Genomic DNA, 109,650 nt, shown 5'->3' on the forward strand with positions numbered 1-109,650 from the left:
GCCGAATACAAAAAACACTTGATATGGAAAAAATACAAAACTGAGTCTAAGTTGAGACTGGCTGGAGTCACGACTAAAAAACCAGAATGAAAAAGCTCAGCCAAAATACATAAATCCACACAAAGAACCGCAGCAGCCGAGGATAAGCAAAAGTCCAGAGCAGGAGATACACAGACATAGGACTTGAGGAAGGTATAATCTGGAAGAGGCATGAGGACTGATGATGATGATGAATATATTTATTAGATAGAATGTTAGGGTACAAGTACAGTCACACAGTAGAATGTATTACAGTACAAGTACAGTCACACAGTAGTATGTATTACAGTACAAGTACAGTCAGACATCCTGTCTAAGAGGAGCATTTCTAAAAAGCCCTTGCGGTCTTGTTTCCGTCGAAAGTCCTTAATACATAAATCATCGACATTTAACAATACAAATAAAACTAATATTAAATTACTCACTTGATGCAAAATAACAATACATTAAAAATAAATTACTCCACAGATATAAAATAACAATAAATTCAAAATAAATTACACCACAGATATAAAATAACAATAAATTCAAAATAAATTACACCACAGATGCAAAATTACAATAAATTAAAAATTAAAAAGACACATAGTATGTACAATGTAGGTGGACAAAAAAAGGGGGTGGGGAATTGATCCGGAGAGAGTCGTGATGACTATCTCCGTTTCTGCCCCCCTGAGCAGATAATATGAGATTTGATTGAGCGATGAGCTGCAGGTGGTTGGGATGAGCTGATTGCAGGCAAGGCAGACGATAACCATAACTAATCCCACCAGTGACATGCAGTCAGGGGTATATGAAAAAAAATGAAAAGGAAAAAATGTATTAGTTATATTTACCTATAGTGATTTGTGCTAAAGCATTATTTTCCATTTGACCTCAACAGTTTTAGATGATCTTTTATTTAAAAGGGCTAAAATGTTATCACTGAAATACTGTGAAGAGACATGCAGTGAGCATCACCATGGATTGATTAATCACTTGGCTATCTATGCCGACATGCTATGCAGTGAGACCGTATTGTTGTTTCTCTGTATGTCACTATTTCCTATAGCTACATGAACTGAAGTGTTATCGTTCAGCTGATTTGTACAATGATTTTTTTGGGTCATGAACTGTATAATGTTCTGGCGTTTCTGCGTTGGCTTCCTGGTAGAGCACAAATTGAATATAAAATCCTTCTACTCACTTTTAAAGCCCTCAACAATCAGGCCCCTCCTTACCTTACAGAGCTTCTTCTGTCGTATGTCCTCTTAGACCTTCAGCTCTGTTGCAGCAAGCCAGTCCAGTGTGTCATTGTCCAAATAAATTAAGCCCTGATCACCATTTGCCGGCGGTATATGGGGCTGCTGGTCAGCACGCGGTCCACAGTCTGTAATGGATCCATCCCCACATTCACAGTGGGCACTGTCTGCAAGACCCCACTTCTGCATTTTTGCACCAAAGCGTCCAACTCCTGTCGGCCGCCGGTTGAGGGTATTCCACTCCTTGCGGGGCAGGTCCTGGCCAGGGACATCTGTTGGATCCTCGATGTAGCGGTGGAGCCTGGATGGTTCTGCCGCCTTCCACTGGTCCCTCCATCTGGCCTTCACCCAGGATTCCTTCGATATGTCAGCTGGTGTCGTACGAAGCAGTTCCTGGGCCTGTGTGGCAAAAGGGCGACGGGACTTGAGGCGGGTGTGATATGGTGTCTCCATAACAACCTTGTGGAGAAGGTGGGATTCGCTCAGATGTGCCTTCCGAGCGAGAGCTAGCTTAGCGACAGAAGAACAGTGATTTATTTTCTTTAAATAATTTCATCTTCTTTCTACTTTTACGATGAAACTGTGTTCATAGTTAGGCTCTTGTTCTTGTTTTTCAGATGTTGAGGCAGAAGTAGGATCCAAAGAGGTTGTGCTACCCCTGGTTACCTCTTGCCACCACCTGACAATATATATTATAGTTTTAGTTTAGTTTAATTACTTATTTGGTGTCATGCACCCTTTAAAGTGCCCAGCCCACATGGGCTGATAAAACACACAAACAAACCAAAAACTGTACATGCTGCTTGTTACCCTCGCCGAAGCGGAGGCGAGGCTATTGCAATTGGGTGCGTTTGTCTGTCTGTTTGTCTGTTTGTCTGTCCGAGCGCATAAGTCAAAAACTAGTAACCCAATCGACTTGAAAGTTTTACACAAGCAAGGTTCTGTCCGTGGCTCGGTCCTCCCCGAGAATGGCGTTGATCCGGATCTGGATCCAGATTCTAGAATTATTTTTACATCTGGAATTGTGCCTGTGCTGTAAACTGCCACTTTAAGAGGGAGGGACACGAATGGCATGATGGGAAAAAGAGTCCAGAAGGAGTCTTGTAGTACGTTCCGGAGCAGCAAGCTAGAGCAGGTTTGGCCCCTCTGATCCGGAAGCCCTGTTTACTGTCTCACAAGATCCAATAGTCTTTTGGAGGCGGGGTCTGCAATCTCTGATTGTCGTTTTCTAGTTATAGTTGCTCTGCTGATTCTAATTGAGATTTTTCACTTCAATTGAAATCCTATCACAGTAATGTGTAACTTCCACTTGGGGCAGGTTTATTGTTAATATTTCGCATGACTCAACTGACTAAGGATATGACTTACAGAAATCATCAGTGTCATCCCATCCTGCTGGAATCACTTATATTAAAGTGTAACATACCAAAGTTATTATAGCGCAGTGATGGTAAATGACTCAACCATCACTTGTTTTTAAATTAGAATGATTTATTGTGTTTCTATGGCAGGATATACTAATAGAGGATGCACAGAGTGAGTGTTAAGTATTATTTTGAGCCCACTAAAAAAGCTTGTAATGAATTTTATGTCACATGTGTTTCATTGCATTATTAGAAATGGAAAAACAACTTTATTTATCTCGCAACTGAATTTTGTTGCTCACACATACAGTGCAGCCTCCGATTGTGCACGTTATCCATCCATCTTTCACCGCTTAACCGGGGCTGGGTCGGGGAGGTAACAGTCTTAGCAGCTATTTCCAGACACCTCCTCCATCTTTACCGGGGGGGGGGTCCTGAGGCGTTTCCAGGCCAGCCAGGAGACATAGTCTCTCCAGCATGACGACCAGAAAGGGTTATTTGGTTATTTTATATTTTAGTAATAGTGTTATTATTTATTTCCTGACTTTTTTTCTGTGAAGAAAGGGTTATTTGGTGGCTGTCTGGAAAACAATAAATGTTTAGGCCCCCCTGCCATCGTCACACTTTTCCTGTACAAACTGACCCCGGCCCCCCATCAGAGAAGGAAAACGTTATGTGGCCCTCACAGGAAAGAGTTTGGGGACCCCTGCATCAGAAGATACATGGACGTAGTGCGGGAGGACATGACCCTGGTGTTGGGGAGGACGATGTTAAGGACAGGCTGAAGTGGAGAAAGATGATTTGCTGTGGTGACCCCTCACGGGACAAGCCAAAAGTATAGTAGTTACCCTCGCCGAAGCGGAGGCGAGGGTATTGCAATTGGGTGCGTTTGTTTGTCTGTCCGAGCGCATAACTCAAAAACTAGTAACCCAATCGACTTGAAATTTTTACACAAGCAAGGTTCTGTCAGTGGCTCGGTCCTCCCCGAGAATGGCGTCGATCCGGATCTGGATCCAGATTCTAGAATTATTTTTACATCTGGAATTGTGCCTGTGCTGTAAACTGCCACTTTAAGAGGGAGGGACACGAATGGCATGATGGGAAAAAGAGTCCAGAAGGAGTCTTGTAGTACGTTCCGGAGCAGCAAGCTAGAGCAGGTTTGGCCCCTCTGATCCGGAAGCCCTGTTTACTGTCTCACAAGATCCAATAGTCTTTTGGAGGCGGGGTCTGCAATCTCTGATTGTCGTTTTCTAGTTATTTATTATTTCACTTTACTAAATTTCCTTTGAGACTTATCAATTATATATGTGGGATTGATCCAATCAAAGTTCTGGATCCATGCATGCTTTCCAGGTGTTTTGGATTCATATGCATTCAGTGAGAGGAAGACGTCATCGGTTATGACGTCATCGGTTATGAGACAGCGTTCCTCGGAGTTGTAATTGAATTGCATGTAAATCTGTAGAGCTGCATAATGTGCGTAAATGGCAGCGGAGTTGGTTCTGGAACGTTTGTGTCACGCAGGCAAGACAAACGTCAGGAACACGTTACAACCAATAAAAGACGAGCGAGGGCGGGCCAGCGTTCAATCAATCCTCTGATCAAACACTGAGCGTGCCCCCCCCCCCCCCCGCGGCGATCATTGCCGTGAGGAAGAGGTCTCGTGTAAAGTTCCTCCACGTTGGAGTCCGAAAACAAGCGGAGGAGAAGTTATGAGGACCACGGGGGAGAGATTTGTAGTCGTCCCAGTTGACGGAGGAGTCGGGGGGGCTGCCACGGAGGGGGGCCCGGCGGACGCGGCTGTCACCGACCCGGCACGAGACACCGGCGGAAGCGCGCGCGCCGGATCGGCGGAGCGAACGGAGGGAGCCGACCTCGAGCCACGGGAGCCCGACGCTGCGGTGCCCATCTTGGAGTACAACAGGGAGCCCAATAGATACGGTAAAAGGAGAGTCCGTTAGTCCCAGGTCACTGTGACGACTTTAGTGATGTCTCTCACTAAAACCGAAAAATGAGAGCGCCATGAAATAAAATCTATTTAAATATGTCTTCAGACTGGAGAGTCTGAGCTCAGAGGGGGAGAGCAGCGACTTCAGGGTTCGGGTTCGGGTTCGGGTTCGGGTTAGGGCATACCCGCCTGGAAGCAAAACGTGACTCTGGATCATTAGATCATGCTTTTATTTCTTCTGGAAAATGTTAACCACATTTTTGATGTTCTACGCTACCGCTGTGAGGCGACCCGTAGAGTTATAGTTGCTGTGTTTTCATGCTGAATAGTCTCTGAACATAATGTCTTTGGGTTTTCTTTACAAGTCTCCCAATTTAAATGTAATTAAATTTTGTTAATTTTTTTTTTTATTATTCAATAGCAACAGCTTTATGGACTGTCTATAGAAGCCTACTTAATAATGTGCATACCGAGAGTCTGTTGTGTGTAGTGGTTTGTTGTCAGCCTGGTTAATCTGTGCTGGGATAAACTGTTAGAATTTGGTTCTTTTGAATGTAGTATTCTTGTAATGTGCATGAAAGTGAGAGTTTTTTTGGATACATTCTGATCCCTGGTAATGGCTGACTATTATGACAAACTCACTTTTCCCATATTTCTATGTTATTAATTTGGTGGGTTTCGGTCATTATCAACACAAAAACAGCGACATAAACCATCCAGTCAATCGTGTGTAGTTTGTGTAGTTCTGTAATTAAGTACAGAAATCCCTCTTACTGTGATGTCACAGTAACAAGATGTGTGTGTGCTTTCCCTGTGTGTCATCTGCGTAGCAGTGGGAATGTATGCTAAGGGAAGCATATACAGTGTGAATAAAATAGGTCCAAGCACTGAACCCTGTGGAACTCCATATATAACTTCTGTGTACGTAGATTTATCATGAACACGTACAAACTGAAATCTATCAGATAAATATGATCTAAACCAGTTCAATGCAGATCCTCTAACACCAACAGATTGTTCCAGCCTCTGTAACAGAATCTGATGATCTATTGTGTCAAAGGCTGCACTGAGATCTAATAAAATAAGCACGGAGACAAGTCCATTATCAGACGCTATTAAAAGGTCATTGGTGACTTTAACTAATGCTGTCTCTGTGCTATGATGAGCTCTGAAACCTGACTGAAAAACCTCAAATAACTGATTGTCTTGTAATAATTCACACAGCTGACTGGAAACTGCTTTCTCTAGAAGCTTTGACAGGAATGGAAGGTTTGAAATTGGCCTATTGTTAGCTTCTAGGTTCCTGTCCTGAATAGCAAACTTGCCCATCACATCATTGAAGTCTGCTCCAAACATTACTCTCTCACTGCTAGGCATGCTCCGAACCATCCACCCATCTTCAAACTGTTCCAACATACAGGTACCGAGCCGTGGGGCAATAAGTATTGCAACCCCTCCCCGGCGCCTCTCACCAGCGGCAACTCCAGAGTGGAAGAGAGTCCAACCCCTCTCAAGAAGGGTGGTTCCGGAGTCCTTGCTGTGTGTCGAGGTGAGGACAACTATATCCAGTCGCAACTTCTCAACCTCGCACACCAGCTCAGGCTCCTTTCCTGCCAGAGAGGTGACGCTGCCACCCAGCTCACAAAACACCCTCCTATGGGTGGTGAGCCCTCAGGAAGGGGGTCCCTTCCCTGCTTTGATTATTTGCTGGGTTGCCTATTCTGATTGATACATACTGTTGCTGATATGTTGGGATGCCTGTTTGTTTTGTTGGCACGACTAAATGAAATTTCTGGATTCAGTACATATCTATAATTAATGAGTCTAGGTAATGGATGGCCTGGCATTTTCCACACAGAGGCGTCTCCAGTTGGTTGGGCCTGGCACACAAGGGTCTTCTTGTTCTTACTGCGATGATGAGAACTTTGGTGATGCAGATAAACACTGTTAATATAGTGGCATGCTCATGGACAGTGAGTCACACAGGTTTCCTTTGTTAGCTTGTACTATAGATGCCATGGAAGACATTGAAAACATGCGATTATATAATGCATAAACATATCTCTTGGAATAAAGCTGAGCTGGTTTTTGTTGCTTTTGCTTGAGATAACAGAATCGTGGAGGGTTAAGTAACAGATGTTGTAAAAGAGGAAGTGGAACTTATGCATAAGAACTTCCTGGTGTCTGGACTAGCTATTTGTTTCGCTTGTGTTCCTGGCTTATATATGTGTTTTGTACTTCCTTGTTTAGTTTTTAATAAGCATAGAGACTGGTTTGTGAACCATACAGGGAATGCATGAAAATGTATTGCTTGTATGAAGTTATTTCATGTGTCCTAAGAAGGAATTCTATGATTTCAAACCATATATGAGCTATGTAAACACAGTATCAATGTCCTGAAAATGCAAATAATTACTGGAATGATGATGAATATATTTATTAGATAGAATGTTAGAGCAGTACAAGTACAGTCAAACAGTAGCATGTATCAGTACAAGTATTGCCAAACACCCTGTCTAAGAGGAGCATTTCAAAAACATCCTTGCAGTCTTGTCGCCGTTGAAAGGCCTTAATACATAATTCATCGACATACCAATAAAAATAAATTACTTATTTGATGCAAAATAACAATAAATTAAAAAGACACATATGTACAACGTAGGTGGACGAAAAAAGGGGGGTATTGATCCGGAGAGAGTCGTGATGACTATCTCCGTTTCTGTCCCCCTGAAAGGTGTATTTTTAGGGCTGTTTTGAAGGAGGCCAAAGAGGTGCATGTTTTGAGGGCGGGAGTCAAACAGTTCCACCCTTAGGGGGCAGTATTGTAAAAAGATGATTTACCTGTTAGTCCTATAGGAGGGTGTAATCAGGTTGTTGTTTGAGCTCCCTCTAGTGTTGTGACTGTGGGTGTCACTAAATCTGTGGAGGTGTTTATTCAGGTATGCAGGGATTGAGGGGACTGAGGGCAGAGCTCCTTTCAGTGGTATTAATTTGATAATTTCTTCTTGCGGCCCATCAAAGTTCACATGCCTACATAACAGCGCTGTCTGTTCGATATTGATCACATGACTCATCACAGGCAATTGAGTAAGCTGGAGCTGAATTAATGTCATTGATTTGCTGATTGGTGATGTTGCCTGCTATTTTAATAGCCTCTGTCTTTGCAGACAGAGGCATGTCTTTAATTTTATAATAATAATAATAATACATTTTATTTATATAGCGCTTTTCTGAAAACTCTCTGTTTTGTTTTTGTCATCTGAAAATAGGTGCTCTGATATTTTACATGAATCCTTCATGTAATCACCATCCGTGAACGGTTTTCCCACGCTTGATTATCTCCTGGGCTGCAACAAAACTAGCAGCAGTAGTGGAGTTCGGAGATGCAATCCATTTCTTAAATATCACATTTCTCCAGGAGTACTGCAATCGCACTTTTTCTCTCACTCCCAACTGGGTGGTCTTCTGCAAATTTAGCTTGCCTTCCCTGGAAATGTCTTTCCAAATGACTCTTTCTGTTATTTGACTACTTCTCATTACCAAGCAAACATGCAGGCAATCCATTCGCATCAGCGATGAAAGCAAATGATTGGGTTGATTCTTCCTTGAATCCTCTGTTCTCATCAGCTATCCTTCTCTCTTTCCCTTTGGGATCCGTGGCCCATGGCACATCGCTGGTTTGCAGCCGGCATGGCGCCGTGCTGAAACGTGTGTCGCAGGCTGTGACGCAAAGTTTCGTTGACAGAAATGTTGAAATTGAATATTTATTATACACATTTTAACAGCATTGGAAAACGTTAAGAATGTTTGTGTCTTGTTTGTCCTCCTACAGAAACCATATTAAAACAAAAAATATATTTCCCCCCATCTTTTTGCATTTTTATAAATTTTTTAAAAAGCTCCGAGGGTCCTCTAGGGGGCGCCAAAGAGCCGCATGCGGACCCCTGGTCGAACCAGCGTGTGGTCAAGTGGGGGAAGCTTCAGAGTGGGTGTCCTTCCTCCAGTCCGCGCCAGAGGGTGCAAAGGACTTAGTGTTTCTGAGGCCTGCTGAGCTGGCCAGCTGATGTCTTCAATTTTGCTTCGCTAGTTATTATTTAATCACTCAATCAGGACTTATTTACAACTGAATGTCAATAATGCACAAAAATTAAACTAAATTGATCACACATACAGTATGATAAGCTCAATTTAACAACTTCTTCTACTTTCTTCTTGTCCTCTGAGGGGTCGCCACAGAAAATCAACCTTCTCCACTTCACCCTGTCCTTTGCATCCTCCTTCCCAACACCAGCCTCTCTGATGTTGTCCCTCATAGCTTCCATGTATTTTCTCCTAAAATACACATTTTTTGTGTATTTTGTGTATTTTTTTGTTTAACAATAATAAAATTAATTAAAGATCACATATTATACTCTTTTTCCACAAGTTAACGCAGTTCCCAGAAATATCTGTAAATGTTTTTGTCAAAATAGCAAACAGATGCTGCAGGACAGCGTCCCTCTTTCCTGTCTCAAACAGCAGAAAAGCCTCTGAAAATGAAACTGAAACTAAGTTCGTTGCCTGCGTGCGCGCAGCTGTGTGCAGGCAATGAATGTCCATGCATGTGCACGTTCGCCCTCTGTGACATCACGGGGAGAGATTTCTGCCAGACGCGTTTCCGTCGCTGACATGGGGAGAGTGAGTTTTTCATAATATGTCTCCTTTAATGTGTTGATATTATTGATGTTATTTACATCAATTATTATTATTATTATTATTAACTATTCATGTATGAGATTTAAAACTATAAACAGGAAAAATGAGACATTATAAAATAAATCCATGGGAATCCATTCTGGTTGCATCTCCACACTCAGATTTGTCCTTGAGCTGAACTCAGATTCTGTTACCATCCAGTCTCATCTTTCCTCAGAATCAATGGCTACATCAACAGAAGCTAAAATCTGAGGCTCTGGGCGAAGCGCTCAGCTCAGTGTAAAGTTCTGCTGTTATTTTTGTAGATGCCGAGAATCCAGTGTGTGTGTGAGTGAGGGATTTGATTCTATTCTACTGTGTATTGAAACCACAGGTAATTTTCATGAAACTTTATGGAACGAAACATGGATCCAGGAAGAACTCAAAAGCTTTTGATCAGATCCTAATTCTGGCTCGGCCACCTGAGGCATCTCTCACACAGCTGGATCCTGCTCAGTGGCCTCCTAGTTTACCATGATTTCATTACAATTCACCTTCCATAATAATTATGTTTCTAGACATGCGATAAAACCATTAACCAGTCAAGTACTGACATCTGACTACAGCATCATCTCTTTCCCGTTTTTGTAATGCTTCAGTTCCTACAACGGGAGTATAAGGTATAAATCCAACCATACAAACGCATCACGACAGTAATTTAATGCCTTAGCATAAGGCTTTTATAATTCTTACAAATGTACTATTCTTTCGGTTTTTCTGAAGAGCCTTATTTCTGAGTATTATGCTACTTATTCCAAACAGTCTGCACATTGTACAATAATATTGTCACGCATTTATTTCATTGTGGAGTTGAGCTTCAGAGTAGTTGAATGGCAACTAAATCACTTTTAGTATTCTGAAGATCACATTTATATAGGTCAAAAGCCATGATAACACTCCTCGGTGAGTTAGATCCACTTACAGGAAGCACGGACAAATCGAATTACAGGATCCAGTGAGTCAGCCGCACAAATAGAACAAATAATTTATATAATTTACGTGTATTGATTGTTCGCATCAGACAGGTGTTTTACTTTGAAAAACAACCTGATTTTTCTTCGACGTGACATTCACCCATGAATCTTGACACGTCAAGACACTTGTCTTGGTCACATGAAACTTTACTCAAATATATAATCCTGTAAACCTTTGAAAATGAATAAAAAAAACAAACGTTTTGGGACGAGTCACACTTAAAACACAGGTTTATCAACAGGTGACTCATGCCTCAAGTCCGCTCTGCATAATATATGTCGACATGCTAGGAAACTAGGCAATGAAGCCTTAACAACTGCTTCGGCATATAGAGATCAAGAACCCTGGATTGAAAAACAAGCCCTTGGAACAAGTGTGTCTCATCTACAGCTGCTTTTCCACTTTGCGGGTCAGGTAGGTTGCTGGAGCCTGTCGCAGCTTACTATGGGCGAGAGGTGGGGTACAGCTCAGACACATAGAGCTGTACCCCATAGAGCTGCGGACAATGTTGAGTAATTAATTAAAAAAATTCCAATTGTCTGTTCTCCAGTGTTCTTTGTCTCTGTGTTGAAGGCTTCATTGCCTCATTTGCTAGCTTGTCTCCACGTATGATGCAGAGTGGGTCTTGGTGTGGAGTCACCTGGTGATAAACGCTGGTTCATCAACAGGCTTCCTGGTATTGTCTGTTCAAAGAAGCTTTCTTTTCTTGGAGGTTGTCGGCTCCTCTTCTGGCGCTTCAGTTGGCCTTTTCCCCTTCGTAGAGAAACTCTCCCAAGATGTCTGTTTTTTAACTCATGTTCACTAGTTAACAGGTTTATTTTTTCGAGTAATATAGCTCAAGACAAAGAAGTTTCACAGGCGGTTGTTATGTTGGAGAAAACTCCAGGTCGTTTTTCAAAATAAAACACCTGTCAGAATCCAATGATCAATACAATAGAAATTATTCTTTCCATGCGGCCCGGTAACAACTGTATCATGAACTGGCACTGGACCACGCCCGGTGGTTGGGGACCCTTGTGTTATGTTGAACACCTCCGATTTGAGAGAAGGAACTCATTAGTGAGATCAGCTGCTGGAGAGATGGTTGGAAAGGAAACCTGGAGTGTCTCGGCCCTCCACTGGACAGGTTTGACACATGTGAAAGACTATCAGTCTCCCTTTCATCTGGAAACACAAGACTGTGGATGAAATGTTTTACTCCAGTTTGCAAAAAGGAGATGTGTTCTCATGTACTTCCTGCCCATCCGTCCTTCTGCTCAGCCTCCATCTTCCTGCCCATCCTTCCCTCTGCTCAGCCTCCGTCGCCTCCTATTTCCAGCAGTCCCCACCCTTCCATTAGCTGTATCGATCCAGTGTGTCGGCTTGTTGGGGAACTAAAGTGGGGAAACTCCCCTGACGTTAAAAGGCCACACAAAGGATTCAGCATTATCCAATGAACATTATTTCATGAGAATACTTGTACGGTACTGTCCACTGAGTGTGGACATGTCTGTTCACAAATTTGTCCACTTACACGATGTAAAGGGTTGTTTGTTTAGATGACCAATGCATGTCTTTACATCAGCCCTGCCCACCCATACTCACAAGATCAAATAACACTGCATGGGTGTGTTGGTGTGTGTGACCATGACTCCCTGCAGTGACTCCAGGGTTCCTTCTCTCTTTTGGCCAAGGCTAGCTGCTCTGTGTGCGTGTGTGTGAGAGGAACACACTCATAAGTACAGATGCATGTCATGTTTTCGTAAGTGTATTTTCTGTGTGTGCTGCCCCCATTGGGTGCGGCAGTCATGCTGTTCCTTATTTGGATAGTGGGTGAAAAGGGGCGGGGGGGGATGGGGTCACATGTATGCGCAACGCTAGCAACAGAAACTCGCAAGTAACAGACGTCTGTTCCGGGAGCAGAAATCCAACAAACAGTGAAGAGGCAAACTGGTAAAGAGTAGAGCAACAGCTGTTCCATGGAGGAGGGGTGAGAGAGAGGGAGAGAAAAGGGCTGAACAGAAAGGGGAGAGATAAGAGTGTGACTAACAGACGATCAGCGTAGCTGTAAAAATGCCCACCAGCTTCACTGTGGTCCCGGTGAAGGACGGCAAGAGCAAGACGACAGAAGGCGATGAAGATGGTGATGTGGCTGACGACAATGTGATGAAAGGGGAAAAGGACGGAGCCACAGGTGAGAGCAGATATTTTACCGTTCAGTGTGATTTAGTCAGACGAACAACAGGGAGAGACCAAAGCCAGACGTCTCAGTTTGAAACTTCTGGATTGTGTCGGTAGAAACATAATCCTGGCTGTTGATGCTCCTCCTCAGCTGAGAGCTTCCCCTTGCTGCTGGGTGATTGTTGCTTGAAGGCTGTTTTACAGCTTGTTGTGGGTGTATAATGTCTAGGGCAGTGAAGTATAGATCAGACATGTTCATTTTCCTGCAGCTGAGATGAGTGTTACTTTCCTTGCTGGCGTCTTGTTGGTTATTTACTTCTATAATGTTTGTTTGCTGCTATTTTAATGTTTAAATGAGTTGCCAGGATCCCTACCGTAACATGAGACCAACACGGTCGACTCTCTCCCAACATTGCTTTATGTTGATAAGCGTTGTTACGCAACATCTGACATGACCCCCCACCTCACAATGAACTCTGTGTGTGTGTGTGTGTGTGTGCGTCAACCACAGATCCACGGAACTTCAGGCAGGCATACATTTTCTCCTTGCTGTGAAGTTGAGTAAATCTAAATAAGATCTACTGTAGCTCCTGTCTCCTGCGCTAACAGCTGTACTTGCTGTACTCAGTGAAAATCAGACCTGGACTGTAATGTGGACCTGCAGCCCCGTAGGGGCAGCGTTGCTGCTTTTGGGTGGGTGATCGCTGGGGCTGGGTAAAAAAACAATTAAAATCGATTCTGGATCGAATTCATCGTGGATGAGATCGATTTTTGTTTTTTCTCATTACGTTTGCTCCCGTGCACGGTGACTCACCCTCACCTCAACGTCATTAAGTCAGGCGCGCAATCCCGCGCGATCCCGTACCAAATGCTGACTGGGTTAAACTCCGGCCTGCAAGCCCTCTGATGATGAATATATTTATTAGATAGAATGTTAGAGTACAAGTACAGTCACACAGTAGCATGTATTACAGTACAAATAACGTCAAACATCCTGTCTAAGAGGAGCATTTCAAAAAAGCCCTTGCGGGCTTGTTTCCGTTGAAAGTCCTTCGTAGTCCCCTCTCATCTGAAATCGGACGTTTGGAACCATTTTGGGTTTATACGAAACAAAGAGCTTGATAAATCCAAAGTGATCAGCAAAATGTACCAAATGGAGATCAGTTATTGCAGAAACACTGCAAACCTCAGTAACCACTTGGTCGGGCATCGCTCTATGCTAATATTAGCTTCCGACAACATGCTAGCGCTAGATTCCGACAACATGCTAACGTTAGCCTCCGACAATAAGGCGTCTGGGGCAAAACAAAAGACAATGGAGGATGCACTCGCATTACGACATGATTTGCCGCAGGGTATAAAGACAACGGAGGTAACTGCAACTTTTATTTGTAAAGATTTACAAATAAAATACAAGCAACTTGCAAGTCGTGGAACGAAGAAGAAAGTAAATGGTAAATGGACTGCACAAAGCGCTTTTTCCACCTTGGAGGTGCTCAAAGTGCTTTACATTAGGCCTCACATTCACCCATTCACACACACATTCACATTCCAGTGGGCGACTGCTGCCATGCCCACTGGGAGCAATTTGGGGTTGAGTGTCTTGCCCAAGGACACTTCGACATGCAGACATTCAGAGCTGGGATTCGAATTACTGATTTACTGATCACTGGACGACCCGCTCTACCAACTGAGCCATAGCCGCCCCTCTTTCGCCGATTGTAAACGATCATGGAGCTGAGGAGTCGTTTGCTCCCGAAGCGAACCGGCAGGTCTACGGAAACGGAACGATGATCAACCCGAACCGAGCGGAGGTAGTACCAGGTACCAGCGGTGTTGGGCAAGTTACTCAAGATCAGTCATATATTACTGATTACTAGTTACTTGCTGAAAAAAGTAATGACTTTACTTTACTTATTACTCCCTAGCAAAGTAACTGGTTACTTATTACTTTAAGTTACTTTTTTTCTTCCAACGTGCGCTGGTGCATTTCGATGCAAGCAATATGCACATTAATGAAATAAGAATAACAAGAAAAATATTTATTTTAATTGTCATAAGTTGGCCAGAAGGTTCATAATGACATTCTGAATGTTGCCAATACTACAAACAGATGCTGAAATTTAAATGCGTCTCCAATATTCATGTAAATATTAATCGGAACACTCATTTTGATTCTGATGAAAGACGAGACTTTAACCTTTCATTCGTTCGTTTTTTGTTTATATAGTCGTCGTACACACTATTCTGTTGATCTCGAAAATAGGGCAAAAAGAGCGAAAACTGCTGCCAATCTGGCAGATGGCTGCTCTGAACATGGCTGGCATTGAATGAGTTAACAACAACTGATTTTACTCAGTTTATCTGAACTTGCTATCAGTTTTCTGGACGTGGACATCAATGCAGTGTCAGAGATTTATCTTTCCTAACAGCAGGAACCTGAGATCAGCTTGTCTGGAGACAGAAAGCCAAGGCAGCAGTTGAGTTTCAGCATTTCAGGGTTATGGCACGTCTCACAACGTATAACGAACTCCTAACTTCTGTGTTTTTCCAGCGTGTATTCATGGGCATATTTTTTTTTTTTTTACTCTGCTTCATGCAGCACTTTCGCTTCAATTCCAGCTGTGTGGGATTTACAGACAGGAAGAGAAGACTGCATTCAATTACGATGGTTATACAGGAAATAATGTTCCCACTGTTGCTGCTGTGAAGGGACAATGGTACTGTCCACATAGATCCTCAGGTCATCTGTAATGTCTGTGTCCCTGATGCAGGGCAAATGACTAAATCTAAGTTGCTTCATTTGGTATGTCAAATTATTGGGGGGGGTTTACAGGGTGAGGCCATTATAGCACAAGGTCTGTCAAATTGCAGTCCTTGTTATTGATTATCTGACTGGCATGCTTCCTGTTGGCTGAGTGGGCTGAGCAAATATCATCCCCTGTGCTATATCCAGCTCTTCTGATTGACTCTTCAGATTGTTGCTTCCTCTCAAGCTTTCGGGTTGCCTTCTTTATTAGCATTCCTTACTTCCTGCTGAGAATGATGATGATGTCCTATTGATTAGCTATCGTTGCGCGCTTCTATTTAATATGGTGCAGCGTGGCGTCACTGAGAGCATTCAGCAGAACATTTATCGCTCTTGGCTTTCTTTCTTTTTTTAAACCCACTACTTTTTACCTCAGACACTTCATACATTAAATCTTAGTGTTTTGCATCGGAGGACAATCAGCTGCGTTAGCCTCAGCAGTAAATCACGAGCTTCATTCTCTGAACAGATAATTCTGTATTTCTAGGATGCATCGGAGCGGATGGAGCAGACATTCATCCGATGTCTGATTCATTTTAATTTAAGGTGCTTGCCATGTTTTTTTTACCTGTGACTGACACATGTTCATGTTCTGTCTGACATCAGCTCCTCTTAGGCCAAGTTCATTGCTGGAAGATTGCTCAGAATTCACTGCAGACTTAACTCTTTGTCCGACAGAGTTTTTACAATAGAATATTCATATTCTATCTTCCTCCCTGCTTCATCTCCCTCCTGAAGCACGCCAACCGTTCCCCCTCACACATAAACAGCAGGAGCCGATGGGTGACGTCTCCTAGCTAGCGTGGCTACCAGGTAACGGGCGTTACGAGTGATTGTAAACATGTCACAGCCAAGATCCTAACCTGAAAAAAGTCAACTCAATGGTGTGGGAGTGTTATGGGTTCCTGAAAGTGGAAGCAAGGAAGCTTGATGACACACCAGTTTGCAAAAAAAGCCGAGCAAAAGTATCTGCAAAAGGGGTTAATATCACAAACCTGTCCTCCCACCTTCGCCTTCATAACCCTGAAGATTTAGCAAAATGAAATGATGAAATTATTTTGTTTCAGTCGTAGTTATAGCAGATTCTCCTCCATGTAGATCCTGTTAATAATTTCATGATGTTACCTTTTAACTAGTTTGGTGTAATTGCACTTTATTCAATTCAATTCAATTCATTTATTGATATAGCGCCAGATCACAACAGGAAGTCATCTCAAGGCACTTTACAGGATTAGCAGGGAAAGACAGAACCCAACTTGACCCACAATAGCAAACACTTTGGCAGGCAGAAACCTTGGACAGAACCTAGGCTCATAGTGGACGGCCATCTGTCTGACCAGACAGACAGACAGATAGACCAGATGAATAAAACTATAAATGCTAATCAGGGAGCTGATTCCACAATAAAGGAGCTTGATAACTGAAAGCTCTGCCCCCCTGTCTGCTCATGGAAATTTTGGGAACCAAGAGCAGGCCAGCATTTTGGGACCGCAGGGTTCTAGTGGGGCAATATGGCATAATCAGCTCTGTAAGGTAAGGAGGGGTCTGGCTGTTGAGGGCTTTAAAAGTGAGCAGAAGGATTTTATATTCAATTCGCACTCTAACAGGAAGCCAATGCAGAGACGCCAGAACAGGGGAAATTTGTTCTCCCAGTCTGGTTCCTGTCAAAACACGAGCTGGATTAGCTGGATTAGTTTTTGGGGCAGCCGGACAGTAAGGAATTGCAGTAGTCCAGTCTGGAAGTTACAGAAGCATGGACAACTTTTTCTGCATTATTTCGGGTTAATAGGTGCCTGACTTTTGAAATATTGTGAAGGTGAAAGAACACAGAGAACTGCTTTCTCTAAAATCTTAGACAGGAATGGAAGGTTTGAATTTGGCCTATAGTTATCTAATACATCAGGATCCATTGTTGGTTTTTTGAGAAGTGGTTCAATGACTGCTGTTTTAAAAGACTAGGGTACCTGTAAGTAAGAATGGATTAATCGTATTTAGCAAAGCAATTCTAATTGAGGGGAAGACTTCTTTAAGTAGCTTAGTTGGGACCGGGTCTCAGAGACAAGTGCACGGTTTAGATGAGGCAACAGCTGTATTTAGTTGCTGCAAGTTAATGGGATTTGTTCTCTTCTATTAGAGATGAGTAATATGCTGGTCTTGCCTTGCGGAGTGTCGTCCTGTCAATTTTGAGGCTGTTTTTCCAGATTTAACAAGACGCCTCCAATTTAGTTGAGCGCCATATTCTCTCCAGTCTTTGGAATGTTTGCTTTAACAATCTAATTTCAGTATTGAACCATGGAACTTAACTTTTTGGTTTTAATCTCATCCTAATCTCATTGTGTAGCCACTATGCAATGACAATAAAGGCTTTCTATTCTATTCTATTCTATTCTATTTAGTTTTTTAATTCTTAAGGGGGCAATGGAGTCAAGGAAGGGGGACTAAATTTGTCAAAAAATAGAATCGAGTAGCAATTTATTGTCATTACACAATGCAACGAACATGCAACGAAAATTAAACAGGTGCAAAAATTAAGTAAAGTCAAGGACAATGCGAAAGACACAGATGATTAAAAAAAGAAGAGATCATAAACCGGTGCTAAACACAGTCTTAAAATTTAAGATGATGAACTTGAGAAAAAGAAAACTAATTCAGCACAACCCTGTCTCTTTGGGTTTGAGATAGGCTATTTTCTGTTTCCTCTTTATTCTGAATGAATTCTCCATAAGAGTCCTGTTTCCTGTTCACTATTCTCCCCCCTGCTTCCCTGCTGTCAATATTGTGTCTCTGATAAGCAGACTGAGTGTACATCTAGACCAGAGGTGCCCATTACGTCGATCGCGAAGCTAAAGTGGGTCGATCGCGTGACATATTCTTTGATTGACATGCAGGGCAGCCAGTCAGATGACGACTTAATTTTTCTGCCCTTTAGGTCACCGCACATGCGCAAAAAGGTGCTAAGTGCATTAGTGCAGCGAAACTAGCAAGCTAGTCAGCGAGTTGTCTCCACTCTCTGGAATTGGAAATGTGAATGAACTCGCAAAGAAATCTGATTGCACAAAAAAAAATCAGAATTTAACATTAAGCTCTGCTCTCTGCCTCGTTTGCTATCCTGCTGCCAAATATTATGCAGAGCGGACTTGGTGCATGAGTCACCTGTTTATAAACTCATATTTTAAGTTTGACTCCTGGTATTTTCTGTTAAAAGAAGCTTTATTTTTCTTCAAGTTCATGGACTCCTCTTCTTGCTCTTGTGCACATTTGCCCCTTCTGATGTCAGAAGGGGAGCGATTTCTTCCAGACGTGTTTCAGGAGGTGATTACAGACCTACCCAAACTACGACGGATTGACTGGATGGTTTATTTTGCTGTTTTGGGTTAAGGACCCAAAATCACCAGAATAGTGTAGAAACGTGGGAAAAGTGAGTTTTTCATAATATGTTCCCTTGAAATTATGGATTAGGGTTGAACTTTTTTTTAGGTGAACCTGTACTTCCCAACCAGTATTAATTGCAGTTACAACTAGATTAATTTATTAATTTGTTATTATTGTTAATGATTTGACCTATTGCTATCCTTCCCAGGCTTCCCAGCTGTACATATGTTTTTGGGTGATGAACTCCCAGTCTACAGTATATGATCCTTACAAAGTTTTTTCTAAGACTAGACATGGCGTTTGCCTAGTTCCTGGATTTTACCATCTTTATCCTTTGTTTAAAAGCCTACCACCTTCTCTGATGTACTTAAGAACCCATATTTTGGGAATACAAGTAACCTTCTTGAGCCCTGTCTATCTCTGTGCTTTTGGTCTGGACCATTCAAGTCATTAAACGAGGGTCTGGTTTGAATCAGGATGAAGTCCTAGAATATACCGCAGCAGCTCAACTAGAGTTAAGCGTTATCATGAGTAGCTTTGTTGCATATGTGCATGGTGTGTCCTTAAACTTTGGAGACAGTGACACCATCTGGTGAAAGGCTGACCTACATTTTTCTGTGTGTGTGTGTGTGCCTCTACAGTGTAGAGTCTACTCTACACTATGTGTTATTTTCAGGCTTCATCTTCAGTCACATGTTTGTGTTTTTTTAGTGGCCATAGCGTGGAGATGGCTTTGTTTGACGGAGAAGGGTTTTCTTGCTGCTGGAGTTAGCATTATTGACATAATGTCTTAGTTCTCAGATAGATAACTCAAACTCAACAATAGCAAACTACGTGCAAAAATCGTTTATACAACAATATAAATGGAAATATTTTTTTTCTCATAGTTATGTTCCTGACGGCAAAATAAATCATGTAGAGCTAACATGCTATTATAGTCTGGGTTCCCTTTAAAGGCTTAGGATATAATAAAAGTGAAACACATTCATACTTGCAAAGTAATGACATCAGTGGAGCTTGATACCACTCAATCCTTCCTGCTGAGTGATTTGATCGACCCTTTTTAATCCCTGCTTTGGCACATCTGTCAGTCTGATGATGTTGACAGCAGTTGTCCAGTCTTTAAATGTTGACTGAAAGCTTTATGGACACATTAAAGTGGCTTTAAGCAGTCAGCAGGTTTTTAATTTAATAAATATCAGGTTATTAATCATAGTTGTTGTTGTTGTTTTTTTAAGAAATCTAATATAAAATTTCATATTTCCAAACACTACCCAGTGTCAGTGAAGATGGTCACATGTAGACAGTCATACTTACATGTCTTGGCTGTACCTGGTGAAAGACTGACAAGAGGCTCGTGACATGAGGATTGCAGCAGAAACTGAGCTTCTGTGTTCAAAAGTTCAGGATTAGTCTAATCTGGTTAAGTGATTAGGGTCCACTTCACCATCTCTTAGACAGGCAGATTAATGTGCCCCCAAAGATGAGGTAGATAGCAGAGGACTATGTTCATCATGCTTGGATAACGGCTGGGGCAGAGGTCAAACTGCCATTGTTTCGCCAATAATAATCAAGTCAGAAATAAATATTCACATCGAATTAAATAATGTTGATACTGATAATCATATGCATTGTCTTATTCTGCATTGTTTTTACTACCAAAGTCATGAGTGTATTTATCAATTTAATTCAAACTAATGTCTAATTTTTAAGTTTCAATGAACATTTAAAGGAGACATATTATGAAAAACTCACTTTTCCCATGTTTCTACACTATTTTGGTGGTTTTGGGTCACTATCAACCCCAAGACAGCAAAAATAAACCATCTAGTCAATCCTGCATAGTTTGCGTAGTTCTGTAATCACCTACTGAAACGCGTCTGGCAGAAATCTCACCCCCTGTTATGTCACAGAGGGCGAACGTGCACAAGATGTGCGCGCACATGCGTGCATTCACGCAATGAACTTAGTTTCAGTTTCGTTTTCAGAGGTTTTTCTGACAGCTGTTTGAGACAGAAAATAGTGATGCTGTCCTGCAGCATCTGTTTACTATTTTGATAAAAACCTTTACAGATATTTCTTACAAGTGTCTGGGAACTGCGATACCTTGTGGAAAAAGAGTATAATATGGGATCTTTAAATAGATTTTTCTGACTGTCAAATCCTTAATGGGGTTAGTTTATAATTTTAATAAATATAATTTTAATAAATAAAGGTTGAATCAGAGGCAGCTGGACTTAATCTTAAAGACTGAAGACATGTAATTCTCATCCAAGAGGTTTCTGCATTTCTGCATTGAAGTGTCTGAAAGTGTCTGGATCAGCTGAAGATGTTTAAGAGAGCTTTTGGGGCAACCGGACAGTAAGGAATTGCACTAATCCAGTCTGGAAGTTACAGAAGCATGGACAACGTTTTCTGCATCTTTTCGGGTTAATAGGTGCCTGATTTTTGAAATATTGCGACGTTGAAATGACGCAGTCCTTGAAATATACTTTATCTGGGACTGAAAGGAAGGACAGGTCCTGATCAAAGACTACCCCCAGATTCTTTGCAGTGATGCTGGTGGACACTGAAATGCCATCTAGTTCAACTACAACACTAGAACAAACATTTCTGAGATGTTTTGGCCCAAGAACCAGTACCTCGATTTTATTTAGATTTAATAACAGGAAGTTCTTGGTCATCCAGGAGTTAATGAACTTAAGGCACGTCTGAAGTCTAACCGACTGATTGGGCTTGTCTGGCTGAACTGACATGTATAATTGTGTGTCATCTGCATAGCAGTGGAAAGTTATGCTGTGTTTCTTAATAATGTTACCTAGGCGAAGCATATACAGCGTGAACAAAATAGGTCCAAGCACCGAACCCTGTGGAACTCCATATCTAACTTATGTGTACATAGAAGACAAAAATCACAGTCATAAAGGGGTCATAATATGAACTATCATGAAAAATGATATATAATTTTAACATTGAAAACCCATTTATAGATTCAAGTCTGTTAAAAATACACTTCAACTCTGATTCACTTTTACTTTTCATGGTTGGTGTATAAAGATACCAAGAACAATTTAGAACCTTTTGATGATGATCCAGATCACCATGTGGACGGTGTAAATCCAATTATGAGGGGAATGAGCTTCTTCACGGAGGTCTGCGCTCTCTGAGTGCTTTTCTAGTTTAAAGTAATACACAGGGTAATAAAAAGTGAGAGAGCAAATCGAGTGTACAAGAGTTTCTGCGGTCTGACCCACGATGTCTACCGAGAAGAAATTGTCTCTTTCTACTCCTCATTTACAGTATCACAAATATACTTACAATAATGTAACATGGGCCGACTTGCACTCGGACATACACCACAAAACCCTTGGAACCAATTGTGGTCATAACTCAGTACGATACATCTTTATAGGCTCAGTGCAGCATCTCAGATTTAGCATTTTTCACCCATTTGTCTATTTTATTAAAAATGTTCCCACACTTTCTTTGCTACTCCCCTTAGAGAAAGTGTGTTCAAACATGCACATGCATGGGCATCACCCATGCATCACAAAGCACACACTCTCTCTCCCTCTCTCTCACACACACAGTCACAGAAGTAGTTGATCCCCACATTATCCACACAACGGAGGCAGCATTCCTATCGTTGGCACCTTACTAGCAAGAGCTCTATACATCTTGGACCCCCATTACTGGCCTACCCCAGGTACCCACCAGGTGCCCCTCCCTTCCACCCGCTCCTTTAGCCTGGCTCCTCAGAATGGAGGAGAGGGAAGGCTCTCAACGGAAGGGTAAGTTTTTTTGTTTGTTTATTTTTTACTCGAGGAATCCTTCTGCCACTCTCTAGTTGCGCCACAGTATTTGAGCCAGTAAAATGGGACTGTTGGATATTCATTTGACTGCAGTGTTGTGTTTGTCTTTGATTTTATCATATGGGATCCATAATGCTGGTTTTATATCACAGAATAGAATGATAAATAGAATTTGACTCATTTTGTGAATGAAATCCAGGTAAATCATTCCATTAAAGACTGTGTAGTTTAAATATTGGAAATATTAACGGCAAATAACCAGAAATGACATCATGTCATTCGTATTAACTGTCCTACTTAATTGTTAAAAAAAAGTCATCTTGCTATAAAATTCACAGATGATTCTGTGGATAATATAAATTTATGTACCTTCCTTCTCTTAAAGATGAATAATGTCTGTTCAAACTAAAGGAGCTGATTCTCGACTTCTAATTTGTAACATCCTGATGTCTCCTGTATGTTCTTGGTGCATGGATAACTCTGGCACCCTTAGGCAGCTTAGAGCCTCATCACAGTGTTCAGCTTAGTAGATATAAATAGGATGCATGGTCATTTATTGCAGTGACGAAAGAGGTTGAGACTAACCATTAGCAGATCCTCTTTCTACCTGCTCATGAAAATGCACCAATCAGGAAGCAGAGTGCTGATGAAGGCTAACTTTAGCCCAAGGATAACCACAGCTTCTTCAGTCGACAGTCATCACAATTCACTACTGAGAAAGAAGGTAGTCAGCAACGTGATATTTAATCCTTCACTCAAGACAAAAGCAGACAGGCTGCTGTCCTGTTATCTCCTTCCTGCTATGCAGTGCACTGTGGAATCATCAGGGCATCCCACCCCTTATTTAACATTGCTAACTAATACAGTTTCAGATTTTTGGAGCAGTAGCATCAATCAGATTCGAGCAATAACATTAAAAATAATCTAAAATTAATTCACAGTCTTGTGTACTGGATATCAGCGTGTTCATGTTTTTAACCAAAGAGGTTCATGCCACATTGTTTAGCTTGTTCTGCTCCTTTGCTCTGAGTACTGTAAAACATCCGGTAATGTCACATTTCTAGAGGTTACCGAATGTACCCATGGTTCCTCGCCACCTGCAGAATTAGAACACACGCACACCTACTACTGTACTTTCTTATTGTCCCATGAGGGGTCACCACAGCAAATCTACATTCTCCACTTCACCCTGTCCTTCGCATCGTCATCCCCAACACCAGTCACTTTCATGTCCTCCCTCACTACGGTCTCCTGGGTTGTCCTCTAGTCCTGTTCCCTGGCAGTTCCATCCTCAGCATCCTTCTACCGATATAGTCCCTGTCTCTCCCCTGGACATGCCCAAACCATCGAAGTCTGGTCTCTCTGACCTTGTCTCCAAAACGTCTAACCTTCACTGTCCCTCTTATTGTCTCATTTCTAATCCTGTCCAACCTGGTCACTCCCAAGGAGAACCTCAGCATCTTCATCTCCTCCACTTCCTGCTCCGCCTCCTGTCTTTTCCTCAGAGACACTGTCTCTAAGCCGTCCATCATGGCTGTCCTCACCACTGTCTTTTAGACCTATCCCTTCGTCCTATCACAGAGCACACCTGATACTTTCCTCCCCCCGTTCCAGCCTGCCTGCACACGATTCTTCACCTCCTTTTCTTTTCACATTCTCTCCATCACTCTGCTCTGTTGACCCGAGGTACCTGAAGTCCTCTACCTTCTTTACGTCTATTCCTTGTAACTTCACTGTCCCCCCTGGGACCTTCTCATTTAAACACATTTACCGTATTTTCCGGACAAAAATAATTCTCACTTTTTTTCATAGTTTGGCTGGTCTTGAGACTTATACTAAGGTGCGACTTGTATATATGTAAACTAGAAAGACAATCAGAGATTGCAGACCCTCGCCTCCATAGACTATTTGATCTTTTGAGACAGTAAACAGGCCTTCTGGATCAGAGGGGCCAAACCTGCGTTAGCTTGCTGCTCCGGAATGGGAAAAGATACAACTTTTATGTTGCACCCCTGAAATGAAATGAACGACTGGACTCACGTTCATCTTCGTTTGCCAACTTTTAATTACAGTCCTCGGTTCAGTAACGTCAAGTAATATTTTTGTCTCCTGCGTACTACAACACATCTTCTGTACTCTTTTTCCCATCATGCCATTTGTGTCCCTCCCTCTTAAAGTGGCACTCCCATGTTACAGCACAGGCACAATTCCAGATGTAAAAATAATTCTAGAATCTGGATCCAGATCCAGATCAATGCCATTCTCGGGGAGGACCGAGCCACGGACAGAACCTTGCTTGTGTCAAAATTTCAAGTCGATTGGGTTACTAGTTTTTGAGTTATGCACACAGACAGACAAACAGACAGACAGACAAACAGACAAACGGACCCAATTGCAATACCCTCGCCTCCCCTTCGGCGAGGGTAAATATGTACAGTAAACCCCCAGTTATCCGCTGTTCCAATTCATGTATGTTTCAATCATTCCTTTTCGTGAGATTTCACTCAGCATTCAGATTTCCCGAGAATGAATGATTGGAATTTCAAACGGAATGTCGCAGGATTAAAATTTTCAGCAAAATCTTGCGAGATCTGAATCGCTTGATCAGTTTGTTTACCAGGTCCTTAAGGCAGTGTTGATCAATTCCGGTGTTTTGTAAAATAACTTTTACAGATGGATAGAGAAATTCTTGAGATGAAATGTGAAACCATCAAACTCTTGCTGGAAGAATCTGTGGCCTGAAGCGGTCACTGATTACAAGGGCTTTTCCCCTAAAGACATTCAAAGTGCAGCCGAAATCACGTCCTTGTGACTGGCTGAGCTCCGAAGCGGGGAGGTTTCGAGGACACAAATAAGGATGGACGAGCATCCATCTTGTTGCTGAGAGAGCAGACATTAGACAGAAATATTCCAGATAAGGGCGTGCGAGCTCCCCCTTTGCGGAGGCGTACGAGAACGCCGGCACACTTCCCTCTTCTACGGCGTTTTACTCGTTTGGCCAAAACATGGACAAATACCACAGCAGAAACTACATAAACGGGTGAAAGGACCATCGGAGTAGTTGATCTAATGTTTAGTAGCTCTTCACGGGGGGAAGGGCATGCAGAGGCACAATTAACGTGAAAAAGCAAACAACACAGAGCGCACCGTAGGAGGCGCCATCCGGAAGTTACAATTCCACTCTTCTGGAAGCCTCTCTTGCCCACCCAGAGCCTGTCTCACGTCTTCCCTGAAAGCGACATAACAGTCTTCATTCTTCAGCCTCCACTTTGTCCTCTGTTCTACCTTAGTCCTCTTCCTCTTCTTCACCACTAGAGTCATCTTCCTCACCACCAGCCTATGCTGGCTGGCTACACTCTCTCCTACCACAACCTTACAGTCACCAACCTCCTTTAAACTGCTCCGTCTACACAAGATGTCGTCCACCTGGTGCTCCTCCCTCCTCTCTTGCAGGTCACCCTATGTTCTAGTCTCTTCTGAAAATAAGTGTTTGCTACTGCCATTCCCATCCTTTTGGCAAAGTCCACCAGCATCTGTCCTTCTAGGTTCCTGTCCTGAACACCAATTAATCTAAGTCACTTCAGAACTTCTCCTTCTCCTCTAACTCACCTCCTACCTGTGGAGCGTAAGAACTTCTCCTCCTCTAACTCACCTCCTACCTGTGGAGCGTACCCACTAACAATATTCAACATGACACCCTCAATCTCCAGCTTAAAACTCATCAGTCTATCCAACACTCGATTCTCCTCTAGAACACTCTGCACCAACTCTTCCTTCAAGATAACCCCTCCTCCATTCCTCTTTCCATCTCCTCCATTCAAAACAACTTGAATCCTGCTCCTCAGCTTCTAGCCTTTCTTCCTTTCCACCTGGTCTCCTGGACACACAACACATCAGCCTTTCTCCTCATCATCGTGTCCGCCAGCTCTCTAGCTTTTCCCATCATCTTTCCAACCTTCAAAGTCCCTACTCTGTCCTAAACTCTTTCATTCCCTCTTCTCTCGCTGTTGATGCACCCATTTTCCTCCTCTTCATCTCTGACTTCGACCCACAGTAATCCAATTTCCAGCCGTGTCCCATGGATTACCGATGCTGCTGGTGGTTGTTGTTAACGCGGGCCTCGACTGATCCGGTGTGACTTTCTTATTTAATTTTAACTTTTGGCAAAGTTTTATGCCAGACGCCTTTCCTGACGCAACCCTCTGCGTTTATCCAGGCTTGGCACCGGCACAAGGGAGAAACTGGTAATGCTTCTTTTGCTCCTGCGAACCGCACTACCCGTGCCACCAAGGCGGCTGCAATCATTTATTAATGATTTCCCGAGATATTGAATTTCGTCAGTTCAGTCAGTCAAATGAATTTTTGCCATTAGTTTATGATAAGATTGCACAAATTGGCACGGCTGGCTAGCAAGCTCAGACTGTGGTTGAAATACTGAATAATTTCCTATTCAGTGTTCCCTCTCTACATTGTGGTTCTCCTTTCGCTCCGTCGGTATATTGCACATTTATTTTTATCCGATCTCACAAGATTTTCGCTGTATCGCGATATTTTATGGTAAATAAAGATAATCATTTCCATTATTTTCATGAAGAAAACAATAATTTTATAGCTTAAAAATGGAAAAAACAGTAAATAAGTAAACTAATAGCCATTTTGCAACATATACATACAGGGTAATGAAAAAAAACATGTATGTACGGGTAAATGAGATTTGGGTTGGGAAATCTAATATATCCGCATGTTTTGCGTACTCTGTGTACTATTGGCTAATTTAGCATTCTCTTCTGTTCCTCTCGTTGATTGGCTCATGCTCTGCATCACGTAATAGTGCATTACTGTGAAGTTTGTGCTCTTGTGCTTGGTGAAATTTTTGTAAATGTTTACCCTAATTTAACCTCTACTATGCCTTCTAAACTCTCTGCATCTTCTCAGGATTCTGGTACGAACCCAAACGAAGTACGAAGATGTTAACTATAGTCAATTTGTTAAAAGAAAGAAGAAATTATTTTTCCATCGCATGTGAATACGTTTTAAACGAGTCTACAGTGTGATACATTTAAAAAGAAGAACCGAAAATTACGAAGACAGTCGCTGTGAACTTTAGTTATGACGTCGCAAAATAAGGTGTCGGTAAAAATTAAAAACGCTTTAATAATGTTGATCCATGATTGTCGGAGAAAAATGTGACATTGAGCTCGAAAATCATACAAGAAAAGGCGAGGAAGCTATGATTCTATTGCTTCTGCCATACGACATGGAGGATTGCGACGGTGATGAGCATGTATATTGAATTTTAATGTAATAATTTCATTTTATATTTAGCATATTTTATACGTCCGAGGTGTATCCTGCCTCTCAGTTCCGGTATTCACCACCTTCCGTACTGATCTCCTGCGCATCTACCATATTCTGTTTCCATTATTTACGTGATTTCGGCTGTATCTGTGAGTATTCCTTATAAGTGATGGGTCCAAAGAAAGCGAGTGTTAAGGATGGCAGTGATGAGAAAAGACGCATGACGATGCCGATTTATCAATTAAATCGAGTAATTTGATTAGAAAAAAGCTTCAAATTCAATTATGTTGCCTCAAGGATTTATTTATTTGTATTTGTATTTTATTTGTTTTTTAACAGGGGCAGTGCACATTCATAAACATTTCTGTAAATGTGCCAGAATTAGCCAAAAGGCTATTTCTCATCTGTTGTCCCTGGACAGAGCTTCCAAGGCTCCCAAATATATACACATATGAAATAAAATTAATAAAAATACATATAAAAAAATAACCACACAATTAAAAACTATATCAAATAAAAAAAATCAAGTCACACTAAAACATAATGTGTCCTGACTTACAATTTATGTAGTAACTAAAACCATAAAACACATGATACACAATTAGAGAATATTTTAAAACATTGAGCAGCCAAAAAGCAGCAACAGGTGACGGTAAACAACAACAAAATAAATGGTAGAGTTTATTTCAGAGGTGACACAACTGTGTGCTAATGAGCCATTCCTTAAGTTTAAATTTAAATATATTACAGGTCTCTTGATTTCTGACAGTCACTGGGATAGAATTCCACTCATGTGCAGCTTTAAAGGAAAAGGCAGATTGACCAAATTTGCTTTTCCTTAGTCGGACAACACAGTCCCCTCTTGCAGCACCTCTAGAGACTCGATGTGTGGCAGTTCTTACATCCACAAACTGTCCGAGCGGAGGAGATGTTAAACCATTAATAATTTCATACATCAGACAAGAACTTATATATTTAATCAAATTTTCCCAGTTTAACAATTTGTATTTATGTAATATCGGGCAGTGATGAAAATGATTTTTTCCCCTCTTTGATTCTTTTGAATGTGGATATTGTATGCTTTAAGTATATGATATTACAATCACTCTTTAATGAGATTGTGTCTCTAATACGATCATTGACACCTTGTGTAAAACATCAGACAGCTGCTGACCTGCGGAAAGAACATGGAAATGGTTTTTGCTGACATTAGTTTTGGTCAAGTCTTTCTCAACTTAAACTGCAATTGTGTTGTGTTTTCACAGGTGATGGTGTCTCTAAAGAAAACAGCCCCTTTATCAACAACACAGACAATGACAAAGGCAATAACAGCTACGATGGCACCAATATGGCCCTTTTTGAGGTAACCAACTGTATTTTTCTTCTTCTCAGGGATTTTTTTTTTGAATTTACTAATGTCCATGATTTCATGTTAAAAGAATTTGATGTGATCTCCAATATAATGTTTTCAGATACTTTTGATATGCACTAATTTTCCATAGTCAGACTAATCTAATGCATTCATTATTTGTGTGCACATTCACATTGCTGCTATGCAGAGATGTAGTGCTGCAATTTCAAAATAATGTGCACAGGGGAAGCATATTCATTCTAAAGTTTTGCTCCAGATGAATGCCAAATATGGAAAAAACATTATTGAAACTAGACTATAAATCAAAATGGGATTTAATTAAAGGATGACCAATGCTGGATCTTAAAGATCCGCTTCAAACATCAGGTTAGAAAATGACCCACTCTTTTCAAACTTCACTTCACTTCACTTCACTTCACTTTTATTGAATTTGTCCCTCGGAGGGCAATTTGTTTTACAGCATGTACACATTTTCCACAACATATAACGGACACGTAAGACACAATTAAGGGACATATAAGGCACAAATTAGAGCAGCATCGTAGTAAGGTGTTAAATATAGTATGTGGTAATACAAAAACAGTGCAAACAGAGCAAACAGGTTCTGTACGGGTACAGAACCTGTTTGCTCTGTTTGCACTGTTTTTGAGTGGTAATTTAATGACAAATATTCCACTCTGTTTCGCTAAATCTGTAAAGCTGACTAAAAATAAAAGTGCCTCACCAGCCATGCACGTCACTGCAATCAATTTGTTATGGCCCCAAAACACAGGGTACAGATTTTTTTTCTCACAGTAAATCCTCCTGTGCGGCTTACCAACCAGTGTGCAATGAGGTGACAGAAGCAGCGATGTTAGTGCCCAACAACACCTTAGTCCAGTGTTGATTTGGAGCAAAACTGTTCTAATAAACTGACTGGTGGTGAGTCAACTCTGATGGTGAGGGAAGATGCCGGACAGACCTGGCAGGCCCAAACGTATTGTGAGGGTCTGTTGGGAACGTCTGGCAGAGTGGGCCATGTTTTGCGGCTCCATTGCCGAAACGGCTGAACGGTGCTGTGGCCGTAAGGTCGTCGGTGCCTGTCGTGGCAGGAATACCCGAACATCTTCGGGTGAGGGATGCCGTTGTAGGGTTTTACCAAAACCTCTTCCGGTTCTTTGTTGTCCTTTGTGGGTGCGTATTCAATGAGGAGAATGTGGGTTAAGATTAAGACATTTATATAATTAACAGATCAGTACAAGTTGGTTCAGATATCAGCGCTGGATTCCACCATGTTTCTCGTGGCTGTCGCATGGCGGAATGGCGGCATTTCCTGCTTCGTCAACATGTCCCTGTAGGCGGGGATATTGGCGCCAGCCAATCTAAGCCCATGTTTATCTGCGTCATTATGTGTCGTCACCAGAAGAGGCGTTCAAGTGAATCAGTAATAATAATACAAACATAAATGTGGTGCTCCCTGTTGTGATGTCGGCGTGTAATCACGTTGTAGAATCCCATCTAATATGGAAATTCCCTGCACCATCAAGCTGAAGACGGAGGCCTCTGGAATTCCAGAGGCAGCAGACAGGTACTGAGAAGTCAAGCGGAGTGCAGCTAACGCGGTTGCTCAGGCGAAGACTTCTGGACAGCTTCGTTCTGGACCACCATCCGACGTCTCAGGAGGGAGAAGCAGTGCACGGCCAACACTGTACATGGTGGGAACTCGGGAGTGAGCTCCTCTATCTCTGGGAATGAGGTTGCCAAGGTAGTTACAAAATTCATCGGTGGCAAGGCCCCAGGGGTGGATGAGATCCGGCCAGAGTTCCTTAAGGCTCTGGATGTTGTAGGGCTGTCGTGGTTGACACGACTCTGCAACATCACATGAACATCGGGGTCAGTGCCTTTGGATTGGCAGACCGGGGTGGTGGTCCTTCTTTATAAGAAGGGGGGCCGGAGGGTGTGTTCCAACTATAGGGGGATCGCACTCCTCAGCCTCCCCGGTAAGGTCTATTCACGGGTACTGGAGAGGAGGGTCCGCCGGATAGTCAAACCTGGGATTCAGGAGGTGTAATGTGGTTTTCGTCCTGGCTGTGGAATTGTGGACCAGCTCACACCCTGTGCAGGGTCCTTGAAGGTGCATGGGAGTTTGCCGAACCATTTCATGTGATTTGTGGACTTGGAGAAGGCATTCAACCATGTCCCTCTGGGAGTCCTGTAGGGGTTTCTCCGGGAGCATGGGGTATCGGACCCCCTGATACCGGCCGTCCGTTGCCTATATTCCCGGTGTCAGAGCATGATCTGCATTGCCGGCAGTAAGTCGATCACATTCCCCGTGTGGGTTGGACTCTGCCAGGGCTGCTCTTTGTCACTGATTCTGTTCATAACTTTTATGGAAATAATTTCTATGCGCAGCCAGGGTGTTGAGGGGAAGACCCAGGACACTCTGGAGAGACTGTCTCTCGGCTGGCCTGGGAATGCCTCGGGATCCCCCCGAAAGAGCTGGAAGAAGTGGTCGGGGAGAGGGAAGTCTGGGCTTTCCTGCTTAGGCTGCTGACCCCGCGACCTGTTGCTACACCACAATTTTGAAATGGTGTTGATTAAGGAATCCATAGAGTTTCTTTGATTTATAACATTTGGCAAAAATAAAATAAAATCAAAACAAGCATTGTTTGTCTACTGTTTTGCAGGAGGAGATGGACAGCAACCCCATGGTGTCCTCACTGCTCAATAAGCTGGCAAACTACACCAACCTCACCCAGGGGGCCCAGGAGCACGAGGAGGCCGAGGAGAATGAGGGACCCAAAAAGAAAGCTGTTAAGGTATCATATAGGTCAATTTACAAAAGCAGCATTTTAACAGATAAACCTTGCTGCATATGAATGAGCAATGAAATTTGTTCAGTTTTGGGGGTTTTAATTACAAGTATTATTTATTGTTTATTTTCCCCTGTGGATAATGTCATAACCCGACCCTGGATAAGTGGTTGGAAAATGGATGGATGGATGGGCCGTCCGTTCCAGTGCGGGTTGGACTCCGCCAGGGCTGCCCTTTGTCACAGATTCTGTTCTTAACTTTTATGGACAGAATTTCTAGGTGCAGCCAGGGCATTGAGGGGGTTCGGTTTGGTGACCTCAGGATTGGGTCGCTGCTTTTTGCAGATGATGTGATCCTGTTGGCTTCATCAGACCGTGCCCGCGAGGTCTCACTGGATTGGGTGAATTGGGTGTGCTGAAACATCCCTCATGTCTCTTTACAATGGTGGCGTGCATGCGCACATGCTCGCTTTGAACGTATTTGGCTTCCGGGTTTAGAGCGTTTCTGTCGGAGCTGTTTGAGACAGAAATGACGGACGCTGTCCTGCAGCATCTGTTTGCTATTTTGACCAAAGACTGACACAGATACTTCATACAAGTGCCGGAGAACTGTGGGAAAAATGGTATGATCTGTCCCATTTAAGCAAAAACTCTTCACTATTGAATCTCTGTTCAGGTTTCATGTTACTTTCTCATCTCTCTCACACATTTTCTCCTCTACTGTTTGCAGAGCCCTCAGATGGGGACCTTCATGGGGGTCTACCTCCCCTGTCTCCAGAACATTCTGGGGGTCATTCTATTCCTGCGACTTACGTGGATTGTTGGCACCACTGGCATCTTGGAGTCCCTGGCTATCGTTGTCTTGTGCTGCTCTTGTGTGAGTGTCTCAATTCAACTCTTCTTTTAATTTTTGTTTTGTTAAATGATAATTTAAGTAAGACATTTTCCTCAAACACAAAATCAGTATCTTTACAACATACCCTGGTGTGAAAAAGTGTTTTCCCCTTTCCTGATTTTTTATTTTTTTGCATATCTACTACCACTGGACTTTCTTCTTGTCCCATGAGGGGTCGCCACAGCAAATCCGCCTTCTCCACTTCGCCCTGTCCTTTGCATCGTCCTCCCCAACACCACCCACTCTCATGTCCTCCCTCACTACGTCCATGTATCGTCTCCTGGGTCGTCCTCTAGCCCTGTTCCCTGGCAGTTCCATCCTCAGCATCCTTCTACCGATATAGTCCCTGTCTCTCCTCTGGACATGTCCAAACCATTGAAGTCTGGCTTCTCTGACCTTGTCTCCAAAACGTCTAACCTTCACTGTCCCTCTTATTGTCTTATTTCTAATCCTGTCCAACCTGGCCACTCCCAAGAACCTCAGCATCTTCATCTCCCCCACTTCTAGCTCCGCCTCCTCCGACACAATTCTTCACTTCCTTTCCACATTCTCCATCACTCTGCACTGTTGACCCTAAGTGCTTGAAGTCTGCTACCTTCTATTCCTTGTAACGTCACTGTTCCGCCTCGGACCTTCTCAATTTTCCTTCCTTTCCATGTTTGGAAATGGATATCTGTGTTGGAAGCCCATCTGTGGACAGGTGCTGCAAATTAGCTTCAGCTATAAGCGCTATAATGCAGGCATCAGATACTTGTGCTACATGTGTCTATGTTTTGTCTTTGTCCATATTCAAATAAACCAGAAATAAATAAATAAATTTACACACATCTATTCCTGGTAACATTCCCATCACTTCCTGATAATTTCCTCCAGATCCGTCCATACCTTTTTTAGTTATCTTCCTAACGGACAGACAAACGCCGGCGATGACATAACCACCGTCTCACCTCGGGTACACAAGCATATATACTATATAATGTTTTACTCCTGCTCACTTTCATTCCTCTCTTTTCTAGAGCAGACCTACATTTGCTAAATTCTCCTCTACCTGCTCCCTACTCTCACTGCAGATCACAATGTCATCTGCAAACATCATATTCCAAGGAGCTTCCTGTCTCATCTCATCTGTTAGTCTATCCATCACCATGGCAAACAAAAATGGGCTCAGAGCTGATCCCTGGTGCATCCCACCTTGACACTGAATTCCCCTGTTACTCTTACTGCACACTTCGCTGCTGTCATGTATCTCCTGAACGACTCTCTCTCTGGGCACCCTGTCATAGGCTTTCTCTCGATCTATAAAGACACAAAGCAGCTCCTTCTGACCTTCCCTGTACTTCTCCATTGCTAGCCTCAATGCAAATATTGCGTCTGTGGTACTCTTCCTTGGCATAAAGTCATACTGCTGCTCACAAATACTTACTTCTGTCTCCAGTCTACCTCAACTACCTTTTCCCATAACGTCATCGTATGACTCATTAGCTTTACCCCCCTATAGTTTCCACAACTCCGTATGTCTCCCTTCTTCTTGAAAATAGGCACCATCACACTTCTCCTCCATTCCTCTGGCCTCTGTCAACACCTCTGTCCTTAATCACTCTAACATGCTGAACATCCTTCCCACCTCTGTCCATCACTCTAACATGCTGAACATCCTTCCCATCTCTGTCTCTCTGTCTGGCCAGCCTGTACAGATCCTTCTCTCCCTCTTTACTCTCTGACCCTGGCATACAGGTCATCATATGACCCCTGTATGGCCTTTGACAACTCTACCTTTGCCTTGCGTCTCATCTCCCTATACTCCTCTTTACTCTCTTTTGTCTCTTCTCAATGTCCCACTTCTTCGCTAACCTCTTGTCCTGTATACACTTCTGCACTTCCTGGTTCCACCACCAGGTCTCCTTATCTCCTTTCCTTCCAGAAGACACACCTGGTACTCTCCTACTTGTCTCCCTGATCACATTAGCTGTTGTATTCCAGTCTTCTGGACGCCTCTCTTGCCTACTCAAAGCCTGTCTCACCTCTTCCCTGAAAGCCACGCAACACTCTTCGTTCTTTTATTTCCAACACTTTGTCCTCTGCTCTACCTTCATCCTCTTAATCTTCTTCACCACTAGAGTCATCTTACACACCACCAGCCTACGTTGGCTGGCTACATTCTCTCCTACCACAACCTTACTGTCACCAACCTCCTTTAAACTGCTCTCAATGCTAGGGATGCTCTGAACCATTTCATCTTGGGGTGCTTTCACACTGCACCAAGAGGACTGGTGCAAATTGTTGCATTTATAATTAGTTGAAAGTTCTGCTTTCACACTGATTTCTTCGCGGATCGAACTTTCGGAGCAGTGTCACATGGCTGAAAGGGGCGCTCGCCGATTGGACAAAGTAGAAGTTGAAGTCCCTCCCTCTCCCATGTTTGTTTTGGTTTGGAGTGTGCCAGTCGTCATTCGATGAGGGAAGCTCATTTTATTCTGACCTACATCATAAATGTTACACAACGCTAGTCGTTTTTAACAAAGACAAAGTCTCCGGGCCAGTTCAGAACAACGGAATGAAAAATTTAATTTTTATGCTTCAAGATCGGCGATTTCTTTATTTCACTGTCAATCATCATGCCCCAGAGACGCCCCAGAGACTGATGGGCGGGACAAAGCCCAGCATTTATCCAATGACTGTCCAGTTTCTCGCAGTGGAACAACCCACTCTACACTCGGCGCTTGACTGTGTTAGAGCACCGTGGCGCTTCGGGGAGAAGTCGTGTCAGTTACCTTTGATAAGTAGCTAATTCTGAACAAAAGATTAAAGTAGCAGAGCAGCTTGGAGTGCGCGCTGTACTTCCTCTACCGGAGATGTACTGCGTAGCGTTACTACGTACAGTTGATCCGGCGTTTGTGCCCAATTCACCTGGATTGCATCTTTTTGGATGTGAGAGGAAGCCAGAGAACCCACGCAGACATGAGAATCGGACACAGAGCCTTCATACTGTGAGACAACAGCGCGACCGCCACATGCCGCCTCATATTTTACATATGATTTTATATAAGAAGAAAATAATCTGTTTCTATAGTGAGTTTATGCCAGTTTCAGTATCTCTAGATCAGGCAGAGCATTTAATTTTACAATCTGTCTTGTTGCATCAGGAGGTCTTACTTTACTGCATCACCGTTGCATAAGAAGAGAGAGCCCCGCTTAGCCAAATAGATTAACGTTCATTTTCACTGCTGAGACCACATCTGATTGCACTAATGGTTCCAAATTGACCACCTGGTAATAGGTCATAGGTCATGACTCACCATGTCTCAAAATATTGTGTTCACTACTTTTTTCTTATTCTTTAATGGGTCAGCCAGTTTTGACAACCAGGTTTATCATAGTACTAGTCTTAATTTCATCAGTCCTAATTCAGTAATGTCCTTACTTTTACTCTGATAAATGGTCTTGTTCCTTTTCATTTCTGGCACAGAATTATATTTATTATGTTTTTTCATGGAGGGGCAAGGAGAAAGTCTTGCACATGGTCCTCAATGAAAATAAGACCTCTCCTGTACTGTAATGAGGACCTACAGCCCTGTTGAGGACAGCGTTGCTGTTTTTGGTTGGTGAACCGCAAACCATGCGCCTGGCTCCAGAGTGGCAACCAAGCTGTGCCATAATAGGCAGAACTGCCCTTCTCTTTTTGTCATTTCTCTTATCCCGAGGCACTTTGAGGTAATAGGCTGAGTGAAATATCCTCCCCTACGAAGACAATCAGCCACACTCACACCTACGCTAAAATTAATGAAGGTTTCTTTCAATTGAATGTGTGTGAGCTCTTTAAATTTGATTTCATGCTGATGTATTTATTATTCCTTCTTGTCTTCTAGACCATGCTGACAGCCATATCCATGAGTGCAATCGCGACTAATGGGGTTGTTCCCGGTAAGACGATTTGGTACTCCCCGTTACAGACATGTACTATAACAAGTGACATATTGAAATGTCCGGATGGCGCCTCTTACGGTCGCCCTGGTGCCCTCGTGCGTTCTGTGTTGTTAGTTTTTCATGTTAATTGTGCGTCTGCGTGCTCTTACACCCGTGAAGAGCTACTAAACTTTAGAGCAACTACTCCCGCGGATCTTTTACCGCTCCAATGTCCGTTCTCTCAGCAACAAGATGGACTATCTGGCACTGCTAATGAGGAGAAATAAGGACTATACTCCTCTTGTGTTTTGTGCTTTACGGAGACATGGTTTTGCGGACAGATCCTGGACAGCGTGCTACAGCTGGGGGGTTTCCGCCTCCTCCGCGCAGATCGTGACTCGCTGCTCTCAGGCAAAACAAAAGGCGGTGGAGTCTGTTTCTACATCAACAACGTCTGGCGCACCGACGTGACTGTGATCGCTCAACACTGTTCTGCTCTGGAATACCTCTTCATTCACTGTAAACCATTTTACTCCCCGTGTGAGTTCGCTTCATTCATCCTGGCAGCTGTTTACATCCCGACGGCCACCGATGTGCACGAGGCTCAACGTGCACTTGCGGAAAAGATTTTGTGTTTGGAACGGGCTTTCCCTGATTCTCTTGTTATTGCTCTTGGAGATTTTAACGAGGGAAATCTGAGCCAGGAACTTCCCAACGACAGACAGTTTATTAAATGCCCCACCAGAGAGGAGAACACGTTGGACCATTGCTACACGACGGTGGGCGGGGCCTATCGCGCTGTACCACGTGCTGCTCTCGGACTATCAGACCACGTGGTCATCCACCTCATCCCAGCATACTGACAGAGACTCAAGCTTGCTAAACCTGGAGCAAGCACGACCAAGATCTTGACTAGTGAGGCTGTTGAGGAGCTCCGCTCGTGTTTGGAGACGACAGACTGGGACATATTCAGGGCTGCTAGAGACAACCTGGACGAGTACACAGACACTGTGACCTCATGGATCAGCTACAATGAGGAGCGCATTGTACCAACGAGCACCAGGGTGAGTTATGCTAATGAAAAGCCCTGGTTCACCTCGAAGCTCAGCCAGATTAGAGGTGAGAAAGAGGCAACAAACAGGAGTGGAGACACGGTCAGCTACAAGGAAGTGAAGAACAGGTTTAGCAGGGAGCTAAACAGACATTCACAGACATTTTTAACATCTCCCTGGAGTCCTCTCATGTGCCATCCTGCTTCAAATCCTCCACCATTGTTCTTGTCCCCAAGAAGCCAAGGATCACAGGATCTAAACACGAGACGGAGCAGCGCTTCTAATCTCATTGTGCAGCCACTATGCAAGGACAATAAAGGATTTATATTCTATTCTATTCTACATAATGACTACAGACCGGTGGCACTGACACCTGTAGTCATAAAGTCTTTTGAGCGCCCCCTCCTGGACCCGCTGCAGTTCGCGTACCGAGCCAACAGGTCTGTAGATGACTATGGTCAATCTGTCCCTCCACTTCATCCTGCAGCATCTGGACTCCCCAGGAACCTACGCCAGGGTCCTGTTTGTGGACTTCAGCTCAGCTTTCAACACCATCCTCCCGGGACTTCTCCAGGACAAGCTGCTCCAGCTCGACGTGCCCGACTCCCTCTGCTGGTGGATCACAGACTTCCTGATTGACCGCAGGCAGCGTGTGCGACTGGGGACTACGGTGTCGGACACTCTGACTATCAGCACCGGATCGCCCCAGGGCTGTGTACTTTCCCCTGGCTCCTCTCCCTGTAGACCAACTGCTGCACCTCCAGCCATCAGTCCGTCAAACTGATTAAGTTTGCGGACGACACCACCCTCATCGGGCTCATCTCGGACGGTGATGAGTCTGCCTATAGGAGGGAGGTGGGCCGGCTGGTGTAGCAGCAACAACCTGGAGCTGAACAGCCAGAAAACAGTGGAGATGATTGTCGACTTCAGGAAAGTCACAGCCCCAGACCGTCCCCCCCCGCCCTCACAGACTCCCCTACCCCCTTCTCCATCGTGGACTCTTTCCGCTTCCTGGGCACCACCATCACCCGGGACCTCAAGTGGGAGCCGACCATCAGCTCCCTCACCAAGAAGGCTCAGCAGAGGATGTACTTCCTGCGGCAGCTGAGGAAACTCAAGCTGCTACCCAGATGTTGGTGCAGTTCTACACCTCCATCATTGAGTCCGTCCTCCTCCATCACCGTGTGGTACGCTGGCGCCACCACCAGGGACAGACACAGACTGCAGCGCATTGTACGTGCTGCGGAGAAGGTGATCGGCTGCAAACTACCATCTCTCCAGGACTCTGAGGCGTGCAGGTCGGATCACAGCCGACCCTTCTCACCCTGGACACGGACTCTTTGACACTCTCCCCTCAGGAAGGAGGCTACGGTCCATCCGGACCAGAACCTCCCGCCACAAGAACAGCTTCTTCCCCTCTGCTATAAGACTCATGAACACTGAATAATTCTGTCTCGGACTCATGATCATTTTACAACCGGTAACTTACGCTGTTCTGTTTGCACTGCCTGATTATACTAGTTTACATCTGTGTATCCGCTCCTGATGCTGCTGTTTGGGATGTGTTCTGTACTTATATGTTTTTTGTAACTTGGTCATTACTGTTACATGTAGAACAAGTTCAGCAAGAAAAAATCCTAGTCTGTGAACCCTCATTGACAATGGCAATAAACTACTTCTGATTCTGATATCAAATCAAATTAGCAGATATCTTTACCATTTTCCCTCTTTATCCATGGATGTATTAAAATATTTTGCGTTATTTTTTAAAGTGGTGAACAGTTGAATTAGTTACAAATCTTTCACCATAGAACTGTTCTGTTTCTCCAGCTGGAGGCGCCTACTATATGATTTCTAGATCTCTGGGCCCAGAATTTGGTGGAGCTGTCGGTCTCTGTTTTTACCTTGGCACAACCTTCGCCGGATCCATGTACATCCTGGGCACCATAGAGATTCTGTTGGTAAGTGGAGTGTGCATAAACTTCCTCGGTTTGATTGTGCATATTCCTGTTCTGTCAATCCTTTCTCCATGCAGACCTACATTGTGCCTAAAGCGGCCATCTTCATGGCAGAGAGGAAGGAGGATGAAGCAGATGCCTTGCTCAATAACATGCGTGTTTATGGAACATGTTGCCTGACACTGATGGCTGTGGTTGTGTTTGTTGGAGTAAAGTATGTCAACAAGCTGGCACTGGTTTTCCTCGCCTGTGTCATCCTCTCCATCCTCGCCATCTATGCTGGAGTCATCAAGACCATCTTTGAGCCTCCAGACTTTCCGTGAGTACAGGATATAGTAATCTAACAACCTCTAAAGCTCAGAAAATGATTTCCTTTTTAAATGCTTCAGTTTTGGGTTAAACTATATAAAGCTAAATTGTATTGTACCAGCCCTGCTATCCTGAGATTATGGCTGCTTGAGGTTGTATTTTAACGGGTAACAGTATTCTTAACAGTATACATAGTAGTCATTCTAAATTGTATCCTTTTTCCTTTACAGTGTGTGTATGTTAGGGAATCGGACTCTACAGAACCACAACTTTGATCGTTGTCTTAAGACAGAGGAAATAGATAATGCGACAGTAACTACCATGCTGTGGAAGCTGTTCTGTGATGGTTCTGAGTTTAACACCACCTGCAACGAGTATTTTACCAACAACAATGTGACCAGTATGCAGGGCATCCCTGGACTGACCAGCGGAGTCATTGCAGGTGGGAACTCTAGAGGGTATAGTAACTGTTGATTTTTTTTTAAAAAGGCTCTCTCACCTACATAATAGTGCAAAGGTTTCCAGAGACTCTTTGACACAATGATTTAAACGTTCTCACTCACTCTCACCTACTACTTAGACTGAACCAGAGAAATTCTACTTGAAAATATTCCTATTCCTGTGAGGTATCTGGCGCAACAGAAGGAGAGAGAGCACAAGATTATGGGGAAGAGAGAGAGAGATTACTGACATATATTTATAACATGAATAATCAGATAGGGGGGAGGAGCTCATTGTGTCATAGGAGGTTATGCCACCTGTCTTGGCCTATGACAGCATATTGATTATTGTATTGATGAACTATAAGCTTTGTTAAAAAGGAAAGTCTTTAGTCTACTCTTGAACGTAGAGTTGGTGTCTTCCTCACAAGCTGAATCAGGGAGCCGATTCCACAATAAAGGAGCTTGATAACTGAAAGCTCCGCCCCCCTGTCTGCTCTTGGAATTTTTTTGGGGACCAACAGCAGGCCGGCATTTTGGGACTGCAGGGCTTTAGTGGGGCAATATGGCATAATGAGCTCTGCAAGGTAAGGTGTTGAGGGCTTTAAAATTTGGCCTTTCCGTCTAATACGCATGACTTAGTAGACCAAACCTCCGTGGTGACAACTCTGTCGCTTAAAACTTTACTTTTAATCGACTAATTAGCTAATAATTAGCAGCCGACTTCGAGCTTATCAGTGGGCTGTTTGTAAAAGTCTGCATCGTTATTGATCGCTCGACCAGAGTGTAAACTATAAAGATATACGTACTTAGTAAGTTCTATTAACATTTTCTTCGGTGAGCTATTGTCGTGTAATCATAAAGACCTTGAGTCTATCAAACTAAACTAGAAATGTAATCACAGCCATTCAATTATGCTATTGCACTTTTGACCTAGAACAAACTGAGTAATTTAGCCATAATGCCACCAAAACATTAGTCTACGAAATAATAGAAATGCATCCTTTCCCTGCTTGACCAGAACAGTGTCCATATATTTCAGTTGTGCTAGTAATCAGGCAACGTTTATTTCCTCCGTTTTTCGACAAAAATGCATCAACACCAAATGAAAAAAGCCTTCACTAAAATATTTAAAGCCCCTCTGCTGGCTTTGCAGCGAAATATTCGTATCCTCGAAATATCTGAACGAGAAGATCGGTCAAATTTGATATGGAACTAGATGATCGTTCATCCATTTCGGCCAGAAACTGTCTGAGTGACCTCTTTGTCGCGGGAGAGACGGGAGGGGGCGTGATATGGAAAGGTCAATTGAGGATTTATATTCACTTCATGCTCTAACAGGAAGCCAATGCTGAGATGCCAGAAAAGGGGAAATGTGCTCTGTCAGGCCATGTACACAAGTAGTTCCTTTCGTTTCTTAGCCTTGATGTTTCGAAATGTACAACTCTGTATACAGGTGTCCATATGCAGACGCATAAACTGAGTTTTCAAAAACTATCATTTTTAGTGGCAGAAATATGCGGTTTCGTGTGGATGTTTGGCCGTTGAAAAATATCTTTGTTTTTGTTGATACCCGGCTACGTGTGTGCATGGCCTCAGTCTGGTTCCTATCAGAACAGGAGCTGCTGCGTTCTGGATTAGCTGAAGACGTTTAATAGAGCTTTTGGTGCAGCCGGACATTAATGAATTGCAGTAATCCAGTCTGGAAGTTAAAAAAGCAGGGACAACTTTTTCTGCATCTTTTCGGGTTACTATTTCAAAAGTCAGGCACTTTTGAAATATTGCGAAAGTGAAAGAACCCTAACCCAAGAACCAGTACCCCAGTTGTCTTTAGATTTAATAACAGGAAGTTATTGGTCATCCAGGAGTTAATGTCCTTAAGGCATGTTTGAAGTCTTAAGGACTTTAAACAGGGTTTTGTCTGGCTGAACTGACATGATGATCTATTTGGGGGGGGGGGACTAAAGTTACCGGGACCGACCGGGATTTGAACACCTGATCTTCCATACCAAAGTCAGATAAATACTGCACCAAAAATATTGACAGCCAACAGCTAGCATCTCCAAATCCGTAGTCTGATTTGTATAGTCAGTTGTCTTTATGTATCACTTTGTACAGAAAATCCATAATTTCTTCGTGGTGAATGACATTCTGCTTGCATGCTTCTTTTTTATTTGGCAGCGCTTTGTGTATGTCTGAAGTTTAGCTCCTCCATTTGTGTGTCTCTTTAGAAAACATGTGGTCACGGTACGACCATCTGGATATGCGAGTAGAATCCACAAAGTTATCATCTATCGGAGGAGGTGACCCTGCCAAGGACATTTACATGCCCTACGTGGTCAATGACATCACGACCTTCTTCACTCTGCTGGTTGGCATCTACTTCCCATCCGTCACTGGTGAGAGTCGACGAAGCCACAAACTGCGAACTGGGCTGCAGAACTTAACTTCTATTACTGTCCAGGCATCATGGCTGGCTCAAACCGCTCCGGTGACCTACGGGATGCACAGAAGTCCATTCCCATTGGAACCATCCTGGCTATCGCTACAACCTCCATCATCTGTATCCTTTCATCTTTTTGGGATTCTGATCTCATAACATGTTTTCACAAGACTATATTGATTTAAGCATGGTTTCTTAATTCAAACCAGCACTAGAATGACTTTATCAATGATAGATATTATGTTTGTGCTGCTGCCATGGAAACGATGAAGTAAGGTTGCTGTCCTCGACATACCTGTCCAGACATCACATGTGTCATCCTGTTCGGTGCCTGTATCGAAGGAGTTCTGCTTCGAGACAAGTGAGAGTTGATGACAGAGTGTCCTGTAAGAACAGTGCTAAGAGGACGTGTCCTTCCATTCTGTAACATTCAAATGTCGGCTCCTAAACAATAGAATGTGCTTTAGTTCGCCCGTCTGTTCTTTAGCATCTCAGCGCTGAGCCTGTTCACTCCTGTCCACGTAGTTCTGTAAATACTTACTCTGCATACTGTAAGTACTACGTCACAATTAAACCAAGAAAAAGAGAGGGAAAAAGATTTGTTGAAGATGGATGTCCCACTTAAAACGATGAGAGGGGTCTGTCATTGATTTGTCTGGCAGCTATAGAAACAAGCAATAATTCTGACCCTCACACACCCGTCATGTCTTCTTTAAGAAGCCCTTCTATCCTACACTGGTTACTTGTATTAATGGCACCTGTTTGAACTCATTATCTATATAAAACACCTGTTCACATCTTCAAACAGTCAGACTCCAATCTCCACCATGACCAAGACCAGAGAGCGGTCCAAGGACCTTTGACCTGGATTACTGAGAACAATTCAATTCAGTTTGGTTTTATTTCTAAAGCGCCAGATCACAGCAGAAAGTCATCTCAAGGACTTTACAAGATTAGCAGGGAAAGACGGAACCCAAGTTGACCCACTGGCAACGGAGGCAAGGAAAAACTTCCCTTTAACAGGCAGAAACCATGGACAGAACCTCGGCTCATGGTGGACAGCCATCTGTCTGACCGGCTGGGGAGGGAGGGGGGGAGGGAGAGAGAGAGGGAAAACAAGGAGTTGGATAGGGAAGTGATAGAGAGACAGAGAAGCAGACAAAATCAAGATGTATAAAGCTATAAATGCTAATGCTAGCGACGTGGACATCAGTGTTGAGGGACACAGGTCCAGGTTCTGCAGAACCACGGACAGAAGGACCTGCAGACAGAGACAGAAAGAGGGACAAACAGAGGGAGAGAGAGAGATTACTGACATATATTTATAACATGAATAATCAGATAGAGAGGGAGGAGCTCAGTGTGTCATGATGTTAAGCCACCAGTGCTGGTCTATGACAGCATATTGATTACTGTATTGATTAACTTTAATCGAGAGCGAACAGAAATGTAAATAATATCAGAGGAAGTAGTGGGTCAGGGTTTAAATCTTTGGAGGTGGGGCAGTAGCGCTGCCTGACATGGAGGAAGGAGATCTGTTCATAACGTTGTTGTATAGATGCGTTCATCGCTCGTTTGGTGATAATAAAAAAGGGTATCAGAACCGTCCTGTAGATAAACCATTTAAAATGGCTTTAACATGAATACACGAACATGGTTCCGTTGATGTGTATGTTCTAATGTTTGTGTTACAGGTTTGGTGACTCAGTGAAAGGAAACCTGGTTATCGGCACGCTCTCCTGGCCCTCGCCGTGGGTCATTGTGATTGGCTCATTCTTCTCCTGCTGTGGGGCAGGGCTGCAGAGTTTAACTGGTGCCCCACGGCTTCTGCAGGCAATCGCAAGAGACGGCATCGTACCTTTCCTACAAGTGAGTCAGCGCGGCGTTCTCCCTGTGTGCGCATGTCTGCGTTTGACGTGTTTGATGCCTGGTTTTTCTGTTAGGTGTTTGGTCATGGGAAAGCTAACGGTGAACCTACCTGGGCTCTGCTGCTGACGGCCGGGATCTGCGAGATCGGCATCCTCATTGCCTCCCTGGATGCTGTGGCTCCGATTCTCTCCATGTTAGCGTCTTTTTCAATAATCATCTGGCTTTAGTGACTTTCCATAAAGCCAGATCACGAAAGTCTGTAGTCCCTCAAACATTCGGCTTCTTAAAGCCACTTCAAGTGAATCCTAAAGTGGAGGATTGGATGCGTTTTACATATTTGCCTCGTGTCTTCCCTCTCAGGTTTTTCCTCATGTGCTACCTCTTTGTGAACTTGGCATGTGCGGTGCAGACCCTGCTCTGCACGCCCAACTGGAGGCCACGCTTCAAATACTATCACTGGTGGGTGCTGATGGTTCAGTTTGTCTGTGCAGCACTCTCTCTGGGCGAGGCTTTACTTTCAACATGCCGCCACAGATTAGCTGTCCATCAAGAACTGATTTCCATTAATCAAGATGATCCTGCTGAAAGCCTGAAAGAGTTGTCGTGCGGTAAAGTGTGTGTTTTCCTCAACAGGGCGCTGTCGTTCCTGGGGATGAGCTTGTGTCTGGCGCTCATGTTCATCTCCTCCTGGTATTATGCTATTGTGGCCATGGTCATCGCTGGCTGCATCTACAAATACATCGAGTACAGAGGGTAACAATGATGTGACAAAACGTCTGTCTAAACTGTGAATACAGAAAGCACGAGAATGGTTCAAGGATCTCCTTTGATAGCGTGAAGTATCTTGAGATGAGCTGATTCGTTTTAAAGGTTCTCCGAAACCAGTGAGTCCAGAATAATCTTTCAAAGTAAAAGTATCTAACATGTCAACTCATCATATTGTATTAACATATTGTTTAGAAATATGGGGAAACACCTACAGAAGCACTTTGCAACCTCCAGAAACGAGCCGTTCGCATTATCCATAATGCCAATTTTTATGACCATACCAATACTTTATTCTTACAGTCCAAAATCCTTAAACTGGACACTCTGGTGACATTTAAAACTGTTCAAATACTTCATAAAGCAGACAAAAAATTATTACCAAGCCATCTACAGCTCATGTTCACTGAGAGGGAAGGAGGATAGAACTTAAGAGGGCTGAGAAATCTCAAGGTACATAAGATAAGAACTGCAAGAAAAGGCTTCTGTATTTCTATCTGTGGTGTCTAATTATGGAATAACTTGAATATTGAATTAAAGCTGTGTCAAACAGCTTTAATTCAACATGAGTGTCACAATTTTAAATATATGTTTCTGAAAATGTGTTTGTTTATTTTATTTTCTGTTCATTTTGAGTTTATTCCTGATGTTTGATGCTCAAATAAATAAATAAATATCATTAACAAAAGACCACATGGACTTGAACAAAATCCAGCTGGAACTTTACACCTGAGTGGTGAGCTATCTAGTATTTAAAAGTGAGATCCATCCACTGGTATAGATTTGATCATTTTTATGTGCTCTAATTTTTACTTGTACTTAATTTTTTGGCTATAGGGCAGAGAAAGAGTGGGGAGACGGCATCCGTGGCCTGTCTCTCAACGCAGCACGCTACGCCCTCATTCGCCTGGAGGAAGCTCCACCACACACAAAGAACTGGAGGTGTGTGAACGTATGGTCACAGATGACGGAGCACTAGGGACGACCCAATCAGGTTCTTTTGACTCCGAGTCATTTGATTTTGAACCGATACCGAGTCCCGATCCGATACTTCTTTAATACATTAAAAAAAAAAAATACGAGTGAAGAAACGGATCCAGGATGTCCCTTATTTCTTATTTTAATCATCTTATTTCAACATTTAACTCAAACAGAGCACTTCTGTGACGTAGCTTGAACATTCAAGTAATAAATAAAATACTTTTTTCACTTTGGACTAGTGCAACAGGAAATATTACATACAGTAGTACCTCAGCTTACGAATTTAATCCGTTCTGGGAGTAGCTTCGTAACGTGAAAACTTCTTAAGTAGAGACGCATTTTGAATGTAAATGCACTAATCCGTTCCAAGCCCCGCAAAAGTATGATATTTTTTTAATAAATCATAAAAGCGCATCAGAACATGAAACAAATACATGTTAAAATTAGATTACCGCACAATAAACATAAAACGAGAGGCACATCATGTAAAAAAACCAAAGAATAAAGGAAATAATAAAAATATTAATTTACCTTTTAGCTGTTATTTTTTGTCCTCTTTGTTTACTGGTCCTTTGCGGTGTTTTCTGCCTCGCGTTTCTTGAAAAACTGATCCAATGACGTCTGCTTTTGCCGGCTTTTGACAATCCGTCGGAAATGTGCGAGGCAGACGTCATCATAATGAGCAATAGCCCGACTTGTCAACACTTTTTCCGGGTGACACGAGGGGTGTTAAGTCTTTAACCTCTACGGATGGTCGGAAGGAGGAGACGGATTCAGGAACAAAACCTTTCTTTAATCAGGCGTAGCCGGTCACAGAGCTACATGCTACATTTAGCGCACACCACAAACTAACGTGCCTACGTCATCACGTAACTACGGCATCAGGCATGGACCAAATACGTTACAAGGGGGACACGAATAGCACGCTGGGATACACGCATACGCAACGGGTTGCCAGGCAGATTTTAGGCGATAGCCAATGGCAGAGCAGCTACGAGCAGCTATTTTTGACTTTGTATCCTGAAGTGAAAATCGTAACGAGAGGCAATATTTTCCCATTTAGATACTTCGTAACCTGAAACTTTCGGATGTAGGGACATTCGTAAGTAGAAGTACCACTGTACGAATATTTAAAATAAAATAAACAGCAGCTCAATCGCAAGGTTCTTGTCTTCCACTTTAGAATACTCGCGTGACTAGCTTCAAGCTGTTTCCGTGTTTAGCCAGCATTCAACCAATAGCGTCACAGGAAGTGATGTCATGCTGCACGCGTTACCATCTCTGTCTGGAGTAGAGAGGTCTCACTCTGTGCCACCGCCTAACTCCAGATATGATCAAAGGTAATGACAACCACGATCCATATATATCTGAGTCCTGATCGGGAGATAATGTCCGATTCCGATCGAGTCCGCAAGCTCACAAGATCGGATCGGGATTCGGGACATCCCTACATAGGACCCCCTGTCGTTGTGGTGGACGGAAACTGATGGAAATAAACTTGGAGAGTGGTGTGACTAACCTCATGGGCTGAGCATGCCTGTCCAAAAAACCAAATGCTTAATTCGCTGACTTGATCTGTGAAGCATCAACACTTCCGCGCTGCAGAACTGGAAGGTTCCCTTTTCTGCTAAAATTAAGTGTTGAGTAAATTGTAAAACACTGATGCTATACTATTACTGCTAATAATACTACTGTTTTTCTCTTGTTTGAAATAACATGTATTACACTTTACCATAAATAAAGTACGGCCTATTTTGCTTTGGGCCTGCTGATATGTGACCCCCCCTCAGCGGGCCCTAATGCAGAGCAGGCTCACATTGTCTCTTGTCTCTCTCTTCTTTTTTTTGATGGATCCAGGCCTCAGTTGCTGGTGCTCCTGAACCTGGACTCAGATCAAGGAGTCAAGCATCCCCGTCTGCTGTCCTTGACCTCACAACTGAAGGCAGGAAAAGGCTTAACCATAGTGGGAAACGTCCTCGAGGGAACTTATCTCACCAAAGATGCAGAGGCCAAGAGTGCTGAGCAGGTACAGTGAAGCACTGCCTTTTCTACAGAGACAGACACGGATGTCTAAGCCCGAAGCCCAGATATGTTTTGTACTGCCTTAATTATTATCCTTCCATCGTCACGAAGCATTATAGTCATTGTTTGTTGTGCCAGTCAGTGTTCTGAGGTCTAAGCATTTCAACGAACTGTAAATGAACTCTGTCATCTACAGCAGCGCTCCCCAACCGCTTTCATGGCGGCCCGGGGGGGTAATTAAATAAAAAAAAGTGGAATATAATCCTACCAATAAACTTTATATTATGCACTTGCAATAACTATTAAGCAAGTATTACACCAATAGCTACTCACCATAAATTGTGGTCTCAGTAATTACTTCTGTCCTTCATGTTCACATTTTTTGTGTCATAAATTCCACATTCTTGTCTTTTAATCCGGGTTCTTGTGTTTTAATCCAGGGTTCTTGGTCTCTATGTGCCGAAGCAGTTTTGAACCCTTCACTGCCTCGTTAACGAAGCCAGGCAGCTGCAGATAAACCTGAGTCTTAAGTCTGACTCCTCGTCTGTCTGTTAAAATAAGTTTTATTTTCTTCTTCCTCGTCCTCAGTTGGACTTTCCCGTTAGCAAAGAAGCTCTCCAAAGACGTTTGTTTTTTAATTTCATTTTCGCTAGTTCGTCTATTTTTAGTAACGTATCACGTAAAGCATGAAAATTTACAGGCGAATATTACGTTTGTGGAAATCCGGTCGTTTTTCAAAATAAAACACCTTTTAGACGCTAATAATCAATACAACGGAAATTGTATACATTAGTTATTCTTTCTGTTCGGCCCGGTGGTTGGGGACCACTGATCTACAGGTCACATTGATCGTATCTTCGGATTCTGTAACATGACCCTCTGCTCTAATTGTGAAGTATTTGTTGCTCTTTTTTATTTATTCCTCTGTCCAGAACATCAAGTCTTCCATGTCATCGGAGCGAACGAAAGGTTTCTGCCATGTTGTGGTGTCTTCAAACCTCCGAGATGGCTTTTCCCACCTCATTCAGTCTGCAGGGCTCGGAGGCATGAAGCACAACACAGTCCTGATGGCCTGGCCCGGGACCTGGAGGCAATCTAGCGATTCATATTCATGGAAGAACTTCATAGGTACACAGCAAGAAGACGTTCAAAATAAACATTCTATGTACAAATGAAAATCACAGGTACACAGGTAAATGAAAAATTAGATTGAAATGCAATGGATGCACTTTAAAGACTCGTACTAAGAAATGGTAACATACCTTATGATGCCTATTTGGGAAAGCAATGTCTTAATCTACACCATATGTGTCAAACTCAAGGCCCGGGGGCCAATGTGGCCCGCCACGTCATTTTTTGTGGCCCGCAAGAACTTTGTGCAGACATTTGTTTTTGTAAAATGCTGAAAAGTAAAAGTGAATCAGAGTTGATGTGTATTTGTAACTGATTTTTAATCTGTAAATGGGGTTTTAATGTTAAAATTAAATATTTGTTTCTGACTCCATTCTGGATCCGACCCAGATGATATTCAGTGGTGAGATAGAGCCCCCCCCCCCCACCCTACATGACTGTGTTAAATTCCCTAAATATCGGTCAATAATCAATGGAGATATTGAAGAACAAATTACAGACAGACGCCGGCGATTACATAACCTCGGTGTATATTTTTACAGCGGTATGGTATCGATATATTTTAGTACTATGCAATTGCATATGTAATATTTATAATTTAATTAAGTATGTAGTAGTAAATACAGTTATTTAGCAGCATGTTAAGGAGTAGTTACATTTTATTTACATTACATTACATTTAGTTACATTTATAACTGGCCCTTTGAGGGCAGCCATAATGCTGATGTGGCCCTCGGAGAAAGCGAGTTTGACACCCCTGATCTGCACCATCATGGTCTCCAAAACGCTTTACAAAGCCTCATATTCCCTTTCCCCGTTCCTGTGTCCATCCAGAGACGGTGAGAGAGACCACGGTGGCCCATCAGGCCTTGCTTGTGGCAAAGAATGTGGATATTTTCCCCACCAGCCAGGAGCGCCTGGGGGGGGGCACCATTGATGTGTGGTGGGTGGTGCATGACGGAGGACTCCTGATGCTGCTGCCTTTCCTGCTGCGACAGCACAAGGTGTTTCACGGGTTGTCCGTCTGACCTACCTTTGTGATGTTTCTCCCGTTTGATGCCCAGACTCCCTGTTTTATATCTACTCTCGCTCTACGGCTCTCATCCATCGGTTTTTTCCCGTTTCACCTCCGCTCATAATAGCTTCGTCTTCTCCTCCCCCAGGTGTGGAGAAAGTGTAAGATGCGTATCTTCACCGTGGCCCAGATGGATGACAACAGCATTCAGATGAAGAAGGATCTCCAGATGTTCCTTTACCACCTGCGGCTGGATGCAGAAGTGGAGGTGGTGGAAATGGTGAGGCTTCATTGGTAGACTGGTGAAATACATGGTGTGATTTTCATCATATATTGATGGTATTTGTCAAACAGTCTGAAATTATACAGTAGTCCCTCATTTTCCGCGGGGGTTACGTTCCAAAAACAACCCGCATTAAGTGAAATCCGCAATGTAGTAATTCTTTTTTTTTTTTACAATTACCGTATTTTTTGGATTATACGTCGCTCCGGATTGTAGGTCGCACCAGCCAAAAAATGCATAATTAAGAAGAAAAAAACATATATAGGTCGCACTGGAGGATAAGTCGCATTTTTGGGGAAAATTTATTTGATAAAATCCAACACCAAACAACATATAGCACAAAGAACATGCTAACACGTTTACCAAAATATCAGGTTTTACTCCGAATCACGAAATCCAAGGAAATCTTCATCCTCGGTGTCACTTTTGAACAACTCCCCCAACTCGGCAGGTAGACAAGACGCCGCTTCCTCTTCTACGTCGCTTACATCAGACTCGTCGTCAGTTGCAGTTCCAATTATTCCAGCCTTTCTGAATCCCGACAGGATGGTTGCGGTTGTCACTGAAGCCCATGCTTTGTCGATCCATTCAATGACTTCCAGGAAAGTTGCATGGCGCATTCTCCCGGTTGCCGTGAAGCTGTGCTCTCCATCCGTCACCACTGCTCCCACAGGTTACGCAAAACTGACTTAAAGCTCCTATTCACGGAGATATCAAGTGGCTGGAGTATTTTGGTTAAGCCTCCAGGGATGATGGCAGGTATGGAGTTGAGAACTTTTAATTTATTTTTTAACTGTGGTGTGATGTGCGCTCTCATGCTATCCATCACAAGCAGAGCTTTGCGTGCTCTAAAGAAGCCATCCGGTCGCTTATTGTAGCACTTTGTAAGCCACAAGTTCATCATTTCTTGATCAATCCACCCTTTCGCGTTCACGGCGACTTCAACTGAGGAGGATTGGATTTTTGGCATGGTTTTTCGTTTGAAAATGACCATCGGTGGCAGTTTTGATCCGTCTCCACAACATGCCAGCACCACTGTGAAGTGTGATCTCTCATGACCAGTTGTAACGATATTCACACTTTTTTGCCCTTTCTCTGCAACACTTCGGCCCATGGGGATGTCAAAAGTGAGGGGGACCTCGTCCATGTTAATAATATGATCCGGTGTCACGTTGTGATCACTTACATGCTTTTCAATGAACGCGCGGAAACTGTCAACCTTGGCTTGGAAGTCCGCTGGCAGTTTTTGGGACAGTGTCGTCCTAGCTCTGATAGAGAGGCGTTTGCGTTGCATGAAGCGGTAACACCAAGAAGGTCCTCCCGCAAAGCCGTTTATATTCACCTCCTTGGCAACCACTTGGGCGTGGAGACGCAACTGCACCGTTGACAAACCTCTCCCAGCAGCACGTTGTTCAAGCACCCATGCGTGAACTCGTTCCTCCAACTGCGGCCATAAACATAAATGTTTTAAGGCTGTAAAACCCCTCACCACACACTTTATACACTTTTAACAGGCAGGCATTAATCTAAATAGATTGTTTCAGTATTATAGAATGAAACCAAAGATCAAAACCTTTTCAGAACTAAACATTTGTTTGAGAAATAAAAATATATAGTACGTACAGTAAACGTTTTCCTATTAATAATGTTAAGGCGTGCAGGTCGAGGAAAGAGCCGCTTGGAGTACAAAAGAACAAATATTCTACTCGTGCTGTCTTTAGCCTCTCATGCTGCTTTATTGGATAGCTTAGCACAGCGGAACGGCAGCGGCTACATGTATCAACAGGAAGAAACGAAACCCAAAAGGGACGTGACGTTTATGCTCCTACAAAATAAAAGCCTCTTTTTACACAGAGAATAAGAGCGCTATTAAACAAACGCTTAACAAATAAACATGATAGCTTTTAGAAACAACGAATTTAATTTTAATGATCAACCTACGAGGTTGAACACATGAGAAATGATTAATAGCAACTCGCTATTTCACAGTTCCTCCGACCGCGCCCCTTCGTCTTGCGCCGTTTCAAGGCGCGTTCAAGTGCAAAAAAAAAAATCTGAAATTGCACTAAAAAACTCCGCGAAGCAGCGAAGTCGCGGAAAATGAACCACATTATATCGAGGGACTATTGCAGACATGGGCAAACCACGGCCCGTTATGCTTTTCAATACGGCCCGCCGAACTTGTCCAATGACCAAAAAATTCAAAATCATAACTTTCATTTTGTCCCTGCAATACCCGTGTTTGACCAGCAGATGGCGCACTGACCATCGGTGGCTTGTAGCGTATTGCTCTGCTTTCAGTTTCGTTTCCCCCATTGCTGGTGTCCCGTCCCCCGTCACAAGACCCTGAAACAGCACCGCAGGAGCTGCAGCTGGAACTGATCGATCTTCAGTCCGACTCCGCCTCAAAGGATACTTATCCTTTAAGTCTCTTAACCTGAATGACTTTTATGCCTCACTTAACGAAGCAACGTTTCCAAACCTCCGGAGGACGGCACAGAATATGCTGCTGTTTGGCTCGACCTCCGTGTGTGAGCAGACGTTCAGCGTCATGATCAATAAATCCCATTCTTTTAATGAAGTGCGCATTTATGCACAGCAGTGGAACAACAATGAGTGCAGCAGAAATGATTGAGATTTAGTATTTCGTGTTTTGATATGTTTTGAATGTTGAAAGTGATCATCTTTTTTCAATAAATGTTGATTTATTTACGTGTTCACGTGAAATTTATTAAAAACAGATGCAATCACCAGGTTTGACAGATCAGTGTCTGTTCTATTTTAATCTATTTACATTTCTCCTCACACTATTGTGCTATTTTAATCTATTTACATTTCTCCTCACACCGTTGTGCCAAAATATGTGTAAATGCCGCATCTTGCATATTCATTGAGACAAACGTACTACCTGCATTAGGGCTATTTTGCACGTTTGAAAGACGCAGTTCTTCGTACACACTGTTAGTAAATCTGGTTGTACATTTATCTGTGTGTTTACTGTGCTATGAGGTTTGCACACGACACGCAGCGCTTTAGTATATCCGGGCCAAACACTCATCCAAAAGCTCCTGGCCCGGCCCCTCTGTCAAAATTTCAAACCCAATGTGGCCCGCACGTCAAAAAGTTTGCCCACCCCTGGACTATTGTATACTGTCCTCAGTTGCCTAACATCTTACTTCTGTTTATTCTACAGACCTGTTTGTAACTATTAAAGGGCAACGATGTCGAATTCATAAATGTAACGTAAATGAACAATATTTCTTTACCATTTTAGTAAGATACATCATTTAGACCAACTCCGGACGGAATGCCGCCTGGGGCTGTGCGACATTTCCTTCAGCCTTTTGCAGAGGCTTCCTGGAGTCTTCCTGTTTCCCCATTCAGTGTTTCTGTCCTCTCCTGCGCAGCATGACAACGACATCTCAGCGTTCACCTACGAGAAGACCCTGGTGATGGAGCAGCGGTCTCAGATGCTGAAACAGATGCAGCTGTCGAGGACTGAGAGGGAGAGAGAGGTAATGAACACAAGCACGCACGCCCGATCCTTCACCTCTGCCCAGGTCAACACCAGGGAATGCGTCATTGCTACAGAGCAGCGGTCCCCAACCTTTTTCCTGCCACGGACCGGTTTCAGGCCGTGAAATCTTTTCGCGGCCCGGGGGGCGGGGGGGGGGTATACCGGTAATTAAATTTAAAAAGAGGAATATAATCTTACCAATAAACTTTATATTATGCACTTGCAATAACTATTAAATAAATAATTAATAGTTACACAATATCTACTCACCATAAATTGTGGTCCCAATAATTACTTCTGTCCTTCATGGTTTTTTGTTTCATAAACTCCACATTCTTGTTTTATAATCCGGGTTCTTGTTTTTTAATCCGGGTTCTGGTCTCTCTGTGCCGAAGCAGGTTTGAACCCTTCATTGCTCGTTAACGGAGCGAATCAGCTGTTAATACCCGTTTTAAGTCTTAGTCCTGGTTTCTCTTCTTGGAGGTCGTCACCTCCTCTTCTTCCTCCTCTTCTTCCTCCTCAGTAGGACTTTTCTCCTTAGCAAAGAAGCTCTCCAAAGACTTTTGTTTCTTTTTATAAATTTTCGCGAGTTCACGGCTGTTTTTTTTTTTAGCAACGTATCAAGACGCGATTGTTACGTTGGAGAAAATCCGGTCGTTTTCCCAAAATAAAACACCTTTTACACACTAATAATCGATACAACGTAAATTGTACACATTAGTTGTTCTTTCTTTGCGGCCCGGTAACAAATGCCTCACGGACCGGTACCTGGTTGGGGACCCCTGCTATAGAGAGTTACGAAAGCAGGCGGATGATTGAATGCTACCAGCACAGCCCTCATCACTGATATCACACAGCTCAGATTATAACGGTGTATTCTTCAGCTGCCTTAAGTGACGACTGGCCCCTTTCTTGTTCATCTGACGTCACGCCGCATCTCAGATTCAGAGTATCACTGACGAGTCGCGTAGCTCCATCCGAAGGAAGAACCATCCGACGGTCCGGAGCAAGACCCTCAGCCGACAGTCCTCCCTGATGGAGGACTCTCAGGAGGATGAGGTAGCCAGTCATGACCCCACGACCCCTTACTGTTCGACTCCTGTCCTGTTTCACAAAGTTGGCTCAGGTGGACACAGAGGCTGCTTGTCGTCATGGCTTCGAATCTGGACTCATGTTTCTACTGCATTAACTGGGTGTTAGAAACAGATCATTTCTGACACCAGAGAGGATGCCCACGCTGCATAATCGATGCTCTGCGTTGATTTTAAATGAAAAGTGTTGTATGAGCGTCTCAATTCACAATGTGGGCATAAAATAAATGTAAAAATAATTGTTAAAGGAAGGCGGAACCATATATTATTATTTGGTTCTCACCAAACATTTATGATGAAATCATTATGTGAAGAGAGACTTCCTGTTTAAAATGTGGGTAATTGTGTGCTAACCATTGTTAGCGTGGGCCTATCCCTAGCATTAGCACATGGCTGATTTATTATGAGCACACTGGTTGCTGGTGTGAGTTCAGGGTTCTTTACTGTTACTGCTCGGGAGCTGGCCCGGCAGTGAAATGTGACGGAAACAAGCCGAGCCATGTTGTTTCCTGTACACCACTGTACCATCAGAGCCTCTTTGTGGATACACGCCAGCAGTTTGACCTCCCACGACCCCCGTGAGTCCTCTTCATCCCAACCCTCCCTGAACAGTGTGTTGGAAAGTTTGTCTTAGCATTCTGAACACTGTTTGACTCGGACATGATCCCAAGGCCTCCTGAGCGCCACCTTCAGAAGCTTCCAACATTTTCAGTTGCTGGCACAGTAGTCAATGCGCAGCTTGATAGCAGTGTGGATTTACTGTCCCCTCCAAATCACTCAAGCACTGTTGCCTCACGGCAAGGAGGTTGCGGGTTCGAATCTGACTTGTTACCTTTCTGTGAGGAGTTTGCATGTTCTCCCCGTGTCTGCGTGGGTTCTCTCCGGGTTCTCCCCGTGTCTGCGCGGGTTCTCTCCGGGTTCTCCGGCTTCCTCCAAACCACCAAAAACATGCAGCTCAGGTGAATTGGTGACACTAAATTGCCCGTAGGTGTGTGTGTGTGGCAGATTGTCTGTCTCTGTGTTGCCCTGCGATGAACTGGCGACTTGTTCAGGGTGTAACCCGCCTCTCACCCATGCTGAGATTGGAAAATGAATGAATGAATTTGAACCACATCCATCCAACCTGGTCACTCCCAAGGAGAACCTCAGCATCTTCATCTCCTCCACTTCTAGCTCCGCCTCCTGTCTTTTCCTCAGAGACACTGTCTCTAAGCCGTCCATCATGGCTGTCCTCACCACTGTCTCTTAAGCCGTCCATCATGGCTGTCCTCACCACTGTCTCTCAGCCGTCCATCATGGCTGTCCTCACCACTATCTCTAAGCCGTCCATCATGTCTGTCCTCACCACTGTCTCCAAGCCGTCCATCATGGCTGTCCTCACCACTGTCTCTAAGCCGTCCATCATGGCTGTCCTCACCACTGTCTCTAAGCCGTCCATCATGGCTGTCCTCACCACCGTCTCTAAGCCGTCCATCATGGCTGTCCTCACCACTGTCTCTAAGCCGTCCATCATGGCTGTCCTCACCACTGTCTTGTAGACCTGTCCCTTCGTCCTATCACAGAGCACACCTGATATTTCCTCCACCCGTTCCAGCCTGCCTGCACACGATTCTTCACCTCCTTTCCACATTCTCTCCATCACTCTGGAATGTCTAGTGTAGATCTCCAAAGACACGATGCAGCTCCTGACCTTCCCTGCACGTCTCCACTGCTCGTCTTAATGCAAACATTGGATCTGTGATTCTCTTCCTCAGCATGAAGCCATACTGCTGATTAATAATAATAATAATAATAATAAGCTTTATTTATATAGCACTTTTTAAGTACGAAATAACTCAGCACATTTTGCTACAAGTACTTTAAGTCCAAGTTATACCTCCACTTTAGAGGCAAATTCAGTATTTTATGGTTACGTTTTCATTACATGACATTACCACAGTAGTTACTATATACTCTGCAGATATAGAATATTAATACAAAGTATAATATCACCATTAGACACACAATATAAATAATTTAATTCTATTCATTTTTATATCTATAGCGCCAGACCGTAACAGAAAGTTCTCTCAAGGCACTTTACAGGAGTCACAGGCAAATACAGAACCCAACAGACTGAAGGAAGAACTCCCCTTTAACAGGGAGAAACCTTGAACCACCCACCTGTGGCTCAGTGGGTCGGGAAGCGGAAAGTCCACCGGTTCAAGTCCCAGCCCAGACAGAATGAGGAGTTTACCCTGTTTACCCTCAGAGCACTGCCGAGGTGCCCTTGAGCAATGCTCCATGTGCGCCGATCATGGCGCCGCCTTCACCCTATGCCCTCTCCGCATGCTCTGGGGCCCCAATGCGTGTATGCATGTGTGTGGTTTTTCCACGGGGCCCCCTGTACTATTCGTTGTGCGTTTGCAGTGTAAAAAGTGTGACAATAAAAACTCGTCTTCATCTTAAAAAATACTCCCTCCCTAATTACACGATTATGAAAGGACGTTGTGCTTTTCGTATTGCTGTGTGCACTAGCCCTGCTTCAGTTTTAGATGAGTTGTTTTTAGCCTGTGTGCTCGTCTTTGGAGGCTCTGTGTCTGTCCATGTCATTTCATGCCTTCACAGCTCGGCTCGTTTTTCATTCGGAGAAGGTTTGTATTGTTCCGATCATTTTCTAGAGTGCGTTTGTTCTGTTTGTTTTTGATTATTTCTGACCTTCACCTTCGTGGTTCCTCACGCACGGCTTTATTTTGATTTGATCTTGTCTTCTGAAACCTCATCACCTCCAAGGCTCCCTCTCATCATGCTAGATGTTATCACGTTCCTCTCCCCTGGTGAGTTTTCCTCACCCTCGCCTCTTCTTCCTCTCCAGGCCCAGCTCATCCACGACAGAAACACGGCCTCTCATGCAGCAATTCATGACAAGGCTGAAAGCGCACCTGAGCGGGTTCACATGACGTGGACCAAGGACAAGCTCTTCACGGAGCGTAATCGGAACCGCGAATGCAATGCCAATGTGGCTGTACGTGACCTGTTTAACATGAAACCGTAAGTTTGTTTGATCACCCAAACAATGGCCTCTGTGCTTACTGTACGTAGCTTAAACGGAAAAGACGTGTAGCTTTCAGGCCCACTGCTGATACTGAAATATACAATATGGCGCTACAAACATGGTTTTTTCTCGATAATTGTGGTTTCATTTTGCTGATGATGATGATGATGAATATATTTATTAGATAGAATGTTAGAGTACAAGTACAGTCACACAGTAGCATGTATTACAGTACAAGTACAGTCAAACATCCTGTCTAAGAGGATCATTTCAAAAAAGCCCTTGCGGTCTTGATTCCGTTGAAAGTCCTTCGTACATAAATCATCAACAATTAACGATACAAATAAAAATAAATCCAATATTAAACTACTCAATTGATGCAACGTAACATTAGAAAAACAAAAATAAAATGATTTTACACCGCCAGTGCAAACTAACAATTAATCTAAAATAAATTACACCACTGATGCAAAATGACAATGAATGACAATAAATAACTTACATAAATTACAATAAATTTCCTTGCTTTCCTTTTGATTTTTAAGTTTTCAATATCAGAATACGCCAAAGATCGGACATTAACCACAGCGATTCAGGAGGGTGCAGCAGAACCGTTGCTATCCATGTTAGCGATAGAAACAGTTATGATGAGGCTGACAGGCTGCGCGACGCGTGCGTTCAGGCTGCACGGCGTTCAGGCTGCATTACGTTCAGCCTGTACGGCGTTCAGGCTGCATGACGCGTGCGTTCAGGTTGCACGGCGTTCAGGCTGCACGGCGTTCAGGCTGCACGGCGTTCAGGTTGCACGACGTTCAGGCTGCACGGCGTTCAGGTTGCACGGCGTTCAGGCTGCACGGCGTTCAGGCTGCACAACGTTCAGGCTGTACGGCGTTCAGGCTGCATGACGCGTGCGTTCAGGTTGTACGGCGTTCAGGCTGCACGGCGTTCACATTCTTTAGTGTCATTGCGTAGGAAAAAAATAGAGGCTTGTTTTTTCACGTGCCAATCAGATGACATTGTGTGGTTTGGGTGTGTCACACACGCCAATTGAAGCATGTGATGTGGTCCAGAGCTGGAGCGCTGATGTCGGATGCATCTAAGTGTCCGTTTTTCTCCTTTTAGCGAGTGGGAGAGTCTGTAAGTGGTATTCTCTTTAACCTTGGGCCGCCTGTGTGTGCTACCGCTGTGGTGACTGTAGCTTTGCTCTGTCCTCTGGCTCATCTTCTCGTTCGTCTGTGTTTGTGTGTGTTGATGTGCATGGTAAGGTTGCAGCAGTAACTGTTCTTCACAGTAGACCTCATTATCACATTTGACAGTTAAGTTTTCACGCCATGAACGCAACGTGAGGATCACAAATGTCTCGACTGCTTGTCATGCCTCAGAGACGACGGTAAAAACTTTGTATGTGCATTATTTCATCAAAGGATTACATTGTATTGCCATTTCCTGTTTTAATGGTCTAACTGTAGTCCAAAGGTGTCCTGTTTCCATCTAACGTTCATAAAATCTGACTGAAATTATTTCCCTCATGGCCTGCAGTTACAGCTGAAAAAGAGTTGCATATTTGCACAATGAAGCCTTTAATTTTATTATTTGGGTCATATAACAAATAATAATGAAGCATAATAAGTACTGTGAAAGTGATATTTTTTGAGATGGGCGTACTCTGGAAGTCTCATCCCGTTGCAGCCCTACTAACGGACCTCAACTCGCCGCCTCGGCTGGTTTAATTTGCATGTGACATTTCTGACTCATTTGTAGGCATTAACAAATTTGTGCCTTCAATGTCTTTTTTTATGGTTGCAAAATACAAATACATGTAGGTTTGACCTCGACATTAAGGCACAAATGTGTTGTTTTTCAGCAGAAAGCAGAACTTTGTCTTGTTTTCCTGCTGAATGTTGGCTTTTGGGCAATGAACTTCGCTTACTGAAAATAAAGAGACAACATTACAGACGTAAACAGGATCCAGTTTGAACGAGAAATTGAGATAACATTTTGATTATTCTTGTTATTTTGATTCTGCAAATCTGTCACTTACAATGAGTTTACATACAAAGTGAGTGCAAGGCAACTCTAACCCACTCGTTGATAAATCACGAAGAACTAAAAGGAAGAATTAACTGGACTTGTTTAAGTTTGGTTGAGGATGCTTCACCTCTCATACAAGAGGCTTCTTCATTCCAAATGACTTACTTTTTAACTTTTTTAGAATAATACATTTAATGGAAAATTATTCATTCCATTAAAAATGAGAAAAGCACTCGGTTTCACACCGTCCACATGGTGATCTGGATCAGCACCCAAAGGTTCTAGATTGTTCTTGGTGTCTTTGTACACCAACCATGAAAAGTGTGATCAGAGTTGTGTCTTTTTACCAGATTCTTTAATCCATAAATAGGTTTTAATGTTAAAATGTAATATTTTTCCTGAACTTATTCTGGATCAAATCCAGAAGACATTTTACATGATAGTTCACATTGGACTTGAATTGAATGCATATTTTACAAGATATTTTTAAAGCCTCCATTATAAGTAAATTGGGAAAATACAGATTCCTTTTTTGCATCCAGATGGGTTTCTGAAAGTTTAATGAGATCTAAGTTAGAGCAAGACCCATCTTCAGATGTTTTTTCATCAAGATCATCATCAGCAGTTTTTCCATAATCCTGCTAACAGATAGACAAACAAAAATACAGGCAGACAGAAAATGGCGTCAAAAACATCACATCTTGGGTGGAGGTAACAAATCTGTTGAGATGCCCCCACCCTACATGATCCAATTTGTGACAAATTCCATAAACATCGGTTTGTAATCGACCGAAATATTGAAGAACAAATTTTGACGTTCCATTGACTGGAATGTTAAGGACAATTTCAAAGTGATCCAGAATCCAGGATCTCTCCTGGATCATCCCAAAAATGTAATAATTTGTTCCTGGTAACATTTCCTGAATTTCATCAAGATCCATCTGTAACCTTTTGAGCTACAGACAGAGACAGACACACACACACACACACACACAGACACACACACACACAAAGAAACATAACCTCCTTGGTGAAGGTAATGATCAATATGTGCAGTTTAGACGATATAATCATCATTTTTGCTTCAGGGAACTTAGAAATGCTGTCTCTTTATTTAGAAACGCTTTAACTATGCTTTGTCATCGTGTATGTGCATGATACTAATACACAATGTTTCTACTAGAATGCAGCTTTTTTATTCAATTAAATGGGATACTGAATGTGTTCTCTCAGGAGGTGCATTAGCGGGTGATTATTAAGCGAGTGCTAAACATGCTCCCTTACATTATATTTCTGTGTGCTGCTTTTTTTCTCAAGACTAAGTAAAGACAATTTGACGGCTCTTCATTTTCTGGTCTTTTATGTCATGCCATGTCAAAATGGCATTTGTGAAGAACAGAAAATGTCTAGTTTCACGTTGTTTAGCATATATTAAGATGGAGATGTGCAGTCGTCTGATTGCTAACGGCTTGACCTTGTTGAACTAGGAACCAGTCCAATGTTCGTCGGATGCACACGGCTGTTAAACTGAATGAGGTGGTGGTCAACAAGTCGCAGGGAGCTCATCTGGTTCTGCTCAACATGCCCGGACCACCTGGAAACAGAGGAGGAGACGAAAACTGTATCCTTAAAGTACCGTAGCTGGAGACCGTGTTTTTATTGAGTCCACCTATCAGTGAAAACAGTCAGAAATCCGCTAAATCTTCTGCTCTTTTACAGCAAGCTTCAATCTCACTGCTCTCATAGAGCTGGGAAGAGATTACGGGTCGGTAGGGATCAAAGGTCATTAGGATTAAGTGGCAGTTTTAACCCTTTAAATCAGCGAACAAACCTGTCAATGAGTACCATACTGAAGCAAATGATTCATAGTCAAGACGAGCCCGTCATGACTATGTACCAACATGTTGTAATTCAACTTTTGATCCAATAATGGGAACACTGGTACAGTCAAAGCACAATTTAGCCATATTATTTTCATCTGAATGTAGCAGGCTGAGTGGTGGCGCTATTGCAGGTGGAGTGAAATCCCAAACACAATTAATATAAATATCACTTTGTGACAAACAATCCTTGAGAGCAGGGGTCTCAAACTCAAATTACCTGTGGGCCTCAGGAGGAAGAGTCTGAATGAGATTGGGTATTCCACAAAAAAAATAAAATCTGTGTTTATAAAAAAAATAAAAATAATGCATTTTATTTATATAGTGTTTTTCTGGAAACTCAAAGACGCTTGTCTATATATATATATATAGACAAGCGTCTTTGAGTATATATATATATATATATATATATATATATATATATATATTCTCAAAAGCCATGACTAACACTTCTTTAGTTAGTTTAGGTTAGTTTTACCCTACTGACGTGTTATTGCAATAGTAATATACCGTATTTTCTGGACTATACGTCGCTCCGGAGTATAAATTGCATTAGTCAATAAATTTAGTTAATACATTTACAATCTAAAACGAAACACATTAACATAACTAGTCAGCTTGTTGTATATGCTACATGTAGCTTATTGTGTATGCTAAATGTAGTTTACACAACAAGATGGATAGGTATCACGCAAATAACTTCAAAAGGCTCCAACCCCCTGGGGTGGGCCTACAACCCATGAGTGAAGTGTGCTTATCGGCTTTGACTCCTCCCACGAGGCTACATTTCTGGAACTCCGCACGAGCCATTCAGTTACATGAAATAGATTTTTGAGGGACATCTTGTTGTCCTGGAAGGACGGTCTGGTACGAGGTGATATTCTATGTATTTTAAGCCTTGACTTCTGACTTTCTCAGACATGGAGTTCTTGGAGGTTCTCATGGAGGGTCTGAACCGGGTTCTCCTGGTGCGAGGCGGTGGCCGTGAAGTTATCACCATCTACTCTTAAGAAGAAAAAAAAAACAAGCAAAAAAACAGAACAAAAAACTCTCACCACGCACTCTGCACAAGCACTGTTGCTATGGATACTGGCCACTGGGCATTTTCAAGGAAGAAGCCTAACTTGTTATGAAGGGACGGGGGTTATTTCCGGAGCCCACGTGGAAGGTAGAGCATAGAGACCTTTCTACTGTTTACTTTTGTAAAGTTATTTCCTTTGTGCCCTGATGTTGTTGAATTACTGGGTCTACTGTGTGAAGCTCGGCAGAGACGTGAACATGCTGTCGATACATGGAGGGAAAGTTACAGACAGGAGGGATAGCGAACGTTCACCAGATACTAGGCCCTATTATAACTTTAAATATTTGAAAAGGTCATACTCGTGCATGTATAAACGTAATAAATGGCATTAAATGCACATGTATACATGTTAATGGTATGTGACGCAGTGCTCAGTTGGGGATATTTCAATCAAAGGGATGTTTAACAGGTTATAAAGTATTAGACTGGCTCATAGTTTTGAGCATTAAAGTTTAAATTTTAACAAATGACGCTTTTAAGATTTAACATGTGGCTTTTCCAATATGTCGTTATTTGAAGCACTGTTGACTTTCGGTGCGTGCTCTGACGCGCCTTCAGTGACGCTTTCTACTGCGGCGTCTTCCTACCGATGATGCACAAAACAAGTTATTCCATGACATTTAATTGATATTTGATATTTTAATTGATGTTAATTATTGGTTAATTTTAACATCTTTGTGTCCCAGACTGAGGAGGTGATCTGTATCATCATGTGTAAGAGAAAAAGTGCCAAAGAAAAAAAAAGGAACTGTGAAAGTATAATTCATAGCAGTAGCTACTGCTTTTTGAACTAACAAATTCCTCTAATAATTTACCGATAGGAATGCACAAATACAAATGAGCTACTAGTGCAAGCGGATGTTCTCGGGCATTTCAAACCATCTACCGTGGTCATGCGTGGCTAAAATGCACCGGAAGCTTTGTGTCAGAAGGAAACCAGATTGAAACATTACTGTTTGTTCTTCCACATTTCCTTTTTAAAATGAGCTGTGCAGTATTTTTTAAGCAGAAAGTCATATATCTGCAGGCAACTTGTGATCGTGGGTCAAGCTACCCTCACCCTGTGTTTTATTTTGATTTGTGTGTCTTGTGTTAACTCTTTGGCCGCCCGAGTTTTTACAATAAAATATTCAGCTTTGACATCACTTTTTTAAAAGGTTGTAACTTGATAAAGCCATACTGTAAATGAGAATAATCATCAGTATGACCCAACGTTTGTGATGGGAATCAAATCTAATTTGCATATTATGACATCACCAGGCATCCAGTGTGCATGGACCACTTCCTCATCTCTCAAGTAAACCATCCATCATCCTCACCCGCTGCCCCCTCCGCCATTAGCTGTGTATTTCCTCCCGTGATCTCTACCGCTTATGGCGCTGTTTCCACGGCTTTTTGCATCCCCGCGGGCAGTCAAAACGCTACCGTTAGCGTTATTACCAATTGTTCCTTTTCTCTCGCTAAAATGTGCTCTCTTGCTGTCTTACTCCAAGCACTACTTTCTCCTCTCCTCGACCGGGCGGCGTTCCGTACACTCTAAACCAGTAACTACGCGCCCACATATGTGGCTCAGGTTGAAGTGGCAGATGTCTGCCATCTGCTGGTGTGAAGTGGTAACTACATGAGGCCCCATATTTTGCGTGTCGCAATTTTGCGACTTTCGTGGCTGGAGGAGTTAATTACTAGTTTTTGTTTCTGAGGTGTTTGTCACATAATTGATCCTCTGTTAAAGTGTTTTCGTGTGATTTTTATGGAAGGAGACGGAGAGAGGTGCTCCGTGTGAAGATGGAGTAATCATCAGTTTGTGTTTTGTTCCAACTCATCAGAAACAGGAAAACATTTATAAAACATTTAAAAAATAAAACTTTATTCATTGTAATATAGTTATCAGTAACATAAAACAAAGAGCAAAATACCTTAGACAGAAGGTGCTAAAAGAAACATATATTCATGTGTCTGAGAACGGGCTCTGGTCTGCCGGTGTGGCGGAGGCTACTCTGCACAGCGTTTCAACTTCATTTGTGTGATTTTGTTTAGATGACGTTTTCATACACAAACTCATGTGAATGCAGTTTCTTTTTAAATGGCAGTGGAAAAAAAACACTTTGTAAAACATGTCCTTACTTGTTGAATGACAACTCAGGGTTACGACACTCACGTCACCCACCTCATGAAACGGTCTGTCTTCGACACCTCGCAAGCTGCTTATCAATAAAAGGCAGACGGCTGTCGTTTTGGTTTACTGGAACTTTATTGGTCTTCTTCAGACCAAAAGAACTCACGATTAACTTGTCCTAGAATTGTTGTTAAATTCTTCTAGATGAAATAACTACATTTACAGTACTGAACAGCCACAAAAGCAGACCACATTTTGAATATTGTCCCTTGGGTAGAGTGTACTGTGTCAGATTCCACAGTAACGAGTTGCTTTCCAGTGTTGGTGCATCACTAATCCAAAGAAACCAGCAGGCAGAGGAGTTTGGCCACCACCGTAACGTTGAGGCTGTTTCCCAGAACTTTGTACCGCTGCTTCGTAGATATTTGCTCAGGGAAGTCTGCAAAATACACACAAATAGTGAGTACATGAACACTTGGGTATTTACTCCATTCAAAAGTACAACATCTCAGAGTAATAAAAGCAATATAAATGTTAAAATTCATTCAACGGTCAGAAAGACATCGTTTAATCTGCCACTCTTTTTTTGCTAAATGCCAGAATAATGAGAATAGGAATTTTTGTGACAATTTTTTATCACTTTTTTCAAAGTCAGAAGTCTACATACACTAAGGTTGCTACGCCTTTCTATGCCTTTAAACAATTTGGGAAAGCCCAGACCAGGGGTGTCAAACATACGGCCGGCGGGCCGGAACCGGCCCACAAGGAGGTCCTATCAGGCCCGCACGATGAATTTGAAAGTGAAAAAATCCATAAAAGGCCCTGGATTTTTATTTTTTTATTAAATGCTTTTCAATAATTATCCGCTAGGGGGCGCACTGTTTTGGTCAGATTAGAAGGCCCGCTACATCACTGAGACAGACCAAACAGCAGACGGTATCAATGCGCCATCTGCTGTTTGGTACTAGCTGCTTCGACCCTGTTCTCTACCTGCCCGCTACACCCTCATTAGCCAAAATGCCATTATCAAACAGAAGAAAATAATTTTCCAAGAACAACGTCTTATTTATTCACGGAGATACACGGGAAACCTTTGTGCTTGGTGTGTTTGCAACAAGTGTCGGTACTTAAGGAGTATAATATTCTGCGCCACTCATTCTTCCTCATTTTGCTCAATTTTAATTTATTATTATTTATTGATGTTATTTAATTTAATTTATTATTTAATTGTATAAATTGTAGTTTAAGGATTAAAATGTCAGGCAAATTGATGCACTTCAAATATTTTCTGTTGCAGACTAAAAAAATGGTAATAAAGTTATTTGTTGTAAGTTGATCTATATTCCTTTCTTTTTCATATTTCTTTGTATGTTAAGGATACAAGAGTGTGTTTTTTGGGGGGGGGGGGGGGGGCAAAATGTTTTTTTCTTCCTAGGGGGGGCGTGACAGAAATGTATACATTTCAAACAGCAATATGAATATTATCGGAGTTTGGTCCATATTCTCAAACCTCACTTATATATATAAAATAAGTTCCTGAACAGCAAGCCATAATATATATATATATAATCCCTATTATTATTCTGGCATTTAGCAAATAGAAACAATTTGGTAAATTGTAACTGATTTAAAACAGGAAAAGTCTGTGATTGACATACTAGGGAAAAAAAATGTGCATGTCAACTGAAAAAAGCCAGAAAGAAAAAAAAGTCCTTTGACATACTGAAACTTGGAGGGAAACCCATAATGTTGGCAACTTCTCTGGGAGTAAAATAACGGAGTTGCAGCTTCAACAGCCTCTGGAGTCTTTCCTCTTCAGTGTGCTGGTCTAAACCTCTAAACACACTCTCCACCTGTAAAAGGAAGGAAAGGGAAGGAAGGGCAGGAAAATCAAGCAAGGAAGGCAGGAGGAAAAGAAAGGACAGGAAAGTAAGTAAAATTGTGGCGTTGCCCACACGTACGTAACACTAACAAAAATAGCAGCAACATATGAACAGATTAAAAAGAGCAACAAAGTTAATTAATTAACAAAATATAATGATATACATATAAACGTAGCAATGGGAGATGGAGAAACTGAGGAGAAGTGTTCAGGTCAACAATTCTTCTGTGGCAGTGACTGGAATGCAGGTTTCTACAGGTTTACATTGACTTTATAAGATTTTATAACAAAAGTTACACTGGAATGGTTGCAGACTTTAAAACACTTGTTCATTCTTCTGCTGGATTTTAGTTCTGTTCCCACGGCTTAAGGCACACATAAGGACATACACGAAAAACAAAACCTCGTAGTGATCTGGGACTCGGAGTGCTCTGTGCTCTGTGCTCCGTGCTCTGTGCCTGTGCTGCTGTTGCTGTTTTGCACCATTTGCTTGATTCTCAGTCTCTCTGATGTTTATATATATGGTTGTTCTAGGAGAGATTTTGTTTTTCGTTTATGTCCCTATGTGTGCCTTAAGCCGTGGGCCTTCACACTATTTTTTTATGTTGGCATAATGATAATAAAAACTCTTGAATCTTGAATCTGTGAATCTTTAATCCCAATTATCCCTGTCTGTAAATCATTCAATTATTTTAATATATTCTACAAGAACAATGTCGAGCTGCACACAGGATCCGAGTCAACCATCGGCATTCAACTTTGCAGTGCAGTTGACGACTAACACACTCACGCCCACACACACCGACACTCAACAGCACACACACACACACACTTCCACACACAAACACTAGTTGACGAGGTATTCAACCTCAGCCATGGGTACTACTCATCGAGACATGTCCAAAAATATATAATATGTCTTAGGCGTGGAGAAGCCCATGTTGTTATTGCATGAAAACGCATGGGGGCCTATTGGCCAACTGCCATGTGGAGGTCGATGACGAGCGAGTTCTCCTCAGCAACCTCCACCACCCATCAAAACCATTCCGAAAATGTATTTTATGTAGTAATCGCGTACTCAGAAAAAAAGCTATATTGTTTTTGCAAAAATATTATTAGGCACAAGCGCCTATCTATTGCTTTTGCAATTTTTCTTTCTTTCTGCTGCTGTTTAAACAGCAATTTGACCCCCTGAACCTACTCAAAAACTCACAAAATTCTGGGGTTGCGGCTTTACTTATTTTTCTATAACTTTCTGAATCGTTTGCCACATACATAGAAAACCAATGTTTAATTATTTTTCGCGGAAGAGTGTGAAAGTGTGCCAGGAAGGCGACTAACCGTGCGCCCTATTCAGGGGCAGCAATGACAGTACAGGCGGTCCTCACTAAACCGAGTTACACTGTGAAGACCCCGTCGCTAAATGATTTCGTCGTTGCATGAAATCCGATGATTGACGATTCGACCCTGTGATGCGCTGGCAACGCTTTCGGCTTATATCCCGCCTCTCTCCCATAGAAAAGCTGGAACAGGCTCGAGCGACACCCGTACCCGGAAGGCGGATAAAAAGGACATGACAAGGAATCGCTAACTAAAAAAGAAAGGTTTAGATTTAGATGCGTATAGGCCATCTATACTGCTCATAAGTTTGTAAGTTGATGCCTCGACTGAAGTCAAACCTACCTCTGTTTCCGTGCTGCACTGCAGTACTGAGCCGGTTCCCTCAACGTACCTCCCATAGCTGTGGACAAAACACAAACACACAGCCTTAAGGGCACCTCATCATAAGTACCGGTAAACAGGATGTACATGCGTTCACGCACGGCCGCTTTGCTGTGTCTCTTCTGCAGCTCATGAATGCAAATTTCAGATTAGCATCACATCAGCATACATTGAGCATATTGATCAGAAATGTGCATCAAGGAGGTGTTGAGATTTTTGTTTGTATGTGTATATATATATATATATATACTTACACCTATATACACAAGCAAGATTTATGAAAGTTATCTAGCAAACAAGAAAACCGCTCAACAAACATTTTAAATTTCTCAAAGTAGCCACCCGTTGCTTTGCAAACCCTCAGTCTTCTCTCGGCGAGCTTCACGAGGTCATCACCTGAAAAGGCTTTCACTTCACAGGTGTGTCTTACTTGGGAATGGGACCATCAGTTGTGTTGTGCAGAAGTGAGTGAGGTTGGTCACACAGTCGACAGCCCTATTTGACAACCGATAGGATTCATATTATGACAGGAAACAATAATCCGTCATTACTTTCAGAGCCGAAGGCCAGACAGTCCGGAAAAATGCAATCAAATCAAATGTATCCCCAAGTAAGGTCAGCCAAAAAAAAAAAAGACTCAAATGAGTCACCTGCTGCTGAGGATAAGTTCACGCGAGTCACCCTCATCAAGCTCATCAAGAAAAGGCCAAGAGCGTGCGAAGCAAGCGCTCAAAGCAGTGGGAGGTTATTTCAAAGATTCCATAACACAAAAACAGGTTTTGAGTCATTTCATACTGTTTTCTTCACTATATAATTACATGTGTTCATTGTTTTGATGTCTTCAGTGTGGATCTACAATAGTACACCATGCACATAAATAAAAACACACGCACATACACAGAAACGTATTGTACCCACCCTTTGGTAAAGCAGTTGGACCTCCTGTAGGTGGGACAAACAATGTCCAAGAGCAAAGCATATCGCAGAAGTGTTTTAGGAGGAAGGAGGTAGCGCTCCATGTTCACGTCCACATGTGGTTCCAAGAAGTCTTGGATCTGCCTCAAAGACAAATCGCTGTTCTGCTTTAGCTTCTTCTGCTCATCCATTGTTGTCTCTACTTTACAGAACACATGGCCGTCCTGCAATTCCTCTTCTGGTTGGCAGTTGCTCAAGAGCAGAGGACTCAAGACTGCAGGCTTCTTAGGAGAATAACTCTCAGGAGAATAGGGAAAGGCATCTAAAACCTAAAAAAGGATTACACGCACCGTAAAGTGAGAAGTCCGTCTGCTAACTGATTCGCTAACTTTTTCTTTCGTGGCTTCACTTTGGCTCGGTATTTTCCGAATGGCTGCTTTATTTTTTAATTTTCCCGTATTTACAGATTTCTCCAAATGAATTTCCACAGTACTCCGTACTGCTCAAAAACCCAATTTTCCCACACAGAAATACGGGGGGAACATACTACCGGTAGTTGACAGACATGACATATCGTCAATCATCATAGGATGACAGAATGGCAAATAGATCTGAATTCATGATTTCAAGAATAATTTCCTAACAACAAAACATACTCAATACATTTATAAAACTTCACAATACCATAAGGGGGTATCTGAACATAGGGGAGCAAGTAGGTAGAAACGTAGAGCAGACCCCGTACAAATAGCTAATAAACTATATATCCCAAGTAAACCAAACATACAATGGTTGTTGGATAAGTTTGCTTCTGTATATATTCTGTCTGTACTAATTCCTTCCTTGCGTTACTACGTCTTAGCGACACCAATTAAGCTGCGTCGACAGAGAGAAATGAAAAGTGGCTAATGTAGGTACGGACTTGTAAAAACTGTTTCAATGATAGTATCCTGAAGGACCTACAGTATGTCGTAAGGGTTGTATAACCTTTGTTCCTTTCATCTTCTATATCTTAGCAATGAAAACAAAAAATACATTAGGTTCTGTGCTTTAAACTTCGCTAATCAATTACAGACATTCACAACACTGTGTAAGGATGTTAGAGCATGCAATATTACAAGCCATCAAGCCCATAATCAAGGCAAGCACCACAATGTTTCATTGATAAATTTCATGTACAAGAGGCTTGTCCATTACCTCCCTTACTTTTAGTGTTGAAAACTTAGCAACCAGGAAATAGCGCAGTCTTGAATTTGGGATCCCAACCTATATTTATGAAAGGATACATAAAGACCTCGCATGAATTCCATATAAAAGACACATTAGAGACTGGAAATGCAAAATGGTGTTCTTACACTCGTGGGAGAGATCATGATCTCTTGGAAGGAATATCCACAATTCGTTAGTGTTTTCACTAAATTCTCCCTGTGGAATAGAAATATAACATGAGGTCAGATTACCCATTAAATTAAAAACATTCTTCACTCAAATAGATTATAATTACAATTGTTAAGAAAAGTTACAAACTCAAAACAAAAGTTACACAGGATAAGATACATATTTTAAAAATCACTTACAATTTACAGATAGAGTGGAACCTCGGTTCTCGAACGACTGATGTCAAACACAAAAAACTGAGTTTAAAATGTCTTGGAAGTCGAACAGATTTTCGGAGTTTGAACACACGGGTGGAGCCGAGGCGAACCGAAGACACGTGAACAATGGCGGAGTCTACCCGGGTCGGCTCCGTTTGTGTAGATCTGCCGTAGCACTTAGTCGTGGATCTAAACAAACGCAGCAGTAATACGCCCGGCAAAGAAAAGAGGAAAGCAGCAAGAACAACCGTCGAATTAAAGAAGGAAATTATCGACAAATATGAAGATGGCATCCGTGTCTGGGATCCTGCTGCGCAGTACGGTATGGAGAAATCAGCGATGTGGACTCAACACTTCCCCCTTCCGTCTGTCCCTTCACCTCCCGACACGCAGCCGAAACAGCATGTAAACGACACAGAAGTGTCTGAAATTAACTTTTATTTTGTCTTTTTCTTACCATTTACACTTGTGTGTGTTATCTGTTATTTAGATACGCGTAGTTACGGTGAGGCAGACATCAAAAAGATGCTTTGCTACAAGCAACTTGCAGGACCAACGTCAACTTTGTAGGGGAGATTGGAACCCCCCCCCCCCCGGATCATCAGCAGGGATCTCAGGGTCACAGGTCACATAATAAAATAAAAATTACGCCACAGATGCAAAATGACAAATTACAATAAATTACAAAGGCAAAGTAGGTGGACAAAAAAGGGAGGGGGGGGGGGGGGAGTCGTGATGACTATCTCCGTTTCTGCCCCCCTGAAAGGTGGTGTAACGGCACCATTTCTAGACTGCCTCATCGATCGACTTAGGCTTTCTTTGGTCGGTGGGACTTTGCCAGCCTCTCTTCCCAGGGCACTGTAATTTCAACAACGTCGGCTCGCGCGTCTCCGGTTCCTTCAGTTGTCGCCTCTCTGCGTCATCGGGACATTGTGTCCTCTCGTTGTGGAAAATGACTGCCAACCATCGAAAAGGGAAAAGCAACCACAGAAACGAAGACAAGCGAAGTCCTGGGATCTGAAGTGAGCGCCGGAGCGACTCGTCACGCCGCTCATTTGGCTTCATTTCTAATGGTTGTCACAGGCGACTGTCAGTAGGTGGCTGCTTGTTAAATTCCCACTGTTCTCTTTCACAGTGTCCTCTTCAGGAGCTGTGGTCAGCGCTTGTAGAACTTATTCCTGGTGAAGACTCTGCACGTGCTTTCTTGACCGCTGCGCCGTCATGTCAAAAGGAGTGTGAGGCTTAAGTTTGAAAAGGACATTCGCCCAGAGGGGTTCCTCTGGAGGGCTCTCCGCCACACTGCTCTCACACACAGTGTCCCGCTCCTGGGTTTTCCCAGGAGGTCCGCTGTCAATTAGAAAGGGTTGTTGAAGAAGGCTTTCCTCATCCGGCGCTTCTCCCTCTGCTTCCCCGAGATATTCTCAAAACAATATTACGGAACGACTTATTTTCGAGAACGGAGGTTCCACCGTATTTAGTCGCTGAAAGTTGAACCTGAAGCAAATGGACTTCTGACTATGTTTGACTTTGCTGTTAAGGAGTGACCCCAACACCAAATACGAAGGGTCAGATCACCTGGCAGAGGAGGTCTCAAATCCTTTAACATTCTCCACCAGGACGAAGTTGGGCAACTTGTTCATTCTGGCCACGTGCAGGTTGAGAGGAAACAATAAGACTTTTAGAAATATTACATTTAGATTTTAATTTTAAAAATATTTCACTGAGATTAACCAGAAGATAAATCTAAATGTTGTGACTGAAGACCTTGGTAGAAGATCAAGGATGTAGAGGAAGCTCTTGGTTCTAGCATCAGAAACGTCTCCTTTAAGTCCCAACCTGCAAAAAAAAAAAAAAGAATTTCAGTGAAAAACAGCCATAATTGGCTCTTTCTCTCTCCATGTAGACATACATATACAGTCAAAACCAGAAGTTGACATATACATATACGCTATATAAAAACATGCATATGCTTTTTTCTCACTGTCAGACATAAAATCAGAATAAACCTTTCCTGTTTTAAATCAGTTATTGCATTGTTATTAGTTTGTTGACGCCACACAGGCAGGACTGTGTCTCCAGACCAAGCCTACATTTAGCAGACAAGCCTCCAGGGCAAAGCAAGAGTCAAGCTGATCGCCGGAGTTTGTACAAATTATTAAGACGGCGCATAAAAAAATAAAACCTACCGAGTAAAAGGCTGGCATGGAGGGCTCATCAGAAGCAGGTCACAAGACAATTTATTGAGGTCATCAACCGTTATGCCCTGAAAATAAAAATAAAAGATAATAAAACAGAGGTTTGATGATAAATAATGCTACTTCGTGATACATTCCACATTCATATCGGGTTTGTTAGGACTTGTACTTGTATATATATATATATATTGTTTGACTCCCGCCCTCAAAACATGCACCTCTTTGGCCTCCTTCAAAACGGCCCTAAAAATACACCTTTTAGGGGGGCAGAAATGGAGATAGTCATCACGACTCTCTCCGGATCAACCCCCCCCCCCCCCTTTTTTTTTGTCCACCTACGTTGCACATATTAAGTGTCTTTGTAATTTATTGTAATTTATGTAATTTATTGTCATTTTGCATCTGTGGTGTAAAATTATTTTTATTTTTCTAATGTTATTTTGCATAAATTGAGTAATTTAATATTGGTTTTATTTTTATTTGTATTGTTAAAAGTCGATGATTTATGTACGAAGGACTTTTAACGGAAACAAGACCGCAAGGGCTTTTTTGAAATGCTCCTCTTAGACAGGATGTTTGACTGTACTTGTACTGTAATACATGCTACTGTGTGACCGTACTTGTACTCTAACATTCTATCTAATAAATATATTCATCATCATCATACACACATATTACACACAATTCTGCCAGAAGTATTCACTTGCCTGCTTGCACACGAATATGAACTTGAGTCGCATCTCATAGGTTTAACATGATGTCGGCCCTTTGAAGCAATAACAGCTTCGTCTCTTCTGGGAAGGCTCTTCAGAAGGTTTGGGGGGGGGGGGGGGGGGGGGCGGGAGTTCGCCGAGAAGGCCTGATTCTAACTCACACCCTCGCTTTGTGAACTGGTGCGCAGTAACGTTGGAGCAGGAAGTGGCTTCCAAAATGTTCCCACAAAGTTGGGAGCACGAAACCGTCCAAAATGTCTGGATGCATTAAGAGTTCTTTTCAATGTAACTAAATGGCCGAGCACAAACTCCCAAAAAGGAACCGCACAGCATAATTCCTCTTGACCATACGGTCCGACAAGTATTGTTGTCCTGGCAACCACCAAACCCAGCCATCAGAACACTTCTCCACTGTTCCAGCATCCAGTGGCGGTGCACTTTACACCACTGCAGAGATTTGCTGACCTCTGCACACGATGGACCCAACTGTGATTTTACGCAGTCTACCACCTTGTGGGTGTTTTTCTCTTGTTACCCTCGCCGAAGAGGAGGCGAGGATATTGCAATTGGGTGCGTTTGTCTGTCTGTTTGTTTGTTTGTCTGTTTGTCTGTCCGAGCGCATAACTCAAAAACTAGTAACCCAATCGACTTGAAATTTTTACACAAGCAAGGTTCCGTCCGTGGCTCGGTCCTCCCCGAGAATGGCGTTGATCCGGATCTGGATCCAGATTCTAGAATTATTTTTACATCTGGAATCGTGCCTGTGCTGTAAACTGTCACTTTAAGAGGGAGGGACACGAATGGCATGATGGGAAAAAGAGTCCAGAAGGAGTCTTGTAGTACGTTCTGGAGCAGCAAGCTAGAGCAGGTTTGGCCCCTCTGATCCGGAAGCCCTGTTTACTGTCTCACAAGATCCAATAGTCTTTTGGAGGCGGGGTCTGCAATCTCTGATTGTCTTTCTAGTTCCCATTTGCTTCCACTTGGTTGCAGTACCACTGAAAGTCGATTGTTGAATAAGTAGTAGGTGAACTTATTGCAAAAGGCGGTATCCGATCACGGTACCACGCGACATCCCCTCAGCTCCAGAGTGCGACTACAAACGGCTTGATTTTATACCCGTGGCCCTTGACGCGTTTGGAAAACTTAAATTCAATGTTTTTGGATATCTGAGCAAATACTTTGTGCAACAAAGTGTGTACGAGTACGTATTTACCAAACACTTTCAACAAACCTCAATGTTCTTGTTCCAGACGGGAGTGTTGGGGAAGTTGTGACTGTAGATTTTATTAGCTGTGGTGTTAATGTCGATGGCAGCCACAACTTGGAAAGGTACACCGCTCTCTGAAAGGAAGAAGATATTTAGCAGTACTGGTTAACAGAGCAGTACTGTAAGAGCAGACAGACTAACCGGATTAACTACAAGTAAACCTACGAGTACGACTCAGTGCCACAGACACGGATACCGGAACGTCCGAATCTGGATACAGTGGTACCTCAGCTTACGAATTTAATCCGTTCCGGGACTAACCTCGTAACGTGAAAATATCGTAAGTAGAGACGCATTTTGAATGTAAATGCAGTAATCCGTTCCAAGCCCCGCAAAAGTATGATATTTTTTTATTGAAACATAAAAGCACATCAGAACATGAAACAAATGCATGTTAAAATTAGATTACCGCACAATAAACATAAAACGAGAGGCACATCATGTAAAAAATCCAAAGAATAAAGAAAATAATAAAAATCTTATTTTACCGTTTAGCTGTTATTTTTTGTCCTCTGTGTTTACTGGTCCTTTGCGGTGTTTCCTGCGTCGCGTTTCTTAAAGTACTGATCCAATGACGTCTGCTTTTGCGTGGCGTGGCATCTTCTTCCAAAAAAGGCCCGTCTCATCACAATTAAAAACTTGCTGTGCACCGTAGTCTTCGTCGATCATCAATTGTGTGAATTTTTGCACAAATTCGGCGGCCGCTTCGTGGTCGGCGCTGGATGCCTCGCCATGGCGAACAACAGAGTGAAGTCCAGTCCTCCTTTTAAACTTCTCGAACCACCCACGCGATGCCTTAAACTCCGGGTGTGGTCCTTGTGCCGAATTTCCTTCGCCTGTGTCCTCCTTCGCTATGTCGGTAAAAATGGCGATTGCTTTTGCGCAAATTATGGCCTCCGTCACTGTGTCACCCGCGATCTCTTTGTCTTTTATCCACATGAGTAGCAACCTCTCCATCTCGTCGTTCACTGCTGACCGCCTCTTGGAAATTACAGAGAGGCCTTTGGAAGGAACCGTAGCTTTTAGGGCTTCCTTTTGTTTTATTATCGTGCTGATCGTTGATGTATTACGGCCATATTCTTTTGCGAGATCGCTCAAACGCATCCCCTTTTCGTACCTTTCTAGTATCTCTTTCTTTGTTTCTATGGCCAGAAAAAGTCTCTTCCTCTTCTTTTCTCCTGTTTTGGGGTCCATTGCGAATAACGTGGGTTCTCTCTCTCTCTCGCTGCATACACACGAACACGTAGCATGCCGGGATACACGTAGCATGCCGGGATACACGCATACGCAATGGGTTGCCGGGCAGATTTTAGGCGATAGCCAATGGCAGAGCAGCTACAAGTTTGTTTACGTTCGGGGAACTCTGGGAGCGGCGAATAGCGCTATTCGCCGCTCCCAGAGTTCACCTCGTATCCTGAAATGCTTCCGTAACAAGAGGCAATATTTTCCCATTCAGAAACCTCGTAACCTGAAAATTTCGGATGTAGGGACATTCGTAAGTCGAGGTACCACTGTACGATCAACAGGGATCTAAGGGCTGTCAGCCGGAACTCAATGACCCAGAAACCCTCAGTTAGGTCATCACAAGTGGCTTCGGGTACCGATTCCCAAGGGAGGCAAAAATAAACGTGTGCGTGTGAATATTTATACAGTACTACGCAAACACACACGAAACTCTAGCCAATACATTAGAAAGCATTATTCCCTCTGGATCAAAGCCTTTATTAAGAAATGCCAATCGTCTCATAGTTTACAGAAGCTATTTAAACTATTTAAAATCGGTTGATTTACTCATCTCTGAATTTGGCTGGAAATACAAATAAACAGAGTTAGGGTTAAAAAAAAAATCAGATGGGTCTAACTTAGGAAGACGAAGGAAACGTGAAGCTGCCCGGTGCGACACTGCGTGCGCGGATATTAGCGGACTGCTCAAACAAAAACAGTTAAAGTTGATATCAGCGACATTAACGCTCACCTTCCAGCGCATAATGCATCCCTCCTATCCCGCTGTAAAGCTCCAGCACGCGGAGCCGCTCCATGGCGCACGTCAACAACTCTTACCTTCTTCTTCTTCTACTTCTTGTCTTGTGCGTCTTCTTCGTGGTCTCCCTACCTTGGAAAAGTAACTTGTGGTGCCAGTTACCGCCACCTACCGTACGGGAGTGATATTGAAATATTGACACTTCCGATACCAGCTCTTTATTGTGGAGCACCAAAACGAAAAGCAAAAAATATACACATAAATATATAAATAAATAAACAGTAAATATAAATACAAACATATAAAACAATATTCAAATATTTAAAATATATGTGGAAACAGTGGCGTTGTTAGGCCTATTTTAGGGGGGCTCCTGTTACTGTTTAAACCTGTTTGTTTTTGTACTGTATTAAAAAAACAGACTGAAATAATAATAATGTATAATTTCTCAGTCCTTGTTAGCCGTTTGTGAGGTTTTGTGCTCGTACGCTACATTTGCTCACATCCTGTGCATCGCCTGGGGGCTAAGCCCCCCCTGTCCTTAAAACCTAGTGTATTTCCCTGTGTGGAAATAAATACGAAAATAAATACATAAATATATGCATATGCATATGATTTCAAAAATGACAACATTTATGGAGTCAGTCATTGTTCGAGTTATTATGCAATGTATTTTTTAATGTGATTGTGACCATCGCCTGCCCTCTTGGCAGACTAACCTATGATGTTTTATTAAGTTTTATTTCCTACTTTGTGCCATTGAGGGCTGTGCACAGTGCACACCACGGTGAAACATGAAACCAACAAGATGGACAGACAAAAAGTGAGCGATAGACAGTGATCTGAGGGAATAATGCAGTTGATTTATTTGTGCTTGTTGTTCTCGCCCTTTCATCCAACCATAATTCCAAGAATGATCCCAAAACACACATTTGGGGGGGGGGGGGGGTAACTCTCATATTGAGTTTTGATAGGTGCTGGTTTGCTGGACCTGGCATGCATGAAACCTCCACCTCCACCCGCTCCGGGTGACCGGAGCGGGTAAAGGCAGCACGGCACCCCCAGAACAACCCAAGCTGCCACATCACCCCGAGAATGACCCCGAGGGCGCCAAAGGGGCTCCCCGCAGAAGAACAAGCCCCGGGTCCCAGAGCGGCGACCGGCGGACATATATATATGTGTATATATATAAATAAATATGTATATCTATTTATACATATCTTGTGTACTTATCATAGATCACATAGCTCACATATCAGAATATTATATTACTGTTTAACCCACTTTGAATATTAAAACACTTCATACCTACATGTATGACGTTTATTAAAAAAAAAACCAATTTAGTATTCAGACAGGATCGATTAAATGCGCTGCTCGATGCGGCGTCCACTCTATGTCTATGGAGGCGCTGGCAGTAAGAAGAAGCAGACGAAGAAGAAGACGAAGAAAAAGAAGCAGAAGAAGAGGAAGAAGTAGCAGAAGAAGAAGAAAAATAAATAAATAAATAAAATGATTTCCTATTATGGAATAGCAGCGCTCACGTTCACTTCCGGTAGGGTGTTGTTTGAGGCACGCAGCGATATAAAAGCTGCTTTGATTCTCGTTCTAAACGGTAACTCTCATTATGCTGACGCTCCGCGCTGGTTCTTTGTCTGCGACGTCACAATACGCGGACGCGGGATCTGACTTTCCTACTTTATTCCCCCTGTGCCTTCAGAAACATGTCCAAGTCTCTGAGGAAGATAGTGGAGGACAGTCGGGACAAGAACCTCCCGGAGGTGGACATGTGTGACCGGGGTGTCTCGAACATGCTGGACATCCCAGGACTGTGTAAGACTCGAGCACGTTTTTATTCTTGGGGCGTCTAGTCTTGCTTAATGGCCGTTATTTCATAACTACAATCCACATCGATGTTGGCTGAGCTCCACGCAGATAAAGCAGGCAGAACTTCCTTCGGTGTGTGACCGTCCACCCTCAGCGGGTTTGGGGGAGCCGAAGCTTCCACTGAGGGAGGTAGTGTTGGTCCTGAACCTCCGAGGTCCAGACCAGCCCGGTTCTTTTAATGGGATCAGAGAGGAACCAGACCGCTAAGCACCCCCTTGCTTTTTACCTGACGCTTTCTTCCTCAAATTGTGTCCCTCAAGCGGTTTCCCACCGTCTCGGCATTTGGTAACTTGTCCTGAGATGCCTCTCTCTGTACAGTGTTCCCATACATCATATGTGTCAAACTCAAGGCCCGGGGGCCAATGTGGCCCGCCACGTCATTTTTTGTGGCCCGCAAGAGCTTTGTGCAGACATTTGTTTTTGTAAAATGCTGAAAAGTAAAAGTGAATCAGAGTTGATGTGTATTTGTAACTGATTTCTAATCTGTAAATGGGGTTTAAATGTTAAATTAAATATTTGTTGCTGACTCCATTCTGGATCCGACCCAGATGATATTCAGTGGTGAGATAGAGCCCCCCCCCCCCCACCCTACATGACTGTGTTAAATTCCCTAAATATCGGTCAATAATCAATGGAGATATTGAAGAACAAATTACAGATTTTTAGAACTATGCAATTGCATATGTAATATTTATAATTTAATTAAGTATGTAGTAGTAAATACAGTTATTTAGCAGCATGTTAAGGAGTAGTTACATTTATTTACATTACATTACATTTAGTTACATTTACAACTGGCCCTTTGAGGGCAGCCATAATGCTGATGTGGCCCCCGGAGAAAATGAGTTTGACACCGCTGCCATACATGGTCTCCTTTTTGTGATTAGTGCTAGTGATCAGTGTTATAAGAGTATTATACTTATCAATTTGAACCCAACAGTAGTCAGATAGACTTGATACATCAAAGTTTCTTTTGTGACTAAATTGTGATGAAGGTAACGGTGACTAAAGTTCCACTGAAAAATAAAACGAACATTATTTATTTTTGCAGTTATTTATTATTTGACTTTATTATTATTTTTTTCATACATTGTCGGTACAGTACAGCGCAGTAAAACTCTAGCTTTCTGTTAGAAAATGTGATATTTTCAATTTCAGAGAGAGAGAGAGAGAGAGAGAGATAAACAAAATGTAACATCTACGCTGCTGAACAAGATACTGACTAAAGAGCTGCTATCTAAAGCTATGAATGCTAATGCTAGCGATATGGACATCAGCGGTGAGGGACACAGGTCCAGGTCCTGCAGCACCACAGACAGAAGGACCTGCAGACAGAGACAGAAAGAGGGACAAACAGAGGGAGAGAGAGCACAAGACTACAGGGGAGAAAGAGAGATTACTGACATATATTTATAACATGAATAATCAGAGTGAGGGGGAGGAGCTCAGTGTGTCATGATGTTAAGCCACCAGTGCTGGCCTATGACAGCAGATTGATTATTGTATTGATTAACTATAAGCTTTGTTAAAACAGAAAGTCTTTAGTCTCCTCTTGAACATAGAGATGGTGTCTGCCTCATGAACCGATCAGGGAGCTCGATAACTGAAAGCTCCGCCCCCCTGTCTGCTTTCAGACCTTGTGAGTACATGTATATATGTATAGGATAAATGGACTATAAGTATGCAAATATTAAAAAAAACAATCATATTCAAGTCTGATTTATCTGTGCTGCGGGCCACGATGTGTTGCTGAAGCCGATCCCAACCTTTCTATGGGCGAGAGGCAGGGTGTATCCTGAAAGCATTGTCAGCACATTTTCTAAATGTAACTTTTTTTTTTTTACCACACAAAATATCGGCCAAGTTGTCGGGTCAACGGGCGCGTTGTTTAACGATGGAGTCTTTGGGACGTAGCTACATCATTGAGTGCGGACCACCTGTATAAGGTTAGTGCCTGCCCAAAATGAGCGCCTACAGGCGGGCAGCCGTTAATGTCGAACCCTGCTCAACCACCTTTGTTTTCCTAACACTCACCAAGAGGTTGTCGTCTCGACACCAAGTGGTCAGAAGGGTGACCTCTTTCCTGTAGTGGGTCTCGTCGTCGTTGGTGATGAGACCCACTGTAGGTTGGTGTGCAGTCATGGGTCAGCAGGGTGAAGAGCAGGGGACTGAGCACGCAGCCTTGTGGGCTCCCTCCGTGCTGAGTGTGATGCTGCTGGATGTGTCAGAATATTTAAAATACATTACTTGACAAACCAAATTTACAGTCCACTGTTCTAACATTGCATCTTGATGATGATGATGAATATATTTATTAGATAGAATGTTAGAGTACAAGTACGGTCACAAAGTAGCATGTGTTACAGTACAAGTACAGTCAAACATCCTGTCTAAGAGGAGCATTTAAAAAAAGCCCTTGCGGTCTTGTTTCCGTTGAAAGTCCTTCGTACATAAATCATCGACATTTAAAATAGATCGATATCTTAAATAAACTGATTGAACTGCTTGTTGATACTTGATTTGTATGAGTTACAGTGTTTAACTTTAAACCTTGACGTCTTTGGTCAAAGTGTAACTCAGATTATAACAGTTTGATTCGGATCATAATTTCTTAACGTGATAAACATATACATAGAGCCACACACTTAAATGTTAGGCATGACTGGAAAACGAGACGGAAGTCTGAAAATTGGAAGTGAAGAAGGTGAATTTTGAAATGGAAACTGTTTAAGAACCTGTGTTGGAGATGAGATCAGAGAGACTGCGGTGGCTTGGATGTCCGGAGAAGACTATCGGTAGGAAGTACAGTAGTAGTAAACTGTGTACCTAAGAACCTTGTGTTTGTGTCGTTGCAGTCACTTTGTCAAACATCACTCAGCTGGTCCTAAGCCACAACAAGCTCACAGGTAAGACGCTCTCCATCCGCTGCTTCCTCGCTTGTTACTTTAATGACTATTCACGCGGGAGAATTATTTTTGACAGCTACTTCTGGATTCATTATTTGAAGGTATTTAAACGGGGTAGCATTTTGTGAAGTTCAATTCTTGCCATTATTTAGGAAGATGTTATAGCTGTAGTGTCCATATTCCTAATAAGCTCAACATTTCATATTCAGAATGTAAGTCCTGTTGGTGACATTGGAACAATGTGTTGTATTGATAATATCAATACACTGCTGGTGTATTGATATTACACCAGCAGAGGTCGCCACATACCGATATAAGCATCAAATGAGTCTGCGTTATAACTACTGTGAAAAAACCTGACCATGTATGAATAAGCAAATCCATTTGAATATTTAGCATTAGGGCAAATTTAAAATGCTGTTATTAAAAAAAAAAAACTACAATAGTATAATTCTGTATTGTATTTGTATCTGTATTTATCTTAAGCTGGTAAAATGGCTATACAGTACTGTAGGAACAGAACAGGAAAACAGGATGTATAGCCTAATAATCAATAGTATCTTTTTTAACTTTAGACATGGGCTCTCTCCTGAAATATGTTTGATTTTGCAATAAATAAATGTGTGTTTTTCTGGTCAACCAGTATCAATTCTATTTTGAATTGATAAAGAATCAAATTGTATACATTAGTTATTCTTTCTGTGCGGCCCGGTAACAAATGCCTCACGGACCGGTACCGGTTGGGGACCGCTGATCTAGACCAGGGTTTGGACTGACCCGGTTGGGTAGGATTAGAAATGAGGCAATAAGAGGGACAGTGAAGGTCAGAGACGTTTTGGAGACAAGGTCAGAGAGACCAGACTAAATCGGTAGGAGGATGGAACTGCCAGGGAACAGGGCTAGAGGTCGAACTCGGTAAGTTATTAGTATTTTGGAGATGTATTTGAATTAAAGTGCTTGTCAATGCTCATCTCTGTTTTCTAGTTGTGCCAGCTAACATATCTGAGCTGAAGAACATAGAGGTTCTCAACATGTTCAACAACCAGATTGAAGAGCTGCCGACTCAGATCAGCAGTCTGCAGAAGCTGAAACACCTCAATCTTGGGTTGGTCATCATCCATTTATTGCGTGCATGTGCAGTGGGTCGTGTTTAATACTGCTGTCTGCAGGTCAGAGCTTTCTTGATTACGCAGTGACATCATAGACGCACATGCATAAGCATCATCTGTGTATCTGTCCATATATCTTTTTTCTGTCTGTCTTTCTTTGGTATCCACAAACATCGGTGTAAGCCTCATTCATGTTGTGCATTATGCTATTTATTTTCCTCTTACTTTATCTGTTGCTCTATCTTTCTCTCTCTCTCTCTCTATTGTGCTCTCTCTCTCCATCGCTCTCTCGAGATCTCTATCTCGCTATCTCTATCTACTGTATCTCTCTCTCTGTCCGGGATGGTTGTACAATTTAGATGTTGTTTTTGTGTCATACATATTGTGATGTGCCTTTCCTATTGATAGTCATATTTTTTATACTTTTGTTAATATGTTGATAATTATAAGTTGGGGTTTGTGATTATTTGCATATTTAATTGGATTGTATATATTTTGCAGCCTCGTGGATAGCACAGGTAGTGAGGTTAGCAGGAGCTAACGCACCATTGCTAGTTTCTCCCTTGTGCCGACCCCAAGCCCGGATAAATGTAGAGGCTTGCGTCAGGAATTGCATCCGGCGTAAAAATGTACCAAACTAAAAAAAGAAAGTAATACCGAATCGGTAGAGGCCAGGATTAACAACGACCGCCAGCAGCGTTGCTAACGGGACGCTGCTGGAAATTGCATTACTGCGGGTCGAAGACAGAGACGAAGAAGAGGAGGAAAACGGGTTCATCAGCAGCAAGAGAAGAGGGAAAGGAAGAGTTTAGGATTGAGAGTAGGGACTTTGAATGTTGGGACGATGACGGGAAAAGCTAGATATGGTGTGCTGGGAAGATGGAAGAAGCATTTTTAGGAATGAATGAATGAGCAAAATGAGACGGAACAAAAGGGAGTAGAGGCACCTGCTGTGAATCAGGAAGAGAAAAAGAGGGTGAAGTTAGAAAGGCGATGAAGAGGCTGGATAATAGGAAGGCAGTTGGGCCGAATGACACACCTGTGGATGTGTGGAAGTGTCTAGGAGAGGTGGCTGGAGAGTTTTTAACGGGCTTGTTTATATAATCTTAGAGGGGAAGAAGATGCCAGAGGAACGGAGGAGAAGTGTTCTGGTGCCGATTTTCAAGAAGGGAGACATACAAAGTTGTGGAAACTGAGTTAGAGGGATAAAGCATACAATGAAGTTGTGGGAAAATATAGTTGAGGCTAGACTAAGCACAGAAGTAAGTCATGGTGAGCAGCAGTATGGCATAATGGCAAGAAAGAGTAGCAATGAAAAAGTACAGGGAAGGTCAGAAGGAGCTGCATTGTGTCTTTGTGGATCTAGAGAAAGCCTAGGACAGGGTGCCTATAGGAACTGTAGTACTGCATGAGGAAGTATGTCCGAGTAGTTCCGGACATGTATGACAGTTGTACGACAGCAGTGAAGTGCGCAGTAGTAGTGGTATATATTTTTAGTCTAGTTTAATGTACTTGGCTGCTTTGATATCTTAACTTTCCTTTGGGGATAAATTAAGTCAGCTCTCTCTCTCTCTCTCTCTCTCTCTCTATCTCTCTAATCCAACTAATCTAACCAATCTGTCTTTAAAAAAAAATATGTTTTTAAGAATTTGATTTGAAATAAGCAAGTGGTTCACATGAAGTGAATTATAAACAGGAATAGACCTTTGTGTGGGTAACTGGTGTTTTGCACATTTGTGTTTGAATTCAGTATGAACCGTTTGACCAACTTACCAAGAGGATTTGGTTCATTGCCAGCTCTGGAAGTATTGGATCTCACCTACAACAACCTTAACCAAAATTCCCTGCCTGGAAACTTCTTTTACCTGAGTAAGTTTACAATAATCCACACACACACACACACACACACACACAAAACTCTGTGCTCTGAAGTCTTGCTAATTATGGAGTGCGGTACTGGACAAATTCAAATCAATTTTATTTCTATAGCACCAGATCACAACAGAAAGTTATCTCAAGGGACTTTACAGGAGTAGCAGGGAAAGACAGAACCCAACCTGACCCACAAGCCCAAGCACTTTGGAGACGGAGGCAAGGAAAAGCTTCCCATTAACAGGCAGAAACCTTGGGCAGAACCTGTGAACAGTGAGGTTGCAAGAAATAGATGTAAAGAAGGTAGAGGACTTCAAGTACTGAGGGCAGAGGTGTCCAAACTGTGCCATGGAGGGCCGAGACGCTGCAGGTTTTCCTTCCAGCCGGTTACTAGAACACGTGATTTTAATTATCAACACCTCCTTCAATTTGAGAGAAGGAGCTCATTAGTGAGACCAGCTGCTGCAGAGATGGTTGGAAAGAAAACCTGGAACAGTTTGGACACCTCTGACCTCGGGTCAACAGTGCAGAGTGATGGAGAATGTGGAAAGGAGGTGAAGAATTGTGTGGAGGAAAGTATCAGGTGTGCTCTGTGATAGGAGAGAGTCAGCGAGGACGAAGGGACAGGTCTACAAGACAGTGGTGAGGACAGCCATGATGGACGGCTGAGAGACAGTGGTGAGGACAGCCATGATGGACGGCTTAGAGACAGTGGTGAGGACAGCCATGATGGACGGCTTAGAGACAGTGTCTCTGAGGAAAAGACAGGAGGCGGAGCTAGAAGTGGCGGAGATGAAGATGCTGAGGTTCTCCTTGGGAGGGACCAGGTCTCTACGTCTGGTTTGGTTTATCACTGAGAGGATGTGGCCGACATGTTGACTAATCTTCTCAGGAAACATTTCCTCAAGAAAATGAAACATATGAGCGATGATCTCGCCTTAATCTCTCTTCTTGTGAAGCTCACCCCAAGGTCTTGTATAAAGCTCTGTCCTTGACTATCTTCTCAAGGTTGCAGTCGTCCCTGTTGCTTGTGCACCTTTTCCAAACACACTATGCTCTTCCAGTGAACGTTCTCATTTGAAGGCTGTGTTCTTTGCCCGTTTAGACCAGTGCTTCTCAATTATTTTCTGTCGCGCCCCACCTAGGAAGAAAAAAACATTTTGCGCCCCCCCCCCCCCGAAAAAAAACAAAAACTTTTGTATCCTTATTAACATACAAAGAATTATGAAAAAGAAAGAAATATAGATCAACTTACAACAAAGAATAACTTTATTACCATTTTTTTTTAGTCTGCAACAGAAAATAAGGAAGTCTGGTCTTTCTTCTTCTCCCACCGTAGATTGTTTACAACCGCTCTTCTTCTGCTAATCCTCCCTGCGCGCACTCTGACAATCAGGGCGCCACTGCCAACTACTGGAGTGGATGTGCAATTACACTTTACTCTCGTAAGGCAAAAAAACATTTTCTCCGCGGTCACAGGCGCCCCCCCTGACATCGCACCGCGCCCCCCTAGGGGGGCGCGCCCCACCGTAGATTGTTTACAACCGCTCTTCTTCTGCTAATCCTCCCTGCGCGCACTCTGACAATCAGGGCGCCACTGCCAACTACTGGAGTGGATGTGCAATTACACTTTACTCTCGTAAGGCAAAAAAACATTTTCTCCGCGGTCACAGGCGCCCCCCCTGACATCGCACCGCGCCCCCCTAGGGGGGCGCGCCCCACCATTTGAGAACCACTGCTTTAGACACATCCACTCTAACAGAGATTCTTGTTTTTCAGCTACTCTACGGGCTCTCTATCTGAGTGACAATGACTTTGAGTTCCTACCTGCTGACATTGGGAAGCTGACCAAGCTGCAAATAGTAAGTTCATTCCAATCCAAATGAAATGATGAAGCTGATCAATCAGTAAAGCATTTCCCACATGAGCTCAGCATTTCAATGTAGCAGCGAGACAGAGTTGAAAAAGTCTCTCTTTATTTCCCCCTTTCACTATTTACAGTCACATAAAGGTCAGTAGTCACAGCAATAGCAGTAGTCCCATAATTCATTCTCATCAGGTTCACGATTCAAGGTGTCACAACCCTGGCTCACTGGGAGGGACAGAAAAGGAGACCACACAGATGGTTCCAACACAAAATAGGATAATTTATTGATAAAAAATACCAAAAGTGGATCAAAACCGTCTTTAAAGCAGTAATGTTTGCAGTGCTGGATGAGTGTCCGGTGTGGAAGGGTGCAAAAATATAAAGCAACCAAACAAACCAATCCAAGTAGGTGTGTGAGGGGAGAGCGCCGAAAATACCATCAGATTCAGCCCCAATCAGCTCAGGTGGACGCTAACCAGGAGCTCCTCCCCTTTCTCCAGAGTCACCTGTAGGCGATAATCAAGTCCAGCAGATGGAGCAAAACAAGACAGGCCTCCATGAACGTCGGAGAAGCCTGTCACTCAGGATAATGAATGTAGTAACACATTGTCAGCATTACCTGAGCAGGACTATACACAATATATTTTATCACACTTGTGATCAGGATCATTTCCTTTTAATTTTTTCTGAGATTAACACATTTCCTTGAAATCTGATGGGAGGATGGGTCACAATAGATCCCAATGAAATTTGGCCACAATCTACGGTTGTTGTTTTTTTCTCTAACATTGCGAAATTATTTGTAAGCATTTTGCATGCATGGATGTTTGAATGAGAAAAGTGAACCTTATTTAAGTTGTCAGTGTGTATAATGTGTGTAGCCTGTTGCTGATCCATATGCAAACCCAGATCCGCCTGATTTAGACATATTTTTATAGGGGATAGTTATTCCAGGGGTCGGCAATCTTTTTCACGACGCATGCCACTTATGTACTCAAGCTCAAAGTGCCAACATGTACTTTTTTTTATTAATAATATGTAAATGATCTGATTACCCACGCCGAAGAGGAGGTATTGCAATTGGGTCCGTTTGTTTGTCTGTTTGTTTGTTTGTTTGTTTGTTTGTCTGTCCGAGCGCATAACTCAAAAACTAGTAACCCAATCGACTTGAAATTGTTACACAAGCAAGGTTCTGTCCGTGGCTCGGTCCTCCCCGAGAATGCCGTTGATCCGGATCTGGATTCAGATTCTAGAATTATTTTTACATCTGGAATTGTGCCTGTGCTGTAAACTGCCACTTTAAGAGGGAGGGACACGAATGGCATGATGGGAAAAAGAGTCCAGAAGGTGTCTTGTAGTACGTTCCGGAGCAGAAAGCTAGAGCAGGTTTGGCCCCTCTGATCCGGAAGCCCTGTTTACTGTCTCACAAGATCCAATAGTCTATTGGAGGCGGGGTCTGCAATCTCTGATTGTCGTTTTCTTTCTAGTATATGTAATAGTTCATTCAGTGTTGTGGCAAAACACGGAAATAAGGAAAGCCTTATTTATGTATTCTCTGGCAGTGAATTGTTTTCCATCTTTTTCTATGCAGTGATAAATGTTATAACTCCCCTCCGTTGCCTCGTTTTTAACAGCACAAAATGTCTTAAAGGTGCTGCTAAGCGCATATCGCCCAGTCTCCTTTTGACATAAATCCATAGTCCCAGAATTTGTTTCATGTGTCTAAATAGTTTCCTGCTTTTTATTCATATTTGTTTTACCTTTTTCTCTCTCTTGTGTAGCTGAGTCTGAGGGATAATGATCTAATCTCCTTGCCTAAGGAGATCGGGGAGCTGGCTCACCTGAAAGAGCTTCACATCCAGGGAAACAGACTGACAGTCCTGCCCCCCGAATTAGGTACCAAACGCATACAGAATATAAATGTTACATTATAACATCAATAAACGCAATAGCTCAGGAAGAGAGGAGGAGACCATGTCGTACTTTATCTTTTGGTTGGTTGGGTAATTGGTCTATTCTCTTCTCTACCCCTCCCTCTGTCGTGCAACTACTGTTGGAGACCAACATGGTCACATCCCCAGGCAGGCCTGGGGATTCATGCTGGATGTAGATCAGTAATAGTTAGATGTGAAATAAGATGCCATATGTGATAAAGTAAGGCACCATTAATAAGGGAACAACCGGCTTCGCACAAGAAGCCTAGTGTTATTTAATACGTGAGAATTATAAAATAATGTAATGGGGGTGCTGTGATGTTTTTTGGGTTTTGGAATTCATGTTTTTATTTTAAGTTGTGTTTCAAATGTTGTTTTGTATTGTTTTGCAGGCAATTTGGATCTGACTGGACCTAAACAGGTTTTTAAAGCAGAGAATAATCCCTGGGTCACTCCCATTGCAGACCAGTTCCAGCTGGGCATCTCCCATGTTTTTGAATATGTTCGTTCTGAGACATATAAGTAGTAAGTAATAACATTAACACACACATTTTCAACCTTTCAGCACTTTTTTTCTACGATGCAAACGGTCTAAAAATCACAACCATTTCAAGTCGTGCATTATTTATAACTTGGCTGCATTCAGGATCATTTGTTTTTACAGGGAATACATACACGACGGGATAATTCTAGATTTGTTCGTTTTGTTTCGAGAAAGCGTTGGAAAATGAATATAAGCTATTGAAGAGTTATGAATTGTATTCATTTATATTCATTTTCCAACGCTTTCTCGGCTTTAGCGGGTCAGGGAAGTTGCCGGAGTCTGTTTCGGGGGAGAGGTGGACACCATTCGTGTCCCTCCCTCTTAAAGTGGCAGTTTACTGCAGAGGCACAATTCCAGATGTAAAAATAATTCTAGAATCTGGATCCAGATCCGGATCCACGCCATTCTCGGGGAGGACCGAGCCACGGACAGAACCTTGCTTGTGTAAAAATTTCAAGTCGATTGGGTTCCTAGTTTTTGACTTATGCGCTCGGACAGACAAACAAACAAGCAAACAAACAGACAGACGCACCCAATTGCAATACCCTCGCCTCCTCTTCGGCGAGAGTAACTAGAACAAACATTTCTGAGATGTTTTGGCCCAAGAACCAGAGCCTCAGTTTTATTCAGATTTAATAACAGGAAGTTCTTGGTCATCCAGGAGTTAATGGCAGGTATAATTGTGTGTCACTGTTACAATGAGCAGAATGCACTGACTCCAGAGTTGTCTCCGGATTTGTGAGTACGTCCATATGTAAAGTATGAATTGACTATATTGTCTATAAATTGTCTTCTACATACGAAGGACTTTCAATGGAAACAAAACCTGTAATACATACTATTGTTTGACTGTACTTGTACTGCTCTAACATTCTATCTAATAAATATATTCATCATCATCATTATATTACGTATGCAAATCTAAAACAAAATCGACCACACAAAATGTCGGTCAAGTTGTCAGTCAACGGGGGTTTCATTTAACAATTGTAATCATTTAGCGACATGAGGGGGGAGCATGCAGAGGAAAAGGTGATGCCTACAACCGATCAGAAGTTACCACTGCATCTTCAAAGACAATTTGGACTTTCAAGAGTTTTATGGTCCTCAGGGAGAGATAGCGGAGCTGTACAGATGCACCTTTGTGTTACTACTGTGCTTAAAAACGTTTGTCCTCTCTCCCTCAGTCTCTATGGCAGACACATGCAAGCCAACCCAGAACCCCCAAAGAAGAGCAATGATAAGACCAAGAAGATCAGCCGCAAACCACTAGCTGCCAAGAACAAATAGAGAGTACAAAGGCCGGAGAACTTGCTAAGCAGCTGACTTCACTGCATTAGATCCTTTTACTTCTGGTTTATGAATAAAACAATATGTCGCATCCTAATGTATTCATTAGGTTTCTCATTCTGTAATCTTTTAATGTGCACGCAGCACCGTACCAGCTACAGCAATAGATATGGTTTTTAATGGTGTGAACTGATGGATTGTGGGGATGTACATTCTGACTTTCACACATACCTGCATTTGAGAACTATTTTATGTGTAATGGTGAGGGAGCCTGCCAAGAACTGTTCATTCCACTCATCTGAGAATCACTTCTTGCATTTGAACCTCACTGTACCTCCGAATTTAAACGTATCTTTATTGTATAACCTTTAACAAGCATCATGGCGTTTAAGACTGTTGCAAATATGAATGAATATATTTTTTAACAATTCACGCTTTTATCACTGGCTCTCTGTATTGCACACTTAAAATAAACCATTTATACGACCCTCTGGCATGTTGTTCTTTTCCGAAAGATATTCTGTCGCATCCTGATCCTTTCTTCACAGTCACATAAAGTAATGTAGAGATTCAAGGACAGGCTAAAAAGTATTTATATTATAAAAGGTTTGTCAAATAGATTAAAAAAAACAAGGAAGTGTCGAGGATTTGGAGGAGAAAAAACATTCCTTCATCGGCTTCCTAGCAGAAGAAATGAAAGATATTGTAAAATTACAAAAGGATATTCTTAAAATAATGGATGCTGTGTGCGAGCTAAAGTAACAGAACATGGAGAAAGGCAACAACATATAGTTTACCGTCCTCCAGGCCCACACTCTGATTTTATACGTTCTTAACAAGCTTAGTTCTGAAAACAGAACAGATAATTGTGGGAGATTTTAACATTCATGTCAGTGACGACTGCCTTGCTCCTGCCTTGTTGCCTGATCTGGTTCTCACGTATGGTATTGATATTGATCAATTACTAATTGTATTTCCACTGAATCCTTTTTTATCAGACCACAAATTCATCACTTTTACGTTTGTATTATTGGACTACGTGCCATCAAACAGAACTGCCTTGACTCGATGTCTATCTGATGGTGCTATTGCTAAATTCAAAGAAATAATACCATCAACATTTATTGAACCTTTATTTAACCAGGTAAGTTAATTGAGAATTAATTCTCTGTTTCAATAATGACCTGGACCTAACATTAAAATCTTTGTCGAGCCTTAACATGACTGAGGAGTTAGGGTAAAATGTAATGAGACACACACAATGAATTAGGCAGACAAAGTTATTTTTCTCCTGCAGGGGGAGACATGTTTTCACGTTTTCCCTGTGACCGCTAATTGTCGGTACCTGCAGCTCTATTTGAAGCACACAGAGCATAATAGAAGAGCTTTAGGAGAAGAACGTGAACGGATGGATGAAGAATGGATATAAGAAAGTTATTCAAGAAAGTAAGTTTATCACTGCTGGTAGTAACATTTAGTTAGTGTGTGACACACTTAAGGGAAACGCACAGATGCATTAGCCATGGAGCTGTACAGGGGCGTCACTAGGTTTTAAGGATAAGGGGGGCTTAGCCCCCAGGAGATGAAAAGGATGTGAGCAAATGTAGCGTACGAGCACAAAACCTCACAAATGGCTAACAAGGACTGAGAAATTATACATTATTATTATTTCAGTCTGTTTTTCAATACAGTACAACAACAAACAGTTTTAGACAGTAACAGGATGTTTACAGCATTAACAATAAACAAAATGGCTCACATTACAAGTTATTTGGTGGATGGAAGCATCAAAGAATGCCGTCTGTTTTTAAGAGAAGCAAATCGGTCGATCACTCTGTTGTGATTCTGAAGCTCGTCTTTTTCAATGACTGCAAGACTGTGAAGTCTTTTCTGGCTCGTTTGAGCCAGACGCAGTGCTCTAAAGGACCGTTCACATGAGCAGCTGCTTACGGGCACTGTTTGGGCAACTTGGGTAGAACCTTCAGAGAGGGAAACATGTCTGAATCAAGGAGGTTGTGAACAGACAATATATCTTTGGGAGAACATCCAGCCTCTGTTTTCTGGCCACCAGAACCTCCTCAGATATTGCAGGAGAACATCGAATGGGCCCGGATGAGGTTTAAACGGAGCAAGTCCAGGAGCTTATCTGTGGTGAAAGGGAAGCTATCAGACCAGCGCTTTAACATCGGCGAGGAGCCCATACCAACTGTGTTAGAGAAGCCAATCAAGAGCCTCGGGCGTTGGTACGATGCAACCCTTAAGGATATGGTTCAAGTGGAGCAGCTTAGACGGGATGCCATCAGCGGTCTTCAGAGCATTGACAGGACCATGCTCCCTGGCAGGCTGAAGCTTTGGTGTCTTCAGTTTGGTCTCATACCTCGGCTGATGTGGCCTCTGACCATTTATGAGGTACCATGCTCGAAGGTTGAGAAGCTGGAGAGGGTCATCAGCTCTTTTGCCAGGAAATGGCTTGGGCTTCCCAGGTGCCTTACCAACATAGCACTGTATGGTAGAGGCATCCTGGAGCTTCCTCTATGTAGCCTCACAGAGGAATACAAGAGCAGCAAAGTCAGGCTGGAGATGATGCTGACAGATTCTCGAGACCCCTGTGGAGCTCAAACCGCTCCTGCAATTGCAACTGGGAGGAAGTGGACTCCAACTGTAGCTATACACCAGGCTAGATCAGCCCTTAAGCACCGGGATATTGTCGGCCACGTGCAAATGGGAAGAGGAGGCAGTGGCCTAGAGGAGAGTAAACCATCCTGGTGCAAGGCATCTCCGGCTCAGCGACGTGGGCTGGTGGTCGAGGAGGTTCGTCGAGAGGAGCAGGCTGCAAGGTGTGCAAAGGCTGTCTCACAAGGAAAGCAAGGTCAATGGATGCGTTGGGAAGATGTTGAGAAGCGCAAGCTCTCTTGGAGAGAGATGTGGGACATGGAAGCTTATCGAACCAGCTTTATCCTGCGAGCGACATATGATGTGCTACCATCACCACAGAACCTCAACCAATGGTACGGAGAAGATCCTACATGCCCCCTCTGTCCATCTCCAGCAAACTTGAAGCACATTCTAGTTGGCTGCAAGACAAGCCTTACACAAGGCCGTTACACCTGGCGGCACAATCAAGTCCTGAAGTGTCTGGCAGCTGCACTGGAGAATAGAAGAATGGTTGTCAATGCCCTCCCCCCCCTTTCCTCCCATCTTACATCATCAGGACATTTTGTCCGTGAAGGGGAGAAACAGCAAAAGAGATGTATTCCAAAATCAGAGGTAGGACAGATGGGAGCAGCACGGGACTGGAGGCTCCTTGTTGATCTGGAGCAGAGACTCTGCTTTCCAGTGGAGATTGCCACGACCAACCTCAGGCCAGATCTTGTGTTGTGGTCTACCTCAATTCGAAGTGTTTACATCATAGAGCTCACAGTGCCATGGGAGGATAATATAGGCGAGGCCTTTGAGCGGAAGACGCTTCGGTATGCTGAGCTGGCAGTGGATGCTGAACAACGGGGCTGGAAGACCACAGTCCTCCCTGTAGAAGTGGGCTGCAGAGGCTTTGTGGGCAGGACTGCTACTAGTCTCCTCAGGGGCATGGGAATCCGGGCCCAGGCCCAACGGCAAATCATCAAAGCCCTGTCCAGTGCTGCTGAACGAGCAAGCCAGTTGCTCTGGATCAGGAGGAGAGACAACAGCTGGGCCCCAAAATGACAGAGACAACATCAGGGGGTATAGAAGGGGGTAAGGCAGAGGGGGGCACACCCGGGATGCCAGGTGTTGCTGCTAAACCCTCTTGAGGTGTCGTGGGCCTGTTCAGTGAAACACCTATGATGGAGGGTGCCCACCTGATGACCCCAATGAAACCCTTAGCCCCTTCTATCCTGCCCTGTGATGACTATAATCCCTACCCATTTAGCAAGGTGAAAAGGATTGTAACATCCAGTCCCATTCCGGTATGCAGTCAGACCAGTTTGGCTCAGGGATGAGGATGCCCCTGCCGTGCAGAGTCCAGTGCACTTTGGGTAATAACACCATATCCTGTGTTTGTAAAACTATATAAAGTATTGTCACGTCAGGTTTTGTGGGATAAAAACATTCTTACGCGTTAAAAACCCCTAAAAACAAAGCGGTTCGGCGGCTGTGCGTTCCCGTTGGTTCAGCGCGGATCACGTGACCAGGAAGTGTCGCCCAGACTTGTGGGTAACGTCCCGCTTTCCTAAAATAACTCTCTTTCTCAGCGATACTGTGACGTTTTCTTCACTGCGCTGTGTTTTATGTTATTCGTTATTCACGCGACCCGGATCCGGTCCCGGTTCGTGACTCGGTTCTGCGGACCGTCAGTGAGAAGGACGGGGCGGCGGAAGACCCCCCCGCCTCGGACCCTATTCCGGTTATCGCTTCTCGGCCTTTTGGCTAAGATCAAGTGTAGTATCTGTTCTTATCCTTTTGGCTAAGACGGTGATCACTCCTTGGCAGTAAGGTCTTTCCAAATTATTGGAAAAATCCCTTAGCTTGAGAGGAGGATATTGTTCCGTTTCTGTGTTAATTTGTTGTATTTTGCACATTACTTGCTTGTTTGCACTTTTTCCACTTGCACTTTAGGTCTACCTCAAGGTAAGTTTTAACATTTTTTATATTTTAAATTGTATTTTACCTGTTTTTAGCTAATTTATTGTTCTTGGTGGTGCCTCTCGCCATGTCGGCTGCACGTGCCGGCATGCGGAGGCACCACAGTGTGCGTTTTAAATTCAGGGAGGAGGGTGGGAGGCTCCTGGGGATGTCGAGGCTAGACTTCTCCAGGAAGCTAATCCAGCAGGCCCTAGGTTTTCAGCCAGATGACCTCCATTGTATTTTGACCCTCCCTTTTAACAAAGGTTTTGACGTAAGTTTTATGTCCGATTTATTACTGAAACAGTTTTGGATGAAGTATGAAAATGTGAAGACCCAGTTCTCTGTGTTCGAAATTGAGAAACTGACTGACAATAGCCTTAAAACGGTTATTGTCAGGATGTTCAATGAAATGGTGAACGCAGGAGACATTTTGGTTTGGCTGGGTAGATACTGCACGGTCAAAGGACAGGCTACCAAAGTGAGGGATGTGGATGGCATTTGGAACTGTGCCTGGAGGGTCCCCATTCAACAATGGGAGGACCCTCAGGGCTTCCAGGGCCTGAAGCATCTCCCGTCCATGATAGTCCTGGGAAACGACCGGGGCTACATCCATTATCAAGGACAGCCCAAGCTGTGCCACAAGTGTGGTGAGCATGGGCACCTTGCTGAGGCGTGTCCGCACATCATTTGTGGTAAATGTAGAGAGATTGGGCATACATTTGAGGAATGTACCAATGGCAGAAAGTGTAATCTCTGTGGAGTCACTACCCATCTCTTCAGGGATTGCCCAAACTCGTTTGCCAACAAATTGAAGGCCAGACCGACAATGACCGACACACCTGCGGAAAATGGCGGCAAAGTGCTGATTGAAGGGGCGGGGCTGGGAAATTCAAACTTCCCGCCAAAACTGGTGATTGGAGGAGAGCCCGGTGAGGCGGGAAAAGGGGAGGGGCCTGAACTCAACCCAGCAGAGGGAGCTGAGGAGCCTGCCGTGGCGAGCCAGGCAGCTGGGGAGCCTGCTGGGGAGAGTCAGGCAGATGGTGGAGCTGGACCTAGCTCTTCCGGTGAGGACTCCACTGGAAGTCTTATCACAGTGAGTGAAGAGGGGTCCGGTGAAACCTGCCTCCCCAATGCCCAGCCCTGTTATAAGAGGACTGCATCGGAACTGTCGAGCTCTGAGGCTGAGGAAGCCTTGGAGAAGAGGGGAAGGGCTGAGCCAGGCTCTCACAGTTCCTCTGTGGAGCAGGACGAAGCCCCCCCCTCCGGTTCACCAGGTCAGTGTTCCTTCCTAACAATTGCACTGCAATCAACTCCATTGGAACGGCGAGCAGATATTGCTTTCCGGAGGACAGGATCTCGAAGTTCACCTCCCGACTGTGAGGATATTATGACATGAGATCCTGTTACAATATTGGCGGACACGTACGACTAGGTTTAGTGTTTTAATTATTTATTGTCTTTTAAAATGTTGTACCTGTTTTTAATAACCATATTCATGACCCTCACCTTCACGACAATTAATGTCAGGAGTGTGAAGTCGAGGGTGAGGGCACAGAGTATTTTATCCTTCCTTTACAATTTTAAGTCAGATGTGTTTTTAATTCAAGAATGCAACCTTCCGTTTTTAAAGAGGTACACGCAGTGGGAGGAGATGTGGCCACTCCCGTCTATATGGAGCGGATCAGATGAAAACAAGAATGACGGAGTGGCCATTTTAGTAAAAAATCCTCAGATTGTGGTGAAGGGCAGCACTGTGGTGAGACACGGTCGGGCACTTTTAGCACATTTGACTTTTATGGAACAGGATTTTAACCTCTTAAATGTTTATGGTTTCAATGACAAAAACGACAGGTACGACTTTTTAGAAGACCTGCAGTCCCACATGCTAGGTAGGGCGCCATTAGTTGTAGGGGGTGATTTTAATTGTATCTTGAGTAGGCAGGATAGGAAGAGAGCAGGGACAGATTTTAAAATAGACAAGACGTCGGTTTTACTTCAGGGAATTTGCAAGGATTTTAAGCTGACTGACTGCTTTCAATCCATGCATCCCAGAGAGGAGGGCTTCACCTGGACCAGTGGTGACGGCACCAGAGCCTCTCGCATAGATTACATTTTTACCCGGGGTTGCCCACCCACCGATGCTAGATTAATCCCTGTTTTCTTCTCAGATCACTCGATGCTGACCTGCACCCTCTCACTCTCTTCAGGTGTGACTGTAGGGACGGGTCTGTGGAAGCTCAACTGCTCCCTTCTAGAAGATGGGGAGTTAGTTAGTCAGTACAGGGAGCAGTACACAATGTGGCAGACCCTCCAAGACTTCTACGATACACGAGCACTATGGTGGGAAATGGTTAAAAAAAGGACCCAGACTTTCTTTAGGCAGGCAGGTAAGAGAAAGAAAGATAGGGAAAACAGACGCATGATGGGACTGCAGAAAAGACTGCAGCGTTATTTTAGATTAACTTTACAAGGTTTGGATTTTAGTGAGGAGGTAAAATATATTAAGCGTGAAATGTCAATTTTAGCAGATAACCACAGTAAAGGTGTCATTTTAAGAAGCAGGGAGAAGCAGCTAGAGGAAGGGGAAAAGTGCACGCGATACTTTTTTAGAAAGATTTTAAATAAAAGAGGGGCAATTTTAAAACTAAAGGACCCGAACGGATGCACTTTTAATACTTCCAAAGAAATACGAGAGCATATAGAAAGCTTTTATTCTGAATTGTATAGAGAAAAACCTGTTTTTATTGACACCTTGAATGAAGTTTTAGATTCCACTGAACAGGTTTTAAGTGACAGTGTGCTTTTATCCCAAGATTTTAACATGCTAGAGTTAAATAAATCCATACAAGCTTTTACGAAAGGGAAGTCACCAGGACAAGACGGACTTCCCTTGGAATTTTATTTGACATTTTGGGATCTTTTAGCACCTGACTTACTGACTGTTTTTATGGAATTCGAACGACTAGATCGGCTACCTGACAGTTTTAGGACAGGGATAGTGACCCTCCTATTTAAAAACAAAGACAAGACTGACATTAGAAACTGGAGACCAATCACGCTTTTAAACTTCGACTGTAAACTTTTTAGCAAACTTTTAGCAGTTCGGATGTCCCTTGTTTTAGAAGACTTGATTCACCCGGATCAAGCCTGTGCCGTCCCGGGGAGGAAGATCACCGACAGCCTCGTACTGATCCGAGACACCATCTGTTTTGCGAGAGACAGGAATATTCGGTTAGTTGTTTTAAACCTAGATTTTGAGAAAGCCTTCGATCGGGTCTCGCACCAGTACCTGTTCCAGGTACTGCAAAAAATGGGGTTTCCAGGGAGGTTTATAGCTTGGGTGGGATTGCTGTACAAAGACATCACCAGCAAATTCATGGTTAACGGGGATCCTACAAAAGCAGTGGAGATTAACTGCGGTGTCCGTCAGGGTTGTCCGTTATCCGCTCTCCTCTATGTAATCTGCATCGAACCGCTGGCACAGGTCTTGAGAAGGGACCCACAAATCCACGGGGTGGTAGTACCAGGGTCCGGGGGACTGAGTAGCAAATGCATTTTATACATGGATGACATCAACGTTTTATGCACTGACCTTTTATCTGTCAACCGGACCCTGGACTTGACTGACTGGTTTGGGCGGGCTTCTGGTTCCAAACTGAACAGAAGCAAGACGCTAGCCCAATTTTATGGCCCTTGGACACCAACTGAACGTACAGGACTGCCCCTGACTGTGACTCAGACTGACCAAAAGATTCTGGGGATTAAATTTGACAGGGATGGGGGAGGGCATACAAATTGGCCAGACATGGTAGGGAAAGTTAGGCAGAGACTGGGGTATTGGGGACTAAGGGAACTGACTATGGAAGGGAAGGTTTTAATCATTAAAGCCGTGATTTTACCTTTGCTTTTATTGGTCAGTTCTGTTTTTACCCCTCCGAGGAGAGTGATTTTAGACCTGGAACGAGCCATTTTTTATTTTTTATGGGGATCCAAGTGGGAAAGGTTGAGGAGAGGTGTGGTAAAAAGGCCAAAGGAGAAAGGAGGCAAGGGGGTTCCAGACCTGACCTTGTTTTTAACGTCTTTGTACACCACAGCGCACATTGGAGCGGCTACAGCCCCATCCAGAAACCCAAAAACTGCGGCCATGGCACGCTTCTGGATGGGGTCCTACCTCAGACACTTAAAGATTTTACCCACTGATCTTAAAGTTCCTGTGTCTTTTAACCTACCACCAGCTTACACTGCGATTAAAAATTTCTTAAAGAATTTTAATCTGGAACATGAGGAGTTGTCGGTTTTAACCAGCCATCGCTCTCTTTTATGTGTTGTGCAGGAGCGCGAGCCGGTGAGTCCAGTGCGGGGGCTTGCACTCGGCGAACCCCAAACAGTTTGGCGCAACGTGAACCATCCTGCTCTTTCAAACAAGCTCCGGGATCTGTCCTGGATGGTGGCCGACGAGATCCTCCCGGTCAGGTCCGTAATGCACTCCCGGGGAATGGCGAGACTGTCGACCTGCCCCCGACCGGGTTGTGGCGCCCCGGAGTCGGTGAGGCATCTGCTCTGGGAGTGCGGCGCTGCTGTGGACCTGTGGGAAATGGCCAGCTCCTTGAATTTCCCGTACTTGCCAGCAAGGGAGGTCCTCACTGCACAACTGGTCCTCTACGGAGTGAACCAAAAACAAGTGCCTGCAAAAGAACACGCAAAGCAGTGGCTCGCCATCACCGCCATCAAAGACGCCATCTGGACCTCCAGAAACTTGCTGGTAAGGAAGCACATGCAGATCCCCCCCGTGGCTGCGTTCCGGATGGCGGCAGCAACCGTCAAAGCAGCTGAGGCTGCAGGCGGAAGGCTGCGGACGCAGCCACAAAGAAGAATCGCCTCTGTGCCCATTCGGACGAAGGAGCTGGACCCACGAAAATAAGGACACAGCAGCGGCGGCCTGGCTCTCCGGGTGAGGCAGGCGGGAAGGAGCACGAGGGCGGGGGATCTCCTCTGGGCACCGGGGCAGGACCCCGACAGACCGGCTGTTTGGAGGAGCAGGATGAGTTCCCCTTGGTAGGGACTCACTGCGCTCCGGCACAAACTGAAAGATCAGCAGAGCCTTTTAAACAATGCACTCCTCTTTTAAAGACTGTTTTAAGGATATTTGACACAGTTTTAACTTGTATAAGATCATCTTTTCACAAACACTTTTATCTGTATAACCTCTTTTAAGGCAGAATTTTAATGTCTTAGATGTGTTTTTACAGAATTGTGTTCACATACTATATGAAAAGAATTATATGAATGTATATATGAGTATTAAGTGTCAATAAAACTTTTCGAAAGAAAAAATCTGTTATCAGTTTAATGTCTGATACGTCCCCTACCCGGGGACCATATATTAAATTGATTTTTGGAGCAGGGAGATGGAATAGGGGCTTGCTCCGTCCACTCCACGCATCGACCTGGTATTGCAGCACCTCCAGGAACGGTGCACCCCCCCAATAACGTAAAGAAACAAACAAAAAGCTGGTAAAGACTGGAGCTCTACGTCACTTCCGGGTTCCGGAAGAGCTCAACGCTGTTGTGTGTGTCGCAGATTGTTTTAACCAAATAAACCTTTGTTTCTCTCAGTGTGGAAATTCTTTGTAACACAAATGCGCAGTGCGTGTAGGGGGTGTGGTCTCAATAGCCATACAGGAAGCATCTGTTTTTTTTAGTCAAGATTATGCTAAAATGTACTTTCCCCAACTACATTTGGGTTCCCTATGTGGAGCAAACCTTCAATTTGGAAAATTCCCAGTTTATTCCCCGTTAATCCATTAAATTCCCATTAATTCCATTCCTCCCGTCGCTGATCAAACTTTAATCTCTGGCTCCACCGAATGGCAAGAAATGCCATACAGGTGTTAATGTCGCGCATGCAGTCCGTCCTCCGGAACACCAGGCGGCGCTACTGTCTCATTTAAATGACGTGACGTAACGTTTATTCATTGACAAAAACAAAGTGCGTCGAGCTGTTTCAGTCCGAAGACTCGTTACCCACCAGGTAAAAAGAATTACAGCTGGAAGAGTTAATTTTCTGATTTCTAATTCATGTGATCAACAATGATTGTCAATCCCGAGATGTGTCGAAAAGTTGCAAAAGAACTTTAACCGTCACTTTGGAATAGTCCTCAGAAAGAAGTTCATGGAGGAGATGTGACGTAACAAAGACATGAAAGGGTTCAATAATTATAATAAAGACAAACACAACGTGCTATTATTGGATTATCAGCGTTTCCCTTTTTGTGTTTTGGCCTCTGCGTGGGATTTCATGTCCTTCCTCGTATAACTTTAAGAAAATATCAATCACCCAAAAAGAAAAACACACTCAATAATTTCATTTCATAAAATGAGTTTAGCTATGTTTTTAAAAATGTAAAACCGTGTTCATAAATGTTGTCCTAAAGCATTGTTTTAAAAAAAATATATTTTTTTCATTTTTCTAAAATGAGTGCGGAGATGGACTTGCAGCTTCCACCTCACGAAGGAGACGAGTTCTCAGTGGTGGACATGCACGCAGGAGGACACCCTTTACGGATAGTCCTCAGTGGCTACCCAGCAGTCGAGGGGGACGGCGTGCTGTCCAAACGCCGTTACGCCCGGGACCACCTGGACCACCTCAGGAAGACGCTGCTGTTCGAGCCCCGGGGACACTACGGTGAAGAGCGAGCTGCCCGAGGCCGACAGGGGGCGCTGTTCATGCACAACGAGGGCTACAGCACCACGTGTGGACACGCCGTCATCGCCCTGGGACGCTTTGCCGTGGACTACGGACTGGTGGAGCGTCCCCCCGGTCTCCAGAGACCCAAGTGAACATCCACTGCCCCTGCAGGCTGGTGAAGGCGTTTGTCGAGTACTCTGACGGTAAAACGGGGGCGGTGAGGTTTCAGAGCGTGCCAGCCTTCGTCTTCGCTACGGGTAGGATGCGTGAAACTGATCCCTAGAGGGGTCCACGTGTCCTGCGGGACTCATGAAGGGACCTGTCCTTCTAGATGTGACGGTGGACATCAGCTACGGAGGAGCCTTCTACGCCTTCGTCGGCGCCCAGAGGTTCGGCCTCGACGTGTCCCAGTCCAGGACGCGAGATCTGGTGGACGCGGCCACGGCCGTGACCGACGCCGTCAAGTCTCAGGTGGAGCAATAGACTACAGTACCCATGATTCAGAGCGAGTGGGAGAGCCCAAAGAGGAACATTTATGCTCCTCGTGAGAGAAAAACAAATGCGTACGAGAAACGGGTTGGTCTTACATTCAGTCTCTCTCAGACCCGTTTGACCTCCAGGTGAAGTTCCGCCACCCCACCAGTGAGGATCTGGCCTTCTGTTATGGGACCATCCTCACCGATGGCAGAGATGATTTCTCCTCCGATGCCACCGCCAATGTCTGCGTGTTTGCAGACGCTCGGGTACCTCGGGTGGGGAGGCCGCCTCATACCGGACACACACGGAGCGATTTGATATCGAGAGGTTTTAAACCGATATAAACCTGGTCGCAGGTGGACCGGAGCCCCACGGGTTCTGGTGTGACGGCGCGAGTGGCTCTTCAGTATCACAAAGGGCTCGTCCAGCTGGACCAGGCCAGGACCTTTCAGAGTGGAACCACTGGATCCCGGTTCACAGGGCGAGCCGTCAAGGTACCAGAGTTGGAGCCGGTTATGTGATCGCCCAGAATGGATTAAAGTTTGAGGCACATCTGGATTCTGATGCTCAATCAAGATCACTTTGTTTTTTTTCATCTGACTTTTTGCCCAATATATCATGAATAAAAATACCCAGGCGTGTACAACTCAAGCCATCACAGAAAATGTCTGTTTTTATTGATGTAGGAAATGCATCTTGAACACTAAACGTTTCCCTTCTGACCAGCATGAAGTATGAACATCTCTTTGAGAATGAATCCCTCAGTTTGCCTGCTCAGGTGGAATCGGTTCAGAATGACATTAATGACTGGACGCCCTCTAAATACCTTTATGACGTTGATGGCTGTTGCAACAAAGAACCGCCTGCTTGGTTGATGCCTTCGTTTCTGTTCAGGAGACAACGTGTGGCGGCTACGAGGCCGTCGTGGTGGAAGTTGCTGGCAGAGCCTTTTATACCGGAGCTTCACGCTTCGTCCAGGAGACGGATGACGAGCTGAAACTCGGCTTTCTGCTCAACTAAACCGGCGTTGCACGTTGTGTTTGCACACGAGCGCTCCAACAAGGGGTGTGGATCCATAATTGTGTAAGGAAAATACAGTATTCAAATATTCTATTGGCTTTGGTTGTTTTGTTTTTCAAAATAATATTTTTTATTTTGAATTAAAAGCTCTAGTGTATAGAATTTCCTGGTAATTGACAGTTACAGGCAATTAAACAACCTCCACCTCACCCTCATCTAAGGGGGCCACCGAAACACCTGATAATCCCTGAGTAGATAATCTAAATGAAATAAATAAATCATATCAATTGCATTGACTGACCACTAGATGGAGCTACACCCTACTCACAGCAAGACGGTGCTGGCTTTTTTTGGGGGGGGGGGGGGCTCTCTAGATTCCTCCAACAACATGCAACTTGGGTGAACTGGTCACACCAAATTCTCTGCAGGTGTGTGAGCGTGTCGTTTCTTTCGTGTGGCTCCGATGAGCTGGCGCCTTGTCCGGGGTGTACCCCCAACCCTCTTCTGTTCAAATGGGAGAACATATAAAAGAATAGAATCCAAAGTGCAAGATGTTGCAAACGACACAGGAAGCCGCATCACTGTTCTTCCTCTTTATTATTAACAGTTCAGTATAATGGAAGGAAATATTTAAATGATATAAAGTCCAATAACGGAGGTCGACACTGGATGGATCCACGCTGGATCCACATCCTTCAAAACGGCCCTAAAAATACACCTTTCAGGGGGACAGAAACGGAGATAGTCATCACGACTCTCTCCGGATCAACCCCCCCCCCCCCCCCCCCTTTTTTTGTCCACCTACGTTGCACATATTAATTGCCTTAGTAATTTATTGTAATTTATGTAATCTATTGTCATTCATTGTCATTTTGCATCAGTGGTGTAATTTATTTTAGATTTATTGTTAGTTTGCATCAGTGGTGTAAAATCATTTTATTTTAATTTTTCTAACATTACGTTGCATCAACTGAGTTATTGAATATTGGTTTTATTTGTATTTGTATTGTTAAATTTGTATTGTTAATTGTGGATGATTTATGTACGAAGGACTTTCAACGGAAACAAGACCGCAAGGGCTTTTTAGAAATGCTTCTCTTAGACAGGATGTTTGACTTTATTTGTACTGTAATACATGCTACTGTGTGACTGTACTTGTACTGTAATACATGCTACTGTGTGACTGTACTTGTACTCTAACATTGTATCTCATAATTATATTCATTCATTCATTCACGCTGCTCATGGAGCAAACCTAAATCAAGTTGGACAGTGGGCGGTGACGATGACCCCCAACCCCTTTAGATGTTGCGTTTTGTGACGGGTCGCTCTCTAGCATCTGTAGTCTGGTTGTCGATACGCTTTCGGTTGCGTTTCGTCTTGGATAAGTCCTCGTCAAAGACCTCCCCCGACCGCAGCGCCGACACCAAGTTGTCAAATTCAATCGTGTCGGAGGCGACCACCAGCAGCTGTTTATTTTAGATTAGCATAAAAATAGGAAATAGCCTTTAGCGCTGGCCGAAGGTAACAAAATCTGAAGAGCTGCTTCTTGGCTGCACTCACATCTCCAGACTGACGGATTTGACGTTGAAATAATACACGAGAGCGGCATCAATCTGTAATTCTGATCATCTGCCAGAAAGAAACGGATATGCTTATCAAAAATATTCATAGTATTAAAGAACATTCTAAGTAAAAGAGACCAGTTCAATTTACTAGCTAAACTTTTCACTTGAAAGATTAAAGTCATGTTTAAAAATAAAATGTTGCTTTAACTCTGCATTCAGTTCTCAATGGATGAATCTAAAAGGGAAAGTCAGATTATGCTCCACGATCTTAAAGTATCGGTGCATTCTGACGGCTGTCGTGCCTGAGCTTCCGTTTTGGCCCTGCGCTCCTCCTCCTCTTTGCGTTTGCGCACGTTCTCGTTCTCCTGCTGAGCCTCAGAGAACGACTGCAGGAACTGGTCGAAGACGCCGAAGAACTCATCCGGCTGCATCTTACCTGGATCCTCACCGAAGTGCTTCACCGCCCTCAGGAACTGTGGGACCAAAGAGAAGGGGCAAGCGGGGGGGGGGGCATGGAATTAGGTTTACAGCAGGACGCAGTAGAAGCACGTTTTACTGAGTCTCTGACCGTTTTACAGGAGACTCGTTAGATCTCGGCGCTTTGAAAGGAGAGCAGGGAACCAGCTGTGAGACATCGAAGGCTCACAGCTGGTTCCCTGCTCTCCTCCTGTATAATATTCATCTTATTTCTTTTCCTCTTATTGACAAACCAAATAGAGTGACCTGTAAAACAGCCACTCTTATTGACAACATTATAACTAGTACATTTGATTATCAAGTTAACTCAGGAATATTATACTCTGGCATTTCTGACCATTTTCCTGTTTTCCATGTCACTTCAAGTAATAGTTTTAAACATAAGGTTGCAAATGTTGGAGTAAGTTTCCGCAAATTCAATGAAGATAATATCAAATGCTTTAGAGGTAAGGTCGAGAACGTAAATTGGGAAGAAGTTTATCATCAGCAGGACGCCAACAAAGCCGATCAATCTTTGATCCATCTGTTCAATACCGTATTTAATGAGTGTTTTCCACTTGTGAACATCAAAATCAATAAACGACATGGTTTTAATAAACCCTGGTTCACTACTGGTTTCTTAAAATCCTCATTTAAGAAAAACAGATTATATCAAAAGTTAATCTCCAATCCGACTCCACAGAACTCTAATACATATAAAAAATATAGAAACAAGTTCACTTATTTACTTCGTATGGCAAAGAAGAAATACTATTCAGATAAATTCAAAGAATCTACTAATAACATAAAAAATACATGGAATATTATAAATAAATATAAATTTATTTTCATAAATTCTTTCTGTTATCATCTGATATCCACTCATATTCAGTAAGAGGTCAGAAACATTTTCATTTACCGCTTTGTCGTACATCGAGTCATAAATTCTTTATCAAATTCCGTGGTCCCCAACTTTGGAACTCTTTAGACAAGTCGTTAAAACTATTATCTACGTACACAATGTTTAAGTCTAATTTGGTGAAGTATATTCTGTCCAGGCATGTATAGAATAAATTAATTTGTAGTTTGTATGATCTTTGTTCTTGTTGTTTTTTTGTTTGTTTTGATTTTGGGCTTTATTTTTAAAATTGTTTTTATTTTACTTTATTTTATTTTCCATATTTTCTTTCTTTCTTTTGCTCAGTTTGTTTGCTGGGTTTTTTCCGTGTATCTTTTCCTTTTTAGCTTTTATTTAACTTCCTTTTTTTTGTTTTATATATATATTGATTGATTTTGTTTAGTTAATTTGAACTTGAGGGGAGGATTTTTATATAAGCCCTTTCGGCTTCTTTTCCTCTCCTGCACTATTATTTGCCTTTGTAATGTTTTGTTTATGTTTATTATTGTGCATGTGAATAAAATTAAAAAATTAAATGAAAGGTTTCCTTTTAAAACCCAAAGCTGGTTCGGGCTTGAACCCACAAACTCCACATCTCAGGTCAGACGCTGATCCTGCTGAACCACCAGAGGCCCGAGAGTCAGTCAGAACTCGAGATTTACAGATGCAATGAGAGAATTCATTCTCAATTTACTTACCGGGTTAAATAAAGGTTAAATGTTTTTTTTTTTTTTTTAAATGAGAGCTGGAAGATGAAACAAAAAAAAACAGAGCCCGGTGTTTACGAGGTCGCAGAAAGACGCGACTCGAAGCGTTGACATCGTCGATGCCAGCCTGGTTGGAAGCAGGTAAGGGGAGGAGCCACTGCGAGGATCTGTAAACAACGCAAATGTAAACATTAAATTAAAACACACAAGTACTGCAGGTTCGAGCGCCGGTACGTTTTTATACTTTTGTGACGTCGGTCGAAAAACCCGACATAAGATCTAATATATTTATTGAAAAACGGCCTTTATGTGTTGCATCTGGAACAGTTAGAAAATAAGTGTTGCGTTTTTCGCCATAATAAAGCGCCTTTGGTTAGAATCTGTGATTTGGACCCGACCATGAAAAGTCAAAGTGAATCAGAGTTGATTTGTATTTTTACCTGATTTTTTAATCCATAAATGGTTTTAATGTTAACATTTAATGTGTTTTTTTCTGGACTCATTCTGGTTCAGATCCAGAAGACATTTATTATGATAGTTCATATCGGACTCCTTTGAGACTGATTTTTGCTGAGTGAATTTAATGCATATTATACAGTATATATATATATATTTATTTAAATCTTCCATTATAAGTAAATGGGAAAATCCAGATTATTATAAATTTTTTATTTAATAATTGCATTTTTTTAAAATCTGGATCGCTCTCGAAATGTAATGGAATCCAAGTTAGACCAAGACTCATTTTCAGATTTTTTATCAAGATTCATCCAACAGTTTTTCCGTAATCCTGCTAACAATGACGTAAAATAACTAAAAACAACCTCCTTGCTGGACGTATCAAATGAATGCTGTGGCTCCAAGCTTTGACCAGACCTCTATTGATGATAAACAACTTGATGTTGGAATTAGAGCTGGGGGGGGGGGGGGGGGGGGGCATCGAATAGACTCGCTATATCGCGGGTTGTTCCACGTGACATGTATGAAAGACACATCGAGACCGGCGAGGACAAATTATTAATGTAAATGTTTTACCGCATCGGTCCCTTTGAAATGCGGCCCTCTGCTGTTGATTTTAAAGTATTACAAACTTCATCATTGATTGATTGATAGTCTTGACATCGATTTCTGATTATTTATTTTAAATCTTTGTCTGGTGGACAATTTAATCATATTAAACTATAAAATATGTCATGTGTAAACTGTTTTCTTTCTTTTTTTAAAGTTATTGTAAATACTTCTATCAGAGTGATAAACTATAGTTAATTATCTTATTCCAACTTTTAAATGCCAAATTCAACCAATCAGCACCTCGCACATCATTTGGAGCGTTGGATCAAAGCCCATCGTCCTGACAACGGCGAGTATAGCGATCGAAGCCACAGTGAAGTCTGCGCGTCTTTCTCATCACGAGTAGCTTCGTTGCGGCTTTTTTTTTTAACAATTCAACCTCGAGACAACTTTATTAAGAAGATGGCGGCCACGGCAAGTCACACCGAACGTAAGTAACTCTCCTTTTGCCCAGCAGGGGGCGGAGAAGGGTCGAGCTGGATACTTGTTTGCTGAAGCGGTTGGGATCGATACCAACACTTCCGGTCTTTGCATTAAATGAACCCAAATTTATTTGATGCAAAGACTGGAAGTCTTGTTAAGAAGATAAATATGTGTTTATGCTAATATCTGCTGTTTGCAATGCATCAATGTCAAATAAGGATTTAAATGGTGACGACTTTGGGGACAACAGTTGGACTGTTGGACAAATGAAATCCTGGACACGTCCTCGCTGAAAGTAAAACCTTCATGTCAATTCAGGATGTTATCTC

At 43.1% G+C, this 109,650-nt stretch overlaps 3 protein-coding genes and 3 pseudogenes across 6 annotated transcripts; 5 read left to right on the top strand and 1 right to left on the bottom strand.

Annotated features, from left to right (window-relative positions):
• The first annotated feature begins 4,356 nt into the window (after positions 1-4,356).
• Positions 4,357-64,754, top strand: slc12a7b (solute carrier family 12 member 7b). The gene is made up of 26 exons (XM_068748204.1): positions 4,357-4,585; positions 29,018-29,115; positions 31,791-31,922; positions 32,647-32,793; positions 36,678-36,732; positions 39,597-39,727; positions 39,802-40,043; positions 40,264-40,475; positions 42,705-42,872; positions 42,938-43,036; positions 43,220-43,277; positions 44,611-44,785; positions 44,860-44,978; positions 45,146-45,244; positions 45,419-45,538; positions 46,388-46,492; positions 48,389-48,557; positions 49,486-49,681; positions 50,519-50,688; positions 50,848-50,979; positions 54,390-54,497; positions 55,442-55,558; positions 58,445-58,620; positions 59,747-59,761; positions 62,143-62,276; positions 63,454-64,754. The coding sequence occupies exons 1-26, from the start codon at positions 4,357-4,359 to the stop codon at positions 63,543-63,545; spliced, it is 3,498 nt and encodes a 1,165-aa protein (XP_068604305.1). The 3' UTR covers positions 63,546-64,754.
• Positions 64,755-65,191: 437 nt separating this feature from the next.
• trdmt1 (tRNA aspartic acid methyltransferase 1) lies at positions 65,192-78,100 on the bottom strand. Of its 4 annotated transcripts, none has more exons than XM_068747822.1 (11): positions 77,997-78,100; positions 75,986-76,095; positions 74,033-74,109; positions 73,611-73,682; positions 73,422-73,487; positions 71,607-71,676; positions 71,458-71,517; positions 70,255-70,580; positions 69,298-69,355; positions 67,456-67,585; positions 65,938-66,171 (listed from the first exon to the last, which is right to left on the bottom strand). In XM_068747822.1, exons 1-11 carry the CDS (start codon positions 78,058-78,060, stop codon positions 66,065-66,067), a joined length of 1,140 nt encoding a protein of 379 aa, XP_068603923.1. In that variant the 5' UTR covers positions 78,061-78,100; the 3' UTR covers positions 65,938-66,064. The 4 variants fall into 4 exon arrangements, with proteins under 4 accessions (XP_068603921.1, XP_068603920.1, XP_068603923.1 ...); XM_068747821.1 differs by having other exon boundaries at positions 71,449-71,517; XM_068747820.1 differs by lacking the exon at positions 67,456-67,585 and having other exon boundaries at positions 65,192-66,171.
• A 1,426-nt stretch (positions 78,101-79,526) lies between these two features.
• On the top strand, positions 79,527-91,894 carry rsu1 (Ras suppressor protein 1). The gene is made up of 9 exons (XM_068747977.1): positions 79,527-79,617; positions 79,723-79,835; positions 82,745-82,795; positions 83,780-83,900; positions 85,655-85,773; positions 87,556-87,638; positions 89,425-89,539; positions 89,970-90,102; positions 91,309-91,894. Exons 2-9 carry the CDS (start codon positions 79,727-79,729, stop codon positions 91,409-91,411), a joined length of 834 nt encoding a protein of 277 aa, XP_068604078.1. The 5' UTR covers positions 79,527-79,617; positions 79,723-79,726; the 3' UTR covers positions 91,412-91,894.
• A 3,901-nt stretch (positions 91,895-95,795) lies between these two features.
• LOC137904158 (U2 spliceosomal RNA) lies at positions 95,796-96,015 on the top strand (annotated as a pseudogene).
• Positions 96,016-101,326: 5,311 nt separating this feature from the next.
• Positions 101,327-101,497, top strand: LOC137904157 (U2 spliceosomal RNA; annotated as a pseudogene).
• Positions 101,498-102,499: 1,002 nt separating this feature from the next.
• Positions 102,500-104,198, top strand: LOC137903982 (trans-L-3-hydroxyproline dehydratase-like; annotated as a pseudogene).
• The last annotated feature ends 5,452 nt before the right edge of the window (positions 104,199-109,650 follow it).

This window comes from Brachionichthys hirsutus, chromosome 14 (assembly GCF_040956055.1).
Source record: "Brachionichthys hirsutus isolate HB-005 chromosome 14, CSIRO-AGI_Bhir_v1, whole genome shotgun sequence".
Lineage (NCBI taxonomy): Eukaryota > Metazoa > Chordata > Actinopteri > Lophiiformes > Brachionichthyidae > Brachionichthys > Brachionichthys hirsutus.

What these genes read in the sequence shown, in the direction of transcription:
- slc12a7b (XM_068748204.1), top strand. Translation starts at nt 4,357, where the DNA reads ATGAGGACCACGGGGGAGAGATTTGTAGTCGTCCCAGTTGACGGAGGA. An exon ending in TTGTCTTGTGCTGCTCTTGT is followed by an intron (nt 32,794 to 36,677) that starts GTGAGTGTCTCA and finishes CTTGTCTTCTAG; the next exon opens with ACCATGCTGACAGCCATATC. An exon ending in GTGGCTCCGATTCTCTCCAT is followed by an intron (nt 44,979 to 45,145) that starts GTTAGCGTCTTT and finishes CTTCCCTCTCAG; the next exon opens with GTTTTTCCTCATGTGCTACC.
- trdmt1 (XM_068747819.1), bottom strand. Translation starts at nt 78,060, where the DNA reads ATGGAGCGGCTCCGCGTGCTGGAGCTTTACAGCGGGATAGGAGGGATG. An exon ending in TCATGATCTCTCCCACGAGT is followed by an intron (nt 71,518 to 71,606) that starts GTAAGAACACCA and finishes TCATAAATATAG; the next exon opens with GTTGGGATCCCAAATTCAAG. An exon ending in TCCAACTGCTTTACCAAAGG is followed by an intron (nt 69,356 to 70,254) that starts GTGGGTACAATA and finishes TTTTGTCCACAG; the next exon opens with CTATGGGAGGTACGTTGAGG.
- rsu1 (XM_068747977.1), top strand. Translation starts at nt 79,727, where the DNA reads ATGTCCAAGTCTCTGAGGAAGATAGTGGAGGACAGTCGGGACAAGAAC. An exon ending in GCTGGACATCCCAGGACTGT is followed by an intron (nt 79,836 to 82,744) that starts GTAAGACTCGAG and finishes GTGTCGTTGCAG; the next exon opens with TCACTTTGTCAAACATCACT. An exon ending in CTGAAACACCTCAATCTTGG is followed by an intron (nt 83,901 to 85,654) that starts GTTGGTCATCAT and finishes GTTTGAATTCAG; the next exon opens with TATGAACCGTTTGACCAACT.